The sequence below is a fragment of the Calonectris borealis genome, chromosome 6 (assembly GCF_964195595.1).
Source record: "Calonectris borealis chromosome 6, bCalBor7.hap1.2, whole genome shotgun sequence".
Classification (NCBI taxonomy): domain Eukaryota; kingdom Metazoa; phylum Chordata; class Aves; order Procellariiformes; family Procellariidae; genus Calonectris; species Calonectris borealis.
In genome coordinates, this window is record NC_134317.1 from 29484798 (window position 1) to 29612365 (window position 127568).

At 51.4% G+C, this 127568-nt stretch overlaps 1 protein-coding gene across 2 annotated transcripts; it reads left to right on the forward strand.

The window, feature by feature from the left end:
* Window positions 1-366: 366 nt before the first annotated feature.
* Window positions 367-91087, forward strand: NRP2 (neuropilin 2). 2 transcript variants are annotated; one of them, XM_075153429.1, is made up of 17 exons: window positions 367-743; window positions 12702-12879; window positions 29835-30016; window positions 34309-34539; window positions 35114-35269; window positions 37124-37293; window positions 38319-38474; window positions 46811-46955; window positions 47259-47608; window positions 48719-48863; window positions 52591-52707; window positions 55175-55327; window positions 65156-65418; window positions 67349-67445; window positions 69932-69952; window positions 86675-86743; window positions 87338-91087. In XM_075153429.1, the coding sequence occupies exons 1-17, from the start codon at window positions 671-673 to the stop codon at window positions 87640-87642; spliced, it is 2811 nt and encodes a 936-aa protein (XP_075009530.1). In that variant the 5' UTR covers window positions 367-670; the 3' UTR covers window positions 87643-91087. The 2 variants fall into 2 exon arrangements, with proteins under 2 accessions (XP_075009530.1, XP_075009531.1); XM_075153430.1 differs by lacking the exons at window positions 86675-86743; window positions 87338-91087 and adding an exon at window positions 76142-79081.
* Window positions 91088-127568: the final 36481 nt, after the last annotated feature.

The window sequence follows — 127568 nt, forward strand, 5'->3', positions numbered from 1 at the left end:
TCAGTCGGGTTTTTTGATTCCTGCCCGCGCTGCGAGGCCGTGCGCGCTCGGGGACGGGGCCGGCCGCCACCCGGGCCGCGGCACGGCCGGGGATGCGCCCGGCCCCGCGCACCGCGGAGCCGCTCCGCGCGTGTTCCCCGCCCCCCGGCGCTGCGGGAGCCTCCGCGTTCCCCCGCGGCTGCGTGCGGGGCGGTGCGGGGCGGTGCGCGGCCCGGCGGGGCGGTGCGCGGGCGCGGGGCGGTGCGCGGGCGCCCCGAGGGGGCGGTGCGCGGGCGGGCGGGGGGGCGCGGGGGGCGGCGCCGGCGCTCGGCGCTGACAGCCACATGCCGCCCTGCCTGAAAAGGCTGCGAGGCGCCGGCGGGGAGGGAGAGGAGGCGCAGACGGCGCCCCAGCCCGCACCGCAGCCGCCGCGCCCCGGGGGATGCCGAGGCGCCGGCCCCGCGGGTCGCCCTAGGGGAGAGGCGCACCGCCGGCACCGCCCGCCCCGCAGCCCCGGCCCGGGGGAAGCCGCCGCCGCCCTCGCCGCCGCCCACCGCTGAACCCTGCCGGAGCCGCTCGCGAGTGGGGCGCCCACGGGGGGCGCGGCGCGCCCGGGGCAGGGAGGCAAAGCCCGGCCCCGCAGCCTCGGGTGTTGTGGGTTGTTTTTTTTTTTTTTAATTTCTTCCGAAGGATGGATACGTTTCTTCTCGCGTGGGGATTTCTAGGGCTGTGCTTGCCCGGCTCCGGAGGCACGGCGGAGACAGGTAAGGCGCCCCCCCGGGGCGGGGGATACCCTCGGCCGCGCGTGGGCGAGGGAGCCCTCCCCGCCCGCCCAACTTTCGGGTGCCTGTGCGCGGTCCCGGCCGCACGCACAGAGGCTTTGCCCGGCCTCGGGCATCGCGTAGGGAATAAACGAGGGATCGGCGGCGCCGCGCAGCTTTCGCAGTACGGGTTTTGGGGATTGGGGGGGGTCCGTGCGTGTGGCGGGGCGGGGATGGCGCAGCCCCCTCGGCAAGGCGCGCAGCGGGTGTAGCCGCGCAGCTCCCATCACCCGGCGTGAAGGGGCGAGGGGACGGAGCCGCATTGGAAAGTTGCGTGCTGGTTTTTGGGGGGGCACGGGGAAGGGAGGGGAAGCGGTAGGGACCAGCCGCATCCCGGACACCCGCATCCGGATGCCCGCGGCCCCGTGCCTGGTTGCAACCTCGAGAAACTTTAGGTGGGAAATTAACATCATCTGGCAGGGAGCAGGCAGCCGGGAGCCGTGCAGGGCGGCGCTGGGAGCAGGCGAGGCTTAACGGCGGTGGCGGCACCCGCCCGTTGGAGGCACTCTCCGGGCAGCCCCGCGGGGAAGCCTGCCCGCCGTACGTGCGGGACCCACACTTACTTTGCAAACGCCGGGGTGTTCCCGGGACATGGCGGGTTCGTGGCAGGTTTTGGGGCGCAAGTGTGTTTTTCTGGTCTTCGCTTAAGAGCTAGGCTGGGCTGTCAGGAGGCCCTGGGATGAAGCCCCGGCGCTTGCGCTGCTTCGGCTTGGGGACAGGAGAGGGGCAAGGGCGGGCTGAGGCTGGGCCCTGTGCTCCCCGGCCACTGGCTTTGGGTCTGGCCAGGGGGAGCAGCAGGGTCTCCACCTGGAGCAGTCAGTGGAGGAAAAGGATATGCCTCACCCAGCCGTCCACCGCTCTCTTGGGGCTCCTTCTGCAGTCAGCAGGACGGTGGTGCCAAGCCAGCAGCTGCTGAGCTGTGGGTTTCCCTTCCCGTTAGCCGGAGCCTGGGGACATGCCTCAGACAGCCGGCGGGGACGCAGGGTCCTGAGCCGCGGTCTGACCCAGGCAGCGTGAGATGGCAAGGCGCGATGTGCGTGGGTCTGTCCCCTGCCCCTCTGCCTTCCCCGGCCCCGAAGCGGCACGGCCACCAGCTCCCCCTTGGAAAGGGAAGTGCGGAAATCTCTGCTGCCTGAAAAAGTCCCTCTTTTTTGCGGCAGCGAAGCACAGTTCCCGGCAAACACCCTCCGTGTACATTCAGTTGCTGGTTGGCATCTCCTCCTTCCTTATGGTTATAAAGGAAAGAAAAAAAATCCCATCTTTTGTTCAAATAGCAAAACAAATGAATAGGCACTCGATGGGGTGAAGAGAAAGAGCAAAGTGCTGGGAGGCCCCTGCTGAGTGCTACAGTCTTTTCAGATGGTCCCTGTTGCAGAGGCAGTGTCTGGTCTCCTGGAGTGGGTATTGTGGTGAGGCAGATCGGGCTGTAACCCGAGGCTCGCTCCTGGGGGTGCACTGGCCAGCCTGGCTGCGATCCCTGTGGCTGCTGAGCCTGAGTGTGTGCCTGTGCCTGCCTGTGCACCTCCTTCTACCCTGGAGTGGGCTCGGGATCAGGAGTTCTAGCTGGGAAGGGGTTTATGAGCCAACCGTGTCTCTGAGGCCATTCAGTCGCTGTAAGAAATGTTTATTTGAACGCGGGGTTTTCCCGGCTAAGCAGAGCATCACATGGTGTTGGAGCCAGCAAGGAAGTTGTCTCCCTGCGGCTGACACCAGCGGCTGTTTGCCGAGACGTTGTTGCGGTGCTGCAAACCCAGTCAAGTGACTCTATCACTAGCCCAGTGAGCAAAGGTATGGGGTAACAGGACGCGAACCTCGATCAGGCTATGCTCAGCTCCAGTAAATTAGCCAGCCTAGTAAGAAAAACATGCCAGAGGTAGATGGATTTATGTTTCAGTCTGGTGTATCTGAAAGCCTTCCCCCATTATGAAAGTCCCTCTTAAGGTTCCCTAAGGGAGGTTAGTAGAGAGGGGAGATGTTTTTAATAGACAATAATATGATAATCCACATGGAAAAAAACCCTCAAACCCTCGTGCAATATTTCTACAGTAAGAGATAAACAGTGCAGCTGCCAATTTGTATGTAGCCAGGCAAACCCTGAGATAACCATGCAGGGGAGTGGGTGGGAGACCCTGGAAGATAAATCTGAAGGCTGGATGACTGTGTGTTTTTCATCTTCCCGTAAAAACCAATCAAATAAGAAAGTAACAGATTTGAGTGACCCAAGTACTGAGCCGTTCAGACGATGTTTATGCAGCTCCGAGCAAAGCTCACTCTTGAAGCCTTCCAAATAGTTTGCTTAAAAGCTAGCATTTTTAGTAATGACTTGGGGATGTAGCAAGGTGGGGAAGAGGACCAAAACAAATTGCTGCCGAGCAGGCACACGGCCGCACGCATACAAACAGGCACACGCACACCCACGCAAGAGTTGAGTGTAATGCCTTTTGCCCATTGTGCTGTTAACTCGGCTCTTACTGGGAACAAAAGCTTTTTTAGCCTAGGAATCAGACAGTTGTCTGGAGCATCACTGAAAACGACGGCTACAAGCTCAGTGGGGGGCTCTGACCCAGGTTAGGATGCTGCATTTTGTTTTCCTAACTTTCCTGCCGCAGAAGAATCACGGTGTGTGGTGTTTGGAGTGACAGGCAGGCATGCTGGTCCCAGGGGGCTCTACGGAGGCGCTTCCCGTCTCCCTGCCCTGCTTCTTCTCCCCCCAGCCCCCTTCCCAGTATTTACTCTGTGTTTGGTACCTCGTGCATGGCTTAGAAGGTTAAAATGAGGAAGCAACCCGCTTTGCTGGGCCAGAGAAGGCAGCGCTCCTCGTCCCAGCAGTGTGCCACTCCAGGCAGGCGGGTGGGTTGATTTCCTAGCAGAAACCTCCAGTGCCGCCGGGCTCCAGGACATGGTGGCCTTGTATCGCAGATAGCCTGAGAGGAGAAAGCACCCTTCATGGGGTTTAGGAAGCTGTCAGGTTCAGATAAGGCTGGGATCCTATCCTGTGGGACACCCAGTTGTATTAATAAGGAAAAATTAATTTTTAAGCACTGGGATTGCTGCCAAATTATATGACCTCTGACAGACCAGCTGTGCTAGGAAAATAAATTGTCTATATCTGAGGCCCATGATTCTATCTGAAATCGAAATAGAAAAAGTCGGCATTTAGCCACGATGGTGGGGGCAGATTGCAGCAGCCTGAGAGCAAACTGGAAGCTGCTAAACTTGCTCTCCATTGTGCGGTGAAGTCACCGTCACTGTGTCCCTGTGGGGTCTCGGGAATACAGTTGTCTAATCCGGGAAGTGTGGAGAGCTGATGTGCCTGCACACACCCAAGCTGGGGCTGACAGTGTTGGTACGGCGGTGGGGGCAGAAGCGGGGTGTGAACGTTTCCAGCTCTACCCTCACTCTGTAACAGTCCTTTGACACATTTCTAATTATAATACACAGACAGACAAAGAGGTAGCTGGGCTATTTTCAAAATCCCTGTCTACACCCTGGTGGAAACCACAATACTAGCAACAACATAAATCAGGGCTGTTGCTAGCAGTGTTGCACACAGCTTAGCGCTACAGTAGCATGGTTTTAATCATAGTCAGAATCAAAGGGTCAGCCTTCTCCCTGCCTGAGCCAAATCGCAATCTCAGAAGGCCAGATCCTGAGCCAGGCTTGATGCCTGTGCAGTGAAAAGACACAAATGTAGACACGGAGGAGAGGTTTGTCAGCACGAGGTCGGCAGGCACAGGGCCAAACACTCGAAATCACAACTCGAATCTGTAACCCTTTCTATGTGCAAGCGGTGCCCGTGGATTGTGTGTGGGAGGACAGGTATGGTAACACTGGGGGGCCGGGGCAGCCTCTTCCCAAACAGGTTGGGGAAAGGGGTACAAGCAGTGACTCGGCATGCAGAATAGCCCAAAGTGTTACTTGCAGGGATGGATGGCTGCGGAGACTTTGTCTGAATGCTTCTCCCCCTCTCTTCATACTTGATGAGTCAAAGAAAATGGGCCCCAGAGATAAAGTGCTGGGCTCCGGGTCTTTGAAACCTGCCCTGATTTCTCCCCGTGCATTTGAGACAAAGGCAAGACATCTGCCCCAGCTGTTCTGGGGGTCACCCCTAGCTGTGAAGTGCTGTCTGTGTGGGGCTTGAATGCCTGCCTTTCTCTACATCCCTCCTAGGAAGATGGTGAAGCCGACGCTGTCCTTTCACTCTGCTTACATTTTGTTGAAAGGTTCCTTTGGACTCTGGTTTTTAGGGGATGCCTGTGGGGAGAGGAGAGAGGAAAACCCCAACCCCTTGTGTATATAGACACATACGCACACACTATCTCCCTGGTTCCTCCTCTCTTTTCAAAGCACACAAATCTCTACCTTTTCTCTTATGCACAAAGCCCCTCCGGTCCCCCCCACCTTGCTGCCTGCCACACGCACTCTCCGGCACCCTTCCCTTCCCTGCACTCTTCCTTGCGCACCCAGAGCCCCTCGGCAACTTTCTCTCTCGTGCACCCCCTGGGCTCGCTCCTGCTTTCCTCTATTTCTGTTTGAATATGTGCTCAGCAGGAAACAATGTGTTTAAGACACTCGCCAGAATGTGTAATAACTTCGGCGCTAGCAGTGAGGCTCAGCAGTAGCTGGGTTTGAGCAAACCGTCGTAAAGGCTGAAGCTGGTGCTACTCAGCAGCGTGCGCAGAGGGAGCTGCGGCGGCGCCCCTCCCTGGGTGGCTCCAGAGGGGCTGCTTCCCATCCCATCCCATCCCATCCCGTCCCATCCATGGGGCTGCCCGCTGCCAAGGCACCAGGTTTTGCTGTGTGGCTCCAACAGGGTCCTTGGGAGGGAGGGCTGAGCCAGGGGTGGTGCAGGATTCAGAGGGGCTCTGCTAGCCACTTTGGGAAGAGGCAGGAATAAACTGCCATTGCTCAGTGGGAAAAGCCAGGATTCATTTTTTGTGAAGAATGGACCCCGACAGATGGGCTCAAAAGGTGTGAGGGAGCTGGGAGGGCGCAGGGGGAGATGAGAGATGAGATAGGCTTTTTTTTCTTCTTGGAATTGTCGTAATAACAATACTAATTAGTATTTCAGAGGCACTGAACACCTTTCATCAAGCCTGAAGCTCTTTAGAGAGAAATCCTGGGTGAATCCATGGCTCTTTCTTTAATGTGTAGAATTAGAAAGGTCTCTTGCTTTTCCTTCATGGCCCTCGAACCAGCCTGTTATTGATAGCATTCACAGGGGTGGCTCAGCAAATTGTTTCACCCTTATATTATTTCCTAGAGTAGCCTATAGGTAGGGTGGCAGGCTGCCATGCAGGAAGTCTCTGCTTTATTTCTGCCTCTCTTCTGAGCCTTCAAGCTTCCCCAAGTCTCCATTTCCCTGCCTGGTGAGGTTTCCTCCAAAACTGCCCAATCTGCAGCTTGAAGGTCTCCTGAAGCTGCCGCCTGTTCCTGGGAGATGGCAGTGTGTTTCCACGAGACTTCAAACCCTTGGGAGCCCAACACAGAGAAACAGGCATGATTCCTGCAAGTTCAATATGCAGTTATCCCCCTCCCTTGCACGTGCGTTCACACACTCATGCGCTCTCTCGAATGATTACCGGAGTAGCCAGGATTTGTAATTCCAGACCCACCAAATACATTCGTGGGCAAGCCAGGAGAATTACGTGCACACATATCTTTATAAAGAGTAACACTATTAAGCCGGTTGCCCTACTGGAATTGCATTTGCCTGTGATAGAAGATGACAAATAACAAAATTAGCGGAGGTGGCATCATGTAAAACCAGGATATAAAATCTCATCAAGATACAAGGTTTGGGGAGGGAAACCACCAAAATCCCAAAGTGGCAACATTTAAAGGTCAAGGTTGCCACTGACTCAAGCGGTACAAAGCGATGCCAGCCCCTGGAAAGCGGCTATCCAACTCCAGTGATTTCAAAGCAAATTACCTGGATTTGCATGCAGGTCTTTTATTTTCCATGGTGAAGCCTGAGTAGGTCTCTATTTCAGGTTTCTACTTAATTCTTCTGTGGATTAACATGGCAAAGAAAGTGTAGGTATCCGAAATCTCCAAATTTCCTTCTCTCTCTTCCTCCCTCCAATACTCCCTTCTTATTTAAAAATAATTTTAAATTACCTCTTTTTGCAAAGGCTCACAGCTAAAATGTTCCATTTGCTGAGCTTTCCGGCATTCCCCTTTCACTGCTGTCCAGTGCTATAAAGTGAATATATTGCATCCCTCCCCAGTTGCCTTAGGAAGTGGTCAAACGGCTGCATTCCTCAACTGATGGATTGGCGCGTTCCTTTCTTGCTTAAGCCCAGACAGTGTTTTTATGAGCCTGTCTCGTGACAGGCTTGAGACGCTTTGAATCAAGCAAAATCCTAGTTCAGATCACAAAAGCAGTCTTTAAATTCTGCTTTGCTGTGCCTCTATGTTTAAGTGAATTTTTAGTTAAACTGATAAAGGCCCTCAATGAACTTTCCCTGGTTGTATGATATCCCAAGACGTGGATGTGGGTACTGCTCTGGGATGAAACGTGCGTGTAAGTGCTTTGTGTTGTTTGGGTGTGTTTGTCCATTAATTTGTTCAGGAAGCCTTTGAAGCTTTATCTCGCAATCCAAAGCAAACATGCTTCTGCTAAAATGATCTATGCTACTGGGGATAAAATATCTAATCTTATTAGCTTCCTCTGCACTATGTCTCTCTCCTTGGCCAATGGCTAATCATTTAAATCCGAGAGTTTGCATTTGTGTTCCTGCCTGGTGCGAAAGTTGTGCTGTATGGTTTGGGGTGAGAGCCCCTGCCACGTTAGCCGTGCCCAGACTCTCCCCCAGGGCCAGAGCCTGGGCAGTGAGGCAGGATGAACATTAATAGTAATGAATCCTTGGCAGAAGAGATCTGTTTCTCCCCTCCATGCCAGGGTTGGCAAAGCGCTTGGACGCACATGGACCTTGAAAAACTTTTCTTGAAGAGCTGATTGACTCTAGCGGCACTGAAACGCGGGGTTTGCTGTACAAGGGCTCACGCCAAGTTCAGCAGCTCTGAGAGCAGTAGGTCGTGCGTGCCAAGACCCGTATTTTGCTGCGCTGTCGGAGGGTTGGCAGGGCAAATCTCCTCTGCCCAGCACTGAATCCCGGGACGTAGAAATTTTCTGCAGTGGTGGGATGAGAGTGCAGAGCTGGGCTGTGAGGGCCTCAGGCAAGGAGGAGGATTAAGTGATGAGGCCAGGTGGTGCATCCCTCTGCTGTGGGACTCCCTTGCTCCCTTGCTGCCCTCGGAGGCTGTTCTTTCCGAGCAGCATTGACACTGATGCTGCTTCTTGCCTCTGAGGCAACAAGAACGCCTTAAATTCTGTGCACAGCCCAGAATTATATCCCCAAAGTAAACTGAACCCAGCAGATCAAAACACATGATAGTTTTCTGCTGGACGCTACAAGCTCTGAGAGGCTGTAGTGTGTGTGTTTGCTGTGAAATGGGCCTCTCTGGTGATGATTATTTTTGTTACAGGCAGAGTTGGCTTTAGTTTCTGTGTTGAAGGTCCAACAATAACAGTGAGCCCTGCTCTCCTGGGGTGAGGGAAATCCAGAGGGGTTTAATCGGCAGGAAATTCAAGTAGGAGAACGCTCTGCTCCCGGCCTAAAGTTTCAGCGTGCGCTGATGAGCTGCAGAGCTGAAAAACCCCAAGTGTGGGTGGAGGTTGACCGGGCCTGGCTGTTATTTTTGGGTCCCCTGAGTGATGATTGCTTGTTGCAGCCCAGGGGAGGCAGGGGGAGACTTAATCAGCCTGGATGTCTCCAGCAGGTCAGGGCAGGGAAAGAGGGTTCTGCCCCTCGCAAAGGGTGAGGAGCTCAGCTGCTGATACCCATCTCCATGGGAAACTTTGGAGTTGCCCGCTGTATGCTGTATGCTGCGGCTTTTGCAGGAGTCTGCCCTCGTGAGCTTCTCCAGGTCTTCCTTTCCCATCCCTATGGCTTGGTTGTCATCCTCTGGTGTAGTTCCCCTGTTGGGGTGGTCCTGCAAGAAGAGGGTTGCTGGGATAATGTAAGTCATGTGGTGGGCCTTAATGAAGGAGGGGATCTGGGGATTTCCCATCCTGAACACGGCCTGCTCTGACCCTGCCAGGGAGTGCCAATCTCTGTAGCCTCCATTGAGGAGCCTGGCTGCTCTCCTGTGGCCTCGCCATCAGCACAGCGCTCCACTGGCCCCTCCACCATGCGGGCTTGCTGGGGCCCCAGCAGTTTGCTTTCAATGCCTGCATTTTGCTTACTGAGCAACGGGATGTCCCATGAACCTGGCAGACTTGGCTTATACTTCAGAATTTAATTTTGATTTTATTAAGTGAATTCAGGGCAGGCAAAAGCTGCCAGAGCCCATTAGCTGTGGAGCACGTCTTGCTTCCAAAGCATACAGCCTGGGCAGTAGCCATGCCACTCACCTTTTTTCTTTTTTTCTTTTTATTTCAATGCATCAGTTTGAAAGGACACATTTAGGTAGAAACTTGACCCTCTACTGTGTACAAAACAGTCCTGATTTTATACAGAAAGCCCATGGCTGGCATGTCTGCTGAGGCAAACCCTTTGCCCGTTAGTGGGCACAGTGATAGATTTTTTTTTTTTGGTTGCAGGTGTTTATCTGCTAGATACCAGTGAATCAAAAGAGGAAAAAGCCCGACAGAACAATTACGAAGATATTAAATCATTTTGCCTCTTCAGATAACTCTAAGAAGCCCTGGGTTCCCTGGTACGCTATTGTCCACCACGTGGCCTGGTGTGTGTGTGGACAAGGCAGCGCTGCATTGAAGTAGCCTCCTTCATTTCTCTTGACTTTCTTGGGAAGGGATGAATGAGAGAACAAAAATTGTTCCTCTGAGAGACACAGATAAGCTTTCCTGCAGGTAGAAGGCTTTCCCTGCTGCAGAAAGATGGTAAAATTTTCCTGGTGGTATCTGAACACCTGAGAGATGTGGCTGGTGCTCCTGTCCGCTTAGTGGTTTCGCCTGCTTGTCCCACTTTGCTGCAGAGACCACAGCTGCAGAGCGCTGGGCTCCAGCCCCTCTCACTCCGGCTGTCCTCACCGGCACCAGCAGTTTAACTTGGGCACCAAGCTGACCTGAAACCAGGATCAAGCCCATGGATTTCCTTAGCTCGGTCCCACTGACCTGCGATGGCCTCGCAGGGCAAGGGAGAGGTTTTGAGATCAGGGTAAACCTGGGTTTCTGCTCCTGAGTTCCTTTCTCAGGGAAGAGACGGAGCAAGCTGGAGCCTGACACCCCTGTTCACATTGCAGTTCCCCTCCAACTGGTTGAGTTGCAACGGCTCACAGAGTATTCATAGTATCTGGCGCGAGTAAGGGGCTAGCAACTTCTGAGTGGTGGGTGATGTTGGTGGTATCAGCCTAGCGGGTAGCATGTGTGTGAAAGCTGGAGAGACGGGGAGGGGATGACGAGGTGTGGAAGGATTGACTGTATTTTCATTGCTTCGAGACTTTGCCCTTTCCAAGAAAAATAATCTGCAGCTTGAATATTTCTCTTTGCTGGAGGGGGTGGACATGTGTGCAAACGAGGTGTGAATTTTTATGAGAAGGTGTGAAAGTGCGTACATGAGTGAAGTGTGAATTACACGTCTATTTGTACATTGATGTCAACAAGTCCGTGAATTTCTTCCTTCCACGTGAATATCTCTCTCTCTCCCCGCCCCCCCTCCCTCCAAACCCACATAGACACGTGTGTGGGCAAATATGCCTTGCTGAGAGAAGAGATTTGTGCAAGAACGTAGGGTTTGTAAATGTTTGTGTGTTGAGCAAGCTCTCCCGTGGAACAAAACCAGATGTTTTTTGGTATTCTCAGCTTCTTCGTGGCAGTGTTGCGATTTTTCCCCTCGTATTTTTCAGCATACTTACAGGATTATTTTAAGAAAAAAGGGAAGACTGCAGAGATGCCTTTGGGTGTGTGAGAAGAAAGTTATTTTGAAGAATGAATGTGTTAAAGGGCATGAAAAATATGGGGGAACCTGAGATAGTGCTTTTTCATGGCAAAGGAAGCCTCGCTCCCCCTCAAATGGCCCTCCCGTTGCCCTTATTCCCCCACAGGGCCCGTGCATTTTCTGCAGGCAGCGTGCAGGCAGCGTGCAGGCAGCGTGCAGGCAGCAGGTTGTTTATTCAAAGTCCGTTTTTCCAGGAAGCATTGCCACTGAGGGGTCCTGTCTCGCTCCTGCTGCTTGTGTTGGCTCCGGCAAGAGGGCAGTTCGAGGGCGGGCTGGGATGTCCCCACCGAGAGCGGGCAGACTTGTGACAGCCTGGCAGGGGACACCCCTGGGGCCTGGCGGACCCCATGGCAGAGGGACAGAGCCAGTCCCGCAGCAGGGGGTTGAGCCCACACGAGTCTGCGCTGCTTTGCTTCTCCCACGCGGTCCCGGGGCTTTGCAGTGAGTGCCGCTGTGGGAGGCACAGGAACAGCCCTCGGGGCCACAGCGGTGAGGAGGACCGTGGAGACCTTCGGCCCGCAGAGCCGATGGGCTGTGGGACGTGTGGTTGCTCTCCTGCACCGAGGGTGACGTTCCTCCCGTGCCTCGGCTCCCTCCGGGGCAGGGGATGCGCCTCAGGCCCCATCGCAAGGTGTGCACACCTGGGCCCCGGGAAAGCCCACCCGCACCCTGCTGCAGGATCAGAGCTCTTGGGGCTGAGGAGAGGCTGTGAGGACGGCCCCACAGTGGGGACAACCCACGAGGGTTTGCGTCCCATGTTGTACCCCCATTGCTTATCGTCGGAGAGGGGAAAGCCTTTCTGCAACACAGGACCAGGGTCACCCTGTATTCCTGCCAGCCTGCCCTGTGGAGGGGCTTAGGGTTTTGCTGGGTTTTGCCCATTTTGCTGGTTTTTGCCCGTTTTGCTGGGCGTGAGGAGGCAATGCTGTCTTCCGGGGGCAGCTGTGGGGCCGTGGCGCTGGGATGTGGCAGTGGCAGGGGAGGGGGGGCAGCGAGAGGCACGCGATAGGGGCCCCGTGGAGAAAGGGACTTTATTGGGATTTGTAGTGCGTTATCAGTTGACCCTGTGATGCAGATTTTCCTCCCAGCAAGTAATGCAATAATAAATTTGATTTGCAGCGTTCATGAGATTAAATGTTTTTTTGAAGATGAAATCACCCTCCAGGGCCTGTTCTAACCCAAAGCTGAGAGCGCTTCCTCCGCTCACCACGCAGCCGTTGCCAGCCATTTGCGGGCTAGCCCCACAAAACCGCCACTGCTGATTATCCGCATCTGCAATTCCAGCGGCTGGGTTAGCTTGAAAGGTTTCGGGAGGCGGGAGGCCAATCTGCCGAGATGGGGTGGTGGAGGCAGGCGGGCTTGGAGAGGGAGAGCACAGCAAGCGGAGAAGGGCTCCTCAGCTCTGCCACCAGCCATGCATGTGGGCCTGGGCTCGCCATCAGCCCCGCCGTGCCTCGGTTTCCTTCCTTGGGACCAGCAAAGCTTTCTGCATTCCTGCAACTGTACCGAGGGTTGTACGCATCCAAATTTTGGGGTCTCTCAAGGCAAGCTGTGGGAGACTACCACAGAGCAGCTTGCAAAGGAGGCAAAAGAAGGGATAAAACGAGGCAGCTCCAGATGATCTGATATCAATCTTTCTCTTACTTTATGGCTCTGTAATTGCCTTAGCAAGAGCATTTACTTCTCTTTTCTGGTCTGTGTGAAATGTGGTATGTAAGTGTGGCAGGAGGTGGAAGGGAAAAGGAGTAGGTTTGTTGTGTAGAGTAATTGCCCTTGCCCAGAGATTAATATGAAATATTAGAGTACCAAACGGATGTCGACGGTCTGGAGAATGGCCTTTATCATACCACCCCTAGCAGTGGCCCGGGGGACCGGCTGTGCGCAGCCGATGCCCGGAACCCGTTTCAATGCCTTGTTCCCTTCTGTGTCTCTGCAGCTCAGCCATGTGGGGGCCGCCTGAACTCCAAGGATGCCGGGTACATCACCTCCCCGGGGTACCCCAATGACTACCCCTCCCACCAGAACTGCGAATGGGTCATCTACACCCCTGAATCCAACCAGAAGATTATCCTCAACTTCAACCCTCACTTTGAAATCGAAAAGCACGACTGCAAGTAAGAGCCTTCCTCTCCTCTCTAGTACATAGTCACCTCCTCTTCACTCTTTTGGCTAGCGGTATGGGCCTCATGCTTCCTTGTGCGTGAAAATAAGCATTGTCCTGAGCCCCCATAGTGCTGCGTCTCGTTGCCTTTCAGGGGCCAGTATGCCTCTACCGACTGGGTGGTTACTAGATGCTACTTTGGACACATAGGATGAGCCTACTCTGCATTGAACTGGTGGTTCTTAACTCAGCCTGCTATCACCTGAAAGCAAGAGCTAACTGGCTTTCAACCTGAGTTTGACTTTGATTAAAAGGCAGGTTGTTTTTCTCAGTGTCAAAGTGGCCTCACTGTCCTTTTAAACCGTGCTGGGAGAGCAGAGCAATTTCCTGGCATGTAACTAGGCAGAGGTATGGCATGGAGAGCCCTAGGGCTGGAGACCCAGGCGCGGGCCATGTGAGGCTGGGGGCTTGGGGGTCCAAGCTGTTTGGGCTGGATCTGACTCTTCACAGTCCTTACTCTGCTGCGTTTGGTACACTGGGGGTTTGGTTTTGTTTGCTTTTTTTTTCTCTTTTCTTCTAAGAAGGGACTTGGAAACTAGATGTCCGGGAAAAACAATTAACAGCTAGTAAAGAATAATTAACGGCATCAAAGGGCACCATAAAAGGCTGAGTTAATAACATGGTCTCAGCAGACGTATAAACCTGTGTGTTTAATTTGGAATCCACAGCCAGCTACAGGGATGCCTGAGCTGTGAAAGAGTTTGGGATCTCCTAAAACGGGCCTGACACAGCAGTCTTGCCAGACACGTGGTCCTGTTGATTAAAAGGAGGTTATATATGGAGAGGGGAACTCTGTTTGCAAAAAGGACAGAGGGACAGGGGAAGCATTTATGGGGCTGTAGAATCAGTCCTGTGGAGAACAAAGAATTCAGCATGGGTTTGATGATGTGCGGAAGGTTATGAAGTGTAGTGCTGGATCCTCAGCTACCACAAATCAGCATAGCTCCTCTAACTCTAATGAAGGTGTGCTGATTGATGTCATTGGGGATCTCATCACCCCCTACAGATAAAGCCTGGGCTAATAAGGCTTCAAGCACCATGAACTCTCCCTGAAGTCACTGTGTGTGCAAGGCGTTTAGCACTTTGCAGGATCAGGCCTGTGTTTAGAGAGGGGAGAAGATAGAGAAAGGCTTAATGTGGGCATAGATGAACACAACAAGGCCTCGGCAGTGCGTGTGAGAATGATGGTTGCTATCAGATGTTATTATTGCTTGTACAGGCTGAACTGTATAGCCTTCTCATAGCTAATGCAGTTGCCCCAAATTCACAGTAGTAAAAGCTTTATAGGCCTATATTTGCAGTCTGCAGAGTATGCGATATGTATCGGGCAGGGCCATGTTGTGTGCAGGGCAGGGGTTGAGCTGGGCAGGAGGGACTCCAGCTTCTACCTCTGCAAGGTCTTGGGCAAGCAAAGCCAGGTTGGTCAAAGAGCCAGAAACCCCCACGAGCACCTGGCTTTTCCTCCACGTGTAGGAAGCTGTCAATTTTAGCTCTGAGCACCTTGGACAACTTTTGCCGTGTTTTGCTGCCTGTGAGAGAGCAGGATCTGGTCCCGAGTTGCAGGTGGTGTGTGCTGGAGGGTCTGCCTGAGCGCTGGAGATGTCCCTTTGCTGCTTTCTACTTTACTATGGCAGATCTTCTGAGTGGCTGCTACGCGGTCTCGCCCTTTCCCTTTCTGCGTGTACATGCACAAGGAAGTCTTTAGTTAAAGCAGAAGGGTTTGAGTTGGAGGATTTTGGCCTCCCATGTGGGACATGAATGGTGGAGGGTTTGTCAGGGTCTCTGATTCAGTTCAGCTCCTGCAGCAACATTGCTCTCTAGAAACCAGGTATTAACATCAAACCGCTCCTGAAAGTGAAGTTTGCCTGTGCCTCTATCCCCTCAGCTGCCACCTGTGTGCAAGTGAAACAGGGTTCATCCACAGTGAACTTGGGCTTCTGCTGGCCACAGGTATGAGCTGGGAGCCAAGCTGACTTTGGGTGCCTGCTCCCCAGAGCCAACACTGCAAAGGAGTGGGTTTGAAAGAACTTCATGGACAGTGCTTGATAGGAAGCGTAACCAAACAAATGAAAACAGTGCACGATAAACACTGCCTGAAAGAAATTGATAGGAGGGAGTTGTTTGGTTTTTTTTAAGTGACCTATCAGAAGGAGACTGTGTAATGCTTGGACATTAAGCAGTACTAATAGGTGACCGTCTAGTAATAAATCTCATCCGAGTGTCAGAGGGTATTTTATGAAGAAGCAAAGGCCTCATTGCAGTTGCAGGTGGGAACCTTAACAGGAACAGGAGTTCAGCATCAAAGAAATACAGTCTCAGGGCAGAGCCATTCTTTTGACATCTGGTCATTAATACAGAGCACATTCACACAAAGGTGACAGGCTGATGAACCCCATTGTGGCACTCTGTCTCTGGGCAGACGAGGTTCCCCCTACTCTGGTATTGCTACCTGGCAGCTGTCGGAGCGGGAGCAGGGCCGGTCTGTGCTTCCAGCTGCCAGAGGTAAACAGCATAACCCCTTCCTCTGTTGCTTCTTCCTTCAACATTTTGTTTTACCTTATTAGGCTAAAGCTTCTCCCTTATAAAGCATAACATTTACATTCCTAAAACCCATTCTAAGGCCTACAAAAATATCCGCAAAAGTCTTTTTAGTCTTACTGTGTCCTTTCTGGCCTTCCTTGCGTCTGCTTTAGATTTCCCCTTGGGACAGGAGGCGTTTCCTCCTGTGTTTTGAACAGTGCCTGGCACCCTGGGGACCTCTGCGGAAAGGTCAGTGATTTCCCCTTGCCGGGCAGCTGGCCGGAAAGGGCCTGTGTACCTGCTGCTGCCCAGACGCCGGAGCGAGAGCTGGCTGCGGAGAGCGCCTTCGGCAGCCGGCCCTCCCTGCCTGGAGGCGGGAGCATCAGCGGGGATGGACGCCCGGAGGTGGCAGCCAGGGGCGGCTGCTCGGTGCTGATTGTTGTTGTTGTTTTTCTGGAGGCACATCTGGGCTTTTATTTTTCGGCTGTGTCCAGCTGCATTAAGAAGTAACTGCACTCCCACCACCACCATCATGAAAGGAGTAATTTGGTGTAATTGAAGCCCCGGAACATATCCCTTTCCCTCTCTCTCTCTTTCTCTCTCTGCTTCATCTGTGCTCCGAGGAAGCACCTTACTTTGGGAAGGCAGTTCAGGTTAAGAAGATTGGTCTTCTCTTGCTGTTGTGGCTCTTGTGCACCAGCACAGCAGGGATCCCTGATGTGGGAGGGTGGGCATGTTGTGATAGAGAGTATGGGACCCAGGCCATTGTTCGCGCTGTCCTGCAGACGTGCGGCTGCAGCAGTAATGGCAAAGCCAAAAGGGAAGTGCGATGCTCCGATAAAAGACCTGCCAAACTATTCGGAAATAATTGTAATAGCCTGTCTGCTTGCCGTTTCTTCCTCTCCGTGCTGCGAGCGCAGCTGTTGCTCGGGCACTACAGCCCCGCGCTGTCGGTATCTGCTCTCTGAACAGGGAAGTGGCATCCAGTGGAAAAAGAGCACGCTGCTGTTGCTGTGGCAAAATGTTTCCACTCCCCGCATGGCATGGCGGTAGCTGGACAGCCTTGTGCATGCCAGGATTTATTTGTGATCGCAGGAGCGACCTGAACCATTTGTAATAGGTGCGTAATAGGGGTGGCTGTCCCTGCGGTTCGCAGTCACGTAGCCGAGCTGCCTGCTCCTTCCTCCTAGTTGCCGTTTCGTTGTTCTGTCTGCACTGCTTGCTTGGAAAATGCAAGTCAGAAACCTCAGCTCTGTGTGAATCACTGCATTTATAACCACCTTTTCCATTCGTGCCTCCCTCCCACTGCTGGGCTTCTCTTTCGACCATCAAAAGCTCCCTCCCGAGATTGGCTACTGACTCTGCCATCCCCGGCCGCACTTGGCTGACTCTACCGGAGGATTAGGCTGGGCAGAGCGGCTGTTGAGTGCCAGGACGTTGCTATACACACACGGCAGAGGCACGCTCCCACCAGACTGCAGCGGATGGGCTCGGGCTCCCTCTGCAAGCAGAAGACCTTTCAGCTGAGTCATAACATCTGCACCAGAGGAATGTTATTTTTAAAAAAAAAAGTCTGACTGACAATCGGACCATGCCAGCGGGTTTTTCGGTAGCCCTTTCTGACACATGCTGCAACTGGGTTGCGATCAGTGGGATCCCTGCCTAGGGAGGATTTGGGGGACCGCTGCCATGGCTTGCAGCCCCCTCTGGTGGCACATGCCAAATGCTGGCGAAGGTCTCTGGAGACAGGGGCCCGGGGCTCCAAACACAGGAGCCGGCAAATTGGAGACAGCCCGGAGCTGCACAGTCACACTCTTCCTCCTGACTTTGGCTCCCCATGTCAAGCTCTGGGGGTTTCCAGAAACAGGAACTGGGGCCACCATAATAAGGAAATTTATGCGATTGTCACTGTGACCTCGTAAGCACCGTGGTGGTGCCAAGAGAGTTGAACCAAGTTCAGCATCCTGGTATGTTCTGGATAGGGGGCAGGATGGCAGGAGATGCCCCTGCTCCCAGGCTGAAGGGCAGAGGGAACCAAGGTTTGGCAAGGGAAGACACCACAGTCCCAGCACCCATCTCACAGAGTGCTGCCTACCAGGGGACACTGGCGGTAACAGGCTGGTGTTCTGGGCCATAGGACAAAGGGCGAGGTACGCGAGCTCGGCTAGCCAGTGAAGGCCTCTTATGGCAGCGGCCATCTCCTGTGCTTCCAGGAAGCTGGGCACTGGAACAAAACAGCTCTGCATCCTTCCTAGAGAGCATCAGAGATGCTGGCCCGAGTCCCTTGCTCAGGCGGCGCGGGGAGCTGCAGCCAGCCCCAGTGCCCACAGACATGCAGACAGCTGGTTGCTGCAGTATTCAGCCTGGCTCTCTTGACCATCTCCTTCAAACAAGAGCATAATATTGCAAGAAGCCGTCCTTCCATCAGCGAAGGTTAAGAGTAGACAAGGCAGCAATTATGGACAGCTAATTAGTAAATGCTTTGAAAAGTATGCATAATTAGCTTATTAGTAAACATTTTAGAAACAACGCAGTTCATCTTGAGATTGGGAAAATGCTTAGAAAAGAGAAACACATTTGGAGCACTACAGAATGCCAGGGCTTGGGGGGGGTTCTTCGCTGGGATGCAAGGGGAAGTGACTGCATCTCCTGCAACACTGGGGGAGTCAAGCTTTAACTCTGCAGAGAGGGGAAGTCAAAGATGAAATGTTAAGGAAGGCATGTGCTTGCTCATACGTTTGTGGCATGGGTAGCCAGAAGCAACGTTTCTAACGTACAGGAAATAATTCAGTCTTGGTAACATGACACTGCAGCTCAACTTGTCTTCAAATGAGCTTCTACTGGTTTTTAACTCCGTCCAGCATCCGCTGTATGGTTCATAATTCCCGTCAAGCCCAGGTCATTTTCCGAAATGAAACATCAATGAATGGGTTAGCTGTGACGGCGTTAGACCAGCACATGAGTTAACAGCTCAAGGTTGTTCACATCTCTCTTCTCTGCTGCCCATCCGCAGAGCTGTGAAAGCTTAGCTTGCTCCGCGGCTGTGCTTCCCATGCCCCGGAGCCTCTCCCTGGAGGGACTGGCCAAGTCCAGGCTCAGCAGAAGTTGATGGCCCCAAAGGCACTCTCCTGGGGTCTCCTACGTCCCGCTGGCTCACCAACATCCCGTGTGTAGGAGTCAGATCTGGTTTTGCACCTTGTTTCCTGTTGGCATGATGACAAATTGAGGGCCAGCTGGTGACACTGGGAACAATAGCATTAGAGACAGAGACCTCTCCCCCTCCTTCCTGCTAGTGAGAAGGAGGAGGAGGTGGTGTACTCGCTTCTTACTCAGCCTCTCTGGCCAGCGAGAGAAGGAGCAGGACCCGTGGATCCCCCCCAGCGTCTGGGGAGGGAACGAGCACAGGGCTGGCTGTGGTGACTCCTCACTAACGGGGTTCAGGATTCAGCTAAAAGTGTCAGAAACCTGTGCCTTTTGTGAGCGTGCAGTGCAAGCCACACTCCAGCTCTAAGCTCCTTGCATCTTTGCTGACCCCACTTAGCGCAGATGCCATAGGACAGTAGTAGAGCAATCCCACTGAAGCGGCCTGATGGTAACCGCAGCGTTGAGATGCTCGTGCTTTCAGCAGAGAGCCCAAGGCCCTTGGCTGTCTTTGCAACAGTGCTCCAGCTCACTGGGTGACACCGTTCACAGAGGCTCATCCCAAACAGGTGGGCCTCAGGACCCTAAACGTCTGTGGGGGTATGAGTCTTGGTCACTTTTTTGCATCACACAGCGGGGTTGGCAGTGCTCTTCCGTGTCACAGGTTTACTGTCTGGATGTGGGAGTTAGAAGGTTTAGTGAATGTAAGGAGAGTGCCAGAATGATATTTTAAAAATTACCCTTTTTTTGTTAAGGACCAGATGCAAAGCCCAGTAAAGGCAGCGGGAGGTTTTACCTTGATTTCCATAGGAACTGGTTTAGGCTTTTAATGAGCAACTGTTTGCCTTAGCTACACGCAGCCTTCTTAATGGATATCATCCCTATTGTCAGGCTGTAACAGGGGAGTGGCAGACTTGCCAGCAATATCAGGGCTGGGAGGTGTGAGATTTGGGTTCTTCCCCCTCCCTGCTATTGATTTACTGTTCTTGCTTTGGGAAATCACTTTAAGTTTCCCACCTTATAAAGAAGAGACGACTTGGGCATCTGCCGGCATAAAGCCCAGTCTAGATAGCAACAGTGCATTGCATACTCCCCTCGAGAGGCTGCTGCATAGCAGCATCACACAGGAGCAGGTCAGCGCGCTGCAGACGACGATTGGTTCGTTCCCAGCCTTTTCTGGCCGGGTGTGAATTCTGCAATTAAATATGAATGCAAAATAAAAAGAACAGACTGCAAAAAGCAGACTGAAAACAGAAGAAGTTTCTGGTTGCTTTTGGCCAGAGCTCAGCACAGAGCTTATTTGAAAGAATGGGGGGAGGTTAGTTTTTAGTCTGAGACTAGTTCTCCGTTTTTCTTTAAATCAAGCGGCTGCACACCGCCATTGAATGGCAATGTAATAATACGTTGCAAACCACAGTCTGGTGATCCTGGAATTCCTTATAAGTTAATAGCAGTCATGGTCCACTAATCACAGCTAGGATGTTTTAAGCAACAGTCTTTGATATATCAGTTCAAACACACCATAGAAAGCCTTCCTTATGCTGGCTTAGCAAGTAGATCAGTAGATCATTAGAAAAAGTGAATAACCTGGGGGGTTTTGTTGGGGTTTCCCCCCCCCCCAAATGCCAAGGAATTCTTGGGATCTACGTACAGCGTTGCTGAGCAATCACAGTCCAGTAGTATGGTGGTGGTTTTAAAGTAGCACTGCGTCAGACATGGAGATATTAGTGTTTAATATATTGCTAGAAGCAGAGCCTGAAGCAGTGGGGTCTGACAGCAGAAATCCTATGCCAAAGACTTAGTCCTGTTACAAATGGCACAGAAACTGGCAGGGCAGCTGCTCTGTGTGTGTGCCGTGGCTGCCCCAAGTGTCACTTCTTGCAGAGGTACAGAAGACATTGCGGTCAGTGTGAGGAAGGGCGTGCCCCTGTTTTTTGAGGTGGGGTCCCCCTTTGCTGAGACAGGCAGCACTCGCCCGCTGGCGGTGGGAGAGCCCCTGCGCTCAGCCCCGTGCCTGCCGAGGCTGTGCCGCGTGCAGGGTGTTTGCACGGGAAGTGCTCAACGTATTAGAAACCTCCAGGGAACCCTCGGAGCTGGGGTTGCTGACGGATGTCCAGCAAGGAGTAGGACCCCTTGCCAGCAGCACGAGAGTTTGAGGCATGTGCTCAGCTTCCTTCCTCTTTTGCGAGTGTTGGTGTGGGGTTTCATTTACATTGTTATTTTGCAGTGAAAAGGGAAGGTGTAACGCCTGGCTCTCCACGTTGTGCCTTTGGTAATGCTGATGTTTGGCTGATAATCATGGGCAGGAACAAGGTCTGGGATCTCCATCAGCAGAGGGGACTGACTCACCATTGATCTATGTTCACTGCGTCTTGTTGAAGTTTTTTGACCCATTTGATTTCTTACGTTTTCTTTTGTGAAAACCCTCTGATTTTTCTGCCGTTCAGGAGCAAAACATCTCTCTGTGTCTTTAAATATGGCAGATGGGGATTTCTTCAGATGTCCAACAACTCAATTGAAGGAGACCTCAGGAGACCTCTCCCCTTCCCTGTCCCCCTTCTCAGCCTGTCTTTTCATCTGCAATCTGGAGATGTAAGGGCTATAGTAATAGAGTGTCAGAGGAAGTAATTGATTCATCACACGCCGAGAGAGGAGTCTGTTGCCTTCAGTGTCAATGGAGCTGAACCACAGCCTGGAAGGGTGAGGGAGGCTTGTAAACACTCCATGGCTGAGCTGGCAGGACAAAGCAGACGCACTGCCGCGGCTGAGCGAGAGGGTGACACAAAGGGTTGCTTCAAAGAAAATCTTCCAGAACAAAGCAGTGGCAGGGCCCTTGTTTGTGGGAGAAACAGGGATGCTTTCATCCCCCTGTTACCAGAGCACATTAAGGAGACAAGGTACCAACCAGCTTCGTGCAGCAGCCCCATTCCCTCGTCTCTGTCTCCCTCTCCCATCTCGGCGTGGCTGCCTCTCCAACCTGCTGTCCCAGGCAGGGCTGAGCTCACCTCAGGGGTACCGACCAGCCCCTGCAAGCGGCTAATTCCTCCCACACCCCCAGATGGATACTGCTGCCTCTGAGATCCAGGTGGGAGGCCACCGCTGCTGCGAACGCACAGCAAGGCGTGATGTGTGCATGGCACAGCGCTCGCCCTCGTCCAGGTATTAATTGTGCTTAGACCCTCGGTGAGGCGAGGTTCAGATGGCTGTTGAGCTGCAAGTGCCAATATTTTGGGGGGAGAAGGGGGTAGGAGATGCTCTGCTACCTACACATCATGCAAGGAGTCATCAGGCAGGTTTGGTGTGGTGTTTGCCCCGGAAACCTTCTACAAGCTGGGACAGTTGGGTTGTTGTGGAAGTGCCCAAATAGCGGAGGCTGCAGGCCAGCCTTGGCAAAGCTTTGCTTACTTGTGCATCAGCTAAGGCAGGAGCTGGGCTGTGAACAGGTTATGTCTGAGAAACTGTGGGGTCAGAAAGCTGTCCCGTGGTGGGCCAGTCCCGGGGTGACCATCCGTCATTAACGAGGGATGTAGGTAGCCAGGAGCGCGAGGGTGGGCTGGTCAGGGCTCTGTTCTGGCAACCTCCTTTATAGAATTGGTGTTTAATGAGTGTTTGTTTTGATTTTGTGCTGAAAAAAGCCAGTGCAAATGAGTGATTGTGGGATGCTGAGCTGCAAAGCTCCCATCTGATCCCAGTTATTACCAGCTCTTCCGTTCTTCACGGCATGTTGTGTCTAAGGCCATGACTGATATCGTGCCAGCAAGGTGCAATGGGACATCCCTCGCTATGGCTCCGTGGAGGGTGTTCTCCTCTGGGAACAGGGCTGGCACAGCAGAGCATGTGAGCGTCCCCTAATCCTTATCAGCACCTGCCAGCCTGTCCCCTGCCAGCCACCAGGGCCAGCCTGGCCCAAACTGGTCTCCATCTAATTGCCTGGGCTGTCGAGCACTGGATCCCATCAGGAGTTGGGAGCTTGTTCCCCTCACTGCAAAGCAAGCAAAATGAGCATTTGCCCCCTGCCTTCTGCCTGCTCTGCTGCTTCTCGGCAGTAAATTTTCCTCTTGTGGTTGTTATCTTTTATTATATACATTTTTCTTCTTTCTCTTAGTGATCAAGTGCCTGTGAGTGGTGACAGTAAAATGACATAGAAACCAATGTCTAATTTTTTCCACAGATGGATTGTAGCAGAAGGAGGAAAGTGCAAATGCAGTTTCTCAAGTGTCCTGCATTTTGGGGTATGAAAAGGTTGTGAGTTGCTTCAGTTCCCTTAGAGCAGCAACAGAAGGCAGAATGCCATGGAAAGGGGGGCTATTCTTGATATGCTTTATATATTTTATTCCTGGTTTCACCATGATTTTTTGCCCCCAAAGAATACCAAAGACATCTTGCAACAAAAGACCCCTGCAGCTAAAGATAGAAGGGTGAGGAATTTATAGAGACGGATTTGGAGACAGAAATAAAATTAAACAGCCATGTGTAACTCCTGAACAACAGCCTGCAGAAAACCCCTAAAGCGCACATTAGCACATCTTGTTTTCTTATATAATGAACGGTTTTCCAGACATGCCCCAGATGAGAGCACTTCTCTACTCCAACGCGCCTTTCCGCAGCGATCTGGCAACACAGCTTGAAGAAGGCAGCCCGAGGATGAACGGCAAAGTGCGGGGGAGCCTTTGCTCTCCCGTCTCGGGGGGGGCAGCAGCATGCAGCATGCTAGGAGCTGAAATTCCCTCCTGAATCGGAACTTGCCACAGGAGCAGTTTGCAGCTATGTTTTATTCTTCCCTTTGCAAGATGTATTTTGGCTACCTTTTTTTTCCCCCGCATAAGTTAACAGTAACTGCTGAAAGACTCTTCCCATCAGCGGTGCTTGTATGAGGGTGAAAACAACCCAAGGAGTATAAATAGAGACTATTTGTAGTTTCCATTTTTTATCTTCAAGGCATTTTTGAAGAAGTTTTCCAATCTGTTAGGCTTATTTTCTCTCTGTCTCTCTTTTTTCTTTTTTCTTTTTCTTTTTTTTGACTGGATGACTGGATTTTTCTCATTTCTCAGAAATTCTGGTCAGATTTTTGAGGAGATAAGAAAATAATCCAAAGCACAGTGGAATGATTACAAAACCCTACAATACTGTGATTACACAAGATGGAATTGGATGCAACAAATTCAAAACAAACTTCCGAGAAATCCTAAGCAATTGTGCCCCCCCAAGCCTGGCTCTCCCCCTGCTGCCACCGGATTTTGGTCATTTTAGTCACTGAAATCCAGTGAAATCCCTTCAGATTCAGAGCAATGATAGCCTATTTCTCTCTGCTGTTGCCAGGGGCATTTATTTCCATCAGGGCAAGACACGGGCAAGCTCTGCCTGCTGTGTGCATCTTTTGCCTCAGCGTGGGCACAAACGGCCCCACAAGCTGCAGACTGAGACCAGATTCATCTCTCCTATGTTCAGCCACCTAAAGTCCGGGTCCAGTCAGCGTGAGTGATTTAAACTACCTCTGTTGTCAGTGCAGAAGAACGATTAATCCCATCCCAAGCTGGGTGTGAGGAGTCTGCTTCCACTGAGAGCAGAGGAGGTTTAGTTGGCTAAAGCTAGATATGATACAAGCTTTTTAGGTCTGTGCACAAATCTGTATCAGGATCTGTGTCTATGAGGACTGATTATCTTCTCACCCCAGGATAAATTAGGAGTGATTACCCTTAAAATGATGAGTTACACATGTGTAAAACCAGTTTGAGTCAAAGGAGAATCCAATTCATCTGCTGTATTTATAATTAATTACTCTGATTAAGAGCTGGCAGCTAAGATCAAACTTCATTGCCCTTGTTTCATCAGACAGCAGAGGTGCTTGACTCTGCTATCATGGCTATAAAAAAATACCATTTAAAAGTCCCTCATAGTTTCTGCAGCAATTTAACCTTTGAAGGGTATGTCCTGCAGTTGCTCAAGATTGTATAAATATCACAGAAAAGTTTTCTTGTCTTTCACAATGTAACCACCCATGAAATAAGGATTTGGTTTGAAGGTGGCGTATGAGAGAGCGTCAAGGTAGGTGGTGACACAGAAAAATCAACTAAGCCAGCTAGCATGTAATGGACATTAATTCTAGCTACCCCTTGATTGCAAAACAAGCACAGAGCTTCTGGTTCACCATTTCTCTATACTGCAGCTGCTATTTCATTTCTAAGAAACAGCCTTTTCTTAGAGGATGTTTAAAAAACCCTATGCTTTTTATAACAATTTCTGAGAAACAAACCACCCGCCACCTTTTCCAAGGGAACAGCTGGATTTACCAGCTGACGTTACGGCTAAGCAGGTTCCCCGTGCCTTCCCCCAGCTACCTGCAGAGTATTAACGCCTGCTGAATTTCACTAGAATTGCAGTTTCTCTTTCTATTCTCAGCAGATGCATTAGAGACACGGTGACATATGGTTCAGGCAGACCAGAGGTCTCGAAGGCTCAGGTCAACGCTGGGCATTCCCAAATTTGGGGCTGTTGGCATGCAGTCAGTACCTATTTGTCTCTCCGTCTATCTAGGCCAGACTTCTCCAATATAATATAATCTGTCTAATCAAGGCTGGCTTCTATTCTTGGCTGTGCTGCAAACTTCCTGTGTGACCTTGGGCCAGCCACTGCTCCTCTCTGCCTTCCCACCTCTCGGGGTCTCGTGAGGATCCCATCATTACTGTTTGCCAGGTGCAGTCATGAGCCCCATGGAAATGCCTATAAATAACAGCTCCAAATTAAACATTGGGGAAGTTCAGGTTAGAGCCTTGCGACTCTCTCTGGCCCTGACAAGCACTGGAAACTGGGCTTAGCCGAGTGCGACACATCACCTACTCCAAATCATAGCTCTGGGAAGAGACTGAGAAAGCTGCCAGCTAGGTCAGAGCTTCGTCTGGGGAGCCAGCCCTCCTCAGGCTTTGAAGCAAGGCTTGCACAAGTTTATGTGTCAGGAGGACTTACATTATGACTGTGAACATATACATGATTTATTGTTCGTGTTTCTGTCCATCCTAAGCTAATGTCCTTGAAGCATGTTTCAGTGAGGAAGGACTCAGCATCTCTTAGGATTTGGGGCTGAGGGGCAATAACTTTGTTGGTTACGCGTGGAGCAGTATGAGTCCCAAACGGTGCTTCGTGCTGAGTTCTGTGCCTCGGGAGAGGAGCACCCAGAGGAATGGCGCAGGCTCACTGGTGCTGCTCCCCAGGTAGGTCGCAGCCTTTCCGGAGCTCGCCAGTGCCTGGGTGGGCACCTGGGAGGTCCGTGCTGGCCTCGGGGGATGGTGGAGCCCTCCCTCAATGGCCAGGGAGCAGATTAGCTATTTCACAACAGAAAAGGACTGAAAAGGTGAAGGTCTTCTCATAATCACTGCAATTGGAGCTTGTTTGCCTTTATTGTGCCTCGCAGCCTTGTTTGGAGAGCCAGCAGCAAAGTGACTTAGGGAAAATAGAAAGGAAAGACTGGGAAGCAGAGAGGGTTAACTGGAGGAAAAAGCAAGCAAGCATGAGTAATACAGGCATTAGAAGTGCTTTATAATTAGTTTATAAAAGCTCTCTTAACATCAGCAAAGCACTTTCTACTAAAAATCTTTAATAAAAATGCAGCAATATTTGTAAGCATTGTACGTTTTCCATTTAATTCTGTTAAACAGCTCCAAGAAGAGCGTCTAAGCAATGCATTTCCCTCCTTTCTGAACCCCTCATTGTCTGGCCAGTTAAAAGCACTTCAGCTTTGCCTCCCTGTCTTAAAACTCCCTGGTGGAAACCTCTGTTTGAGGTGGTTTCAAACCAACTGGCTGGCCTTCCCACTCAAGCAACAGCTGAAAATACCCTGCCGCTGGAGGAGCAGCCAACTGCAGTCACCTTCCCTGCAAGAAGACTTGGTTAATCCATTGACTATACTTGTGGGTTACGGATGCTGCACCCTGCCCTCACATATTTATGGCTGGCTCATTGGAGCAGTGCCTAGATGGGGAGAAGTGGCATGAAATGTGCTTGGAGATGGTGACTTGCCCAGTGGAGGTAGTGCCAGAGAGGTCAGCCCAGAAGGATGTCGCACGTTGACTGAAACAATGGATTTGGTTATGAGAGTGAAATGCAAATTGCTGGGCATTGGTCAAGACAGTTTGGATGCCATCGCTGCATAAATACGTCCCACCCAGCCGTGCCCTAGTCTGTAATTATCTGGAAATGAAATGGTTAGAGTAGAAAGTATCCGCAGGGTTGGGTTTTCTTCCTTCCAATTTTTCTTCTGTTTTTCACACGGGAAGAGCAAAGTCTGGAAACCATGCTTAAGCTTAACAGAAGCAAAGGTCTGGCCAAACTAGATTTTAACATGGCCAGTGACCCAACATGAGGAGAAGGGGGTTTATCAGCTTGTTTGATTGTGGGCCAAGGCATGGACATGACTGAAGCACGATGCCAAAAGAGTCTGGGGTGGGGATTACCCAGTGTTCTTGCTGAAGTTTGAAAGTTTCACGTTTTGGACCGGTCGGCTTTCGTGTTTCATTTTGAAAGCCTAAAGCTTAATTGCTGTGTTGGAGAGGAAGTGGGTGCTCCTGCTCATCTGGGCAGGAGTTATTTCCTGAGTGTAATACTCTCCCAGTTCACACTCTGTTTATATGACCTGAAGAAAGAGAGTTTTGCCTCATGACGAGCAGAGGGCTTGGGCCAAGATTTTTTTAACTAGGGAAGAAAACTCTTATGCATTTATATTCATTTTACATTTGGCACAAATTATTCCCTGACCTCTCCTAGGGGCTTTTTTAGTTGTTTGTAACATTTGATTTATTAAGGATTAGCTCCAGTAGGAGAAAGCTCAGTTAGATGCTTGGATGAAGCCAAACAGGGTTTAATTCAGAGGCAAATATTTCCTTTGATGATTTACTTACTAGATTCATTCTTTTAATTTTCCATTTGCAGATTACCCATGAGCAGATTGCAATATTCCCAAATTGTATGTATTATTGGAAGTTATTCACCCATTCACTAAGCAAATACTTCTTGGTCCAGAATTTGCTTCTGAAATTGCCAGGGCTCCTACAGCACTGGGTGGTTTGAGGAGCCATGTGGACAGCACTAGGATGTTTGGTGTGTTGGCTACAGCAGAAGCTGTGATCATTACAGTCAAGTAGTTGAAGCCGTGTGCTGTGTTGGCAAGTTATAACCCCACGAGGACACAAACAGATGTGATGCCCTGGGATGCAGCTAACCTCTGCCTGTGCCATGCAAATGGCAGCTTTTACAGTCCGCTCCATTAACTGTCTTTTGCCAACATTCATGTTTTCACCAAATTATTTGTTTGCCACATATTCATGATTTCACTAATAGCCGGTAGTCCTGCGGCACAGATGTGTACTTCGGATGTGGAAGGGCTGCAAACACACTGAGAGCAAGTAGTTATTTAGAGAACAAAACGTCCCCGCTGTTTGCTCAGCGCTACGTTAAACAAATAGACAAACAAGGAGGAAAAAATTCTACTTAAAAGAAGCACTAACACTGCCCTCTATGTTCCTCCTCCCTGGGGAGACAGTGGGATCAAGCCACACATGATGGACGTTAGTGGGGTCACGCAGGGTGCTGCTGGACGGTGTCAGGGTAGTAAGGGGTCACGAGGTGATAGGGAGCCACACAGAACTGAGGAGAGAGCAGAGGGAACAGATCTTCATCTGCATCGCTGTGTGTCCACCCACCAGCTAAGCCAAATGCTCTTCCTGTGCGAGTGCCTCTTCTCAAGACGGCTTGGATTTCACCTTGGCCAAGCCAATTGAGTGTGTAACGAAGTTAAGGGCTGGGTGGTTGCAGCTAGCTGAGTGCTTGGTCCAGCGTAGACAGGATTTTATCTGCAGGCATTTTGCTTCTGGCTCTCAGCCTGATTTAGTCCCAGAAAGGAGTGAAACCAAAGCTGTCCGGGCCATCTTTCTTCGTGGAGGAGCACACTGAGTCCCTGTAAGTTTGTTTTGAGGTTGTTGCCTGCCGATGTGTGCTTTGCAGAACAGGAATGAGTCACATGAGGATCATTCTGTATCCAGCAAGCTACTTCTCCTTTCAACTCTCCATTCCCAAACAGGAGATCTTGTGACAAAGAAGAAAGGCAGATTCCTGGCAGCCGGGAAATGCTTTTTCCCGCCCTGGCCCCGTGAGAAGAGCTGTAGCATGTTGTTCAAACAGGTTGATACAAAGCGAATAAACAAAGCGAATCTCTCGAAGAGAGATGGGCAGTTTCTGTAAATAGCAGCATGCTGGCCAGAGAGGAGAAGAGGGGCGGGAGAGCGCGGGTGTTAGCAGGCAGCTGAAGAACAAGATGTTCACGTAAAAGCTGTTCGTTTCTTCACAGCACACAGAGCCTGATACTACCTTGCCATTAGTCATGGCCTAGAAAATATGAAGGAATCTGTGGGAGTTTCACCTTCCGGCCAGACTTTGCAACACGCTTTTGTCTCTGCACCAGGAGGCAATTCTTCCAAACCTACAGATTCCTCCCCCAGACAGTTCAGACGCCCAGGAGCCATGCCGATGGGCAGGTGGGGCGTCACCAGGTAGGGTTTAGCAAAGGCAAGTTGTGGTTACAGGGTGTACAAGAATAAGGCAATAGTGAATGTGGTCACCCAGGTCTTACGCAGCACTTCTCATCCACAGAAATCTTTGATAGCACTTAATAGAAGAGGATCAGTATTACTGTCCAAGTGCTCAGTAAGTGTACCAGCCACGCTTGTTAAAGGACCACTGTGGTGTCAGACAGTGCACGAAATAGCTACCCGCTCATGTGGATTGAACATTGACTATTTATTTAATGCGTGGTGCGTGCTTGGCCAGATCCCACCTGGATAGTGGATAAAACTGAGCTGCGCTAAGTGGCACGATGGCACTTAAGGAGAGAGGTAAGGGAAGGAGAGCAGCCCCAGGAGAGTTGTACCTGAGCTTCTCCCCATGCTGAAGGAGTCTTGTGGAAATGGAGGCAAATTGTGTCCTAAATTTGGCGTGTTGGCTCTGAAGTTGAAGTGGATGTAGCTGCAATAAATTAATGATGTGAGGAGCAACAGGCGAAGGGACTTAAAGGTAGCCAGAGACAAAAGGGAAAAAACATATTGGGGGGTGTGCGGTGTGGAGTGAGTGACAGAATCCCAGGTACCTGTCTGGAAGATGTTCTGTGAAATGTACAGATATAAAGTGTTTTGTGTTTGTTCCTGGCATCCTGAAGCATCTCCCTCACAGATGGTTTTACTGCCATTTCACCTGTCTCCACAGGTATGACTACATCGAGATCCGAGATGGGGACAGTGAAGCGGCAGACCTGCTGGGCAAGCACTGTGGGAACATAGCACCTCCTACCATCATCTCTTCTGGCCCCTCTCTCTATATCAAGTTCACCTCGGACTATGCACGGCAAGGTGCCGGCTTCTCCCTGCGCTATGAGATCTACAAGACAGGTGAGTGTCTGAGTCAGTGCCTGTCTCCCAGGCTCTTTGCACAATGATCTTCACAAGGAGATGTCTTTGACCGCCTTTTCAATATGATTTTTAGCATGTTCTCCAGAGATAAAGGTCTCTTTTTTTTTTTTTTTTTTAAATTTAAGCAAATCTGTTGCATCCCATTTCCAAGAAGGTAAAGATGTTAGTGGTGCATGATAGTGCATTTTTGTATCACAGTGTGGCATCAAAAGCAGGGTTCCTCCTTAAATGCTCTCTTGTATTCAAGGACTAGAAACGTGTATCTTTTCTCCTTGGCATGTGTGGAGCTTGTTAGGGCTAAGTGGGGATTGTGCCTCGGTTAGGAGCGCATGGAGCTCCCCCTCCTGTGGAGCTGCGATTCAGGGCTGATCAATGACGCTGTGTTTTCTCTCCCTGGAAGTGTTGTTTGTAACTGGGGAGCTCTGGTTTTCAAGGGGCTGCTGTCAGCAGTGCTGTTAAGGGCTGAGACGGTGCCTTTCCAGGCAGATGTAAGAGGAACTATTCATAATTCTGTTTAATACTGAACTATTATTGAGGAAAGGAGAAGCTGCTTGAAGGCCTTTTAGTAGTGTTTGTGTCTAAATATTTGCCAGAACTGTGTCTGGGAAGAAGGAGGCTTGAGAAAGTAAAACCCGCTCTGCGTGTGCTCTGTGTGTGCGGGTGAGAGGTGTGCCTGCATGCCAAGAGAGCAAGAGTGTGTTTTGCACGGGGATGCAGGCGCCCACCCTGTGCCCACATTCTTTTGGTGGTGCGTTGGAAGAAAACACACACGCGACTTTCATGTCATCGCATCCAGCACGAAAAAAATGCCCGCACCTGGTGAAGAACCAGAAAGGAGCACAGCAGGGTCACTTACCCAGCCTATTCATAGGGAAGGCAGGGAGCACAGGCACCAGTGCCCCAGGGCCTCTTGCCCAGCTGTGCAGCAGGCAGAGGTGCGCAGGCAGCCTGCAACCCCATCACAGGTAGATGTGAATGTGGAGAGTCTGCTACAAGAGGGTGGGAATGGGACTCCCCAAATTCATTGTGAAATGGTGAGGACAAGAGGTGTCTGGAGGTTCAGGTGGATGAGGAAAGTGCTGTTCCTGGTGGTTTCCTGGGCTGTATAACCGGCCTTTGAGCTGTTGTGGTGCAGCCAGCTCACCACCGCTCTTTGTTAACGGTTAGGATGCAGATTAGTCCTGAAAGAGTTTAGTGGTTCACCCAGCTACTGGGGTTTGCTGAGGCCAGTTGCCAGCACGGAGGATGGCAAAGAACGCCTGTGTTCAGGTGGGAAGACTGCCGACCCACCTCATCCTCCCTTGCCTCTCCCTCCCTCACACACCCCCTCTGAGCCCAGCAGACTGCGCTGGGTTGTGCTTGTCCTCACATCGGGTCCACGCCTTGAGTCAGGCATGGGGCAACGTGGAGTGGTCCAGCTGGCTAAAGTGGCTGGGCCAGGCTGAGCGCAGCTGGTGGGCAAGGACGGCAGGCAGGAACCCCGTCTGCCTCGCTGGGAGCCAGCAAAGTCCAAATTCATGGGAAAAGAAGATTTTGTTGCTGCTGGTAGGGAGGCAGAGGAAGCAAGGGCTGCTCTGGGAGAGAGCAGATGTTAGATGGAGACTGGAGCCGAGTTTGTGTCCCTCTGTGTAGGTCCATGCAGAGCTGCCCTCAGGTCTGAAGTGGTGTTTGGGCTCCTTTAGCCACCCCATCCTCTCCAGACACAGCCACATTTTCTTGCGGCCACAGCCCATGAAATCCAGCCCTGCAAGGCAGGTTTTGGCACAGGAGCGGGGATGAGCCCGTGGTCCGGGAGCACCCCCAGCCCACCTGCCTGCGGGGCTCCCAGGGAGGGCGGTGGGCAGCACTGGCTGCGGAGCCACCGCAGTACAGGCAAACCCTGCCTTTGGTTTGCAGGCAGGCAGGCACGGGCAAAGTTTCCTTCTGAGCTGTCAGTGTAGCCAGCAAGGGTGTCACCAGCTTTAAAGGTCATCGGATTGTCATTGTCCACATCAGTAAAGGCAGTGTAGCTGCAGCTTCTTTCTTTCTCAAAGATGACCTAAAAAACCAACTCTTTTTAACTGAGCATTTATTTCCACACCTTATGCTAAATTTCCCTTATCACGGTGTGAGAGAGGAACAATCTGCATACAAACAACTGCATACCAGTCTTTGAATCCCCTGATGGGTATCAGTCAGCGGTCTGTGGGCTGACAAAAGAGCCGCCTGCCCTGGCTGGTCCAGCCTCCCTGCTGCTCACTTTGTGAGTCAGTTTGGCAGAGCTGGCCTGCGCTCTCCAGCACTGGGCATCAAAGCCTCCTCCCAGGCTGGTCCGTGCTGCCGAAGCCAGCATGACTCCCGTTGATTAGCTACAGCTTCCTTATAAAAAAACTGATCATTGTGTTTGCTGGTATCAGCCAAACTGTAGACAAAGATGCCCAATGCGATAAGAGCCCCACATGAGGAAACTGTTGTTGTCTAATGCAGTTGACATAGTTATGTCTCTCTCCGGTCTCTAGAGGACAGTCCCTGACTCTGGGTTTAGTCTTGGATTTTCTCCCTAGCTCAGAGCTTGTGTTATTTTCCCTATTTATCTATTTGTCTTTCGAGCTGTTTGGAATGAAGTACACCCGTATCCCTGTTCGCGGTGTTACGCTGTGATTTGTGTTTGGCCTTATTTTTTGCCTCTGTGTTTTGCCCCACAGGTTCGCACCAGAGAAGCTGGCTGCTTCATTAGGTAGTCAATTAAGAGCCTCTCCTGAGTAGCTCTCCAGCTAGGCGCTGCGTAATGCAGTGCCGGGATCCTGCTATTACTGCGGGCTGCTGGCCTGACTCCTGTAGGTTAATGCTGAATTGAATAACAAGTCTCCCATTAGTCCCAGGAAGGCTCGTGCTGCCTGGAAGAGCTGGAGCAGAAGGGTTCGTAGAGGAGAAGGAGAGTGTCCCAGTAAAACCAAAGCAGAAACCTTTGTGAATGCTAACGCCGGGTTGCAGCAACGGCCGGCAGCCTCTCTAACATCCCCTTTCGCCTCTGATAGCTTCAGGCTGCAGATTTCTGTTGCCTATTGTCCTGTCTCCACAGCGCAGCGGTTTCAAAGTCACCGTGGTATGAATACGGCACAAATTCCCCTTTCCCCAGCCACCCCGAGGCACCTTGGCTGTGTGAGAGGGGGCATGGAGCTGGCCCGGCTGCAGCCGAGGCCAGTGCTGAGGTCAGCAATAAATAAGAGGCATCATTGTCTGCCCTCCTCGCCACGCAAAGGTCTTCCTTAAGGTTAGAAATAACTTGCATTTCTGGTGCGGACGGCTCAGTCTGTAAGAAAGAGGGCTCTGTTCCTCCTCTCAGCAGAGATGCCCCCCATTACCCCCACTCTTGCCATCGCCGTGGAGCGGGGACGTATGCTGGAGCTGCCCCTCATCCTTTCCGTGGGACTCGGGGGTCTGCGGGCTAACTGCATGCTTCCCGAGGATTTCTGAGGATTTCCAGCTAACAGTGGAGACATTGGCACCCTCCCCTGGGCCCTCTCACTGTGTAAATATTTGTGCTCCCTGATTTTCTTAAGAGGAAACTGAGGCACAGATGTCCATGCCGGAGGGGGAGTGGTTGCACTCTTTTTCCAAAGAGGTGGCATTGTCATTACTCCGCTCTGCCCCTTCCCAGACAACCCCCTCCCCAAACCATCAGACCTGGAGCTGCTGTGGCCCTTTGCCAGTGTGGCCGGCGGGTGGCAGCCGCGCCAGCAAGGACCACGTACGACAGCCCCCGGCACACTGGGCTTTGGGGTGGCAGACACAGGTCTCCCGGAAGGTCACTTTTTGGGGAGCCTGGCAGACAGTGGGTAGAGCTGGCAGGGGAAGCCCAGCCCAGCTCGTCATGGTCTCCCTTCCCCACCAGGCCCGCCACCACTGGCATGGGGGACATGGCAGGGTGCTGACCTGCCAAATCGCAGCCATGGCTTTGGATGGGATCACTCTCCTAGTCTTGTTTCTGGAGTAATTGGCAGGGGAGTCAGCAGTGGCATACGGGTTACATTTGCAGAACTGTCTGAGGGATTTAGACACATGCTCTCCACTCCAGTGAATGGACGGACCTTGTCTCTCCAGCTGTGGAAAGCTTTGAAAATCACCCTCTTGGTCCTTGCAGAAATTCACACAGCTCTTGGGTTACAGGACATTTCCAGAAGTGAATACACAACCCCTCTAAGCTCAAAATGGAGTTTCCACAGTGTGTCAAGCTGTTGGCATTAAGCTGCATTGTTGCTAAGGCTGTGGGTTTTTTCCTGCCACTACAGGCTCTGAGGACTGCTCCAGAAACTTCACTGCCTCCAACGGCACTATTGAGTCTCCAGGTTTCCCTGACAAGTATCCACACAACCTGGACTGCGTCTTCACCATCATAGCCAAGCCAAAGACAGAAATCCTCCTCCACTTCCTGCTCTTCGACCTCGAGCACGACCCGCTGCAGGGCGGGGAAGGAGACTGCAAGTACGACTGGCTGGACATCTGGGACGGCATCCCTCAGGGTAAGCCATGGGGTGCTGCACTGCTGTTCTCAGCCTCTCTTGGTGTCTCACAAAGCTCAAAAACTGTGCAGTCTGTGTCTGAACACCAAAGGTGCCTAACTTCAGATGTGGCTGCAGCGTGCAGCCTGCCATCGGGGCACTCTGTGGCCAGCTGTGGGGATGGTGCGGCTGCAGAAGGCTGCATGCATTAAACCCCAAACTACTGCTCTGTTTTAACCACTGATCTGAAAAGCCCCATGCGACACTCCAAGATACCACCGGTCCTCTCTCAGGGAAGGGCAGTGGGTTCATGCAGTGCTGGGAGGACCTCCCTACCGCGTACCAACACTGAGAAACAGAGCAGATTGGAGCATTTCCCAGCAATTGCAGAGCAACGCCTGCTGCAGTGGATATTTCTGCACGGCATACTGCATGGCACCGGGCCAGCAGATGTAAAAAATAGCCCATCCCCAAAGCCTTTCTTTTATCCCGATCGGTCCCGCTAAGGCATCCCTGCTGAGTGATGCCAATCTGCTGGTGACCCGGGAGGCCGGTGGAAAAGCAGATGTTACCTTTGCTGCTCTTTCTTTTGCAGTCGGCCCCTTGATAGGCCGGTACTGTGGCACTAGGATGCCGTCGGATATCCGCTCAACCACCGGCGTCCTCTCACTCACCTTCCACACGGACCTGGCAGTGGCTAAAGACGGTTTCTCTGCTCAGTACTACTTGATCCAGCAGGAAGTCCCAGAAAGTAAGTTGGAAACGTGTGTGTATGACTTCAGGCAGTCGTGTCACCTGTTTTGCCCAAGTCTTTCCCTTGGCACGTGCGAGAGTGAGGCAGGCAGGTCTGTGCCCAGGGGCTAGTCCCTACTGGCCACGCAGACAGCAGTTACATTAGGTGCGTTCTCTGTTTCTTACAGAAGTGAGATTCAGTAAGAATCACACTTTCTGACCTTTTTTTGACTTTTCACTTGCTTGTGAAGTCTTCTCAATACTTTTTGGGATAGAATCCTTCATGTATGTGCTCAGCCCAAAGGATTTAGAGGAAGACTTCAGCCCAGCAGGTGCAGCAGATTCATTAAAGCACAGGGGAAAATACTGTCTCCATATCTCTGGTTTTCCAAAAATTCACAGCCCCGAACTACAAATTGGAATTCCTTGGCTCTCTAATTAAAAAATGCCTAAAGCTCTAAGAATTTCAAACCAAAATTTGTTTTAGATCCCTTATTAAGGGAGGTAAATTGATGTGGAGTGAGGAAGTAAGCTGTGTGTTTTGAGAATGAAGAGCATTTTGATTCTTTGTGATAATGCTTGCAGGCGAGGAAAGATTTGGTTTGTTTTCCCATGGTATTTTTACATCAGAGCTACAGTTCTTGACCTCTGTTAGCAGTGAACCTGTGATACAACAGAAGAAGCCATCAGGACACCCCTCAGTCCCAGGGAAAGAGAGGGGGTCCCTGACCCGACACTGAAAGCCCATGACAGAGAGCAGGGTAGAGTAGGGGTTGTGCAGCACTAGGGCAGTTGGGTTACAGGCTCTTGCTCTGTGATTGAGTTAGGGATGTTATGCTGAGACTGTGAGAGTTACAGAATAAGCTCTTCACCGTTACCTATATCCACACTCAGTTGATCCCCTTTCTATTCAGTTCTTTAAAAGGATTGGGAAATAAAATGTTAATGACACACAAAGCTTGAGAAATCAAGCTCTTGTGCTTGATTTATGCTGGTGTAAAATTGAAACTTTAATAATACCACTGAGATCTTAACTTGGCCCATCATTTCCACTTGGGGTTGACTTGACCACATTAAAAACACAGGCAGTTTGGTGGAGCCCCATTGGTTTACAGCAGCGGCACACTTGGGCCCGTGCGCTATTTCCTATCAATGTTTTCTTTGCTATTGTTTTTACAGGACAGCTGCCATAAAATATATGAAATGTGCAATAAGATTGAGCTAATTGTGACTTTTAAAGCCTTAGAAGTGAGGAAACCCAAATGAAAGCGTACCAGAGTCTTTTGTATTCTTGGCTGGTTAATTCCTATGGGTCTGATATCACATGTAGCACATGCATATATACACAGACACATACTCACGTGCATCCATACTCTCACACGCACACAAAACCTTTAGACCTTCCCGTTCCAGGCCTTGACGTTCCTGCCAGCAGCACAGCAGTAAGCACCCTCCTGTTGTGCCTGCCCATACTCCTTGCCTTGTCAGTGCTTAGATTTCACCTCCAGCCTTCAAGAAGATGGGGAACTTTGTGGCAAGGGGACTTGGGACATCTTGGTGGAGGTGGAGAGAGGGAAGGGACAGAATTGTGTCTAAACTGTGCAAAGGTGAAGGAGATAGAGAAAGGGAGAAAGATCTGGACTGTATTAGTTTTCAGAGGGCCATGCAAACATAAAGCTCCCCCATCTTTATTTTTCAGTGCCATCTGTAAGCACACACAACCTGCAAGATGGTGCAGATCTGTTCGTCTTTCCAGGCAGGCAGCTTCGCTTGGGGTTAGCTGGGGAGGCTAGTTCTTGCTGCCTTCCACTTGGGAGTGAAGTACAGAGACTGTAAGCTGATCTGCATGTGTGCATGTGTGTGTCCGCTCCAGACTTCCAGTGCAACGTGCCGCTGGGGATGGAGTCTGGCAGGATCTCCAACATGCAGATCAGTGCCTCCTCCACCTACTCAGATGGGCGATGGACCCCTCAGCAGAGCCGGCTCAACAGTGACGACAATGGCTGGACCCCCAATGTGGACAGCAACAAAGAGTACCTCCAGGTACGCACGCTTTCCAGCCCCCTCGCCTCTTCCCCCACCAAATGGAGTGTCACGCTGTTAAACTGACCCTTGACCAAAGGCTTGTTGAATTTTTTATTGCCTCTGTGGCTCATGGGGAGTGAGCAGCAGGGGAGCTGCAGTGGCTCCGTGAAATGCGACAGGCTGGCTCTCCCATTAGCACGCCGGCACGAAGGCTGACTCGACCCGCTGTCCCTCTCCCACTCCCTCCTTCCTGCCCAAAACCTTGATGGACTTCCCAGCATATTGACAGAGCTGAGGGACCTCTGCCACTTACAAGGGCCACTGACTCCGCCACTGGCCTGAGGACCAAAGTCTCCAGGAGGCGGGTGGAAAAACAACTAGAATAATATTTATCTCATCAGTGATGTAGGGAGCGTGAGCAGGCTAACGTCAGGTAGCGGGCTGACAGAGCAAAGGCTTTCCCTGGAAGCTGGCTAGGTCCACAGTCTCTGTCCACACAGGGCTGTGTCACATCGCCTTGAGGCACTGCTTGCTAAAGGGCACTAGGAATGGGAGGTGGTGAATGTCATTGCCTCTAGCAGCCGTCTCATTCTTCATTCATGGCAGTGCTACCAAGGCAGCTCTGCTGACCTTTCTCAGCCCACATTGTAAAAAAAAAAAAAAAGAGCAAGGAACTGCAGCACTTGCTAATTGGACATCATGCTTTTATTTTACATGGAAAAAGTCAGCCTCTGTCCTGCTTTAATGGACATGAGCTTCTGTGCAGATCCTGCTGCTTGGTCTGAGGCAGGAAGAAGGCTTTGTGATGGTCCCATATGGACAGACACCAAGATCCTTAGTTACTCTTGTCCCACGGTCCTATCTGCAAGCATCCTGCTGAAGTCAGCCCAGGGATTTGTGCCTGTTGAAATGTGTGCCCACAGATGGAGTGAGACAGACTGAATTCACACCTTTTCATGTCTTGGAGACAGAGGGAGGAACTAGCCAACCTGGGCTCTCAGGTGGTCACCATTCTCTCTCTTGTCCCTTTTTCCCCTGGAAAGGTGGACCTCCACTTCCTGACTGTGCTTACAGCCATTGCCACACAGGGTGCCATCTCCAGAGAAACCCAGAATGGCTACTATGTCCGTACCTACAAGTTGGAGGTCAGCACCAATGGGGAGGACTGGATGATGTACCGACATGGGAAAAACCACAAGGTAAAGGCCTTTTTGTCTCTTTTGCATTCATCTTGGTGAGTCTTGCAGCCGATGGGAGGGAATAGAACAGAGAGATTTTATAGGCCCAGAGTGTTTAATCTGTGAGGGACCCTTTTTCTGATGAGGGCTAAAAGACTAATGGTGTTCTGAGCAGAAATAGTCCTTTCTCCTCTGCACAGCAATGAAGAAACCCTATTCCTTGGAAAACCTGGCTGCTGTTGCATCTTTCGTGGTGGCGAGAGTATGTTATTTGACTGCAAATGAAGGAGAAAATGCTTTCACAGCCTGTGTTTTGCCATACAAGATTCATTGAGCTTTTATGGCCGTAGCCCCGTCTGCATGCTGGGTTAACAATCACAAAACCACATGAAACTGTAGTTCAGGAGTTATTGAGGCCTGGAAATGAAAGGGCACAAATCCTAAGAGGGGATCGCACCATCCCAGAGAACAAAATGAACAATAAATAATTAGGAGCAATTCAGGCTGCCAGAGCTGTGGGATCTGCACTAGCAGGCGTGGTCGGCAAGGATGCATTGAGCCCTGGGAGCTGCTGCATGCTCTCACTGTGTTTCTGGGAGGCACACAGAGATGGGAGCGAGGGGGAGGGAGGGTAAATATAGGTGTTCAGCCCTTCCAAGCCTGGTGGGTGCTGCTGCATGGCCAGGCGAGGTAAGCTCAAGGTGGTCTGCATGGGAGCTTTGGCATATGGGGAGCGGGGTTAAGGCAGCCATGGTGCCAGGCTGGTCCTGCTCTGTCATTTGCCTTGGTCGTGTGGTTGTCCCCTGGTTAAGGACCCCTCGGGAAAGCCCTTCCCTGCTCTTCTGTGGTGCTCACCAGCACTGCTGCCACAGCGTAGGTCCTCCCCGTTGATGTGCCATAATCTGTCTGCGTGAACTCGGTGGCTGGGGTCCCACACACCTCCCCTGCACGCACGTCCCAGCAATTTCTGCTTGCTCAGCGCTTCTGTTAAATTAGCTGTCCCCTCCCTTTGCTGGCACAGGCGCTGCTGTCATGAAATGCAGTAGCCTGCCTTGTCCAGGATTCATCCAGACATTTCCTTCCCTTCCGGGCCGTGTGATTTCCCCTTCCCCACAAGTGTCTCACAGTTCAAATTCACTCTGCTTCCCAGAATGAGTCCCCTCTGTGGAGGGGCCCCTAGCAGGGTCTCATACCTCCAATATTTGGAGTATTTAAGCTCCTCGCGTAAGCACCTCGTGCCAGTGAGGTGGTGTTAGTCCCATTTTAGAGGTAGGGAAATGGAGGCACAGGGGAGCCCAGCACCCCAAAGGAGAGCCAGCAGCCGGGTTCCCTCAGGCCTCGGGCGGGCTGGCTCCGGGGCCGCAGCTCATGGCAGAGCTCACGTACAACCCTAACGCAGTGGCCATGCGCTGCTGTGGAAGCTCTGCGCTCTCCCAGGACCCACTGGCCGTGGCAGGCCTTTCTGTGAACCAGGGCCGTCTGTCCTCACCCCGGGCACCCCGTGGAAACCGGTGAGTTTGAGGTCTCGCTGGGACCGTTTCTGCAAGCCGAGGCAGACGGGAGATTGGCAACATGCCGGGCAGAGAGATGGGATAAATACACAGTTCAGTGTTTCAAATAACCACTGGCAATAAATTTACCTTTTGGAGTCTAACTGGGGCGGGAATCTGGCCTGGAGGGTGGTTTTAGTTGCAGGGGAGAGTAGATGTCCCGTCCTTGCAGTCCCGGGCGCTGGGCGCTGGATCCTCGGCCAGGGTGGAGCAGGACAGCACGGCTGGTTTCAGCGCTGCTGAGCCTATTTACATCGCTCCTGCAAGACCCTAGAGCCTGGCTGGCATCAACCCAAAGCACTCCCATAGCCACGAGAATTGCCACCATTTCAGGATTTGGCCCTTGAGTCCTACCAGCTTTTTTCTGATCTGTTTTCTCTCTTCATAAAAAAGAGGAAAAATCAAACCTCTCCTTTTTTAGTCTTTTATTCCAGTCTCACTTCGTTCCCGTGTTCTGGCCTCAATTTAGCAGACACCTCCCGAGGCCGGAGGATAAGTAATTGCTTTTTGTTGGCTTGCCTACCCCTTGCATGCGGGCGACTGCTTTACCTCCCCGCCGAACGACCGGTCGCCAGCCGGGGCCAGAGCAAAGCCCCTCGCTCACGGGCCAGGTGCTGGGGGGCTCTGGCGCTGGGGGGCTCTGGTCCCGCATTCCCCGCCCGCGTGAATCCCTGCCGTTCCTGCGTTAGGCAAGCTCCCAGATGTCTGTATTCAAGGTGCAGATTCCTCCCTGCGTCAGTGCAGCGCTCCGCACAGATCAGGCTGCAACGGTGGAGCGAACCATGCCAAATAGATTTGTCAAGTCTGCCGCAGCTTGATTTGGTGCCATGAGGAGCAGGGAGGAAGGGGCGGGGGTGGACAGACAGGGACTCTCTATTCCTCTATATACACGCAGATATATACATATATATATACATATATATACACATACATATATATATATATATATGCACATGCACACATAGGCATATGGGGTGTATCAAACACTGCTCTGAATTTCTGCCAGCTGTGTGGGCCAAAAGCAAAGATCTGCCATGTTAAAGGCGGGTCAACTAACATTACATCTTCATCAGGGAACTAAAACAAGAGAAAACCAGTGAGTGCAGGAGGGATGGGGAGGGGATGGCGCTCTCTGCAGAGGATGGGGAGCTCTGACCTCTTCTCTTTCGCCCCCCCGCTTCTCCTCCCTCCAGTGTTTCGGAGGAGAGTGGGGCCAGGGTGTTTCCCGGCGAAACGTGATGGCTCATCTTTGAGGCCCCAGCCGCTGGCAGTCCCAGCGAGGGAAACGGGAAGGGCTTTCCCCCTGCCTGGCAGCCGGCTCCCCACAAAGCCCAGCCCAGCACACCCCGGACGTCCCCCTGTCCAGGGGGTGATGCTCTGTCCTTGCCCGGGTCATGGGACCAGGGGGAGAGGCTAACCCAGCGACCTGGCTGAAGGTGCAGAGCTGTCTTCTGTGAGTCCCCCAAGAAAGGAGATGGGAAGGAGAGTGACCAGCACCACATTCGCCTCACATTCGCCCCTTATTACCCACCAACACATCCCCATGGGACAGGGCCAAACAACCCCTGCCCCAGAAAGGCTGCCCTGCCCCAGAAAGGCTGCCCTGCCTCTTGCCCTCCCTGTTGCATCCCCCTCTGTGTCATCTGTGGTCGATGGCTCCAGGGGTTATCTTCCAGGCACCGACCCTAGTGTGCACACCGAGATCTTATCTAGCAGTTTGCAAATGTCTTTAGAAAACAACAACTCGTTCTTGAACCCAAGGAAGGAAAAGAGCACCTGGCAGGATTTGACCTTTTGATTTTGGCCATTTTCTTCAGACAGATTCAACTATGAGGATTTTGTTGGAAAACAAAGTGCTCATCCATTCTGATCCACTTCCTTCTTTGTAGGGTCTCGGGTTCCAGCTCCCGTGTGGTCTGAGCCGCTCCACCTTAGTAAATGCAGAGATCAGCTCACGGGGATCATCTAGTGTGGCGAGGGACTGGGGGACGGGATGGGTTTCAGGATTCAGGGTGGGCAGGGAATGTGATGGGTGCTCTCGCTGCCTCCATTGCTCAGTGTGTAAATGGGAGGATGGAACTGAAACGTGCTTTGAGAACCTGTAGAAGTCAATGGATGAGAAACAGCAGCAAGATCCAGCTGATGTGCATTTTCCATTTCCTACTCATTTTGATGGCTTTGTGCTTGTTATCAGCTGACCTTCCTGGGTGGTATTTCAGGTGGACTCAGGAAGGCAGGCTGAATTGCTGCAAAGAGCTGAATATCTCAGCTGTGCACGGAGCTGGGGACATCAGAGGTGTTTGGTGCTGGCAGGGAATATTGTGGATGACTCTTTGGAGACCCTTGTGCCTTCCCTTAGGAGCATTTCTCTGTCCTTTCAATTCTTAATGAGGTCTCCTCTGTTCATTCACCTGGGGAGGGAGAGAAAAGCTTTCAGTCCTGTGGCTTCTTTATCTGGAAAACTCTGGAAAAGCTTGCGTAATCAGCCAGAAGGCCACAAGTGCTTCTGCGCAGAGACATCATGGTGCAGAGGGTTTGCCCAGAAGCATCCCCAGGTCCCAGCCTGCTTCTGCTGCTTTCGCAGGCAGGACAAAGACGTCAGGCTTTGGGAAAGGCAGCCCTGAGCATTCACCCTTGGTGCAGTACCAGGGGAGAATTACAGCCCTGGCTTTCCTAGGAAGGCTGCAGCTTTGTACTTCTGGGCCTGATATCTCCTTTGCAGGCTAACAGAGTGCCACTCCTCGTGTCTCTGGTGACTCGCGGATCTGCGTGGAGCCTCTCAAAGACACGGCGCTGGCAAGCCCAGCCCAGCATGCTGTGCCTTGCCCAGACGGCTGTGCTTTGTTGAGTGTTGCCAAGTATCATTTTTCTTTTACCTCTTTGTTCCTGGATTTAATAAATCCAGAACTATCCACCCTCCGCTCGAGCCAGAATCCTCCCACCATCAAACATGCCCCATTTTATGCCTTCCCTATCTGACAAGGAAAATAATCTCCCCTACTTTTCTCCTTCATGCTTCTCTGTCTCAATCCTGACGCCCTAATCCTGTTAGCATGCTCTGTTCCAAGGCTCTGTCTCCACGGGAGTAACATAATCCTGCAGTAAATCTAGTGGGTCCAGAGAGACACATACATACGGACGAAGGCAGGGCTGCTGCCATCCTTGTCCTTCTCCTCTGCCTCCCCTAGCCGCTTTCTTTAGCTCCCCAAGAAATAGCGTAGTGGCCAAGCAGCACAATAAATAAAGCAGGAGAGAGGTTACCTCCTGCCCCCTCCCTGACTCGCTGCCTCTTCGACTTCACGGTGCTTTTTGTCTCCCCGTCCTTTATTCCCTTCACTCCAAACCCTGCCGTTGGCACAACGGAACTAATGTAGCTTCAGAAATCCCCCCATCGCCCCGTGGCGGTTCCAATGTGTCAGAAATACGACTTGCAGGTGTTGGTGTGGAGCCTGCATGTGCGTGCACATGGAAAACTTGCCCAATCCTCCTCGAGCCTAGACATCATCTCCCACCACTTGCTTTCTGCAGCAAATTAATTAAGCAGGTCAGCTCTCATTGATTATCAATTTAATTTTACATGTAGACCTGCCGACTGGACTAAAACGGAAGTAAACATTAAGTATGTGGGGAGGGGATGGGCAGCTTTTTGATGCAGCAGTGAAAATGAGTTCCCTTGACTGCTTCTTGAAAGGTGCTTTTAATTTGTTAATGGTTTTCCCATTCGTCTTCTGTCTCCGTCACCCTTCAGCACGTGTGCATGTGCATGCGCATCTGTGCTCTCTGCTGAGTGTGTATATATCTATTTCCCCAGATCACAGCCAGGTTTTTTTTTTCTGCTGGTGTAAATTACTGTGACTTCTTATACTTCGATGGCGATATGTTGATTTACACCATTTGAAGACTTGGCTCAAAATATATGCCGAGTGGGATGGGAAGCAGATAGGATGGGAGGAATAGCAATGTTCTATTTTGGTAAGGGGGAAGAAATCTTTGCTTTCTTGGCGCTCCCAATTTCACACATTTTCCTGCTAGTTCTTCCCATGCCGTGAGTGCTAATTTGAGGCAGGATGTAGAGCCTGTTCAAGTCAATGGGACTCTCTCCACGGTGCGCTCGGGCTCTGGGGTCGGCATTTTCGGTGCAGAGAAACCGTACGCTCAGGGTCAGACCCTAGTCAGCAGCATCGGGACCTGCGGGCTCGCGATGCATTTCCACTTGGGAGGGAGGCTGACAGGCCAGGCACACGGGAGGACCCCGCTTCTCTAACAGCACCTGCCCTCTGAAAATGGCCCCTTTCTGTTGTGCTAGACGGGGTGCGAAGCAATGACTTGCTATGATCAGTTGGGGCATTTCAGAAACAAGGTTCACTGGGGCAGATCCTGCCAATGCGGCTGATGCTAGAGCTGGAAGTCAGGTGCCATTTCTGCCCTCATAATCCGGCAGTCTGGAGTGTCAAGGCCCCGATTCAGAGTTACGTAGCTTGTTGAATGTGATCTAGTCTGAGGAACTTACTGGGCCCCAAATCTAAAGCAGAATTGAGGTTGCTCTCCTTGGAAGCAGGTGGTTGGGACTAAGGTTGTGTAAGAGATGCTTTCAGCAATGCATGTGGTAGTGATAAAGTTTTTGGGCTCGGTCCTGCTTCTGCTTTCTGTCAAGCTTGACTTTGCAGAAGTCAGCAACAAATTACGCTGGTGTAAATTTGGATTCTGGCCCCTGGTGCTCGTATGTGCGAAGTGAGCTAAAAAAGAACAAAACTGGAAATATGTTAAACCAAAAAGAGCAACAACCCTCGTCAGTGACTGTTAAACATGCTGGTCCATATGCAACCTTTGGCTCATGGAGTCTTCAAACTGCTGATTGCGGGAAGCGAAGAGAGGTTGCCAGGAGAAGACTCCCCCAGGCTTGCTGTCCCCGGGCATCTGCTGGGGCCACCATCAGGAGCTGCCCCCTGGGAACAGAGGGACCTTTGGGCTGACCTGACGTGCTGCTCCTCGTGCTAAAATAGTTGCACTGGCTAAGATAAACATTTCCTGTCCTCCGGTGTTAGGTTCAGAGGTAAGGTGTTGTGTGTCAGCTTCTGTGTTGACATAAAGCTGGAGGCTTTGCTGTGGTGTGGAAATGTATCCTTTCAGCCTGTGTGTGTGTGTGTGTGTGTGTTCCCACAGGTTTACAAGACACACACACACACACACATGCACACACACACGCATGCCTGGAGAGTGTTTCGCAGTAACCACTCTTCTTATAGCCCTCCTGCTGGAAAAAAGGGTATTTGGTGTCTGCTGAGCAAGGAAAAGGATGGGAAGTGGGGTCAGACAGGATAAAATAGGATATTAAAAACACATAAACCATGCTGTGTTGCTAAACGGTAGCAGCATGATGTATATTCTCCAGATTAGCATTTCTGCTCAAGTTCACATCAACCCCAAATCCCAATTACCAGCCAGATTTGCAACCAAGGCCCTCTGTGGGGTGGCTGCTCCCTGCCCTGGCGGGAGTGCCGCTGTCCCGGGCTGGACGGTGATGCGCAGGGGCAACCCAGAGCTGGTTGTGGTGCTGCAAAGAGCCGCTGTCCCTCTCTGGGAACACCCTCTGCACGCCCTGGCATGCTGGATCCTGGGAGAAGAGCAGTAACGTGTGCCGTCTGCAGGCCTAGAGCAGTGGGAGGCTTATAAAATGCTTCTTAACCGCTATTCAAGGCAAGAGGCCAGGATACAGCCTTACCCCTTTTTTTATCCCGGATCACAGGGACCTGCAGTTGAATTGTTTGACTCTTGCCTCCGACAGAAGGAGATCCGTGCCAGAGATTACATTCTCCTGCTTCGCTCTGAGATAAACTTAGTGGGAGCTCTTGTGCTTAGTAGGGCATATGCAGGGTAGGAGCCTGCAGAAATGCCCAGCCAACATCTCAGTGCGGATGCGGCTCCTGAGATCGGAGGATGCTCTAGCCCTGTCCTGAGAGCCTGCGTGCTTGGAGAGAAAGCAGGCAATGCCTGCAGCCTCAGTCTGTGAGCTTTAGTGCTTTATGCTGGGGCAGAGAAAGGGTCGAAAATTACCCTCAGGTTGGCTATTTCCTCTTTTCCCCCTTTTCTTCCCTGCTATGGCTCCGCAGCCTGAAACAGAAACACAAGTACCCAATCCTTGTCCAGCCTATTAAAATAATGGGCAAGAGGGGTGGATCTAATGTCCATCTGGTAGTTATTGATTATGGCCATCTGGTAAGGCAGCAGGCTTTTCATATCATGTCGGATCATAAACTCTCCCAAAAAGCTGTCTCTGTGTGGCGGGCTGCATGTGCGCCGGAGAGGCAAGGGCGAGGGGCTGGCTGGGACGGTGGCTTGTTGCCCCAGGCAGCGGCGGCATCCTCCCCGCTCGTGCTTGCACACGATGCTTCCCGGTGGAGCTCGGTGCGTGTCAGTATGTTAGCCCGTTTACCCGCGGAGGGGAGGCACAACCTCACGCAGTGTTCGAGGACAACTGGCCTCTTGCGTTGGAGCGGCTCTAGGTTTGGGGGTGAGCTCGAAGCAGCTGTGTTCTGATAGTCTGAGGTGCCTCGGGGTGCTGTGGGAGGCAGCAGGGCAGCAAGATCCTGAGTCTCCTGCCTGATGGACGAGTCCATCCACCATGCTGTCCTGCCAGTGGCTCAGCTCTCCCTGCCTGCCCTGGGTGCTTGCCCTGGCCAGAGTCTGACCCTGCCCAGAAAGCCTCTCCTCAGTTTTCCCTGCTGAGATTATTTCGACTGCTGATCTGGTTATTCCTTTCTGCCCGGAGAGGACGGTAACCGTATTTGTGCCCCATCTCCCTTGCAGACATTTCAGGCCAACGAGGATGCCACGGAGGTGGTTCTCAACAAGATCCACAGCCCGGTGCTCACACGCTTCGTGCGCATCCGTCCCCAGAGCTGGCACAACGGCATCGCCCTGAGGCTGGAACTCTATGGCTGCCGCATCACTGGTGAGGGTCCCCTCCTCCCCTCGGCCTCAGCCCTCCTCTCTGTCCCTCCAACAGCCTGTCCCAGGGTGCTGTCCCCTGCAGCTGTCATGGATGCTTGGGGTGGGAATGGTGACACTGTGAGCAACCTGGAGGCACCAATCCCAAGGGATGGACTTGGGGGAACAGGCACCCAGGCCCCGGGGAGGCAAGGGGGAAATGCCCAGTGCTGGTGCTGATTTGGTGCCTAGAGCTTAAACCTGCAGGGAAAACCACGAGCGCTCCCTTCAACTGCCCCAGCTGTTCATGCCCTTTCCTTCCCTGCAGATTCACCCTGCTCCAACTTGCTGGGAATGCTTTCCGGCCTCATCCCTGACTCGCAGATCTCAGCCTCTTCCATCAGAGGCTACGACTGGTCTCCCAGCATGGCCCGCCTGGTGAGCAGCCGCTCGGGCTGGTTTCCCCGCGTCCCCCAAGCCCAGCCTGGGGAGGAGTGGCTGCAGGTGGACCTTGGCGTCCCAAAGAATATCAAAGGCGTCATTATCCAGGGGGCTCGCGGAGGGGACAGCGTGACCACCACCGAGTCCCGCTCCTTCGTGAAGAAGTTTAAGGTGGCCTACAGCATGAATGGAAAGGACTGGGACTTCATCCAGGACCCCAAAACAATGCAAGCCAAGGTAGGCACTGCCTGGAGCAGCTGCAAAAGCAGATATGTTTCTAGCTATCCTCAGTCTGCCTGATAGGGTCTTGGGAAATAGCTGTCTCTCCCCACAGAGACCTTGGGAGTTTGGGTTGTCACCATGAAATCCCAGGTTGTGTCTCCCGGTCCTGCTCCTAAGCTGTACTAGAGGCTGTAGGTTCCACCTTGCCCAGGGATGGCAATTTCCCTTCATTTCTTATTGTGGACCAGGTCTGGGGATGTGGACATCACCTTCTGGTCTTCCCAGCTCCTGCAGGTCAGAGCCCACAAGATGGTATGTTCCATTATGTTTGACACATACTAACTGCATATTTTAAGGGGAAAGGTGTTGCTGTTGCAGCTTGCACCTCTGGAAGAGGAAGATGAATCATAACTTCTCTTTGGGAAATTTGCTATATCTGAAGTCCCTTTTGCGACACTGGTGTGACCCTGAAATTCCCCGTGTTTTTCACATATCATTGGAGTTCCCCATAATTTTCTGCTTAGCAGTATGGGAGTGGCAGGGGGCTTGAAGAATAAATGAATTCTCTGCTACTGCCTGTTCTGTTTTTATGCAAACTCACCTGCTTCTGAAAATTTGGCTAAGTTTTAATTTCTTCTGATCCTACAAATGAGTCTTAGAAAGCCTGATGCTATCTATAGCCCTCTGTTTATTCCCCACAGACTTGAGTTCGTGCACGTAAGCTGAAAAGCAGCAGTACTTGGACTGTGAGGAAAACTGAGCATTTACACTATCCTAGAACATGCAGTAGCTTCTTTATTTGCCAAAGGACAAATCTGATCTTACTTATATGTGAAGTTAGTGGATGTTCCCCAGGCTTCCCCTGCATGGCTTGGATCAGAATCTGACCCCTGGATATAAAGCAGAGGCCAAGAGAGATTGTGCAAGTTTCTTAGAAACAGCCTGTCTGGTCCTCTTGAAACTGAGGAGGAACAGCCCAATTTTTGCTCAGCTGGACTTGATGACCCAGAGTCGGACAGCTAAACTATTTCAAACTGTGGCTGCATCCTGCCAGACCCAAATTATCAAGTCTGGTGGAGAGCGTATGGGATGCACACATCACTTTCCTTTTGTCTCTCCCTGTAGCTTTTTGAAGGCAACATCCACTACGATATCCCTGAAGTCCGGAGGTTTGACCCTGTTCCTGCCCAGTATGTCCGAGTGCACCCAGAGAGGTGGTCCCCAGCGGGAATAGGAATGCGCCTGGAGGTACTGGGCTGCAACTGGACAGGTAGGAGCCCCTGCGCCTCTGCCCCTGGCTCCATCGGGGCTGCGGCAGGCACTAAACCAGCAAGGTGCAAGTGTAAGGTTGTTTCTCTCCCTGCTGTCCCACCTCAGGGACATGCTGTGGCAGGGAGACTGCAGCCATAAAGGCAGGACCTGCAGTGTGGCCTGACCCCATCTTTTTACTTCCACCTTAAAAAGAACTGTCCTTGATGCAGGATGTTTGGACCCCAATCCAAGCTTTCACAGAGCCCCATGCGGGATTTGTCCCCAGCTCCCTTCGCCCTCCTTTCAGATCTCTTATCTGGATGTTGTGCAGGCTTTCCCGGTCTCTCTGTTAGGTAACATTTGGGCTTTTTAATCCAAATGGATAAGGCAAAAAGTAGGAAGAGAAGCAGAGGTGCAGAAGAGGGGTGCAGTGACCAGTACAGGTATCTTGAGCTGCCACAATAAGGCTTTGCTGTAAAAACAACTGTGCCTCTTTCATTGAACCCCATGTGGAAATCCTTCTGCAGACGAGGTTGGGGATTTAACTCTACGGTGTCTCTACAACATCCCTAAGACCACGGAAGTTTGCTCACTTTACCCACCTGTTTTTCACAAGCCTTGCAGCCACCATTGTTTTTAAGACAGAGGTGAAAACTGTCTAACACACTCACTGGGATCAGTAGAGGTTGTGCCTCTCACCCTCTGAGGCTCAATGGTGATTGATTGCTCCATAGTTTCATCCCCAAAAGCCAAAAACGCACCCAACAGCTCATTGGGTCTGATGCTAGCATTTCAATGCCAGGGGCTAGTTGTCCCTTTTTATCTATTTTATTTTTTAATAATCTGCTTAAATCTGAATCTGGTGTCCAGATGTCAGTGATGAAGAGGTATGATTTCCATTTTATAAACACATCTGTAGAAGGCATTTTCTTGTAAGAATTCCCATTCTAGGAAGCTTAAAAGACAGAGTTTTTTTCCACCCTTTTGTAGAGTCTTTACTACCCTTTTCTCCTGTGATGTGCTGTGAGATGCATTACAAACACTTAACAGCAAATCACACAACACACGTACACACCATTAATAATGATCATTTGTCACCTTTGAAGTCAATGGCAAATCTCCCCCTGGACTGGGAATCCATTGTAAATGATCTAAACTTTAAATCAAGATTAGATCTCAATTTAAATTTTACAACATCTTTGGGATGTTGTAGGAGAAGCAGGCGCTGTGGTTTTCATGCAAGCAGTGGGAGCTGAGGCTCCATGCAGAAGTGGTCGGGCAGCTCCCACATCGCTGCTTCCTGCAGGTCCCGGGAGTTTTTGGCTGCTAGATCTCTGCGGACCATTGCTGGCTGGTGCATCACAGCGCTGCATCACTGCTGCAAAGGGAGGCAGTCGCACAAGACCTCTGACCATGTACATGTCAGCCCATCCATTGCACTCCTCCAAATCAGAGAATAAGAGGGGTTTGGCATCCTCAACTTCTTGTGCTATTTTTGGGCCAAAGTTTCTGTTACAGCTATGTCCACGCTCAGTTTCAATATCAGCAGCAACAGCTCATGTTTTTTCCAGGCAGGGTGCTTTATGGTCATTTCCCAGTGTGGCTGTCTAATCATTTGCACATTGTAATGTTTAAAACTCAACTGCCAAGTCATAAATATTCGTAGCTTTATTGATGTACAGGCATTCAGCTTTGTAGTCAGAGCAGGGCTTGTAATCTTGTGGATTCACCATGTTGTAAAAAGCATTTATATCCCTGATGCAACCTGGGGAGCAGAGATAGCCCATGGCATTATCTGCATGCTAAATCCAGGCTGGCTACATGCAGCAGCCCTTGACAACACCAAGATACAGCCCTCCTTTGCTGGGAGGACCCAGGCACGTTACAGAACTGGCTGTGAAAACCCACGCAATTGCACTTGCTTGGGAACAAGATGAAGAGGTGGATTAAAACAAGCTGATTGAAAATATTTTCAAGTGAGGGCCTAAGCCCACGTGTACCCTGCCCAGCTGTTGCTACTGCTTATCAGCAACAAGCATCTTAATTACTGAGTCAAACAGGTAACTTAACAGCAACTAGGCTTAAAAACTAGTTGGCTAGTAACTCTAAAATTGGGAAGCAGGAGTCAGCAATTGGCTTCTTTCAAAGACCTGCCAAAATTTTTCCTCTGAAGAGTGGAGATTGATGAATGTTCACTTGCAGCTGGTTTTCTCTCCTTTGAAGTTCCAAACATCTGGTTTCAATTGCTGAGTGACTTTGCATTTTGATCAGCAGTTACCACCAGTTGCACAGACACTTGCTGGGCCAGGGAGAGAGAAAGCAGGCAAGCAAGACCTCTCTTTTTCACTTTCCATTTCACACATCACGTTGTCCTCCCTGCTATTTTCATTATCTCTTGTAACCATCGTGTTGCGGCTCTGCCATGGTAACTGATTTTTCAAGATACATTTCTGTGGCTTGTCCAGGGCAATGCAACACCATTGATTTACATCCGCTCAGCATCTGTGTCCCGTATGGGACTTGGCTTTCAAGGTCCTTCCACATTGTCACATTTCAGCTATAAATCTCAATATACGAGAACAACAACCTAAAAAAATGTACCAGCTCTAAATAACTTGCAGCTTTTGATATGTTGCTTTCACCTGCTGTTTTTTTTTTTCTTTTCTTTTTTATGACATTTTTCTGTGCCTGACTGCTTGCAATTTGCTTCTTGGTTGCGTTTGGAGCTTTATGGGGTTGTAACGAATTTGAACTTACGAATTAAAAGACTTTGAGGTTATTTGGTATTTTATCCTGAACAAAAGACAGCCACTGGGAAAAAAAAAAAGTAAAAAAACCCCTGAGAGTTTGTGTGCAACATGTTTAATAACAGGAAAATAAAAGGGCAGAAAGGAGCCTATGGAAAATATTCAATGTATTTAGCCATTTCCTCCTGCTTCTGGCTTTATTAAATGATATCCTGAAGGGTGCCGACAAAGAAACATAATCACACATAACTGAGCAAATCAGCCTCTTTTTAAAAGTGGAAAGAATCAAGCCTGCTGTACTCAGTTAACGCACCCATAAAAGGAGAGACTGCTGGAACCTAATGTCGTTTACTGTTGATCTTAATATCCTTCCCTTTCTTGCTTAAATTTCCCCTGACACCTGCTTGGAGGTTGTTTCACACGGGCCATGTTGGAGAGAGGGAAATTGGACAGAGACCCTTTGAAAGCGTAGTCAGGAGCCTGGAGTGTGAAACCAGATGCTTTCTGCAGCGAGCCAGAGCGCGCTAGGGGATCCTCTGGGTCCGTTTGCGGTTACGTCATTTGTGGGTTTGAGTGACTTGTTTTATAAATTGGCACAATTGGTGGGAATGTTGTGTGTGTTTTTTTAACGTGTCATATCCCTTTATGAAAGAAAAAGATATTCTGGCTGTGATCTCTGTTATCCAGTAATGACAGCTAAGCGGATTGCCAACACTAGTGTAGATTAAAAAATTAAGAGAAAAAGTAGCATGTACGTCTAGAGGAGAGCCTTGTCCAATGGGAACTCTAAATCAAAGGATCTCCCATATGGAATCAGGCAGTTCACTTGAAGTTCAAACCATGCTGACATTTGTAGCATGTGGAAATTTCATGGTATTCTTGTTCTATCTCTTCCTGACATTATAAGAACATGAGAAAAAGATTTTTTGCTTTGTTTCCTCCTACCTGGGCTTTTTGTACTGTCTATTGCAAATAGCATCTCTACTCCATTTTCTTCAGATGTAAAGCCCACTGCAGAGACGCTGGTGCCCACTTTGAAGAGTGAAGAGACCACCACCCCATACCCAACTGATGAAGAGGCAACCGAGTGTGGCGATAGCTGTGGAGAAGAGGAGGGTATGTATCAAAGCAGCACATCTTTATCTCAATAAATGATGGGTTAAGAGCTAGGCAAGTACTCTTATCTTCCCATTAGCTCCTATACATGGGGCTGATTCCTGGAAAGTTTAAAGTAATATTATTAGTGATAGGCCAAGATAAAAAAAAAAAACAAACAAAACCTGCCAAAATCTGATAAGTTGTATCAAGGAAGGATGCAAGAGCAAGAGATAGCAGCTAATTCAGTCCCTAGGGTACGAGACTTGAAGAGCTGCTCTCCCAGCTTCCTTACGTGACCTGAAGAAACTCACTTAGTGCCCTGTTTAGAGCCACCTCCCTTCCAGATCCCCTTGGCGGGTGTCATAAATTCAGAAGGGAGAGATTCAGACTGCCTGGTATGCAGGGCTCCTTTTGTAGAGGTCACAACTGTGGGAGTAAATCCCGACATGTAGAGAAGGCTGATGTCCTGAACACCTATCTGTTAAGGATCCTCTTCCCTAATATCAGCTGCTTAAAATTTAGGAGGACAGTCTGGGCTCCTTGTGCCCCCAGCCTTAGACGGCTGTCAGATGTACCAGGGAATGGTTTGGTATCTGTGGCACTTGCCTGTCTCTTCTGACTGTAGAAGAGGCTGAATGTTAGACTACATGCTGTGCTTGTTAAGAGCCAGTGCTGGGGGGGACTAATCTTCTCTGCCTCAGATCCCTACCTGTAAAAGCAGACGTCATATTCTTCTGCTCCTTGCAAGGGGGATGTGAGCATCTAAAGCTTGTGAAACGTCCAGATTAAGGGGAGAGGACATGGCAGAGCTGTGCAAGGTTAGTTGTACAATGCAGTGTGCAGGAGATGCACGCCCCTGGGCACGACAGCGTACTTCACAAGTACTTCAACAAGAAATCTCATGAGGAAAAGCTATCCTTTGAGATAGCTCCTAGGAATTCTGTCACTTCAGCTTCCAGTCCCAGAGAAAAAATTAATGGGTTTTAAAATAAATAAATTTTTAAAAGAACATTAATTGGCTTTTTCACACCTCCCATCGGGATTCTGCTGTAGTTCAGTTCTGGAAATGCAAGTTGCAGAAGTAGCTCAAAGGGCCTGATTCTCATTGCTTTGCCTCAGTGATAAGCCAGTGCAACCCTGCTACCATTGAGGCACTTGGGAAGCTGCCAAGAGGAAATTTAGGCCAGTAATAGTCTCTGCAACAACACGATTCCTGGGTGCAGTCCAGGGTAAGAGAGCCAGTGGAGTATGCCATGGAGCGTGGAACCAGCCTCCCTGTCAGCTTCCCTCAGATTTAGCAACAATTTTCATTCTCATACTCCATAAACAATGAGTGTGTTTCTCTGGACAATCAGATTTATGACAGCCAAACAGAAACAATGCTGCTCTCCAGGGTATGAGATTAGATTGGAATAAAAGGATCCATGATCTGCATTGTTTTATTTCTAAGTGGGAGCATGTAAAGAAAGCCCTTTGCCCCTCGCAGCAAAGTTCTCCTGATGCCTATCGCTTGAGTCACTCACCCCCTTCTGACTATCGCTCACTTTGTGAGCACTGTGATTTAAAACTTCCTCTTTGCTCAGGAAAAACCCAGCCTATAATTGGGCTCTGACGTGCGTGTCCCCTGAGTGCTTGGGATGGTCTCAGACCATTTCTGCAGCTTCCATGTCTTATGGCTGCTTCCCAAATGAAGGAGCCAGCAGCTGCCTCACTGCTACATGCAGCCCCTGGCATGTGCCCTCCTGCCCACAAACCTGTCTCTGCAGGAAGGCTCTCCAGAGCTTGTAAAGCTGTTGACACAGGGGAATTAGCTCTGCTCCTGTTTCACAGATGAAAAGTTAAATGACTCGCCCAAAGACCATGTGGTAAGTCCATAGTGGAGCTAGAAATAGAGGCTGGCTCCTTTCACTCAGAATCCAAAAGCTTGAGCTCATGGTGGCCTCACGTTTCCCCTGGTAGCATTTCCACGAGAAGGTAGGAAGTGGTGAGTGACAGCTCGCCATGTTGACAGACAGCTCCCGTCTGGTGCAAGTGGCTAGATCTGTCACTCAGGAGCTGGGTTTCTGGAGCACTTGAGATTCTCCTTTTGGAGCCAGAGCAGGAACTGATGAGCACAGGGCACTCAGGAAGCGCTCTTCCCTGACATTTAAGAAGGCATTTAATATTTGACTGCTCTAGGGGACGAAGAGAAGGTGCTGATTAGAGTCTGGAAGCATTTGGTACTTGCTTTTATATTTGCTTAGTTTGGTGGATTAGCTGCAGGACGTGGTGTGAGCATTTTGATGATGCAGAACCTAAGGCTGATCCCTGGAGCTGATGAAATGTGAGATAGGTTAAAAGCATCAGTGTGAGTGAGATTTCATGCTTTCTTCAGTATTTATGGCTTGCCAGCTATTTTAGTTTTGGCTTGTTTTTTAATAGCAACCCTTCATGGGTAGGTCATTTTTTAATCCAACTTTATTTTGCTTCTATTTCTTTTTATAAGATTTCCACCTCCCTGCGAACTTCAACTGCAACTTTGATCTCCCTGAAGACCTCTGTGGTTGGTCACACGACTTGGCAACAGGTTATACGTGGTCTTTTCAGCCTACAAGCACCTGGACTGGCAACTCTGAACCAAGCCCTGAGACTGTGCCTGGTAAGATGGTTGATACCATACCAAAGCAGGGAAGAGGAAGCTGATGGGGCTTTCTCCGTATGAACAGTATGACTGGTTATTGCACAGCTACCAGGAGTTGTGAAGGCTGTGCAGAGCTGAACGTTTTCTTTTGTGGAAGCTTTCAGATGCTTTGCTGTATGGTTCATGACTTATTTATAGGACTGTGACCGCTGGCACTGAATTATACTAACTATCCTCTTGAGATAGCCTTGAATAAGACACTGGGCTTTGAATCCCCTGTGACCGTGAAGGTTAGCCCAGGCTTTGTTCCACATCTGATCCAAATGTCCTCTGTAGGACCCAATGCTTTTTCCCCATTTTCTCTTTTGTTAGAGATGCATTTCTTCCTCCCATATGTTGCTCGGATTGCCTATAGTCTTCAGCTATTCTGCACTCTGGGCTTGCATAGGCTGGATTTCAGCCTCCTCCAAGTGAAGGATGAGCTAAGCCCTAAGAATGCTGAAATACGCCAGCTTCTTGCTGTTTGACTTTTGCTCTTTTTCTCTTCTGTGCTTTGGAAGCAGAAGGTTTGCATGAGCGTGGCAGAGCCTAATTTATGGAGGACCTCACTGAGATGTGCTGGCATGGGTTGGAAGGGAGCCTGCCTCTGGCAGTGTGGTTGATAGATAAGTTCTTCAGCTTCACATCTTGGAACTTGCCCTGGGACTAGTGCCCTTTCCATACCCGCATTGACTTTGTGGCACGGGTGGCGTGAAGAACATTTGCCAGTTTCTTTATAACAGTAGACTGTGTCACCATAGCATCACTTCTCTTCACAATCAGTCATTGCTTATGAAACTCAAGGCTGCCCCAGGGAGAGCTGGCTGATCTTACCTGTCTTCAGCTCTGCCCTGATGCCCAATGACTCCACTGTCTGCATGCCATGCGCCCAGGGAGCCGTGCACGCTGTGGGCTCCTCCCCACCCTCCCCCCCCCGGTAAGGTTGAGTCTCGAGATGCAAACATTCAGGCGAACCTGTTAGCCACCTGGCAGAGGCGCTGGCCAGATTGGCAGTGCCGCCAGCCAGTTGGAAAGCCGTGCAGCCAACACCTGGTAGGCAGTGCTAAAGAGGAAAATATGTATTCCAGAAACATATGGGAAGAGGAGAATCTGCTACATCTCCACACACAAATCACCCCCACACAAACGCATACATCATTTCTCTCTTCAGCTCCTGAGGTGCTCGGCATTTTTCTAAGAGGCATGGTAATGCTGTAAGTGCAGCCTACGTGGACATCTGACAAATTCTTTGGCGTGACATAGGGTCACAGTGTCTGCTATGGAGAAAAACATTTTCATATTTCAAGTGTTTATCTCTTAGCATTTGAGTGCTTTAGAAGATTAATATCTGGAGCTCAGTGGAGCCTCAGGCAACAGGAGAGAACACTTACAGCCAGCCCCAGACTTAATAACCCTCCCCATCTCATTCACTGTAATAATGTTTAATTAATATAAGCCTCCTGCAAGTAGGATAAAAATTACTTATTTTTATAACTCAGCCTCAATTTTTCATTTCATTTCCTCTCCCCCGAGTCTCCCTACAATTAGTTGGCCGTAGTTTCTTAGAAGACTCTGTCGTATGTGCGCACGCGCATGTGCTTGCGTGCACAGCCCGGGAGAGGCTGGTGCTGCCTCAGACAGCTCAGCACGCGGTGCTGGTTTTTACCCTTCTTCTACCCTTTCTTCTCTTTCTTAGTTAGTTATGAACTGCAAAACCTCATCACTGTGGCCGGGGAACGTTTTCCTACTGAGTTCAGTGATCTGGTTTTGTGCCAGTGTAGAGAGCTCTCCCTTACGGTGCTGTGCTGTGCCAGGCACCGAAGCACTCAGAGGTGCAGGCAGGCGCTCAGGCCTTGCCCAGCAAGTCGCGGGCTCTACAGGCAGAGGAAGAGGAAGAGGTAGCAGCTCTGGGGGGCTGAAGTGCCCACGGCGGCGGAGGAAGTCAGCAGCAGACACCAGGCACAGGCTGAGAGATGGTTGTTGGGGCTGCCATGGGATCAGCCTCCTGGCTGGGTCAGGCAGGGATGCGCCCTCCCGGCGGCCGTGCCGCTGCCTTGCCCACGCAGCGCAGGGCTGCGGAGGGGCCGGCATGCAAAGGCATCGCTGCCACGCCTTGCTTTGGTCCTGCTTTTACAAAGTAAGAAGACATGACACAAAAGGAAACAACTGTTTGCTTTTTTCCTCCCCACACAGCTTTTAAAGCAACTCGAGAAACATGAAAAAGAGAAGATGCCGGCCCCTCGGCGGGGACAGAATCGAAGCATTGTTTGGTTCACACTCCCCCATTCTTCCCCTGCCTTTCCCTCGTGTTCCCTCCAGCACTTTGTTTCTACTTAGAAAATTCATCCTTAGACTCCAGGGAGCAAGGAATGAAAAGCCCTTGTTCGGGGTGGTCTTTTCGTGTGAATTCCCCACCCTGGGGTGAGCAGTTGGGTGAAGGAGAGCAGCTGTGCTTGGTTTAGGGGCAGGGCAAAAGCTAACGGGAACTCAAAGCCGCTGGAGCCCAATTTGCTCTGATTTAAAGGTGCTGGCCCGGGCTAGAGGCCGTGGCTGCTCCATGGTAGCAAGGAAATGTGCTGTGCCTTTAAGAGCCATGTGGGATGTGTTTCTATTTCTTCTGAAAATGGCAAAACAAAAATTAAAATTAAAAGGGAAAAAAATAATAATGAAAGGAGGAGCCCTGGCTCAATCTGCATGAGAGAGAGGGGGAAGGAAATGACCATGGTGAAATATCCTCTGTGAGGCACTTGATTAGAAAAGTCTGCTGAGAGACAGGCCTGAATTCCTCAGATATCTCCTGATTTCATTTTATGCACTGCATGCAATTCCTCCTCATCTTTGGCGCGGAGAACTTCTCAAGACTGACAAGACACCCACTGCTCTCATTCCACTATTTTTATTTCCAAGATACTCTTTCAGGCAGCTCTGCATTTCTTTTTTTAGCCCTATGTTCCTTGGGCTCTTCACACCATGGATTAGCTCCACGTCTTCTCCTGCAGGCTCCCGTTACATGTCTGGGGACCCTGTTGGTGAAAGTGGACCCAAAGTGCCCAACTTAGCAGAAACCAGCATGGTTCCGGCTGTTACCCTGCCCTTTGCAAGTCTAGAAAATGGTGTTGCTCCCTTTTCCATGCCCCCACAAGAGATCGCCAGGACTTTTCCCCTCTATGGATTTTCAGATGCTTCCCTTCCGTAGAAAGATTCTCCTTAGCTGCAGATAGCAAGATTCAAGGAGCAACAAGTTTAGGTTTCAATGAAGTTTCATCCCCCCTCCTGCTGCACTCAATGGCAATGTGCCATTGGTGTCAACATAGAGGTCTTAAGACCTGAAAATAAATCTGGGTTGGTAAGTTGGGCACCTCAGCTCTTCACCATCTTTGAATTTCACCGGGGTCTTGATCCTGAAGGGTGTAAAGATCCTGGGTCGTATCCTTAGCTGGTAGGTGCGGTTGCGTTGCTCTCAGTGATGCTACGCTAATAAGCCAGCACTGAAAAGCTGGAATCGGTGTGTTTTGCCCATTTTTTCCCCTCTCCTTTTCTTGCAGTCATTAAGTAAATACCTTGTGGTCCTAGAAGAGCACTGTGGGGTCTGCACCTCTACCACACGCTGCTTCTCATTCGGGTGAGCACGGCATCGGGGTCGGAGCCCTGGCAGCATTGTGAACCCCGTGTTGTTCAGATGTTGGCAGCTGTACATGCACGCAGAAGAGGAAGCGATTTTAACCTTGCAGCTCTCCTGACCACATAGTTCTTGCGCTGGGCTGCAAAAACCCACCAAGAGCTTCTGTTGTGGGCCGTGGCCTCACTGGCTTTGAGGGTCAGGAATGCTGCTCACTCGGGTTGCAGGCACTGCAGGGAAAGGTTTATTTGTTTCAAAGCGGTTCCAGCAGAGGAATGTTTGTAGTGCTCTGAAGTTTCATAAGAGCTTATTTTTTAAGGAAAACAAATGTTGAGCTGTTTTTAAGCTGATGGTGACCCTTCACCATTCCTGTGTTTTTCCCATGGGATCTTTAAAAGGGAAAGTTTAATATTTTTCCTGCAGTCCATGAGAACTTCTGCCTGAAGGCCTTGATCCTACTCTGTCCAAACCAACAGAAAGGTTTTCATGGTGTTAATGGAGAAGGGCTGGATTGAACTAGGTCTGCACTTACTCTCATGAGACTTAGTCTCAAGGCTTGTGCCTTGGGGACACATTTTGACCTCTAGGGTCAATCCTGTCCCCTTTGAAGTAGGAGGGAGTTTTGCATGTGGGGTGGTGTGAAAGCCAAGCACTTCTGTGCAATGAGTGAGCAGCTGCACGCTGTGGGAAGGAGACCACATACCCGGCTCTGTCTCTCCCCGCTCCCGCCATGTGTGGTGCAGATTGCCTCTCAGCAAAGCTGTATGCGGTTCTCCTGACCCTTGTTTGCACAGTGGGGACAACAAAACCCTAAAAAGTCATTCGTGCCTTGGCTGCCTGCAGCGTGGTAGAGCTGGGATGCCACAACACCCAGATCATGGGAGGTTTGCTGAGCGTTGGCTAGGCTGTGCGAGTGCCCTGGCCACAGGGTAGGGCCAGGCTGTGGCCGTCCTCGTGCCCGTACTGTCTTACATGAGAGAAGGGGCATGGCCATGGTCTTTCCCTGCATTGCCACCAAAGCTCCTGGGCTGGAGGCAGAGGAGAAGAAACCAGTCCTCCGGGGCCCACCCATTTCTTCGCTTCTCGCCTGTCTGAGTCCTTAGTCACTTTTTGGACCCAAACACCAGTGACACACACTGCCTATAAAACTGGGCTGGAATGCTCTCTGGAAAGCAAGACACCGTCTCTCAAATCTTAGCGCGTGCATCACTCCATCGCTTCGCAGCAGTGACTTAGCAGCCTGTGAGTCACAGAGCCCGATTCGGAAAAGCGCGTGCATGTGCGAGCAAGCCGCAGTGTGCAGCCTGTGCGGTGGAAGCGCCGGCTCGGTTAATACCTTTAATTGTGCATGCACACACGCCGGGTGCGAGTGGGTCTCTGCACGTGTGCTTTTCATGTAGGGGCATGCAGGGTGCCTGCCAGGCTGGCGGTGGACGCGGCGCGATGGCAAGCAGCTCACTTAGCGTAAATGTCAGGCTCTAATTGGCATTTGGTTTGTCAGGGACACCGTGCCCTCCCTGTGCTCCCGGGGGGAGGCAGTGGGACTCACAATTGCGCCGCGCTGTTGAGGACGTGAGGCTTAATTAAGAGAGAGGATGTAATGGCCCGTCCATTAGAAAGGCTCTGGAGAGCAGGCGGAGGGCTTGGTTCTGGGCAGGTGTGGGGTTTTATGCCTTTTCACGGACTGATTTAGAGACTGAAATGGCAAGGACTTGGCAGGCTAATTAACACATAATCAAAATTGAGGGGATTTTCCAGCAGACGCAGTGATCTAGTTAATATAAATATTAGTTTTACGGAGGATTGATTTCCCTTCGTAAATGAAAGTCTGTCATTGAGGAGAGGCCTGTCATTGAAATTACAGCGAGAGCCTTTTGAGGTAAATTTGCATGATTTGCCAAAAAAAATTAAAAATATAATAACTATCCAATTTCAATCTGCATATTCATGCAGCTGCCATCCCCCTGCTACCAGAGCACCCTGCAGTCGTGAGGGGATCTGAGCTGATCCGCTCCCCGGGAAAGGCAAGGGCTGATGCAGCCTCCAGTTCACACATCCCAGAAGGATGGCAGGATCTGGCCCCACTGGGACGTCTCCCCAGCCCTGACACAGCACGGTCAGGGGTGGCATTTGGGGCTGTGGAGGCAGCACGCAGGGCCCAGAGCAGAGATGTCAGCTATGGGATTTGGCAGACAAGAGGTGGCTGCCGGTGGGCTGCAGCGCTGCCACTAAAACACACCGCGAATCGAGCTCTGCAATGAAGACGAGCGCGGTGACCTTTGGAGGGACGTAGGTGAAGGCAGTTCAGTGTGTGTCATCCGTAGGAGCGGCAGCTGTAACTCAACGATATCCAGCGAGGAGGAAGTGTGGAGGGAATCTGAAATCTCAGTAACTGCTTGTGTACATCCTGCCCGACATGTTTTGCTGGAAAACCTCCAGATGTGCTGCTGAGAGCGATGAGGGAAGGTGCTTTTCTTGGGAGAGGGGGTGAGACGTGCAGGACCCAAGCACAGGCAGGCTGACCTTGCAGAGGGGGCGGCTGCCATGGCTCATGCTTGCAGCCTGACCTGAACCATGAGACTTCATCCCCCGCTGCCCCTAATGTCCTCTCAGATGGCTTGCTGGCAGGGGGGGACGGGTGCGCCAAGAGCAAACCGCGTTGGCCAGATGGTTTGTTTGCAGGGCCCGGCTGGTGATTTATCCAGGACTCACTGCCGTGCACATACAAGCGACTCTGCCATCGTCTGGCTGGGGATGGTTGCATGTTCATGCTCCTCTGGCTCCCCTACATCCAGATGATCCCATAAATCTTCCATGAGATTTATGCCATAGCATCAGTTGCAAAAACAGTGGTAGGTTAAAATGCCTGAGCAGATTCATCCTGCCTTTTTTGAGCCGGCACTTTGAACTACCAGTGGCAGTTCGGTTGGGGATGTACTGCCGTGTTAGCTGGAATAGAGGCTGCAAAGCAAAGTTCTGGGAAAGAGATTAAAATGCATTTCTGATTCTGGAAGAATTGATCAGCTCATCGTTGCAAGGCTCCCTTCAAGTGCTTTAGCAGGGGAAATCAGCCTTTCAGGTGGTTTCTGTGCCAAAGGCTTCCATTTACTGTATCAAACAGAGCGACTACTGGAACCACCGGGCTCCCACATGCTGTTCCAACAATTAGCTCCACAGTGCCCTTGTTCAGTCAATCTCAGCAAATTCGCAGGGCTTTTCAGAAGGTCCAGCTAGCCATTAGAGTGATCCAGCCATTTCATCCTCAAATGACACGAAGTTGTGTCTGCTTGCGCTCTGCTCTCCGTTCCAGAAGCTCCTGTTATCAGGACCAGGAGCAGGAGCACAGGGTACCCAAACCCACTACCACTTGCAGGGGAGCAGCTGGGTTCATCACCCAAAGACTGAGCCTCCCCGCAGCCCTTGGGATTGCCAGCAGGTCCTGGAGAGCTCTGTGGGCTCCAGCAAGCGCTGGGCAGGCAGCACAGGAGATGCAGGGTTTGGGAGGGCTCCCGCGGCTCTGAAAGAGCCTGTGTGGATGGGGGGGCATTGGTTTTGGCTGCGGTTCAGGAGTTTCTTTGATTTCACAGCCTGATAGGAATGGGAACAAATCGGAGGTCGATGTCATCCCTGGTGGGAGGGATGTGACTCAGAGGCACACAGGCTCTTTGGCTGAAGCGGCGGAGGCAGCGATGCTGGGTACCACTGGCTCCCAGTGAGGGGTGCGGATCGTGGGGGGTGTCCAGCTGCACAATTAACATAGTCCCCTGCGTTCAGCTGTGGTCTTTGGGCGGATCCAAGGGTGGCTCGCATCCCTGCAGTCAGTCAGGCTGCCTAGATACTGGCACCAATGGTCGTTCCTGAACTTTATGGATCTGGATTTGATCCTTCTTAAGCCTGGCTGGTGCTTTTATTAAGGATTTGCCTGTGAGACCATTTCAGCTGTGAGATAATTGTGTGATCATAGTCTGATTTGCTCTTCCACTTTGTTTGTTGTTGCTGCTTTTTTCTTCTTGTTGTTGCTTTTTTCTTTGAAGAGGCTTGTAGTGAATTACAAAAAGAGGATTTTAATTCAGGAGACCTTGATGACTTATTATGCCTTATTGCTCCTTAGGCATGGAGTACAGCTTGTTCTTTTTTCTTCCTCCACTTGTTTATCTCCCACATCTCCTCCTCCACCACTACCACTCCAAAGTAAATCACAAGAACACTCCTCCATTAGAGAACGGCATGGTACTGTTTCAAGTGATTCACTCAAGCAGGAGTGGGCAAACATGCTTTCATCTTTTTTTCTGCTACTGTTTGTTGGCATAAAGTGCCAAGTGGCCCAAGTACATTTCATAGGTGCTGGAAAACATTGCTGGAAAATGTTGCTCTTTCTTTATGTGGCCGGTCGGGGACAGATTTGTCCTTCACGCAGCAAAGTCAGTGAAAGTTCATATGGAGTGGATACGCTTTTGCAATATTTTGATCATACATCCCAGGAGTAGAGTGATGGCAAATCTTTCTGCTGTCTTGTCCTAAATTTATTTTAGAAAGCTGTGTAGCTCACGGTGGTTGGTTTCAGCCCAGCTTTCTGGCAGTGACAAACTTGCAGCAGGGCCAGTGGCTGTGCAACCACTGATACATCTCCCTTGGGCTGGGATGTCACCGGATTGCTGAGCAGCAGCAAGGTCAGCTGCTGTTTTCCAGGTAGGACCTGTCTTTCGATGCTCAAGAACTGGGCTCTAAGTTCAGGTCTCTCTGGTTTAAGTTTTGGAGGTGTTTTGGGTGCACTTTGCAAACATTCTCAGTGCAGACGCTGCTCTTCTGCCATTGCTGTGGGCACTGAAGCCGCAGAGGGAGCAGGGCAAGCAGGAGGCAGGCTGCTGCTCAGAGCTTTGCCCGTCAAGTGCAGCGGGCTAAGACGTGGGAAAAGGAAGCAACAGACCCCCACCCTTAGGTGTGGTCCTGGGGCAGAGGTGACCCCGCTGGGCTGCAGGAGGGCTCGCACATGCTGGCATGAAGTACCAGTGACACTTGCCCGGAGTAGCAAGAGCAAGCGTGTTCATCCCACTCTTGACTAAAAACGTGAAATACAGCAATATCTGCCGTTGGCTTGTCTGTGTCACCTTGTACTGCAGGCACTGCAGTCGGAGCAACCCAAGGGACTCTGTCCTGACATTGGTCATGGTGGGAGGGGGCTGGTAAGAGTCAGATCAGCTACACGCTTGGCTTTCAGGCTGTGCTAAGGGACTTCAGGCAGCCAAGCTGCAAATGGGGAACTCTTTGAGGAGGCTTCTCATCAGAGAGGGCTGGAAACCACTGATTCCAGACCAAATCAGCCGTGCCCAGGGATTTGTATCCATGGGCTTTTGCTGCTATTGGTATTCAGATCAAGTATCTCCAATTCCAGTCTCAGCCTTGAACTTCTCCTGGGATATCAAATGTACCAAATCTCCTCCCTGAGGATTGACAAAAAGCATGGCACAATTTAAAATGTAATATTAAAGCAAGTGAATCCCCTGCTGTATGTATTTCAGCTACCTTAAAGTTTGCAGCTACCCGGTTGTTACTGTGCATACTTCACTCACTGGGACCATGTCCTTCTCTGTGCTATGCTTTAGGGGCTGTTTTGCTGCATTACAGAAAAACCGAGAGCCAGGCTTTCATTTTGTCGTGTGTATCCTCGAAACAAAATTGTCAGCTAGACCCTGACTGTGGAGTATTTACGCTGGGGATGAAAAGAAGCAGGATGAACACAGCTTGTGATCCCCACCCCAAGATGAGTTTTCAGTACTGGTGATTAGAAAAACCCAGGCTTGTTCACTGAGCAAGCTCCCAGCAGAATAAACACAACCCCCCACCAATGTCATTATCGTGGCATCGCTTCTTCTGACAATAACTGCTCTTTAACTTCTCCTAATTACATTGATCTTCGGCATATCGCTTTCTGGTTTTGCTATTGGTCTCCTACCAGAGGGTAGCGGCTGGTGAGGGAAGTGTGCCCCTCGATGCCCTGCCCAGGCTGCACAGGGCGCAGCAGTGGCACGGCTTGCCATGCACACGGAGGGTGCCGGTGTGCGACCCCACTCCTGCAGGCGTGGGTGTGAGAGCCCGCCCAGCACTGCCAAAGCCACCTGGCAGGAGGTGAGACACTTGTTACAAGTGGCCGCAGAAAATAATATAATGGTGTTTTCCCCTTTGAACAGACAGCAAGAATTACCTGCAGCTGCAGAGCAGCAGAAGGAGGGAAGGCCAGCGAGCCCGGCTCATCAGCCCCACCATCTATCTGCCCCGGAGCGCTGTCTGCATGGTCTTCCAGTACCAGGCGTGGGGCAGCAACGGGGTGATGCTGCGGGTCTGGCGGGAAGCCAGCCAGGAGCACAAGGCGCTGTGGGTCATCACGGAGGACCAAGGGGAGGAGTGGAGGGAAGGCCGCATCATCTTGCCCAGCTACGACATGGAGTACCGGGTAAGATGCTCGGGGAAGGTGTGCTGGGCCAGACAGGCATCTCCAGCATCTTAATTTCAGTGTTTCGGAGCCAGGGCCCATTCATCATTAGGGAATGTGGCTGTTTTCATTGTGTTTCTCAAGTTACTATAGTAACTAAACGACACTGTTTGTTATTCAGAGAGTGCCTGTCTTCTGCACAGACTTGGGCCTTTGTTCAGCCTGTTGCCTTTTATACTCCTCAAATCTCCCACTTTGCAAATATTTTCCCTTCTTTTTTTTTTTCATTTTGTTTTGTGCATTTTCGCCCCCCAGGTGACAGTCATCAGATAGTCTGAGCAGAGGCAGGTGCGCCGCTCCAGGGAGCAAACCCAAACCCTGCGGCCAGGAGAAGTGGGAAGCTGGGAGGGGGCTCGGCCAGCTCTTAAGGGCCTTAAGCAAACAGCCCTTCTCCAGCCTCGGCTGCAAGTGCTGAGGTGGAAGAAGGAAGAGGGAATGTGGGTTTGTTTGTGAATCCGCTTCTCGGATACCTTAGACCAGATGCGAGGGCTGGTGCAGTGCTGTGGGGTCAAGGCCCAGTCCCACTGTCAGGAGATCAGTGGAAGAGGAGGGATGAGCTGGAGGGAGCAGCGCTGCTCGCCACAGCTGCCTGAGCCCCTCTGGGCTCAGGCACCCGCTGAGAGGCTGCTGCTTCCAGGAGTGCCTTTGGCATGATTAGCCCTTCCGGCCAGCGCACCGTTTGCCAAGGAGCCAGGGCTGCTGTTGTCACTTGTTAATGAGCATCAGCACGGCATCCAGCACCCTCCGAAGCAAAAGGAAACACTCATTTGCAGGCCCAGGGCAGAGCTTGGACGACCACCCCGGCAGGGAGCCTTGCTCTGGCTGGCTCCCAGCCCTGACCCTGACCTGGGGAGCTGCTGCTCTCAGGCCACTGACCCCTCCAAACTGCTGCCTCCTGCGTGGGTTGATGCCTTGCACTTGGGACCAGCAGCTCTGACACTCTGTCCTGTGCACAGACAGACACCCAGCCCTTCAGGGAAGTCTCCTTGCAGGCAGGCACAGGATCAGACTGCCCAGCCACCCCAGAGAAAGGGAGCACCTAAAATGCAGAGAGGAGGTTTGTGAAATACATAGCCCTAGGAAATTATTTGGACCCTCAAGAGTAGTCAGGGAGATAGAAGGCAAAAGCTTTGCACCGGAGCTGCATGACTAGTTTGCATGTGTGTGTTTGGCTTTTTAATACAATACCAGTAAACACAATATGCCTACAGATAAGAATGATGGGCACTGGATGACTACTTTGTGCATTAAATGTGAATATACCGGCATTAGCTAAATAACAGCATCATTATGTAAATAATGCCAGTCTCTCCACTCAGCAGTTCTTAGAGCTAACGACTCTATTTATTTTTGTAAATATATTTTGCCTGTGATTAAGTAGGAATAAATTGACCCTTCTCCTCTAACATTTCAATACTTCTTATGTAATGTTGATGGGAACAGCACGTCACAGTTAATGTAGCAGTGCATTTTGTTTCCTTCCCTTCCTTTTTCTGATCATAGCCCAGTTAATACCACGGGCCAAATCTGCTGCTGCTGTAAGTCAGTGTTATGCCACTTGCATCATTTGTGCAAGGGCCGGAGGGTGGCCTGCGATGCTGAACATAGATTCACTGAGTCTTTATTCCATGCGAGAGACATTTAATTGAACACATTGCAAGCCGAGTGCTGCCAGGTCAGGTGACAATCTTTCTGCTGAACCCGTCCCTGCAGAGCAGCTTTCCCTGGGGAAAGGGTGGCAGAGGCAGGGCAAGGAAGCAGGACTAGTCTCAGGTCATCCACAGGTGTGCAGGGAATGCCAGGAGCAGATCTCCTGCCCTTACCCTCGGGAGCAGCAGCTGCTCTCTGCCTCCCAGCTTAGCATTGACATTTCTGTCCCAACTTCTCACAGATTGTCTTTGAGGGATTTATACGCAACGGCCACTCGGGAGAGCTCGCCCTCGATGACATCCGGCTAGGCACCGACATCCCGCTGGAGAACTGCATGGGTACGTGCTGTGTCCGGCCGCGGGGTTGGGGATGGCGGTGGGGACAGCTGGGGATGGAGAGCTTTCACTTTCAGGCTGCCAGTGGGCCACTTCTTCTCCCCTGGTTGAGTTACTGGGAGTTTCTGGATCTCAGCTGGGACTTTCCTTGCCCACAAGAGAAATGAGGGGGACTCAGTCTCTGAGGGACGGGGGCTCTGACCGTGTTGGTGTGAGAGGCGGGAAGCACATGTCTCTGCAGCGCAACGCTGAAAGAGCAGCTGAGGGTTACCGAGGACTATTCTATGTGATAAGGACATACACCAAATTTAAAAGGAAAGTGCTGGACAAAAGAAACCAGCTGTCAGTCAGTATTACATGTGTAGAGGGGCCAATGAGTTCAAAAGGAGTCTGCTCTAATAAGAAATAAAATAGCAGAGGGGTTTTACAGCAATGTTAACAGAATAACGAAAGAAATTTTTGTCCTAGAATTCACCATTCCCCAAACCAGGCCAAAAGCCAGGTGGATTCATTCAATGTGAAAGACAGAGAGGACTTTAAAAAAAAAAGAGAGAGAAAAAAGTGTGTTTTAGCAGTTTGCTGGTGGGGCTGTTGCCCTGCCCTGTTCCTCTAGCTGGCGTATCCATGCACGCGCTCCGATGGCTCTGGTTGCCATCTAGCTTGGATGTGGATTTAGAGCCATCCCAGTTGAGGATGGGACCAGCAGTATTCAATTAGTGGGATCTGTGCTGAGAGCTGCCCACAGTAGCAAGGCCCTGTTCTTCTGCGTGACCTGGGGGAGGCACATTTCACTGTTAAACACCCACAAAGTGTCCGACCCATCCTGAAGTCAATGGAAAAAGCCATCCCCTTTGGGCTTGGAAAGGCCCAGTTCAGTGAAGCTGCTGTCCTCTCCCCGACCAAGGGAGGGGGAGGATCCCAGTGCCTCCTAACCCAAGCGGGACGGACGCTCCCTTCCGAGAGGTGTACCTCAGGGGAGGAGCCATGGGACAAATTGTGCCTGGGAAGTGTCGCTTGCCACCCTGTGCAGGCAGGCGGTGGTGAAGGTGGTGCAGGGACCAGCATTAATAATAGAACAGAGTACCAGAACTGCCCCAGAGATGCTCTTGAGCACCATTGGTCCCAGTTTCTTTGATGCTTTGAACTCTGCTGGTCTCCCATCTGCCAAAGGAGCTAATACTCCATATGTCAAATTCCCTGTATTTAAGGCTTGCCAGTGGTGTTTTAATCCCTTGCCTTCTATGGCATTAAAGAGAAGCAAGACTGATGATTAACACTAATAGCATTTCCTATCTAACTTCTTTTGAGCTCAGCAATTCACCTAGCTCCAGTGTTACTGTATCTTGGGCCTAAAGCTTAATATTTCAAAACAAAAGCATTAATAAATTATAAAGTTTCAGGCGTTGCCAGCCCTAAAAATAACACCAAATTGCTACACAAAATTATTTGTCCCATTCTAGGAAGTTGCATGGGAACCCTAAAAATAACACCAAACTGCGACACAAAATTATTTGTCCCATTCTAGGAAGTTGAATGGGAATCTTAAAGCCGATAAGGATAGTTTATTTCAGATAATTTCTAACAAAGGGCTCCCACTGCAAACTTTAACATAACTCATGGTCATTTACGATGTCACCAAAATAATAATGAAGCGGTAGAGATACAGTGCTGCTCTCTCTCTGTCAGGGCCATGAGAATAGCTGACTCCAGCACAGGCTACTGTTTTTTCAGATGTAGTCCTGGGAAGTAATCTGACTCCTTTTTAGCGTGAAAGAACGCTAATAAGTCACAATAATTTTTTCCTTTGACAGATGTGTCATTTGCATTCTGAACTTGAGTGATGATTTCATAGCACTCAGTAGAGCCAGAGCCTGCTTCTGTGACTCACAGGCACAATGCAGAAGTAATCTAAAAATGATCAGAAGTCTATTGCTTCTGCGAGAAAGTAATCAGTAATAAGTACTGATTATTGCTTTTCAGATCCAGTAATTTGTAAGAGATTACTTCAAAGTATCTTGAAAGAAGAAAAAAATCACTTTGTTTCTTGGCACTGTGAGATGGAGAGGAGCATGGCATCGATGCCCAGAAGTAACACAGTTCCCGTGTGACTAATGATGCCAGAGTTGAGCCAGAAACCAAACTGATCTTGGGAATTTTAGGGGGTTTCATCACTGGGCCAGGTGGGGCTTTGTCTTTGGATGACTCAGGCCAGCCAGCTGAATCCAAATGACCCTCAACTTTGGACATATTTTTCTCCGAAGTCTGTGTCTGAGTTGAAGCTTATTGCATCTGGTCACTCCTCAGCTGAGACAGGGTTTCTGCCCATCCTGGTGAGGTTGGCTAGCACCCCGTGCTGTTTCCAGCGAGTGGCTTCTGTGGGGCACAGCCACTCGCCTGCTCCGCTTGGCCACTGCAAATCAACAAAGACATGAACTGTGGCCTTGTAATATTCCCCTCTCTAATACTAGGGATTTTTTTTTCCTTTGCAGAACCCATCACAGCTTTCCCAGGTGAGAACTACTTTCCAGGTAAAACTGCACTTCTCTCGGTGGTTTCTTTCTGCTGGCATGGGCTTTTACATTGAAGGAAAGCAATGTGCGTGCTTGTACAAACAGCAAATGTTCTGAGCAGTGAAATGGCAAGCGTGTGCTAAACTTCCCCCGCCACAGCAGCAGGAGGTGGCACCCTCTGACTCCTGCTAGGTGACAGGGAGCAGGCAAACAGACAAGTCCCACTGACTTCGGGCTGAATAGCATTAGGAAACCTGCCATCACGAGACACCCGGCCTCCTGAAGAGCAGCTGAGCCCAAAATGGGAAGGCTGAGGAGTAAAGGGTAGTTATCAACTGACTTAAACGAAAAACCAGTAGCCAATTAAAGGTGAAATGAGGTGGCAATGACTTACTTACATTAGTGTGGGGGAAGGTTGTTCTCTAGTTCATAGATGCTCTGGCAGTGGTGGTGTTCGAGCTGCTGGTGAAGGAGGGTGGGGCCGGTCCGCTTGGAAGGGCAAGGGAGTTGGGAGGTAGAAGTGGGAGAGTGAACTGCTATGAGGAGCTCTGAAGGTGACAGTCAATAAAAGGAAAACAAGGTGAAATGGTGCATTTAATAGCTTAATACTAGCCTGAAGGATAGAAACTGGCATTTCTCTGATCAAACCTACAGAGTAAGACAAAAGGTGAAGAACTCAGAAAAACTGCCTCGCTCTTTGAGCAGTCAGTGGGGATGTTGTTTGTCTTGCTCTGGGGTGAGAAAAGCTATCTGCTTTTGCGGGGAAGATAAGTTTAGTCTGTTGGAGAGGGTTTTTTTCCCTGTTTTGATTTTGGATTTTGTTTTCCTGCCTGCCTCTTCAAGAATGCGTCTGGGGGTTGTGTTGTGATGAAGAGCAAACTTGGGGCTCCCCTTACTTTGGAAGTTGTTTTCCCAGTTCAGTCAATGCGCCCTTTGCTTTCACTTGGACATGATGTCTGTACTCTTCCAATCCCTTACTCTGCTGGTGGGCTGTAAGATATGGCTGGGCTCTACCGTAGAAGCAGCTGCATTTCTGTGCGGGGCAAAGCTGTCTCTGGGAGGTACGTGTGGTGGGAGCTGCAGCAGTAAAGGAAAAGTAGACACCAAGACTGAGGTCATGTGGACAACTCCGTCCCTGGGGTGTGAGGCAGGCTGTGGAGCGTTACCAACGGGAAGGACATGTGCAGGGCATAACACCATATTTTACAGTCATACCCATAGTGTAACAACTAGGAATTTGGGCTTGCTTGTTTGTAGGCTGCTTATTTATCTGCTACTCAGGCTTGTGGTGTTACTCAAAAGCTGCTGCAATATTCTCAGCTGACAGTTAAAGCCTCACAACCCTTCCTCACTTACACCATCTCTCTGTGTTCTCCTGATCTGTTACCTATTTTGCAAACAGCATCCTTGTCTTTTGGGGCTTGTAACATGCATGTCATATTCAGTTTGAATCCCATTCTGGGTTCTCACATTGAGTTATCCCAAAGTCATGTTGTTTCTTTTGCCCTTCACCCTGTATGCCCTGTTGTTTCTTTTGCCCTGCTGCCTGTATGCCTCCGTTTCCCCACCATATTGCGCGGGACACACTGGCTGGGGAGGGACAGCGTTTGCTGTGCCCAGCACAGTGAGGTCCCCGAGCACCACCGGCAGATGCTGTTGCAGGCACACCTCCCCTTCACACAGGAGCTCGCCAGCTTGTGCCAGTGAGCTCCTGCCCATCGCTAGCTCCCTGGAGGACATCCTAGCACTGCTCACGACGGGGGAGCAATTGCAGCAAAAGGTTGAAAAGGTTTCCCTGGCTGACAGGCAGGAATAGGTGGGGCAGAGGGATGGAGTGACCAGGAAAGGAGCAAAATGCAAAGGGAAAACATGAAGAAGTGAAAATGAAGATTGGAGCAACCAAGATAGCAATTAAAATGAGGGAAAGACAGAGATGCCCAACAGGAGGAGAGGGCAAAAGAAGGGGAAGAAGTCCCTGGCTGTATAAAAAAAGGGAGCTCAAGAGGAAAGACTGTGCAGAAAGTATTGAGATATTCTGTAGCCCCCACTCCTGCAATTACATGATGAGCTGAAAAAGTTGGATGCCATTAAAAATAATAGCAAATCCTTCCTCTCCTGGCTTGGGAGCAAAGCTGAAAATATGCACCTTACAGGCTCCCGGATCACAAGGCAAATAATAAGAAGAGAATTGTGTGGGTGGAATATCTTTCAGCTAGTGGGTCGGGATCTTACAAGACCAGTCAAGTGTGCTTAAACTGTGCTGCATTTGAGAGTTGATGCATCTCACCCATAAAGAAAAGGTATAACAAGTGGCTGGAAGCAAGGAGTTAGATAAATACCAGGCTAAAAATAAGAGGCATATTCCAAAGAGCATGGAGACAAACTGCGAGGAGAATTTGCCTTTGGGACTGGTGGATTCTCCCACACCGGATATCCTGAAATCAACACAGGGATATCTTCCTGGAGAAATGACAGGTAGCAATTAAGGGGTTGAAGCTGACACCCGTTTTCTGCCATTCAGATTAGATGAGTATAATACTCACTTTCATCTGTGCCATCTGTGAAAAGTCCAGCTGTGTTGCTTGTCCACAGCGATTAATGTCAGTGATTTTGGAGAGGAATACGAGCTGTGACATGGCGGTGGCAGAGCAAGGCAGGCAGCCCTCTAGGAGGCTCTCTGGAAAGGATTTTCTCCTTTTTTTCCCCAGATTACTTTTGTTCTTGCTTCTTTGGGGTTTTGATTTCTGCTACACAGCTCTAAAACTGGTCCCTGTAGAGTCTTCCCTGTTGGGAATAAGAGGGAGCTGTACCTGGCCAGGTCGGAGGTGTGAGCGCAGCAGCACACCCACATGAAATCACCCATCCTGTAGGGATTAAACCAGGTTTCCACTGACTGATGTCCCCAAGCCGTGCATAAACACAGCACCCACAAACTTGACAGCAACAGCAGGAGGCATTTCTTTATTAAGACGAGAGCGCTAGTGAGTAAATGAGGAAAGGCAAGAGTGTGTGTGTGTGTGTGGCGGAAGGCAAAGGGGAGTGGAAAAATTATTAAGTTAAGAAGATGGATTTTTTTTTTCCATCTCCCTGAGCAGAGAACTTTTCCGCTGATATAAGAGAAAACTTCCAGAGAGCAGCAGAGCCAGTAAAAACAGAGCAGATAACATCAGCGCTGTGAGCTGAGTGGATGGGCAGCTATATTTAGTGGCTGACAGTGTAAGGAAGAATCATTAATGTTGGGAATTGGCTTTGTTAGGGCTTAGAGACAACTGAGTGTGATTCCTTAATGACTTCAGTTGCTAAATGAACTCTCCAGACTTCTGCTATCTCCTCAGCAGAGCCGCAAGGTGCGGAAACGGGGGCTGAGGAGGGGCTCTGCACCACCCCTCATGCTTGCAGCCCTGGCTGCTGCACGGGGACATCTGGAGCAGGCCAGAGCCAAGCAGAGGTTGTCCTGAACCCACAGCTGCCTCGAGATCCCCCAGGGAATCTTCCCACAAGCAGGATCATCTGGGGTGCATCATGCTGCCTCCCTCTATCCCCAGGCAGGCAGAGGGCAGAGGTGCATGGGGAAGGGGCGGGTGTGCAGGCTGGGCACCACGGCACGTCCTCCTCTACGGCCAGACCCACCTTTTGTACCCCCATCCTGGCACCGGGCAATGTACAGCCATCAGGAGCCCACGGAAACCTTCTTCCCCTCTGTAGGCTCAGGAGCCACCGGCACCCCTGACACCTGCCCCCTTCTCCCCACCCTGGTTTCCACTGGCGGGGCCTGGTGCATATCGGTGGTGTGAGAGTCTGTTCGCCTGTAAATCTCTCGCTGGAGCAAGGCACTATGTAAAGCAGAGGCTGTCACCAAGTGTAAACACGAGCGGCCTCTGCACAGCGAGCAGCCCCGCGATCTTCCCAGGGGTCGGTCCCGCACCCCGGTGCTGTCAGGCACAGGCGAGGTGTTGCTGATCCATTGGGGATGGCGGTGGGATGCATATGGGTTTGGGCGGCTCGGCCGGCTGGATCTGTGGTGGGAGACAGTGGCGGGTTATCAGTGAAGCTCAGGGCGGTGTTGAACATGGTCACCCCGGCGGGGGGCTGGCGGCGGCCCCCATAGGGTGTCCCACACTGCCACCCCCCATGCAGCTGGGTCAGGGGGGCAGCTGCTCCGGGAGGCACAGGGATGCGCCGCTTTCGTTCCCCGCATGCCAGGGTGGCCGGTGGAGGTAGAGAAGGAGGTCGGAGGGCTGCCTGCTCCCTGCCTTTGCCACCCCGAACACACAGCCCAGCCGGGACCCCCCTTCCCCAGGCGCTGTCTGGGGGCAGGAGGGACAGGGCCACCCCCATTCCTGGCAGCGAGGGGCGGCTGGGCTGAGACAGGGCGAGGGCGGCGTATCTGGCAGGTAGGTTTCTCCTGAGACATCCGAATTTCTTGCCTACAATGACAAATACGTGGGTGGTTCCCAGCCTCCTGCTCTGTAAAAGCAGGATTTGTCTTGCCTGTGTGGGGTTTTTTCCTTCGTTTTGGGGGATTTTTTTGTTGTAGCTATGCATCTGGGCGCAGCGTTTATTCTTATTTTTACTCCCTGTGCCGGGGTTTTGGGGGATGGGGAGGGGAGGAAAGCCTTGTGACTGGCGGAGGAACCATCATTTTGCAACATCTCCTGTGCCGCCAGCAGCAGAAAAGCAGTCGCCATCCCAAATTTGCCAGCCGATGGCTCTGCTGGCAGGGCAGTGTTTGGAGGGGAGGGCAGAGGCCGTGCTGCGAGATGCCCTTGCTGCTAGCAAAGCCGGGTGCATCCTGCACTGTTTTGTTTTTTCCCCTTGGCATCCTCCGAGCCGGCTCAGGAAACCAAGCTGGAGTTTGGTTAGCGCAGAGCTCAACAATACGCTGACACCAAACGGCAGGAGCCCCCAAAATTCTGCTTGCTGGCACCCAGCCAGGGGGCTGCCCCCCGCCAGCGGGCCGGGGGCAAGGGGAGAGGGCAAGCGGAGTGTGGGGGATCAATGTGTCCACGGCAGAACGAGCACTTCAGAGAGTTTCGCCGGGGACTTTGCCCCCCTTGAAGTAGCCAGTAAATAAATGTAGTGCAGAAGTGCATCTCTCCCGAGCTATTTACAGCTCGCCCCCGCGAGCAGCGTTGGGGAGGTGGGAGCAGCGTGTGCAGGAGGAACAGTGCAGAGCCGCTCTCGGGCTGCGGGTGTGAGCACAGACACCGGCGCTCCTCTCCTCGGTGCCTGCCGGAGGCGCGTGTGCGTGCGTGCTTCTGCGGACTGGCACTAAGGTCCTACGCGCGTCTGATCACCAGATGTGTGCCGAGCTGTCCTGGGATGACCTGGTAAGCAGGAGCAGCACCTTGCAGCCGTGCCCTGCCTCCCAACACGCTGCAGCTGCAAGAGTAGGAAGGGTTAACCATCGCTGGGCTGAGCCTGGGTGCTGCCTGCCCTTGAATTCGAGGGAGGCAGGTGCTTTTCCAGCCCTCCCTAGGTGTGTTTGCTTTATTGGCATGAATTCATAGTCCTGGCTTGCTTAAGCTGCAGAGAGCATGAGTTTCTTACGTGAGCACTGGGTTGAATTTCGCAGCTTGCGCCATGTAAATAATTGTAACCATCCTTTCTCGCTTTAAAAAATAAGGAAATCTCTAAGTCTGTGAATGGGGCACCTAGTGAAGCCAGATCTGTGTGCAGAGCACTTTCAGGCAGAGATCTTCTTCTCTGTCTTTTCCGTAGGAACGACAAATGTTTCTCCCTGTAATTTCTTTCCCAGTCTCCTGCGGTAACTTCCTTGGCCACCTGAGAGTACGCTCTTCCTCCAATTAGGAACGTGATGTGTTTTGTCACTGCTTGACAACATCTGCCATGTGGAGACAAAACCAGGCGGCTGATCTGGAGAAGGCCAAAAAAAAGAGGGGAAAAAAACATTTGTTGATGCCAGAAATAACAGTAATAATAGCGTGCATATGGAATTTGTATTGCGACCCAGGCAGCCTGATGAATTAAAAGGGAAGAAAAAGGCACTTGAGTATGCGGGCTCAGCAAACGCCAGGCTGTGCTCCCCCCCCCGGAGCACACCCCGCACCCGGAGGCAGCCCCGGGACCTCGTGTTACTCCGTGCTGTACTCTTGAAAGCATGTGTGTTTCTTTTTGTGCGTCTGCATGCCTCCCACCTAGCAACCCTGTTCTGTGTCTCCTCCCCAGGGGCCACCCTCCTGCCAGGGACCGAGCCCACAGTGGACACGGTGTCAGTGCAGCCCATCCCAGCCTACTGGTATTACGTTATTGCCGCCGGAGGTGCTGTTGTGGTGCTGGTCTCCGTCGCGCTGGCCCTTGTGCTCCACTACCACCGGTTCCGCTATGCGGCCAAGAAGAGCGATCACTCCATCACCTACAAAACCTCCCACTATGCCAACGGGGCCCCCGTGGCCGTGGAGCCCACCCTAACCATAAAACTAGAGCAAGACCCCAGCTCACGCTGCTGAGAGCCGAACAGGAACGAGAGAGCAAACAAAACACAAAACAGACAGACAGACAAACTAAGACTTCAAATACGTTGCCTCAGTTTTGCACTTTTTTCCTTACCTAGCATATGTGTGAACTCTTAGACATCTCCGTCCCTTCTCCGTCCCCCCAGCCCGCCCTGAATCTTTTAAAAACTCTAAACTAATGCTGCATCTTGGATCGCCAGAAGAGACACACCGCCCCTTCACTTCAGAAGTGAACACTCCCTTTCGATTACTTTTCGAGGACTCTTGGGGTATCGGGTGGGGTTTTTTGTTTTGTTGTGTTTGTTTGGGGAGTATTTTTTTGTTGGTAGGCTTGTTTGGTTTGTTTTTTTCTCCTCCCGGTAGGCAACCTGCAAGGAAACTTGATGGCAAGCCTGGAAGCTTGTGTGTGCGGCTTGTGCGCGCGTGTGCTAAATCTGTGTATGCGAGTGTGCATGGGAGCGTGTGCGTCTGACTGACTGAATGTATATTTAGAAACAGCCCCTTTTTAATTTGCTTGTTGTTGCTTCTACTTGCACAGGGAATGCTTCCCCCCCCCCCCCCCCCTTTTTTTTTTTAATTTTCCCCCCTTCCCGCCTCCCCTCTGGAAGGTCTGGGACACATTTATGGTAAATACCCTGATTTGTTTACTTGGGGAAGAGAGCAATGCTTTTTTGTTGCCTTATCTAGCTTTGGCTGGGTTTCTTGTTTGATAGCGTTAATGTCTTGGGTGCAAAATGAGAAGAAGAGGCCAGGCTGGACAGTAGGAATGTCCACCTCAGATGGCTAGAAGAATCCAGAGAGGTTCATAGACGTCCAAAAAGTAAGATCTCTCCATCTTATTCTTTCTGCAGCCAACATGATAACACAGCCATTGTTTGGAAGCGGGGGGGGAACCCTCCTCTTCCCCCACCTGCAAGTGAATCTATTTAAAGTTGCCTTATATCAGAGAAGCTCATAATGAATGTTTTGTTTGTATCTGTTAAAGCCAGCCTTAGGGTAACACATAGACTTCAGCAGGTCTAAGGTGGATGCTAAATACTGTAGTTTCTTGAGAATTGAAGGTTTATTTATTTTGTAAGTATCCTCACTCTGGGTGCTGATGGTTTTGCTTTTACACGGGGAGGGGGGAGAGGGCTCCTCCTTGTCTTTCTGCTAGAAATGTTCAAGGGACAAGTATAATTTCCCCTTTCTGGGATTTGGGTTTGGTTTTTTTCCGCTGCCCAATTCATAGCTGCTGAATCATAAAAATTGCCAGTTGACTTTCTAGAATGTCAATTAGTTTTGCGTTTGCTAATGTTCTGCTTCTTAAAGCATCAGTAACATCTAGCAAGCAAAGCCTAGCAGGTGCGCCTGGGGGGCCCAGCTATTGCTGCTGCTTTAACTGGGGAGGCAAGATGGAGCCTCCAACACGCCTCCGACTGTTGAATGGCCCAGCGTATTGTAGTGGAAATGCCTTATATAAATTACTGAATGATGACATGCAAAAGTGGTTTGAATCGTTAACTCTAATCTGTTTGCAGGCAAAAAAAGTACCTCCAGTGAGCAAGGTTCTCCATCTTGTTTGTGTTCATTTGTGATGAGTGATCAGATTCCCTGCCCCCTCTAAACTTGCTAGTGCTCCCCACCCCTCCTTTGCCCATGGATATTGCATAAAATGAATCGAGGCGAGCAGCTCTGTTAACTTCCCTGCAGTCTTGAGCTTTCTTTTGGTCTGGGGAAAAAGTGGAAACACAAATGGTGCTGTGTGTACGTGGTATTGGCCCCCATTGCAGCAGAACCCTCTCCCCAGGGGATCTCTGTCGATGGGGGTGGCACATTCCCCTCCCTCCCTGCCTTTATTCATGCAGCCTGTTTCAGCCCCTCATGCCCTTTATTCAGCAGATTTCAGTGGGACCCCCTCAGCTGCAGCAGCAAGTGTCTAAGACGTCCAGGGAGCACAGAAAAGCCCAGGGTGATTTGGCATCGTGAGCATGTTAGGGGTGGTGGGTGCTCGGGGCAGCATTCCCCTGGGCCTGACTCCCCTGAGCTTTGCAGCACCCCCCTGCGAGGGTGGCAGGGACGTGCCTGTCCCAGCAGAGCCGGAAGGGACCCAGAGGAACTCCTGTCACCTTGCAGGCGGTGCTGCCCAGAGGTCCCCAGAGAGGGGCTTCCAGGGCTGGGGTGCTTTCTCCGTGAGCCTCCTTGTTACGCAGCACTGGTGTTGCAGAGCCTATGGTTTGCGATGTGAAATCCCACCCCGCCTCAGGCAGCTGCAAATTAAAACAGATGTGAAGTATAGGCATGCGCTTGCTGCATTTTCAGGTCAGCCCAAGCCATGTCAGCAGATGATACTGTCACGTTTCCAAAGTCAGTTCAATCTCCCTAGGTCAGATGACCCCCTCGCTTCGACCAGGTTCACCCCCATGGACTTTAGCAAGTGCGCATTGGTGTGTCAGAGAGGAGAATGTGGCACCCTGTCTTTCAAACCAAAATCACCAAAGACAAAACAGAAGGTCACTTCAAGATTTTTATTCCCAGTTCTCCCTGCTCCTCGAGCCCTGACATCCCCAGCGTTGCCCAGTTGCCTGTGTGTGAAAAATATCTTGTGGAAATTTGAAACTCTTTGAAGATGTATTGTGTGGAATGTAATAAAATGATGATATTTTTATACAAATATCTGGGGTTTTTCTTCCTTCTTCTTTCTTTGCTAACAAGAACGCTGTCGGTTGAAGCAAAGTGGTGTTTCAGAACTCCATGATTCCTTTTGGAGCATCAGGGCTATATCCTTTAGGAAAGTGAAGCTCCCATTCCCGCTGCATGCAGACCCGCGGCTAACCCCCAGCTCCCGGCAGCACAGCTGGCGTGCACACCCTGCCTCCCTGCACTCAGGATCGGGCCATTAATAGCGGCTTTTAGATCCATTACATTTGTACCAGTCCTTAGTGGGAGTTTTGGGCGGCTGGACTGACACTTAGGATTGTTTGGGGATTTCGCTAACGTTGCTTAAGTGCTAAATTGCTCGATGTGATTATGCAGAATTTCTCCGTCCGGGGCCCCTGGAGACAGGACATCCGACTTCCCGGGGCCCCGGGGGCCGGCTTGGCTGCCGGCTCAGCTGAGCTGTGGGCTCCGTCCCCAAGCACAACGAGAACTGGGTAAGCCATTACCAAAATTAATAATGAAAATGGCAATGTGTTCCTCTGCTATGAAATCCTTGCCGGGCCTCTGCATGTCGGACTGGGGGGGAGAGCTGTGCGGCAGCGGCCCAGATGGCGCGGCACCGAGGGTTTGGAGAGGTGTGCGTCCCCTGCCTTCCCTCCACCCAAGTCCTCCCAGCTTGTTGCAGGGACCTCTGCTGCAGCATTTGTCCTTCCCATCTTCTTCAGGTGTACCTTTCACCCCTTTAGAGGAGTCAGCAACATCACATTTCATGTGAAATATATTTTGAGAGGTTTTTCTTTCCCTCCTGCATTTATTTTCCTTCTATCATACTCTTTATCCTGGCATACAGCTCAGCTTTGCAATGAAACTTCCTGGCTTTACTAGGAATTCAGGCCATCAACAAATAATTCATATGTGATCCCTCGCTTTGGCTGTTCAAACACAAGCAAAGCTGAGTACCCATGCTGCTTTTTTTTTTTTGGCTTTTTTTTTTCTCTAATTGTACAGCAAAGCCCATACACTTGTAATTTGCATTTTGTACACTTCAGTGACTGTCCAAGCAAAATTCAAAACAAATATGCACATGCGAAAAACAGGGAGGGAGAGGCTGGCTGATGGCTTCCCAACATGGAAGAAAAAAATTCTGTTAAGTAAACAGACGAAAAGGGAGGAATCGTTCAGGGTTTAATTATTCCGTCTGTGCGCCACAGCCAGATTGACCGGAAAGTTGGTGCTATTCAGGCTGTAGCGCATCATAGGGAAGAAAGCAGCTAAAATGAGCACGCTTTGATTAAGAAAATAAATACAACTTACTGTGATTTTGATGCATCCTCCTCTGCAGGTAGAGGAGGCGTTTAAGAGTCTACTTAAAAAAAAAGGGGTAAACTTTTTGGGGTAGCAGTTGGGGCTCTATATTTCAGGGAGCGGCATTAGGGGTGGAAGCCTGGTGTCTCCTGCGTGCCATGGGGAGCATCTGGACATGGCTCCCCCAGTTGTATGTGGGGTGATGTGTCGGTCTTTTTACCTCTGCAGTCGCTGCCGTGTTGTAGGGAAAGTGACCCCGTGCGGCTGGTGGGAGAGGGCCCACGGGCGCTCTCTGTAAGCATGGGGCAAAGCCGGTGGCAAACGGGGGTATGAAAGAGGGAGCGATGGCCTGCCCATGGGAAGGGCTGTGCCGTGCCTTGCCCGGGCGATGTCAGCATGCCCGAGATGGATGATCGCTCAGGAGCAGGCTGCACAGCGCGGTGCTCATTCACCCAGCCTGGAGACGGGACGCGCAGCCGGGTCAGCCTCTTGCCAGGGCAAGCGCCTGCCAGGAGACACTTGGCGCAGGGAGCCCAGGGCTGCTTTCCTCCAGGCTGTAAGGGCGAGGTTGGCTTTTCCCTGGGCAGGGACGGGTTACAATGCCTCTGCTGGGAATGCAAGGGAATGAGGTAGAAACCGGATCGTGCACGGGGCTGTGTTGGGATTTTTGCCCCTCTAGAAACCCTGTGAAAACCTGCTGACTCTATCGGGGCTGGCCCCTGGTTACCCCGTGTCAGGGCAGCAGAGCTTGGCACGCAGACACCAGGCGAGGGCCCCGAGGCGAGCTTGGACAGCCTCTTGGCTTTCCGCCACAGCTCCTCCATCAGCGGCTTTGGCGGCTCTTAGCAGCGATTGCAGGCGTGACTGCCAGTTTGAGGAATAGTGTCGTTAGCCATTGCCGCTGTAAAAACAAACAGCAACAACGGGGAGGGCGATAAACATATCAGGATGCCGCAGAGCTGCCGGCTTCTCCCCCGGTTCCGAGCCCTTGTGCGGCGGCGGTGGGCCGGCAGCGCTGCCCTCGCGCCAAGGAGCTGCTTGGTTTCGGACCGGTGAGCTCTGGCACGGAGCACCGAACCCGAACGGCGGCTCCTTACCCAGCTAGTCCAGCGCTGAGAGAGGGAGAGGACAACCACGCTGTAGAATGCCACTGTAATGCCGTATGCATGCATGCCGCCGCCACTGCTTCCCTGGCCTTGTGCCGGTGCCAACGAGAGGTGCAAAAGCCGGACACACCGGGGAGGCGCGAGGGAAAGGGTCAGGCTGCAACGGAGGACATGGCTGCTGCGGGAAGGGTTTGGCAGGGTCCCTGATTTGGGCGGCCGCCTTGGCCATCTGCCATGCGTGCGGCGAGGGCAGGGTGCCATGCGTCGGAGGGCTGGAAATAGCTGCCTGCTCACGTTTGCCTCTGCACCAACGCCCAGCCCGGCTTCACGTCTCTGAATGCTTTCAGTTGGGGTCTTCACCTGCCTAGCCGCGCTTCCCCATCTTCTCTGCATACGGGAAGCCCAAGGAACGCAAGAGGCTCCTCGGTGCCACCCGGTTTGAAGATGGTGCCGCGGTGTGCCCCGCCGCCGGGGCAGTCCCGAGGCAATCTGAGGATAAGGTCCGGGGGTTCCCGCGCTGCAGAGGGCCAGGGGAGAGGCTGCTTGTTTGCTTTCTTTAATGCTCAGCTGTAGCCAAAGCACTGTTTTAATTTGAAATTTGGCAGGGATTTAGCCCTTTTGTAAACTAAAATCGTTCTGTGTTTCTGGAGGAGTGGGGAAGAGAGAAGTGAGGCAGATTTTCGGCTGGAAATAGAGCGATGGGGGATTCAGAGGGGGTGTTTCTGCCTGCTGCCTGTGCTGCTGCTTTGAGAAGCGCTTCCCTGTTCACCAAGGGTGGGAGGTGTCGCCTCCCAGCCCCCGGGGCTCCCAGCCGGAGGAGCAGCGCGCCGCCGCCAAACGGAGCGGTGTCAAGGCGAGGCCACAGCGGCTGCTCTGCTACGTCAAAACAAAATGATGTGTGTTGGAGTCACGCTATTGCTACAGAGAGAAAAGGGCTGGGAATGAGCAAAGGGAGAAAAGCAAGGATCAGGGCGGAGCTGGAGCTCTGCCTCTCTCTGCCAAGGCTGGGGAGTGGTAATTTCTGACCCCGTTTTCCTGGGCTTAGGTGGATTTAATGATTCAGGCTCTCGTGGGCGCTGTTTGGCAGCAGAGCAGCTGTGCACCTCCCATGGTCCCCTTGCCGGACGGGATAGCGCTGGCCGAGATGGCTGTCGTGGCAGCAGGAGAGAGGGGTGAGCGCATAGGAAGGCACTTGCTGTGAGCAAGCACACAGAAGCGAGCAGCACACGGTTGTCTCCCCGCTGTGGAAAGGACCAGAGGGCAGTTGGCTACCCCTCTTTTGTACCAAGAGGCACAGCCACAGATGTTACTGGGAAGTGAAAGACGCTTAGGTAGCAGAGCCCACAAGCCACCATCTCCTGGTGCATCCCCCTTCATCCCCAGAGCCCACGGACCCGTGTGGGAAGTGGGGATCAGGAGCCCAGGGACAGTGGGAGCACATCCCAGGCACTCTCCAGGCCGGGCTCCCCTGCAGCAGAGAGGCTGCAGGCAGGCAACAAAAAGGGCTGGAAATCGCTGCAAGTTTGATATATCGCTTGGGAAAGGCACCTCCTGCTGAGAGGCTCATTTTGTTCACCTAGAAAGAGCCCGAGAGGCACCACATCTGGAAATGCCTGTGTGTAGAGAGACGCATGGTGATAGACAGAGCTCTGCCCTGGGATGGAGGGACCTGGCAGGAGGCAACGCTCGGTGCCCGGACTTAAACCAGGCAAAGTCAGTCTAGAAAGAAACAGCAATTTTTTTCTCGATGGTGGTCATTTGCCTTGGAGGAATGTGTCTAGGCTCCAGCAATTGGGACTGGGTGTCCTCTCCAAAGCAATAGCTCTTGGCTGGGTGCAAAGGTCTCTGCCTGAGGCGGTGGGCACTGCTGGTAAGCCCATGCAGGCAGGCTGGCATTGAGCGTGTGTGGTGGCGGGAAGTACGTGCCAGTCCATACGATGCGCTGACCTCAGCTTTGCAGAGGTGAGCTGCCTTGGGCAGGTTTGGAGAGCTTTCCTGCAAGAGGCGCGTGTATGTCTGTGGTGGGACACCAAGAACCTCGTCTGCTCTTGGCGAGGCGTATTGAGCACATGTCACCCCCCCCTTCCAGTAACCCCCTCCCTGTCCCAATCCCTCCTGCCCCTGCTACTATTTTAAAACAGATGTACATTAAAGCTACTTAATCTCTGCAAATACTAATTCTCTCCTGCTCTCCCTCCATGTGAGTTCATACGAACATGGTACTTAAGTTGCTCCTTGTCTTTGATTAGAATCTCATCTTTCTTTTTTCAGGTCCCATAAATTAGCCTCTTAGCTGGCAGCGCTCTCAGATCCGACAGATAACAGCCTGTTCTCGGCATCCGGCCGTTTCCAACGGCATCGCTAACATCATCTCTTGGGCGTGACCGGCTAGGTGCTCACAGCCGTCACTCAGCACACACGCTTTAAAAAGGGCCTTTCACTCAGGAGAAAGCGCTCCTCCTCTTTAAATACAGTTCCCCCTAACTTTCTTGTCTACCCTTCCCCAGTATGGTTTTTTTCCTTTTAAAATGCAAAGTAGATAGCGCCTGAAAGCTGCCCGTGAAGGAAGCAGCTCTCCACAGCACAGGGCGATGCGTGTTTCTCCCATTCTGCCCAGCAGCTTGCAGGGCTTTTCTGGGAACTGCTTTCCAAGGGGGTCACTTTCCATGGCCTGCTCCACTTGTGACAATATTGCTCAGATTTGTCACAAAGGAGCTTAATTGATGACAAATAGCAGGCTAGTTTCTGTGACGGGAAATCATCTCCACTAGGAACTGAACCGAGACCACCAGCTTCAATTCCCACAGCCAGCCACACAGCCAGAGCCCATTTTGTTAATGACTCAAGAAACCCCAGTATGGAAAAAGAAACGTCGAGTTGTATTTTTCCAAAGCCAGCGTGGAGCCCTGCGTGACAACGTACAATCTGATAGCAATGAAATGGCGTGCGGGGAACAGAAGAATAAGGGCCTACCACAGGCCTGAGGAGGAAGGAGAATGGGCAAGGAGGAAGATATCATTTAAGCAGGACTTGGAGTCATATTATCATGGGGAATTGAGAAAATTGCTAGAAGAGTAAATAGATTTTGGGCTGGGCTTTTTGTATAAATGTTCTCTCTTTTCAAGTTTTCCCAGCGCTCCTTCCTTTCAGGCTGGAAGAACTGGTGTTCTTTTCAAAGTGTTGATTAAGCGGTACTTTGTTTTTTCTGGCTTTTCCCTCAAGGCTACCCTGGGAAACAAAAAAGCACCAAATTGCTAGCTTGTTCTCACACAAAATTTAGAGGAGCTACAATATGGAAAGGCAAAAGATTCCCAACGGCCGTTCTCCACACGTGGGCTCCTTGGGCAGACTGTGGTCCAATTTCCACCTTTGCTTGTGTTCGAGCAACCTACAGTTTCCATAGGGTTGTGTGGGTGACACGGATGGCAAATTTCACTGCTTGTCTTGTGACGGAGGACTAGCAAAGCAGACGTCTCCGTGTGTGAACTGCTTTGCAAGTTATTTTTCCACATGTTCGGCTCTAAATGTTTGCAAGAGGCCCTCAGGCAGTTCTCCCAGCCCTAAGATGTTGCCATCTGGGCCTGTCAGTTCTGGAAGTGTTGAGAAATCATGTGAACTCGCTGCTAAAGTAAGGATTTACAGAAGATGGTGTGCACCTATGTTTCTTCAACAAGCTACCAGCAGCCTTGAGTCAGCTTAATTACCTGGCTCACTAGATGCAGAGCTCATCCTTAGGAGGGGCGAGTGTTGGGTTTTGTGTGTTCCCGTTGCCAGGAACACAAGGTTCGCTTGAAAAGTCAAAGAAATCCCTTAATCCTTTGAGTGCAGAGAGCAGAAGACAGTCCTGCCCAAAGAATGGGTATTTGGGAAGGTGTGATCAGTGCCAGCACGGGGGATCACTGCAGTCCGGTGTGAGGTGGTGGTGGGGCGGCGTGGCATTCAGCAGAGCCCCCTGCTCTGGCAGTGAACCTTGACATGTCGCTGGCGGGGATTGCCTGATACCATTGCCTGGGAGAGCAAAAAAATAGATTTGACAATTCAGGAGGCCTTTTCCAGTCCTAAATCTGTGTACAAATATGCACAAGTATTCTTTTATAAGGTTTTGAATAATTTCGTTGCAGGTGGCTTTTTAGGCACAAGTTACGTTCTTGTTTTGGTTGGGTTTAAGTAATCTCTTAAAACTCTTCTTGCTGTTTTTGCGCAAGATGTGAAGTAGCCTTAATTTGCAACCACTATTCAACTATTTCAGAGGTGTGACTTCTACTGCTTCCTAGTAGTCCCTGATTTTCTGCATTTCTGATCATTTCGAGGTGCCTTCTCAGTTGAGCACCCCAACTTACAGTCAGCTTTGAAAAATCTAAGCAGATCAAAATGAAAGGGCATTTTCTTTTGGAAAAAACTGAAAACATGGTAGCTATACGTAGAGATAATGCTAGGAAGACTGCACAGGAAAATAACTTTCTTCTGCTCGGATTACAGCATGTGCATTTGGTTACTAGTGCTTGATCTGTGCTGAACAATAAAAAGAAATGTCACCACTAAAAGGAATTTGGATCAGAGAAATGTTAACATAAATGCCTAGATATGGACACCCATTTGCCGCTCTCCCCATTTCAACCAGCTTTTGCATTAAAACATACAATGATGATACATGACTTCCTCAAATTACTGTGAATTTATCTGAAACCCAAAGAGAAACTGGGTCATTGAAGCTCTGTGTCCAGTAAGATGTATGGGAAAAGATGAAAAGTAGATTGTGCTAAATGGATCTAGCATTAGTGGCAAGTAATGATAGGCACTAAGATCCTATTCAAAGTTGTAAGGATCATACCCATGAGCATGTTAACAGTGAATTATGGCCATTATGCAGGCACCAATGACAATATTTTAGTGCTATTCAAGTCACCTGGTTTCTTTGCTTTTCGCTCGCTCTCTTTTCTTCTTAAAAGCTGGTCATTTGGTGGTCATGAACTGTGATGTAGTGGGCAGATCCTGTTCTCTCGAGTGTGCAAGAGTCTTCATTGACTTTGGCCGAAGGAAGAAGGGGAAGAGTTCTTCCTCCTTCCGAGAGGAAGAGCCTTGCAGTAGTTCAGCTATTGCTTGCTTCTGGCCGGTCTCGCAATCCAGTGGCCAGTGGCAACAATGCCCCGAAAGACCTCTTTAAACAAACAGTGCTTCCCATTTTGTTGTTCTAGTGAACTTCCCAAGAATGGAGGATGACTTTCCGATCTCTGAGCGAGACTTTGAAGACAACGATGATCCAGGTTGGTACCCAAATGCCACATGGCAGTTTATCTGGGGGAGCTTGTGTTTCAGTATCAGATGCTACAATTACTCACAAACCTCAGCTTTAATGGGGGTTAGGAGCTAGAACACGCTTGAGAACGTACACGCAAGTGGTGACTCAGTGCCTGGGCAAAGATACTAGTTTTCTTTTCTTGTTTTCCTTTTTCAACAGCAAGCAACCTTGCAAAGTCAATATATTGTATTTGTGTTAGGACAAGTGGAACTGATCTTTCAAGCATTAATTGCTGCTTGCATAGCATTTTGACTTGTAAATGGAGAAAATTAAGTCTGGGAGCTGTGACAGATTGTTTCCGTAGTTTTGAACTCAATGGCACTTGAAGGGCCAGAGTTTCAGTGGGTGTAAAATGCTAGCATGCTAGCTAGGGCACCTAACTTTCTTGATAGTTCGGTGCTTCACATTATTTGTAGACCTGGGTTAGAGAATTCTGCTGAGATATACTTATGGGGGAGCTTATACTCTTGTAAGGCCATCACAACTCCAAGTAAGAAATGCATAAAGATGGTGGGGGCGGAAAGTGATCCCTGGATAATAAGTGCCCATTCCACTGCAGATTACTTTGGATCGGATAGGAACGACACACTGTTCTCTACTAACTCTCCAGGAACCCCGAAGCTGGACAAAGAAAAAAGTTGGCTCTACACCCTGGATCCCATCCTAGTGACCATCATAGCGATGAGCTCCCTCGGCGTCCTCCTCGGGGCCATCTGCGCCGGTCTGCTCCTCTACTGCACGTGCTCGTACGCCGGGCTGTCCTCACGGAGCTCCACCACGCTGGAGAACTACAACTTTGAGCTGTACGACGGCATCAAGCACAAGGTCAAGATGAACCACCAGAAGTGCTGCTCAGAGGCCTGATGAGTGCCCTGGGGATCACCCTCGGTGTTGCGCCTGGTGAGGTGGGCTGGCGGGGGGTTACTTTTTTTGCTGTTTTCTATGGGAACTGAATGCCATAACGGGGAACGAGGGGCGCAGGAGGAGCGAGGGGAGGCGCTGCTCCTGCCACCAGGTCCCGCCGGCGGGTCGCGCTCCGCCAGGACCGAGCGGGCGTTCCCGCAAACCGGACTGTGCTGGGCGAGGGGGGACTGAGACCCTTGTTTGTTGGTTCATCTTCATTTTCTGCTGATGCGAGTAGCCGGGACGTGGCGAGGGAGACTGGTTTACCTTTTGGATGTGAGAAGCTAAATGTTGATCGTTATTTCCCACCTCCTTTCTCTGGTGAGTTGCTGAGAAGGCTGAGGGATTTCTTCAGCCACCCTGTCTTTAGAAATAACACACGCGCGCGCGGAGACCCCATCCATTTTAGACCCTGACCAGATACCTTTTTGGCTGTTAGGGATTTGTGCACTTCACACTAAGTCAAGGAAGCTGCAGTTTCCAGTCCTGAAAATGGAAGCATGTTGTCACCTTCAACTTCCCTTCTCCTGGTAGGGAGGAAAGGTGGGATACTGGCTTTAGTGTCGAGGGTAACAGCAGCGCTTTCTGAAGTCATTAAGAAATAAACTAGAAAGGAAACCCTATGTGTAGAAGCACCTCTTTGAGAGAAGCTGAAGAGCCTTAAAGTGATTTGTGAATAAGAGCCATTTATTAAATCCAGATCCTGGATTGCAACAGCTGAGGCCTTCATCAGGAAGGCCTTTCTTTGAATCTCCCACCCCACTTGATCCTGCCTTTTTTCTTTTTTTTCTTTTTTTTGCTATAATGAGAAAATTGCAGCAAACAAAAGATAGAGCCTGTCAGGCTGCTGGCGCTCAGGCGACGGCTTTGGGAAGGGGGCTTCACTCGGGGTTTGACTTGAGGCAAGCGCCGAGGTTCTCCGAAGTGCCAGGGAGGGAAAATGAACAGGGAAGGAGGCTGGAGCCATGCCCACAGCCCCGGCAGCCCGGCCGTGGTGCCCGCTGGCCCCCCTCGCCTTCGCGGTGCTCCCGTTCTCCCCGGGGCTGGGGGCGTGAGCGGGCGCTGTCAGCACCGATGGACCAAACGGCTGCTGTCGTAGCCCCTTCGGAGCAAAGCTGCGCTGCTTCTGATCAGCAGCAAAACCCCGAGGTTTTATTTATGAGCTGTGTTTTGGTTTACTTTGAACAAGTGCCTTAGAAGAAGTATTTTTCCTCCATCTGATGATCAGTGCTGTATCAAACAAGAAGCGAGGCCTTCATCCTTCCCCAGCAAAATGCTCTTCTTCACCGCTCTCTACCGGGTAGAGCCCGGCTGAAGAAGTCTGGTACTTCTACTTTCAAGTGGTCTGGCTACATTGTCTGGCAGCTGATGCCTCTCCACTTACCGCTGTGCCGTGGGAGAGGAGTGTTGTGAAAGCAATCTAATGGAGAAAGAGCGTTCAAATGCTGGGCCCCAAACCAATGCCTTCATCTCCAATTCAGTACAGAGGGATCGCTCCTATCAGCTTGCACATATATAAGCGAGAAACCTTTCCAGCACGTTGGGTTTGCTTTTCCAGGGGCTCTTTGATAATAGCTGACATGTCCTGATTTTACATTTTGCCTAGCAAATAGCTTGGGTTGGGGATGGATTTTTTTTCCCTCACTAACCGCAGAGCGCCGAAGGTGTGATGTGCTGTGAAGCTCAGTTTGCACAACCCCTGCAAACACATCCCGAGGAGGCCAGGTGTTCGGGGAGACGAGCAACATCTGGAGAGGAGATGAGCACGGACAGTGCCACAGCTGCTCCTCGGTGCGGTGGGAATAGGAACATTTGTCTAGTGTTTCATGAAAAGCTCCATCAGACAGTAAGTTTTTAGGGGAAAAAAAAAGACTTCTCCACTGTAAGAGAGACGCATGTGTTACTGGGGAAGCAGATACCAGCAGCTGTGTCATCCAAACATCCACGGTTCATACACGCACACGCAGAGACGCGCACACACAAAGGCCTTCGTTTTTTTAATTCACACTGTGCGCCCAACAGAAACGGCAGTAAATGTATCTCAGATTCTCCTTTCGAATCACCTTATTTCTTTTGGCGTTCTTCGTGGACAGATTCCCCAGGGGTGTTATTTTACTGCACAAAAGCAACAGCGGCAGTACGAGGAAATGTACCAGACCATTTCAAAGCCGGATTGCTGCTGCTCCATGATTTTATCCCTTTCAAATCACAGGTGAGGGGAAGGATGAATGGAAAAGGACCATACAGTAGAAAAGTCGACTTAGGCAAACAATAGGTAAAAATATATAATTAAAAAGGTGACGTTATGGTGTCTAGTAGGCGTACAGAGAGAAGAGTTCGTATATACATATATTCTGAAATAGTGTGTTTGCACACGCACGTGAATTCTCTGTATGTATCGTGTACGTGACTTATTCCGTGGGACTGACTCGTGTTAATATATCTCTTGATCTGGGGCAGGAGAGTACTGCTGATCTTGGCACTAACTTGGCACGGGCCCAGCGAAGCGTCCGCCCTGCGTGTCCCACTCGCCCCTTCCAGACGGGGCAGGGCCCACGCGCGTGCGCTCGCCGGGCGGGAGCAGGCCAATAATGCTGCAAAGCCGATACCTCACTTACCTCTGCTGGGTGCTTTACTGTTCTACAGAAAACTGTGTTCGATTGTAACTTTAACAGGGAAAAAAAAAAGTTGTCTGTGCATTCGATCCATTGCATCCTCCTCTGCAAATAGATTAGGTTTGCTGATTGCAATTCCCTCTGTGAAATTCAGAAAACTAGAAAAAAAAGATTGGTGTTAATGCCGTTGCTGAAATGGGCTGTTTCCTCCACACCCTTCCCATGGCGAGGACATGTTGCTACCGGGCAGGCTGTAGCGCTGCGTGATTTCATTTTGTGGGAAGGCGCCGGGGGGTAAGCATGGGAATTAAACCATTCAGAAATTATATGCAGAAATGGAACTTCTCCAGGGTTTGCAGTTCAAGGTATTTGACCGTTCCCTGGCTGAGCCAGGACTTATGGACTTAAAGAGCTTTTACTGTGATTCTTCGGTGTAAAAAAAAAAAAAACAAAACAAAACAAACAAAAAACCAATTAAAAAAATCAAACTGTGTTTATATGATTTGTATAAAAACCTTTTAAAATTACTATTTAATAAACATTATGGTAGAGATTATGTTTCAGTGGCTTTTGTATTTATGAAGGAGCAACAACAAGAAAACCGAACTGAGAGGGCTGTGGGCAGCCAGAAACCCCTGGGAAACTGAGGCACAGCTGGAGGCGTGCGGGGCCGTGCCCACCGCCCTCCTTTGCTGCGCTGCCTGACCCCCTGCGGAGGTCACCCCGGGGCTGCCTGTCGCCCCGAGGTGACGCGGGGCTGTAACGTGGGGCTGTAACGCGGACCCTGCGCACACAGGCATCCTCCTGCTCACACACAGCCTCTCCCACGGCCTCTGCTCCCGGAGCCAGGGATGGCTGGAAGCTGCTCTGGCCCAAGAGCAGCACCTGAGCACAAAGCCAAAAGCGGACACAGGTCCCTTCCCGCCACCCTGCGCCGCTGGCCAGCGCTGCCAGTGATCCCAAAGAGGAGTGCGGTTTTAGGCTAAGAAAAACATCATTTAGGACTAAGACGGCTCGGCGCTGAGCAGAAAGGTGCAGTCAAGGCTTTGCAGTGCAACCGCATAGCACGGTAATGGCCAGCCGGGGGGATGAGGGGGGACACTGTGGGGACACCCTGGCTGCACGCGAGGCTGGGGTGACTGGGAGCGCGGTGGCACAGGCACCACGCAGGGAGCAACCTGCGCCTTCTCTGCTCCTTTCAGCCCCTCCTCAGGGGGCCAGGCTGTCCCAGCTCAGCCACCTCGCCGGAGTGCAGGTGCCGGGTGCCAGCATGCCCCTGTCCTGGTCCCACGGCCCTGTGATGGCGGGCAGTGACCGGACCAGGAAAGCCTTCTGTGGTTTGGCTTCAGCCCCATCCTTGGGTGTGACAAGAGGTGTGCGGCAGCAGGGTCTCATGGCAAACCCCAAAGCCAAGCCTGCCCCCCCACGCTTGTCTTCTCCACCCTCTCTCCACACTGTCCCGCCACCCTGATGGTGGTCCCAGCCCAGGGTGAGCCTCGCCTCTCGCAGGGGTCCCAGCACCCTGCCGCTCTCCCTGCACCAGCCGGCCAGGAGCCAGCGCGGGGCTGCAGGGAGCCGGCTGGAGAAGCAGTGGGGCTGAACCTGCAGCATGGAAACTTGTTTATTCACGGGCGCCCTGACAAACGAGAGCCAATCCATCAAGTCCTGGGCACCTCCAGAGCAAATGAAATTTTGCTGCCGCCTCCTTACCTCCAATGCGGTGGCCCCCTCCCAAAGCGCTCATGTGTTAAAGAGGGTCTTTAAGCGATGAAGGGCAGCTGGCAGCTAAGAGGAAGATGACGGTGTAGCTGCAACCTTGACAGCTCTTGCCTCACCCAGGAATAAACTGAGGTGCAGATTGATACCTGGGGGAGAGGCTGTCAGCGAGCAGGACAGAGACGGCAGATAAGCGACTCAATCAGTGTCAGACCTGTCCTGCCGTAACACCGCCTGTAAATCACTGCGGTTAAAGAGGCGCCTCCGCTAAAGCGAGGAGCTGAAAGCAGGTAATAGAAAAACGGGCGGCAAAGCAGATGCGTGCGCCAGGTGGGTTGAAAGCCTGATAGCTGGGCTGCAGCTGCCGCCTGGGCACAACGGGGAGGCAAGCACCCACCTCAGGAAATCGAAATCTTTAGGGGTTTTTAGCACGAGCTGGGGTTGCGTTTGGGTGGGCTGCTCTGCGGCCGGCAGGGTGGGGTGGGCCCGGGGGTGCCCGTGTGCATGTGCCAGGCACACACAGGTACAGCCACCAGCGGAGGCTGGAGTTGGGGGGCCGCGGGGGCACTTTGTGTGGCACAGGAGTAATCAGCGGCTGAGCGGGCTAATGAAATCAATTTCACCATTCTCAGCCTGCGCCAAGGTGGGGATCCAGCCGCTCCAGCACGTCCTGGAGAGCTGATTGCAGTCGTGCACGCACCCTTGCTGTCTCTTACCCTTCTTTGAAATATTCCTTTGCTTTCGGGTTTAATGGGAAATCTTTTGAAATAATGACTTGCTCTCTGGACAGCTGGGGGCTTGGCAGTGAGGGGAGCCATGGGGCTGAGCTAATGAGTGGATTCGTAATTAATTAATTGCAGGCAGGTGCAAGTGGAGCCTCCCGTCGCCTCTCTCTCCTCTGTCTCTCTCTGAAGAGCTCCTCTGTCTCCCGGAGCCTGGCGCTATCACCAACTGTCCAAGGGGATTGAGCGAAACCTGGTGCCGGTTTGCCGTGGACAGTGACCTTGGCAGGCAGGAGGGAGGCTGGTGCTCACATCCCCTCCCCGCGGGGACCGTGGGGAGCCTGCCCACTGCAAGCACGTTGCCTTTACATCTCCGTATCTGCCACGCTCAGACCCATAAAGGCACCTTCCCTGGGGAAGTTTGACTGCACTCCTTACTGTAGCCGCACTGACATAGTTCACACCTCCCAGCTTTACACCCCAGAGGCGCCAAACCCACCCGAATGTGAGAGGCGGTGGTGAAACCCCAAGCCTTGACTCCTGGTGAGCTGAGCACCGGGGACCCCAGTGCAGCTGGTGCCACCGCTGCTGTGCCCACGTCCTCTCAGCCTTGCTTGGGGTAGAAGTGCTCAGCAGAGCCCTGTGGCTGTAAATACGGAGGGGACCCCGACTTTTGGTCCATATATATTCATAGCAAAATTTGCATTGAATTCAGTAGGTCCGTATTGTCGCTCGCACTGATCAGGTGGGATTAGGCTTTCCTATCAATGCCTGTTACACACAGCGACCCATTTAAGGCAACAAATTCACCATGACTAAAGCAGTTTAATAGGAAAATAACTAATCCTTAATGTGTTGAGAGGGAATGACTGCTCCTGTATCATAACTCAGTTGCACCACTAATATCCGAAATGGAAAGCACTGAATTAAACACTCAGCAGCTCTACCCCCGCCTTGGCCCGGGCGCCAAAAAATCAAGGGAAGAAATACAGCCCCGTTTCCTTGCGCTGCTGCGGTGGGCGGAGGCTGCGGGATGAGCCAGCGCGGGCTGGTGGCTCAGGACTGTTTGCTGCAAAAGACTTTCCTAACATTTCCTCGGTTAAACGTTTACAAACCCGGAGGAAATAGCTGCTGATAATTTCCTATCATCGGGTCCCTCCTGGCGTGGTGCAGGGCTGCTTTGTCACTCCTCGGAGCAGCTGCCAATCTCGTGCTTAATAACGGCGTTGACTGACTTCTTTACAAACGCCGCCAAAATTTCTAGCACTATTTTTGCCCTCCTGGTCTCTTGGGTTTATACGGAGAGTAACTCTGCCCTGGCCTCCAGCCCAGCCTGCTTCGCAGCCCTCGAAACACGCTCCCAAGCAGAGCGGCCTTCAGCAGAGGCCCGGGGCAGCTCTGCCCTCGCCCCCCCTCCTCGCCCGGCTGCCCCGGGCTGTGCTGTCCCTTGGGAAGCGCTTCCCAGCTCTGCCACACCGGCAAAGGCGGGGAGCTCTTTCAGCAGCCTTCAGGGACAGCCGTTGCCAGATGAATGTCAACCTCGTATTTTAAGACGACATTCAATGTGCTTACCAGAGCTGGGGAGCCCTTTACACCTCAGCAATAATCCAGTGCTCGGCCATGAAATCCTCAGCACAGTGTCACATCCATCCTTTTCAGCAGAGAAGTTTTATTAACTTAGGGTGTGAAAAGTTTCGGAGAGCAAACAGTCTCTCTCCCTCCGAGAGAAATAAGGATGATTTAAGCAGTCTGGGTGCTTTTGAGATGGAAAGCGAGTCCCCCAACTGACACATCAGAGGGAAAAACTGTAAGCCGAGGCTGCTTTTATTAAAGAAGGAAGCTGGGGCTCCGTAAAGCCAACCTTTTTAAGCACTCCACGAGAGCATTTTAATAAAAAGCACAACAAGCCCACAACAAATCACAGCTTGGAAGCAAAAAAAATGTCAATTCCTGTCAAGTTTTGAAGAATTGTTTGGGCTTAAGGGAAAGCGAATTCCTGCTACGCTCCCCTCCCCTGCCCTCCGCTCCCGTGCACGGAGCAAAGCCACCCCAAACGCCGCCTGCGACACGCCGCAAATCACACCAGGGAGCGGGGGGGCAGCCGCCAACCCAGCCGCGGGAAGGCCTGCAGAAGGATTGAAGCTTAAAGAAAATCAAATTTATAGTCGGAGCATTAAAATATTAAAGGGCCTTAAAGAACAGCCATGAATCTGATTTGGATTGGGGGGGGAAGGCAAGTCTGTCATCAGGCAGAGACAAACGGCTGCTGGACTTGACAACTCACATAAATCTGGCAGAGGAAAAGAAATAAAGCCCAATCAGACCCCAAAAAAAAAAAAAAGGGGTGATGAAAAGATTTTAGGGCATAAAGAGTGAAAAGGAGAGGGAAAGCTAAAGAAGATAAGGAGTTGAAAGTAGAGAACCGATTATAAAAATAGCAGCAGAAGTACAGATGGAGGTAGAGGAGGGACATTATTAAAAATGGCCAGAGGTGCCCCGGTGGCACAGGTATTTTTGACAATCTTGCCCGAGACCGCTTGTTTTTCTTGTGCAGCAAGAATGTGTTGGGTGGGCTTCAACAACTTAGACCCTGCGTGGACATAAGGAGGGGCAGCCCCTACCGCACAACGCACCAGCTTTAAACCGCCCAGAGAGGAGCGAGCCCCATACAACCCCAGCGCCGGGGCGAAACCCCTCCATTTCCAGAGGCAGACCAGCACTCGCCAGGCAAATCCACACATGCATCCCCATGAGCAGCACAACCCGCTCCTGAACTGGGGATCGGCTCCCCCGAGACGTGGCTCTGGGCTGACCCCAGAGCTTCCCCGAGAGCCGTGGCCGGTTGCACAACATGGCCAGGCCGCAGATGCTCTGTGGTGCAAGAAGTCAGTGGGATGGACCTGCCCAGCCCACGCCTTTCCCCCCGCACCGGGGACCCTCCCGTGGGGTCTCCCCGGCTGGCAGCCGTGCCCCGCTGAGACCGGGACGGCTGGGGATCAGCCCCCCGCCACACTGGGCTGAGGAGAGACGGCAAAGCCGCAGCCAGGACCCGCCGTAAGTTGGGAAACAGGGTGCAGCGAGGGCTGGATTTACGAAACGCTGTCTGTAAGCCAGCCCTCCCTCCGAAACACTAAACAAAAAACAACATTCAGATACATTTCGGAGGAAAACAAGAAGCATCTGGTTCCCTTCGCTGGTGTACATAGCAAGAGAAAAGTTGGCAGTACATTTGATTACCATAAAAGAGAGAGCTATGCAGAAAAAAGCCACATTAGAGTAACATTGCCCAAAACAAAGTTAAATGTCTGCCTTGTTTTGAACGTGCTCGTGGTGGAAATGTGAGCAAAGGTCAGCCCAAATTAATGAGAACTGCAAATGAATTGGCTGAGCTGGGACTGGCACCCTGCCACCACGTCTCGCCCGGCAATTCTTATTTATCGATTTATTTATTTTGCTGGATGAGGAGACATCCTGCAAACACGTAGAAAACCAGGCCTGGCGCTTCCTATGGGTGACATGTGCCGTTTCAGCCAGGGTGACGGGGAGCCGCGGGCTCGCACGCACCCGTCCCCACCGCATCCCTCTCCTGCACCCATGCAGGGGGGTGAGGGGAGCCCAGCCCTCTGCCGCGGGGGCTTCCCCGGGGGCACTGCCCAAACACCTCCCGCCCTGTGCCGAGGCCGAGCCAAGCGCCACGCTGGGGCCGCCCATCCCTTGCAGCCCGGACAGGGATGAGGGTGGGGACAGGCAGGGGAGCCGTGCCGCCTCCCGCCGCGGGCTGCCCCGTCACCGCTGCCTGTTGCTGTCACTGCAAGAAAATCCCAGTGCCTGGAAGGTGCCACCTCCCTGCCAACACGCGGCAGGACGGCTGTGTCGAGGAGGGTGACAGACGTGTCTGCTCGGTTTTATGGAGCAAAGGGAGTTTTCCATGGCTCTTTCTGACACACAGGCAGTGATTAACTGCTGAAGCAGCTAAAATCTTGGTTTTGTTTTGGTTGAGGAGGAAGAAAAGCCCAGCCCTGGCTCTGACTTTCCTCCTGGATAGCTCGACAGCTCCTGCTTTTCTGAACTTCAAATACACCAACACCTCGGTGCCGTCCGAGCAGCTCCTTCCAGCTTCAGCATCGACACACGCGGAAGGGCTGGGGGAAACACGGAGGGAAACACGCTGAAGCAGCCAAAGGCAAAGGCGGCAGCGCTGTTACCCTTCCCGCAGGCACCCCCGCGGGGCTGCGTGCCTCGGGGGCTCGGGGCGGGGGGATGCAAGGCACATTAGCCCATCTCCCTGGGACAGGGAGCCCCAGCCTCGGCCCCGCCAGCTCTGAGCAGGTCAGATGCAGACCCAGGCCCCAGCGAGGAGCATCCTCGTCTGGGCCCGGTGGCATTACAGAGCGAGTCACAGAGTCCCACTTGGACCCTGTTTCAAAAATAGCGTGGTTTTTTTTTTTTTCCAAAGGAAGAAGTTAGACTTCGAGATTAGAAACAGCGTTAGCCTCAATTTAAGAGGGAGGGCTGGGTAAGAACAGGCCCCTTTAAGCACACTTTCGAAGGCAGTTTCATGTCTCAGCCGCGGCCCAGCCCTGCTATCGGCATTGCCCCAGCCGGGGCCGCAGGCAGGCGCAGGGCTCGGGGCGCACACCAGATTAATTAGCCCTGCTGACCGCCATCAAACAGCTGGGTCCGCACTGCCGATGCAACCTCCAAAGCTCATTAAAACGGAGCAGTGCCACACTTGAGAACGAGCCGGTGAAATGCTTTGGGTGTCACGATGAAACCATTAAAATAGCGATCTGCAGTCCCTGGCAGGCGCTGCCACGCAGCGATGCCAGACCATGGCACGTGAGGAGGGGGCTGTAACGTGACCTGCAGCTGAGCCGCTCTAAACCAGGATCTATTTCAAGGGCTAAGCAGGATGGTGAGGCTGGGCCGAACGGTGGAGGGTTCGGCAGGTGATTTGGGAGGATGGAAAGAGCTGCCGTATCTCGTATTTCTGGATATCCACAGTGTCACAAACAGGACATTGCTCAATGGCTTAAAAAATGAACACCTCTGCCTGAGGTTATCAGCCTCGGGATAATGACAAGGTTGTGAACACAGCGATGTTGCTGGAATTGAAGAGATTCAGCAGCCTGACTCGGGAATAAGTGATGATGATTCCCCCAGATACTGGAGATAAAGGGGAGATAATGCTGATGAAGCGCAGGGACAGAGCGACTGTGCAGCCACAGTGACTCGTCGCAGCTGCCCAGGCAACTTGGCAGGCTAGGAAAACCTTTGCACAAGTTTTAACAAGCCCCATCTGCGTTCCTCCTGATGCCCGAGGGGTGCCCTGACAAATCTGGATGGCAGCGGCAGGGTGCCAGCCTCCTCCGACTGGGTGAGCAGGGCGCGGAGGTCTCCTTTGGGCATACGGGGATTTTTACATCCTCAAAACCTCTGCTCAGGCCAGCCAAGATACACCAAAACATTGTCCCTGACAAAAACAAACACTTCATTTTCAAACAAGGAGGCTAATTATAAAACACCGTCTCTTGATGCCCCATCGAGCCTAGGCAGGATACATTTTGGCTCAGTCTGCAAACACGGACAGCGCTGCCAGCCCTGCACCCGCACCAGGCTCGGCATCCTGCGCCTCCTCCCTGAGCACAGGTAACTACGGGATTTGATCCACTGCAGGACAAGAGCTGGGAGACCCACTCCTCCCGGCTGCCCCCCTGCCCGCAGTCCCCATGTGGAGGGGGCCCTACGTGCGTGCAGGGGCTACGGCGGCGCAACCCGGGACACCCACCTGCATCCACGTGAGGAAGTCGCAACCTGCTCGCGAGCATCCTCGCATGGAGAAGGAGGCTCCTGGCACTTGGTGCATCATTCGCTGTGAACGGGTGGTGGGGCTGGAGCTGACGTCTGCTGGAGCCGCTGCCTAATGTGGGTCAGAAATGTTAGCCAGGTAAAAAAGTAAACTTCTGTTTGCACTTCCAGAGGAAAAAAATACACCCAGAAACCATATCTTTAAAAAGAAGAAGCATGGAGATAAATACAATTCATTTCAAAATAAATTAAATAAAATCAAGGCTGGAATTGTCTTTTGGTGGCACTGAGCGGCAAAGCCTTTGCCGAGGATGCGCAGGCTCTCCCTCCACAGCCGGCAGGGACGGTGTGATGAGCTGTGGCAGCGCTGAACGAAAAATACCCATGCAAGAAAAGGGAAGGGAAGAGCCGGAGACCTGACCGGGTCCTTCCCAGGTCCCTGTCAAGTGGCTACAGACCACCTACAGCTCTATAAAAGCCCAGGCGCTGCCCGGAGCCATCGCAGGCACCCCGCGATGGACTGCACGTGTGGGAAGTGGGTCAGACAGGTGCCCCCAGCCGGCTCCCTGCCCCAGGGGGACACGTGGCAGCAGCAGGAACATCATGGTCCCCCTGCGCGGGTTTTTGACATGCTGCTGGCTCCTGCACACTGGGCTCAATGCAGGGTGAACTCACTGGGACACAGACGTGGGGTGCGGGAGCAGAGCCGAGCAGGCTGCCTGCCCGGAGGCATCCCACGTGCCGTGCCATGCTGTGCCGTGCCGTGCCGTGCCGTGCTGTGCCGCGGCAGCCACACAGAGGGAGCGTGACAAATTGCCACATAGGTGCACGGGCTGCTGTTAGCTGTGCCAGACTCACACACGCGTGTCTAACCTGCAGCCTGGCCCTTCCCTTCCCCACACCACGCTGCAGACCCTGCAGCCCCGCAGCCCTGCCTTTAACTCACATCCGCGGCAGCAGATCCTGTGCCCAGCGTAATCCCACATATCCTTGCGCTGCAGAGGGCCCTCGGCCCCGCTGCGGCAGGCTGCAGCCCTGCTCGCCATGCGGCCGTCCCCTTCCCCTACCAGTCCGTGCCCAGTTTTCCTGACAGGTTCTTGCAAGAGCCCCATGCTCCAGCCTCGGAGGGCACTGGCGAGGCAGGATGCCGTCTTTATACTGCTCCTTTGTTGCTCTGCTTTACAGTGGATATTAATTTAGGGAAAAAAAAAGCATTATTTAAAAAAACCCTCACCCCTCTCTCTCCTCCTCCGCCCTCCCCAAGCAGTGATGGGGAATAATGAACTGCTGGGACTGTCATCCAAAGAGCGCTTAATGACAGTATTCACTCTGTGTGTGTGTAGCATTGGCTGTTCTCAGAGCTCTCATTATGAATAGTTTTCAAGCTGTTTTGACTATTATCTGTTACAAAGAGGAACTCACTGTTAGCCGCCTATTTCCATCGCTGAAGCTGGCCAAGGTAATCCGCACGGAGCTGTGACACCACAGCCGACGGCTAACGCGCCCACTCTCCCGCCTCCACCTTTGTGGCAGTGAGAAGGGCCAGGCTCTCCTTCCCTGTCCCTTGCCTCCTTCTCAGTGCCAGGCTCCTTTTTCAGGCTCGTGCTCTGGTTTTGCAGGTGATGCTTCTCCAAACTGGCTGGCTGCAGCGTCCCGAGTCGCATCCCCCCCCACGGCGCTGGACCCACAGGTGCTCATGCCTAGCCTGTGCCTCCGACTGTCCACTTTTGGGGGCTGGGAGTACCCACTGCAGGCTTGGCAGGGGGAAGGGGACCCAGCCTGAGCTTCATCTGTGCCGCAGAGACACCGCAAAGATGCGCTAAAACAATCTGTTCTCCCATCTTTTCCCAGACCCTTTGCCGTGAGACACAATATTTTAGAGGGGCAGCTGAAATCTTGCTGGTGTTAATTTAGTTTCGGTCTGCTCGCTGTTAACTTTGGGCTTGCTGTGCTTTTTGTGGCTCCTTTTCCTTAAAGAAAGCTTATTTTCTCTTAAAACAGGGCGAGAAGCAGCTTGGCACCACAGACACTTTAAAGATGTTTGAACATTTGCAAGAGGAAGCAAACACATTTTTTAAATATTATGAAAAGCACCTTGAACAACAACTTCTCAGCAAGAGCCCTCCGCAGCTCCTTCCTTCGCTGAAGCAGCCCGTCGCTGAGCCCGGGGCGTCTGAGGCTCGGTGCGTCCCTCCACGCTTCCGTGCCGCATCTCGAAATCCCACTCCCAGCACACCGTCCCGCAGGGCCGGGGCAGTGACTCCGGGCACCGAGGGGGGGATGAGCTCTACCAAATCACAGCGTTATTAAAAACTACAAGGGGCAACCCAAGGCAGCTTCTCTCTGCAGCCATACCCAGCTGCCAGCCCTCAGGACTGGATCATAAAAATAAAGAGGAAAATAAGTCCACAACGTACTTCAGCATCGTCAAGTGAGCAGTGGCTCCTGAGCCGCTCCTGGGTCTCACTGAGGTTTCCAGGTATTGTTTCACCGTACCCTTCTTACATGAAATTGGGGTATGGTTTGTCTTTTTCTTTCCCCAAAAGAGGTTTTCCTATTAAAACCTTGATTTTCTGATCAATATAAAACTTGAGAGATGATTTTACTGTTAAGGAATTGTGAGAAAAATTAGGGGTAGCTATGCACAAAAAATTTACATCTGCTAATGTCCACAGAGTCCATCTGTTTTTTTATAAAAAGCCATTTTCTGGCTAAAAGCCTTTCCTTTCTACCATTTTGTCTTGTCTGTCAGTCTTCACCTGTCTTCTTCTTGTCCCTGCTGACACAGTGCCACATTCCTGCGTTTCCCCACCGATTTTTCTTGGTAGACCCGCATCCCTGTCAGCGGGCCGGCCGCAGGCACACGAATCACAGCCGCTGGGCACGGGAGGACCAGCGGGTGGCAGAGACCATTAGATCACCTCACCTGACGCAGGGCCGAGTCTGGCACTCAATTACTCCTGTACCGAGCCCGATAGCTCCTGCGTGGCTAAAGTGTATGGTGCAGAAATGCATCCTGTCTGGGTCTAAATATATCAAAGGTGAGGGAATGCACCACTCTCCTGGGTAGTTTAATCTTTATTAACACTCACTTTCTAAAAGGTCTGTTTGATTCCCAATTTGAATTTGTCTGGCTTCAGCTTCCAGGCGCAGGCTCGTGCGATGCCTTTCTCCTTTAAATTAAACAGCCCTTTAATACCTGCCTTTCTCTCCCCGTGAAGGTACTTCACACAGCACAATTAAGTCACCTCTTGATCTTCTTTTTAATAAGCTAAACAGGCTGAGCTCCTCCGGTTTCGCACCGTAAGACATTTCCCCCGGTACCTCCCAAGGATCAAGTCTCTAATACCGCCTGATCCCGTGCGGGGGGAGCGTGGCGAAGCAGCCCCGTGCAGCCGATGAAATTAAGCAGTTCGTTGGGAGATGGCAGCCCTTCCCCGCCACCCGCTCCCCCAGCCAGCCTGTATTTTTGGGGAGGCTGCTACGGGGTGTCCGGTGAGATTTCACACCTCTCCAGGCACCTCCGCGCCCCACGTCCCCCAGTTGCTGAGTGATGGGGGGACAGTACCGCAGCTGTCCCCACCTGCACATATAAGATGCCAGCTGAGCAACGAAATTTAGGGCTATTTCCAAGTACAGGTGACTTGGGTGTGCCCAGAGCCACCCTGTGCTTTACAGCCTGGAGTGCCACACCGAGCCATCCCCATCGACTTCAGCCATCCCTAGAATTCACAACTCCCTGTGGTTTTAAGTGGCATCAGTCCCGTCACTCACCCCATCTCTGGGAGGGGGGGTCAGCAAGAAGGCCTTTCCTCATTCAACATTTACCTGGAGGAACAATAAATCTCAGCATTGGCCAAAAAATGGAAGTCCATGCACACACAACGCTGCACACACATTACTGGCAAGGGTCATCACTTTTGATCTGGTTTTCAATGCGTTTCCTTCTGAACTGGAGCCCAGGTGCCCCAGCCAACGCATGCAGGGACAGGCATATTTTGGGTGATGTGGTTTTACAGCCAGCCCACAAGCTGAATTTTAGCCACGGGCTTCAGCAATACCATTTCACACACCATTATACCGGTTTAGCCGGGAGAGCACGCAGAGCCCCTCGCACTCTCCGCCGGGTATTTGTCCTGCCTGCGAATCAATTACAATAGAGACACCGCATGCATTAGGATTGCTGCTTGGCGCGTATTTCAGCTGTGATATATGTTGCTCTTCTCCACAACAAACGACTTAGATAAACCTCCAGGAGGTCGTGTCTGTCAGCGACAGGTTTTTATTAGGTGAGCTGTGCCCAATCTCACAACAGTAAGGGCTACCTGGCAGAAAATTGTAAGCCGTTTCCCTCGGAGGGGGCAAACCCTAAATGAGTTTCCCGGTCTCACTTTGGGAACACACTCGGATATTAAAGGGACCGGAGAGTATCATTACTGCCAGGTGATAAAAACAACCACTATTTGTGAAGACTGATGGCCTTTGTAAAAGCTCCCAACAGAAGCTTCATTCTGCACAGTGGATAATAACAGCCGTCTTGGGCTGAAATCCCAAAGCAGCTGCATTTTCCAAGGCTACAAAAGTGACTTCAGGATTCCTGGCGCCACGTTGCTCAAGCATCACTTGTTGGCAGTCACAAAGCCTGAGATCGGTTAATATTCTTCAACGATCACAGCTTAAAGATGTCGTCTGCTCTCTCCCCGCTTGCAGCTCTGCTTTCTGGATTGCCTCCCTGGCTCAGCAAGGGTGAGGTGTCAGCGCGAGCAGAGGCTACTTCGGGCAGGAAAGCCAGCAAGCAAAGCTCCTCCTTTTATCTTCCCCCTTGGAACGGGGAGAGGAAGGTTTAAGCCTCATACTCTGCCACTAAAATAACTGCCAGCTTGCATTATGACACCGTGAAGACATCACTGCATCACACTGCAATGACATTGCCTTGCACGACAGCTCGTTGTGCTCCAGCAGCAGGCTGTACTTCCCAGCACCATCTCCAGCCCGTTTTCACCATGTGTGGCAATCCCTGTCCCCTGTCTGGCAATCACAGCCCCCTGACGGCACTGGGACTGGCCCCGGGGCGAGGCACGGGCTGGGACATCCTCGTTTACCTCCTGCTTTCTTGGCCGCATCGAGCAGGTACTTGTCCCAGCTGAGAAATGGCCATCCTGCTCAGGAGTCACTGGGATCTTTCCAGGGTTTTGCCAGTCCGTGGGCCAGGGCTCCACACCACGCACGGAGCTGCCACCAGCTCACCTGGGAGCCAGTCAGATCCCCACTCATCTACTCTCCACCTCAAAACATAGTTATTTTCTGTGCCCATTTCCTGCACCCCTCCCCATTCCCTACTGGTGACCTCGAGGGAGCCCAGAGGGAAGGTGGGACAGCATGGGGATGTTGTGAGGCCATGATGTGCCATCACCCCACCCATGGGGCTGTCCACTGTGGCGGACCCAGCAGCCCGGAGCAGGGTCTGAGCCCCGGGGCTGCCTCTCACCAGTCTCCCTCCCCCGGGGCAGAGGCTGAAATGGCAGCACATTCACCAGAGGGCAAATAAAAAAGCAACAGCGCATTTGAGCTCTGCTTTTTGCTTTAACACTGCTACGGTTTGTGGCCCCCCCTCGCCAGTGCAGAGGCTTTGGGAGCGCGAGGGCAGGGGTGCCAGCCAGCCCCTTGCACGCCCGGTGCTGGGGCTGAGGGCCGTGCACGGCAGCCACCGGCCGGCTCCTGCACCAGGGCTACCCACGCAGGGGACGGGCTTCGGCTTGCTTTCACGGCAAGGTGCCCTGCTGCGGTGTCGCTCGCATTCAGCCCTGACACCTATTCATCCAGCTCAAGTGCTTCTTTCTATGCGGGTTTTCTTGGCTGTTTTCTTTAGATGAAGTCTTCTTTCTGAAGACTGCTGGTTCCCTTTGTAACCTTTCAAGAGTCCTCTCTGTATGAAGTTCTCTTCACATCATCTCCAACAGATGCAGGTAATAAAGTCGCAGCAGATTTACGACTTTGAGAATCTCATTATATCTATCTACCCATCAGGAAAAGGAGCTGTTTTTAAAAGAGGCAGGAGATGGATTTTGCCGTTATTTATTGTTTAAAAAGGGGAAGAAAAAGAAAAACCTCTTCAATCCTTCCCAGCCCCGACTGTGTAAAAACACCCTCTGAACTCACCAAGCACAGCGCCGGCTCATGCCAACGTCAGGACACGGCGCCGTGGCTCTTTGGAGAGGCGAGAGCACCCAGCTCCACGTCTGTGCACCTCAGCCAAAGCGCCTCAGCCAGCACCAAGTTCGGGGGGCCCAGCCATGGTGTTGCTGTGGATGACAATCAGCCCAGGAGGGCTGTGCTGTTAGAGACCCATCAGAGACAAGTTAGGATCCTGAAGCACTATGGCAGCTCACTGCTGCTGCCTGCCCATGAAGGTGAAAGTCCTCAGCAAGCAGCAGGGTGGGACAGCATGGTGCCCATGCCCTTGGGGGTCCCCAAAGCCAAGCTGCCATGCCCAGAAGGCACAGGTTTTGGCTGTAGAGCCCAAGCAGGACCTCCATCTTACCTCCATCCATCCCAGCATAGACTCCACACCACAGGCCACCCACCCTGGCAGTCGCTTGCCACGAAGGACAAAGGCTGCAAGCGAAGGATTAGGCAGCAGAAAAAGAGCCCGGGGGCCTGACAGCCTTCAGCAGCAGTCACGTTTCAGGAGAGAGGTGACAATCCCCCACCCCACCGCAAGGAGCATCGGTGCCACCGCCCGGGTGAGCCTTCGCGCCGAGCAGTCTCTCGGGCTCCCCATGGGAGCGGTGCAGCCAGCTCCTCGCCCGTTCCCATGCTCTCCACGCTGCTTTCCCAGCAGCCGAGCCAGCTCTCCTCCAGGGAGCTCCCATCTGCCCGTGCCTGCGGAGATGGGGGTTTTGCACCAGGAAGGGCTGACGCTGGCGGCACTCAGAGGCAGAAGCTTCTGGGTGATGTCAGAGAGGGTTAAGCAAGCACATTAGCAGGATCCAGCCTGGTGGATCATGGTAACGGGTCATGTGTTTGCCATGTCCTTCGACCACATCAGTCAGGGATTCGTAACTGCTGAAGTCCCCGCTTGGGAAATACATTTTCCAGGCGTGGTTCCAGCCAAAAGGCGGCTTTGCAGGCTTATTGTCAGCATGGTTTTGCAGCTTGTTTGCAAATGGTCGGAGACCTGTCTAGCATCTCTCCCAGCACAGCTCATTCCCAAACCACCCAGCAGCCCCTGCTCTGCCCAGCCTTGGAGCCGGAGAAGCCCTTGGGCTCATCCTGCAGGAGAAGGGCCCAGAGCTGTGCTGAGTTCCATTGTCCAGGGCAGGTCAGAGACTGGGACTGGGAGGGGAGACAAGGACGTGATAGACACCTGACATGAAATCATGGCTTCTGCAAGGTCAACAGGACTTTGGTCACCAGCTTCCAGCCACAATTTCAGTGCCAAAATACTGGTGTCTGGGGCCTTCAGTCACTCCCTGCTCTGTTTTACAGATACGGTCTCTTTCTCTGCAAATGCAACAAATTAGTTTTGATCTTTCCCGTCAGCCTCTTTTGCAAACACACATCCCGCACGACATCTCTGTGTGTGCATCAAAACACTTGGCAAAACAAAGCAGAAACCTGTTCTCCCTGTCAAATAAAAAATTAATTAGGAAAGAACCCTGATTCTGAACAAATAAACAAACCCCCCACCTCCCTCCAGCTCTTTAAGCAAAAATCTCCATGCAAGGATTAACCTTGAGCAGTCACAGCCATTTCATTTGAAAGGTGACTGGTAGCTGAAATGTCAGAGTTTACTTTGCAAATACTTTGTTTTTTACAAAAGAACAGGGAAAAAACCCACCCTCAGCCATGACAGTTACAAATCATCACTGTTGTATGAAGCAAAACGCCACGGCCCATCTTAAAATGCTTGTTCATGATGGTTAAGTATTTTGTCTCACACCTATCTAGTTTGTGAGCCCTGGCGAGGCACAGCCTGTGTTCGAAGAGTTTAGTAAGTCGGTGTAAGTGCACCATAAATTAAGGCCTTGAGCAGATGGGACCCCCCTGCCCCCAGCGGCCCTGGCCTCGGTTTGCTGGACCCTGCGCTGGGCTGGGGGTTCAGCCCTGCTTTTGCACCGCCCGGACCCTGCAGCCCAGTGCACCTGCCTGGCATTCGGGCTGGGTGCGTGTACAGCAGCTGAGGGCTGGCCCTTCGCAGGGGCTTTTACCCCTGCAGACCTCTGGTTCACAGCAGTGGCTCAGGGAAGCGGCACTTCCACGGGCTGTGCCGGAGGAGGAGGGATGGGCTTTGGAGGGGAGCAGCCGGCGGGCGCCCGGCTGAACGGCAGCTGAACAGCGGCGGTGTTGGTGCGCTGCAAGAGCCAGTGGTTTGTCCAAACCCAAGTACATCGCAGCCCAGGTGCTCCCATGCCACCGTGCCAGCAAAGGGCCCGATGCCAGGGTGAGGGGCTCCACAATGTCTCCTTGGTCTCGGTGGGATGGAGCAGCAGTGACATCGATGGAGCATCTCACCGGCTCCGAGCTGGAAGAAGACAGGGAGCGCCGGCTCCACTGCAGGCTGGCAGTGACCACCACCAGCACACCAGCTCCTGCCTCCTCCCATGGCGCAGCATAAAATACAGCTGACTGAGGAGCAATTTTGGTGCAATCTACAGACAGATTTCAGTGCAAGAGTCAGCAAAAATCTCTTCTGCTTGGAAAAAAAAGCCAGTCAGGAGAGAGACAAAGTCTGATTTAGAAGCGGGGAGGGGAACCAATCCACAGAGAAAAGAGACAACAGTTTTGGCCAACACACCATGGTCTCCATTAAATAAAACAACCTGTCATTTGCATTCACTTGGCAAGTGACTAGATCTGAACTTGGCTGCACACTGATGATCCACCATTACTTTCCAGGGAGGAGGTTGAAATATTCTTATTCCTATTCATTAGGCCAAAGTAATTCTCTTAATGCCACCGAACCAGCCATGGACAAGATCCTGCACATAATGTCATTGGCAGTGTTGCTAAATAAAATCCCTCTGCAAGCAGCTGGGGGAATCAATACTCACGGTAATTTGTCCTTCCAAGTTTTCCTCCCACGCACCTTATTTGTGGCGCCAGTCTGCTCCAGCTCCATCTACCTCAGCCGTGCACGGGGCAAGGAGGGTCCTGGGGCTGGGTAGGTGTCCCGGTGCAGTGCTCTACCTCTGCTACCCTCCTCCACTTGGGAGCCAGCTCCCGGCCCCGTGGGCAGCGCCTGTGCGCAGCCCCGGCATGTTGCTGCGGGGCGGGCAGGCTTTGCTGCAGGACCGATGAGGAGTTCAAAGAGAGGGATGAGGTGCTCTCCCCTGGCTCCATGGAGTATGAAGGGCTGATTTTATAACACATAGCAAAAAAGAATCATGGCTTTTTCCAGTAATTGGAAATACAGCAAAGCCTTCATTAAATTATTATCCAGAAATTCAGCTTCTGTTAGGCGAGCCTGCCACACCACGGCAAACACGTCAGGCCATCAGCTAGCACGGGGCCCAGGGACAACCCAGCCCTCACACATTAGTTGGAGTAAATCTTTATTGCTTCCTGAGCCCTTGCTTTGGACCACATTAAACATCAATATCGCAGCACTCAACGTCACCCAATATGATATCAAATCATTAGCGGAGGGTTAATCATTACAAAAAGAGGAGGTCTCGGCTGACAATTCACTCATTTCCTACATGAAAGCACTATTATTACCACAGCAGCAAAAGATTTGGGCTTGGCTGCACCGTTTGCTACCCGAATGCGTCACCGCGACCCGTAGGTTCATTACAGCAGTGGGGTGGAGGGAGGAGGTGACCCCGTCTGTCCGCGGCCAGAAGAAGGGGCATGCCCAGAGGCCAGGCAGGCTCCGTCCAAATCTCCATCCCTCCCAGCCAGCACGGGAGCCAGCTCGGTGGTGGGACAGAGCTGCCAAAACCAAGAGCCGCACTTATTGCCTCCCCCGGGATTAGCCCTGAAACAGGGTGCCAGTCGCAGCCGCCGCCGTCCCGCAGTGCAGCAAGCCAGGCGCCCTGCAGACTCGGGGAGGTCTGCGCGGCAGGGAGGGTCCCTTTAGTGTTCTGGCCTGTCATAAAAATATATATTACCAAGTTCAAATCCTTGTGTTTCTTTTCTGCTGGCATAATAACTTTGAAATATATTATTGCCGAGAGACTCGCCTCTCTCTGCCAACAACTCCCCGGAGAGAAGCACTAGCAGAAGAAAAAAAACTTTTTACAGCTTCTTCATAAAAGAAGTCAGCAATCCACTGGACCTAATCAACTTTTCCTAGAGATGACGGGGACAGAGCCTCAGCTGCAGTAAACTGGTGTAATCTCATTGGTATGCCATTGAGGTGGTTTTTTTTTACACCAGCGGACAATTTGGCCCACTAATTCAGGAGCAATGCACAGGAGACAGCTCCAGATGTGCTCTGTATCTTTGCTGTTCTCTTCCACTGAGGCAAAAATTTGTGTTGCTTCCTCCTCTGCCAGCTGTGCTAGGAAAGGGTGGAGGACCAATATTGCAGGCTAGGAAGAACTAATAGAAAAAGAGAAGCATTTAAGTAAAACCACTCACTAACACTATAGATCTCCTTACTGAGTCGGCCTGCCAATGTACCAGCGCAGCTGGATGGTGTGCATAAAGAGAACCCGCAGCTGATTTAGGATAACAGCCTAAATCAGGTGGCTTTTAGGCTGCTCTTTTCACTTAGCCGCAGAACACCAGTGCCAGAAATTTCAGCGAGAGCCACATTAGCGGCTGGTCTTTCCACCGCCAGGAGCTGTGCCGTCTGCAGGAGAAGACTTCCATTTCAGAAAGCACCTCACGGCCTCCGAGCTAATTTTCCCTGATCCCAGAGATAAAGGCAGCCACAGATGTGGTTACAACTTTGATTATTTTTTTTTAAATCATCTGAGAAAGCATCTTGCCAGAGAACAGTTGGAAATGATAGTCCTAAGTAGAGGCAGCTCAGCTGGCAGTCTTCAAAATAAGGCCATTGTATTAGGTATTTAAACTGGAAAAGTTAATGGTTTGGCAACGAGGCAGCAGATCAAAAACTGATGCTGTCCTGGGGTTTGCAAGTAGGCAAGGACCAAGGGCATGAGGTGGGGCTGAGCTGGCCCAGCATGCTGCTCAGCTCTGCAGGACGAGGGGTGACCCGGGCAGGGTGCCCCCGCCACGGGCAGCTCTCACCCCAGCCAGCGGCACCCCTGTGTCAATTTGCCTTGCTGCGCCCTGCTTCCCTTCACCCCTAACCAGGGCCACCAGCACCGCTCTCACCCAGCAGTTTGTTCAGACGCAGAATGGGAGAGCATCCTGGTCAGCGCGTCAGGGATCTCGAACCACGCTGCAAAAACTGGATCCCGACGCCATTGCTTCTGGGGTACGTGCTGGCTGCAGCAGCGGCGGGCGGCTGCAGGCACCCAAGGAACCAAGCGGTGTGGGGCAGTGGTTTGGGGCAGACCACAGGGGACTACTTCTTCCCTTCCTTCAATTGCTAGCGGAGAAATAGAAAGGCAAGTGCAACCAATTTGGCATGTATCTATTTACTATGAGCACATACAGAAGACTCACAACAGATCTCCTCCCCCATCTTTGGCAGCCAGCCTACATGTTGGCAAGCAAAAGACGTTATCTTAAGGATACACTGCAATACCCTGAGTCATGCTAGAAGTCTGAATCCACCAGGAAGCCTGCTGAAGTCAAGGACCTAGCACTGGGACGCTGCCTTCTTACGTATTGCTTGTGGCCACTTTCACCAGGGCGAATCCTCCACACTGCCAGCACTGAGGGGGCTGACAGAGAGCAACACTTCACCTGCCTGTTCCAAAGGGTGGCAGAGATGAGAGCCCCAGGACTGAGATGACAAGAGCACGAAGCTCTGCCCCAGGCGACTGGGCTTTAATTGGCATCTCCAGCTAAACCTCACCTTCCTAGGCAGGGCCCATGGGGCAAGCGAGGTTGCCGTGGTGGCTGCCTTGGGGCGCCGGGCTGCGGGGAGGTGGCATGAGCCAGGGTACGTGACAGAGGAGCGAAGGCAGCAGGCAGCGGAGCTAAACTGATTTACATCAGCTGAGGAAGTACCACATGGTTGGGCAACAGAGCATAGCAATTCAAGGAAGGAATAGCAAATTCAAAGCCCAGCATTAACGCAACGCTCAGCTAAGCAACTCAAGGACTCTGAGGAGAAGAAATTCAAACTGTGCAGCAGCCTTAAATCAGGAGGGTTTGGCAGCCGAGAACTTTAGGTTTGTGCCCCCATCAGGCAAATTTGGACTTGGCCAACAGAAACCTGAACATTTCTTAGGGGCAAGAGAGGACTCCTTCTCCCAAACTGTGACGTTTTCTGTAAAAGCAGGTATTGGTTCCCACTATTTCAGTGACGGTCACTTTTCAGAGTAGCCAGAGCTCAGCAGAAATAAAGCCATACGGCCTCTGCAGATGATGCCATACACCTCAGTAGTCCTCGGCAAACAGCAGAGCCCAGACCACAAAACGTGCTTTCATCAAATTGTGCAGCAGCAAGTCTTCAGCCATCCCTGGACAGAAAAGTAGCATGGGGAAAATGCTGCACCGCTGAAATCCATTTGAGGGAAAAGGGGAACTCAAGGGGTGCCCTGCTGTCTGCAATGGCACAGTGGTCCACATCAGGACCATGTTTGGGGGTGAGGTGGACACAAAGTGTACCATGTCATGGTCATCTACAAACTACCAGAGGGATTTAGCAGGTTTGCGGCAGCTGTTAGCTATTGCAAGGAGATGTATAGATCTTAAGGCCAAAGGATCAGATAAAATCATTTAATATGAACTCCTGCGAGACACAGGCCACAGAATCACAAGTCCGTAATTTCTGTCTGACCCCAGGCATGTCTTTTAGAAAGATCTTCAATCTGAATTTAAAGATATTGAAGGATGGAAACTCTACCATCCCCAAGTACATTAGTAGATAACCTTAAGCATTAACAAGGGAGACGCCCCTTCTTTTGCCTGTCTTCATCTTTCAGGCATTGTATGTTGTTATGCCTTTGTCCTCCAAATTAAACAGCCCTCTGCTCCCAGAAGTCTCATTCCTAAATAAGTACTTAGACATGATGATCCACTCACCTCTTAACCTTTCCTTTGTTATGCTGAATTAGTTTAAACTTCCTTCATGGCTCCCTCCAGGGAAAGTTTTCCAACCTCTGAACCTTCTTCTTTCCCCGGGCAGCCCTTCACAGCCCCTCTGGCCGCGCTGCCCTGCCAGAGGAGCCGGCTAATTGAGGAGGAAGTCAAGGCTGATTAAGCAAATCACTCTGGTAGGTAAGGAAATGCGCTCCTGGTCACACCACTGGTGTCCAGAGGCCTCCACAAAACCTCCTTGTCCCAGCCTGGACGGTCCCTCCATGAGTGTCCTGTCAGTGGCTTCCCTGCCCTCTGCCCCTGCTGCTGCCATTACCCCAGCCCCATCGCCCTGGCTTTCCAAGCACCGAGGGCATCAGGCAGTGCTGTGTGCAACCGAGTCTGCAAAGCGAGTAATTAACAGCGATAATTAACCTCTTCGATTACTTCTATGCAGTCCCATCAAAACTCTGGGGTGCTTTTGTTTACTTGCTGTGTGACAGCTGCTTGATGGATTTATATGAAGTAAATTAATAAATAGGCAGTACCCATGGCAAGAAATAATTGGGAGGACTTAATGTCACTGATTAAATTATCCATTCAAAAAACAAGAGTTCTAGCAAAGCTTTTCTCTTTTCTCCTACATCCACCCATCAGGAGTTCAATGCCTGCGAGGCCGCCTCTCTGTGCGCCTTCACAGCTCTCCTCAAAGCTCGTCTCTGCCACAGCGCTTCAAAGGCAGCGGCTGACAGCGAGGGTGACATTTTTCACGCTAACCTTCACCACCGCGTCACTCCCCCCTGCTGTCCCAGCACCCGTTTTCTGCCCACCCCGTGGTGGCTGCCAAGGACCCAAACCCCACACTTCCATTTTTAGCCCCTCAGAGCAGGGATTATCCGAGTTCGGCTGGAGGGTTCAGGTCGCAGCCTGACCCTCGCAGGCCCCTGCCCGCCCTGGCTGGGTCCGGACGTGGGGTCAGCCTGGCCACCGCCATCCCCAGCCTCCGGCAGGCGAGTGCCAGCCCGGCAGCACCGGCACGTCGGCCGGGGCAGCACCCACGCCTGCTCCATCCTCCCCTGCAGGGCCGCACACCGGGCGGGGGGCAGGCGTCGCCCACAGCCCCCTCTCCCCCACGGCTCTGCCCTGCTCTGGGGGCCGTAGCACGGCCGGGCCACCGGGGAGGTGCGAGCAGCGGCGGGAAGGCCGCGCCGGGCCATCCCCAGCGGCGGCGGGCGGAGCGCGGAGCCCGCGGGCCGGTGCGTGAGCCCCGAGCTCCACCTAGCGGGGCCGGGCCCGGCCCTGCGCCCAGCCCGGCGCTCGGAGCGGGCGGGCGGCGGCCGTCACCCCCTCGCAAAGTGCCGGCGGTGGCAGTGGGACATTTCTGCTGGCAGGATCTGTCAGCCCTCATCCAGATCTCCCCGACACGGCTGTAGAGCGGGAGCCGCCGCTCGGCTGCCCACAGGGCCGGGATCTGCGAAGGTGAGACCGGAACCAGGCAGAGAGTTTGGGGGTTCAAGCTTTAAGATGATCCCGTAAATACGGGCATGAGAGCCCACACTGCCAAAAAGGGAGCTGCGGGAAGATCTGTCAGGGGGATTTGTTCGAGCCGCCGATGGACTGTGCCCGCACGCCCGGCCAGAGGAGGAGCGGCCTCTGAAAGACCATCCACAAACACCGCGCTGCCCGCCCGGCACACACGCGCCATGCACAGTGCACCCGGGGCCTCGCAGGGCAGAGCTGACATCAGGACTGGCGTGATAAAGTATGAGGAGACCAACCCGGGTGGCTCCTGTGCCTTGGGCAGAGCAGGCAAATCCCAGGGTCAGAGATTGGCCAAGGAATCCAGCGGGGTGAGGAACGCGTCCATCCGAAACCCCGGTTGCTTTAGTGACATAAAGCCGGCACTGATGCCAGCTGCAGCCTTTGTAAATCACTCTCTGCCTCTCTTCTCCCCAGCTCCTATCTTTCTTTCAAAGATTTCTCACTAAAACGCAGATGGAAATGTTCACAGGTTGCTTTCATGAGTTCATAGGCTACTTCTAATCTGCTGGCTGTGCAACTATAGTTCCCTGAACTTCTTTAGATTATATTTTCTCTGTAAACGTCAAGAAGGGACACAGGCAGATTCAAGGCCCAGGTGACATTTTCAGACACTGTTTTTCTCTGGAAATTGCAAAGTTTGAGCTTTGCATCCTATTTTCCATGGAGAATTAACATGTCCCTCCCTGCAGAGAGGGAACATTAGATAGTTACTTCTGGCATTACTCCTTGCCCAACGGCCGCAGTATCTGCTGTTCCTACGGGGTCCTGAGTGTACACTTTGCATCTACCCCAAAGGGGCGAGTGGAGCTGCTGCTCAAACCTAGTGCTCAGGTGGTGCTCCAAGGCCACGGTCCAGGTGGCCAACGAGGAGGGTGGGTCGGCTCTCCTTCTGGTTGGGTGTCCTTCCCCTACCATCTACCAGAGCTTCAAGAAAACAAGGTTCTAACCCAGAACATCACAAGATTTGCCTTAAAAAGTTGAAGAAATCAAAAAAAGTTAGGTTTACTTACCCTGTTTGTTTGAGTCTATGGGGCAAGAGCTTTGGTTTTTCTCTGTAGCTGTGAGACCAGCCACTTTTCTCCTTTCTAAGAGAGAGCAGAGTTTCTTGCTAAGACTTGAGGGAAAGTCTAGCTGCTGGAAGGGCTGGCAGCCGAGGGGCCCTGCTTCCTGCAGGATGGAGAAGAGATGCAACCAGCCTCTGTGTTTCTCCAGTTTTGTGCTGACATTTTTATTCTGTGTTACTCCTTATCAGCTCAGGGCCATCATGGCCCACAGGCAGCTGATGACATTTCCAGTCATCGGTATTTTTCCAGTTGAGCTGAGATTAAGCCAGAATCTTCTCGTAAGGACTTATACATTAAGACGGCTGAAAGAGCACTAACAGCCTCATCAGCGACCCAGACTTTCCCGTGGTCTCGCAGTGCTCCTGCCGCTGCGTGCGGTGTGTTTCAGAGCCGATGCCTCATGCCGTGCCTGCACCTGGAAAGGGCCCAGGGAGGGCTGGTGGCCGAGCTAGTAGGGTGCTGCGCCAGCACACAGACTTCAGGCGCTGCGGAGACCTTGGCTGCCTGCTTCCACCTTGTGAATCAACTGAAGCCAGACATCACCCACCTCCTCCATGCACCTTCGTGCCAGGAAAGACGGCAGCAAATGTAAATCAGGGTCTGCAAGAGCTTCGTCAACGGTGCTCCCGCCTGCGCCCTGGCTGCCTGCCGGCCGCAGCAGTGTTGGCTTTGACCTTGCTTTATGGAGGCTGGATCATGGATCCCTCCACCTACACATCTGTCCTGGCCTGAGGCTCAACCCCGTGCCAGCTAGTCACTGCAGTGTCTTGCCTGGCTTTTAAGGGGGCCTGACCCCAGTTACCCTTGTCTTTGTGGTCTGGGGCATGGATGTAAACGTACATTGACCCTCCCTGTGAAAAGCATTGGGCACCTGATTCCTGAACTGCCTTTGAAGCTCCAGGGCAGGAGTCTCATGCAGAGGATACCAAATGGTCCTAGTCAGTTTTTCTGCACCTCAGAACATCACCACTTTGAAGTCTTTTATCTCTGACTTTCCACAGATATGTCAGAAACTTGACACAAACACACCCAGCCCGCAGACCTGCAAGATACCGAGGCTTGGGCATCCAAAAGGGTACGGAGAAACACATTTCTCCATGTACTGGAACTGGATTTTGCCTGGTCTGAGCATGGCAGTATGGAGGAAAGAGCAAGAAGGTTAAGAACTGACAGTCTGTGTTACGGACACACCCCCCCAGCCCAGTTCACGCTGAGGACCCCCGTGTGAAGGCCCCCACCCCGGCACACAGGCAGGGTGGGCTGTGGCTTGGCCAGATACGTGCCCACAGATTCACTGCTAACAAAATAGGTGGTGGCATTTCGGAAGGCAGAAAAAATGGCCTGTGTGTCTTGATAGGTGTCCGTAATAATAAATAATAGTAATAATAATAACAACAACAGTTACAATAATAATAAGAAACAGTAATAAAAGACCTTGCATGCTGCCAGCTGGACTGAAGTGCCTGTGCAGAGCAGCCCATCAGCTCTCCTTGCTCCGACGGCAGAGGTGCCGCAACATCAAACTGTTCCTTAACTGGAGAGAGCTGACGAGCGTGGGCTGCTCCCCCTGGTCTCCTCACCCCCAACAAAATCTTCCAGCAGCAGTGAACATATCACTCACGTCGTAGGCATTCACCAGGAATCAAAGCCCTGGCAAGTTATTATTGCCCTGACGCTCTTCCCAAGAGGAGGCTAATGCTGACCTCTTTATCCCTTCTGTGTTCCCGCTTTCCCCGACATGCTTTGATTTTTTGCATTTGCAGGTAATTCTGCTCCATTTGATCACAGCTCGCTCGCTTGTCTAATGATTTCACATCGTCCATCTGTCCTTCAGGGCAGACGCCTCCACAGCAGCTTGCTCTGCCCATCCCACCTGTGTGCTCAGCCTGGCGTTTTCTCAGCAATTCAGCTTCAGAAACGCGTTTCTCTATTATCTGGCGCAAGGGCCGGGCCGTGAGGCTGTGAACGCCGGCCTCACACTGCGCTGCCCACGGCCGGACCACAGAGGAGACGGCAGCCTCAGCCCTTTCTGAGATGTGAGAAAGCCAGGGCAAGAGAAGGAGGGCAGTTGCCATCCCAGGCCAAGCACAGGGCTGCTCTGCTCGCCCCCGGGCATCAAAGCTGCCCCACAGGGACCGGGAAACATTGCCAGCCTCAGCTGCAGGAGGAAGCGCAGGCAGCCCTTCGGCCGTACCCCTATGGGATGGAGGGCAGGGGGGCTCGGGGGTCAAGCAGCTGCTCTAGCAACCATGTTAGAATTAAAATTAGGATTTGTCATGTGTTGAGCTCCATGTGTTCATAAGGCTGAAGAGGCAATGTCGGGACCCTGCGGGTCCCTGCACTGAGCCCTGGGGATGGCCGTGTCCCTGGGGCTTCCGGCTCCCGGCAGGGCAGCAGAGAGCCCAGGGGACAGAACGGTGCCGCGAGCCTTTTACTTTCCAGCCACCCGCAAAGCAACCTCGCAGATGAGGTGCCTAAAACCTTATTTTGGATTCAAAGAACAGCGTTTCCATTTCTCCAGGAAATCCCCATGGGCCCTCACCCCAGCAGCCCCACGGGCAAAAGCTCGGGGCTGCCACAGGCATGGCTGCACCAAGCTGCTGCCTCAGCCAGTGATGAGACCCCCTCCCACCGTCCCGCCGCTGAAGCTCCCTTCTCCCCGCTCCTCCAGGAAGCGGCTGTTGTCGCTGCCATCTCTGAGGGGTGCTTGGGACCAGGGAGCAACCTCCACCTGTATTCCCCCACGTAAGGTCCCACTGGACGGGCTGCGAGGGCATTGGAGCTGTCTGAGCCCCTCGCCAGCCTGGGAGCACCACGAGCCAGCTCTGCCCGCTGCACCAAGCCCCAGGGCATGGCAGAAAGCCGTGCACGCTGACGGCAAGCACAGCAATGGCATTACCGTGTGCTGCCAGGATGAGGGTTTGGAGCTGTTATGTTTGCTGTATACAGCGAGATCAAAATATGAGCTTTCAAAATGACTTGAGATTAGCTCAGGGAAAACAACAGAGAGAGGAAGAGCGATGCATCCCTGCTCGATTTAACTGCTTGCACACCATGCATACGCTGCCCTTCTGCAGAGCTGAGGCAATCTAGAGGGCCTGACGGGCTCCAGAAAACTGTGCCCTTGGCTGAGGGCATGTGGGTCCTCTACATAAGTGGCCAAGGCTGTACTGATCTCAGCGAGGGCCAGGCGGGTCTCCCAGACCTAAATCTCACCTTCTGGCTGTGGTGCAGGATCTCAGCTGGACTAGGGTACCCTGGTGCAAGGTCCAAGGTGAGTCTTGGGTCCTCAGCAACAATCAATCAGGTGTGCTGAAGGGAACCGCAGAGAGCTGTTCCCAAAGCCACTGGAGGACAGAGGAAGAGCAGGAGCTGCTTTTTTTGCAGGGATCACTAACATTGCATGCACAACACTGGACACGCAGAGGAGCCGTCTGCACCGCGCTGTGCACAGCCACACCAGCGCGCCTACCTGCCAACACAAGCAGGTCTGCAGAGCAGATTCCAGCTGTTTACATGCTTAAAATATGCAGATGAATGTGGGCACAGGCCTCAGATACCAAAATACCTGATTGTACTTGCAAATGAAGCAGCTCAGTATTTAAGTGCATGTAATTTGCAGGTGCCATTAATTTTCCCCACAGTTTGGTGTCTGGTTTTAACTGCAGGCAAAAGAGTTGTCAACAGGAGAGCACACCTGTGGGTTTGAGGCTGCCTTAAAAGCAGCGACAAAACAGTGATATGAAACCCAGGACCAAACTCAGGCAAGCTGGTAAAGCCTGCAGAAGAGCCACACCGGCAGGACAGAGCAGCTGGTGCCGCTTGCGGAGCCGGGCAGGCACAGTTGCCATGTCCCTAAAAGGACCACGAGACCCACTTACCTGAGAGCCCGTTAATGCTGAAGAGACTGTCTTCTCTCCTGAAGCAGAGCCCAGGTGATGAATACCCAAAAGGAGCTTTTTCATCACAAAAGAGGAAAAAAACAATCAGCAAGCGATACACTCATCTAGCAAAGCTTCTTTCCCATCAGACTGTCACGGGAAACTGCCAAAAAATGTTCAAAGTCGAAGATGAGGCAAGGAGAAGCTTAGAGAGGTTCATTACACCTGAAAATGAGATACATGTCCAGAGCAGCAGTTAGGAAGGGAGTAATGTCAACACGTGTCTGCAGGTCTCCAGCGAATAAATGCATCTTACTCAGTGTTGCCAGCGGAGGGCTGGTTAAAGAAGGGGAAACTTTGCTATAAAACATGTCATTCTTGGTGGGTTATGGTGAAAGGGAAGAGCCAGGAGCCTTTTACTTCCCGAGAGAGGCTGGAGGGAGCCATGGACTGCTGTTCTCCAACTTGTCACCTACAGCTGTTTTCAGTTTCCATCTCTGGAAATGCTTGCGAATGGGATTTCCGCAGCAGACAGACGACTGACTGGGTCAGGACAGCCCCTAGGAGAGGTGGGGCGGTTTGCAGTCATGACCCGTGTGCAGGTGAAGTGAAGCAGTTTTGAAGAAAAAATGGGCTTACTAAGGTCTAGGATTCAAATGCAAGATTCCCGTTAAGTATAAATAGTTCGTCGTGTTGGTATAGTGTTTTCTTCTTATGAACTGGTCTGGATTTCCATCTGTGCTGCCTCCTCCCACACATGGCATGGGAACTCCTCCCAGTCTCATACTTTCTCTTCAAGATGTCCTCGAAAGATAGGAAGGTGCTATTAGCAGCCTACAGCATCAAGAAGCATGTGCAGGAGCACAGGACATTTCTGGTTCAGCCATGAGATAACCAGGTGTCTCAGCATGCGGCCACCCTCCCTCTGGACCTGAGCCTCCTAAAACAATGTCAGAGCACACCACAGAGCCCTGGGAAAGGACCAGCAAGAAGTTGCTGGAGTTACTGAGCAAACCAGCACAGCGAGGGCCATGCCGGCTCCCCCAGCTGCTGCTGGGGAGCGGGCTTGGGGACCACGAGGTGTGGGAAGTGGGGAGCTGATCTTCCTACATGCACAAGCAATAGTGCAGAGGAGGAAGGAGAGCCATGTTCAGACTGTCGAAGTTTGGGCTCAGCTGTATTTGGTGAAAGCTCTCGTGACAGCTCTCTGCAAGATAATCTGTGGTTTTTCCTCCGGATAGGTTAAGTGGCTCTTGGATTAGAAAGTGCTGAGGAGTGCTCCCTGTAGTTTGTCTTTGCTAATGCTTTCTTTAAGATCCTGTTCCAGACAACGCAAGTGATGGCTCTTTTTATAAGACTTGGCCATAAAAGTTACATTAGCACAGGAATAGGTAATACAAGTTCACCTATGGAGATCTCCGCGAGCCTGCAAAGCAATGCATTACCTTGATGGAGAGGAGATGGTAAACCTGTTTTTTGTAAACCTCCAGGATCAGCATTGTAAATTATGTCCTGATACCCAGCCTCCATCAGCAGAGGTGAGAAAAGTCCCAAATAGAAGGTCCTCTCTAGGAAGGACATGATAGATGACAGACAGAGAAGTCTCAAGGAAAAAAAGTGTTTGCAGAGACTGCAGGAGCTTCACCCAGCGAGTCTGGAGCTGTCAAAATCCAGGTTGTCAGGATAATTGAAGAAAAGCAATTTCCTAAAGAGTAATGAGCTAAAGTGAAGGAAATGTATTTCCTCAGCTCTGGAAACAGGATATACTGAATTATCACATAGTGGAAGAGCCTAGGAGACATTTTGACATACGTCACTCAGGCATTAAAGAGCTGCAGCCTCTTTAGGAAATTAAGTAATGAGGGTGAATAGGAATAAAGGAAAGTGCCTGTTTGAGCAGATGAAAGGACTCCAGTTGTGTATGTGGCTGTGACTGCTTCATATTGTTTGGGACTTTCAGCCCTGAAAACAAAAGAGACAGTCCTGATGAAATGTGTAAGCCTTCACTTGAATGCTATCAAGACAGAATGAAACCTAATGTTAAAGCACAAATACAGAAAGGAAACGCAAGAGGAAATGAAAAGTGAAAAAGAATCTCCCCTTGAAAAAAGTAATAAAGATATTCCACTTCCCCATGCTTTCCCTTATCTCACGCAGCTTGGGGAGCGTTGGTTCTGCACATGTGAGCCTGTGCACAGATTATACCACATATTGCAGAATGTAATTTCTTTTTTTGAAAAGAACAATAGGAACTGAGGGCCCCATCCTGCTCCTCAGCATCCCCTGCACAGCCCCTGCACAGCCCCAGCCCCACAGCTCACGTGCTGTCACTGTCGTTTCTGCCGGGTGCTCACCGGCAGCCCCGGCACGGCCGCTCTGGAATAAACCTGGTGCAGGTCAGGAACGACTTTGGGTTGATTATTAAAAACTCAGGCAATACTTATATTACAAAAACCTCTTACAGTGGCCTGCTGCTCCTTGCAGAGTTTGGGCAATGAAATAAAACCAGGAATGCAAAACTAAAGCTGATGGACCAGGTAGGTCAAGTCTCCCTCTTGGCAAGCTGCAGCACCTTTGCCCTGCCCTTGGCCGTCTGCCTGGGTTCTCGCTGCTTGCTCCTTCCCAGGGCCTGACACCACATTCAGCAGTTCCCACATGCTTGCTGAGGACCACACTTCTGACCGAGGTCCCTTCAAACCCCGCCAGCCTGGCACGGGGCGAGGAGTGTCGATGACACCAGTGCTGGTCTGGAGGACATGGCTCCATTTGGATGTAGTTCAGACCTGGGGGGACTGAACAGGTGAGCTGTGTCACACTGCCAGGAAGTTTTCATCAGCGAAGAAAAAAGAAAATTCAAACCTTTTGATTTGAAGCTTTCTGATCCAACAGAGAGGTCTCGCCATCAGGGAGTGAGTTTGACAGGTGGCCGTTGTGTTGTGGTGCTGTCTGAGACTCAACACGGACTGCAGCCGTAAAGTTAAAATGATTCAAAAACATGGCTTTCAGGTCCCAGTCTTGGGTTGCAGAAAATAGCCTGAATCTCAAGCGAGAATATATTACAGTCCTGCCTCAGCCATACTTGAATCTGCGATGATGATGCTCTTCCACCATTGCATATTTGTTTGGGCGCAAGCAGGCTGCTTTCACCAGGAGAGCAACCCGGCAGGCATCCACCGGGGTCCTGCTCTGCAGCCGGGGCAAACAGACCTCTGCGGTTAACAGCGTAAACGCTAGCTTACGTCCTGAGAACATGGGTCTGTGCTGACCACGGCATGCCGCAGGCATCCATCAGCGAGGCAGCTGGGGTGGCTGCAGAGGAGAGCGGGGCAGCTCTCGGACCGCTGCCCTCCTCTTGCCGCTGCCTTCCTTCTCCACTTCTACCCCGGGAAAGGCATTTTTCTCCTCCATAGATCATGACAGCAGGGTTATTGTAAGTATGACGTGGACTCAGATAGGCCAATAGCAAGGAATAATCCCTAGATAAATAATTAGCAAATTACCTGTTTGAAAATAGAAGTAGAAAACTTAATTCTCAATTGTTAACAGTCTGGCATCTTTCACAGAAAAATTACAGCCATAAACCAATTTCATAATGCAAGCCTTGCACAGTAATACTTCCCTTTGCCAAGCCATTTTCCCAGAGTAAACAAAAACCTCTGAGAACGCTTATCTTGGTATAAAACCTTGCAAGAAAAATAAACAGAATGATGTCCAAAATGAAAAATAAAATAGGGTGTGTTGGTTTTATAGCACTGGGAAAGCTATAAAACTTAATACTCCAGAGTGCAAGAGGTTGAAGCTGTTTGCTCTCATCAGTGTATCCCTTCCATCAAACAACACCTTCCACTGCAAATCAAGTCCCAAACAGTTGGTGGAAAAACAGGAGGCAGAGGGAAAACAAGGCTGAATTATGAATTATAGAACGAGTGGATTTATTTTTATGGCATTAGAGATGACCAAAGTAAAAAGAGGATTTTCTTTTATAGTTTTGATGTATTTAAGAATTATGCACTACAGGCTGTGTTTCAATTACAGGAGCAGAGAGTAACATGGAAGGGACATGATGTTTAAAACCCACCAGTTTTCCAGCCAGGGAGTTTCACACCTGGATGGCCGCCCATACAGGACAGGGTGAGCAACGTGGGCTGGGGGGGCTGATAAGGCAGCAAGAGGATGAAAAATACTGTCTGTCATAGCTCCATGGACTGCAAGCTGGAGCTTTGGACAAGAGGTGAAAGCAGACCAGAGAGAGCTGCTAGCAAGAGCTTGGATCCACAGGAATAGTTGGGGTGTAAGACAGCAAAATCTGCAGGGTGTCCACCAGAGGAGACAGCCACTGGGCAGCACATAGACAAGGAGGAAGATGTGGAGCGAAGAGTATGCAAGGTGACGGTGAAGCCAGCTGTGCTGCCAGGTGCCACAGGGACAGTGAGGTGCATGGGACGATGGAGAGCCTGTGAGATGGGCTTCCAAAATGCGTGCAGGCACCAGAACTGAAAGATAAGGACAGTGTCTTTTTGTGTCACCCACCGATGCTGAACAGATTCAGTCACATTGAGTCACTTGATCTTTTCTGCTGGTATCCTCCATCTTTTTCTGTACAGTTGAGATTACATTTAGAGCCACTAGAAGATGCATGCGTTGGTTGTCTCTTACAGACTCAGCTTAGAGCAGCCAGATACAGATTCTGGCATTGGTTAAGAGCACCCGTCATAAACCCCAGGAAGAAGCAGGAAGAGACAGGTAGAAAGCTTGCGGATAAATATCCCGTGTTACTGGGGGGAAATTAAGGAAAAGAGCGCCTGCAAGTATTCAATTAATTGAGTAAGAGTTAAGCTGCCACCCACCAGCCCCGCTCTCCGTCACCTGGCGAAGGCAGACGGCAGCAGTGCTGCCTGTGGGCAAAGTCTGCCCAACCGCAGGGACATACTCAAAGAGTCGCAGCACGGTCTTCCTGAAAACCCTGCTCCCCCTAGCACAGGGCTGTGTGAAAGCAGCCGGTATCACAGCAAACCGGGAACCTCGGAGCAGGACCGCTAGCTTTTTAAGCATTTTTAACGGGAAACGGTGTCTGATAAAGGCATCATCTTTTTGGCGTGTCATCACAGGAAATTTGCTACAGGCAGCCAGCTTTGCAAGGCATGCAAAATATTGCAGCAGCTTTGCTGAATTTTTCTAAGAGAGATTATTTGTCAGGATCCTCATCTCTATCAATATTTGTATGAGACTTTGATTGATTCTAATTTCTTAATTAGGGGTATTAGGAGTAGCTCTGCCAAGCCAGGCCTTGTACCTGATAGAGCTGGTAGAGATAAAGGAGCTGAGTGAAGAGGATAAGGTCTGACAAGGAACGATTCTGAGTTCTAGGAATCTAATTTTGCTTACCAGAATCTCTTCAGCAACAATTTTAGTTGCAGTCTGAGGGAAAAGGAGATGGAGAAGAAAAGACAAAAACATTGTATGGAATGGGCAAAACATTGGACAGAAAAAGAGGAGGAAAAAAAAAACCAAAAGCTATATTAAACAGTAGGACCCAAGGGAGAGCAGAAAAAATGAGATTAATAACAGAGGAAACTGGCTGGCTCCACTGAGCAAATGCTGGTTAACAGAAAAATTAAATTCTGCAGGATTAAACAAGGCATTAAACTGGTTGGGGCAAAAAAAAACCCCCCAACAACCAAGTGCTCTCAGATGTAAGTCAAGTGGCTTTACTGACTTTGAACACTCAGCTGGACTGGAAAAGCTCTTTACTAAAGCAGCCGTAGCAAATGCATGCAAATTGCTGAGAGCACAAATTATAGAAGACTGCACACTTATGGAGATATCCTTTACTGATGCTAATATGTGTCTCTTGATTCAGGCAGCAAGTTTAAATGTCTGCACCAACAGGCAGCAGGAATGTGCAGAGAAGAACCCCAGATGCCTCATGTGTCTTGGACTTAACCCATTCGTATGCTTCTAGGCACTTAAAGAATCACCTCACAAACCTCTCTGCCCATCCCAGTTGGGTTCATCCCAATAGGCTGATGGCAAAGAACATTTTTCATTAGCAAATGGAAAAATAAAATCTGACAAAGGCATTATTTTGAAGACCTGCCCAAAACTGATACCAGCTTCAAGGTCCCTGGACTCAGCCAGCTCTCCCAGCACTGGAAGGGACCAGCACCACCAAGATGGCCATGGAGAGACACAGGGAAGCTGTAACCAGGTACCACATGCCCCGTGTAGAAATGGTGACAATAGTCACTTTGGGAAATATTCACGAACACTTCCAGGGTCCAGTTCTAACACAAATTCCACTGGCACAAACATGGACCAACTCTGCCAACATGGCAGAATTTAACTGAGACTCACAACTCAAAATCAAACTTTGGCAGAGTACTGGCCCAAACCTGACATTAACCAGGCTCTTCATTCTTGCCGACGCTTTGGCACCAGCTGGGTGAGGCAAGGTTGATGCTACCCCTTCAGCTGGAGTTTGGGCCCAATGCATTTTTTCGCGAGCACTGCCACTCTCGGCACGTGCAAAGCCTCAGTGCGAGAACACCACAGCCTGATGAGAAATGCTCCAACACACTTAGAAACCAAGAAAAATCAAGATTTTTTTGCATCTGTGAAATTCTCCTTAGCATGAGCCATACCCTGTTTTACCAGGTACCACAGAGACGCTCTGATGAAGGACTATAGAGACAGGGGAGGGTGCCACATCAGATGTCAGCTGTGCTCCTCACAAGCCTTACTGCCCTCCCTGGGGTCACAGTGCGGGCTCACAGCACCGTCTGTGGCTTGGAAGACCCTCTCCCCTCCCTCTCACCAAGCGCGCTCTCCTGCTGTGAAGGCCATTGCATCCAATGCGGCTGCAGTGGGGAAGCTGGAAGCGGCTGGAGTCCATGACACCCTCCCAGGAATGGTGGGCTTGCAGAACACAAGGGAGCTGTGAGAAAATATTGATTAGCGTGACAGCATTTACATCTGTATCAGCAGCCTAACCAGCGTCAGCTTTCTGGTAGGCACCACAGGACAGAGGGCCCCGCAGATCAGATTCGCAGGAGCCCCCTGGGACAGCTGCAGGCGGGTTACAGGGGGTTTCTTCCACCAAGAGTTGCACAGCATGAAAGTAAAGGCTTTAAATTTTAAATTTTAACAATCAAGAACCTGAAGCTGGTGCACTAGCTGAGCAGAAACAGGCAGCAGAGCCAGACTGAGTTCACGTTACAGGACCCTCCTCCACAGCGGTGGCTATGTCAGCCATTGCAAGGGAGATGTGAAGGGTGAACAGGACACGCAAGCCTCTCGGTCCTAAGGACATCTGCCAAAGGAGTTCTTGGATGCGGGTGTAGAAGGTTTGTACCACTGTTCCCTTTCAGAAGCACAAGAATACATCTGAATATGAAAGCTACTTTGCTTTCAGGGACATTTTTAGCACACCACTTCAATTTTCTTACTCGATTCAGTGGTACCAAGTCTCTTCATTGGTACCTTCCACAAGTCATAAATTAGCAACAGCAGTAAAACAAGGCAGCCATTCCTGGGCTGAACCTCACACCAGTAAACACAACCGCCACCTCTTAGCCCCTTAAAACAAGCATCTTATATCTCCAATTCAGACCTGACAGCTGCAGAGTACCAGCCCTGCGCTTGGGGTGTAGGTTCCAGGGGGGGAGTGTGGAAGATGGCCCCCCCATGGACAATTGCCCATGACTATGCAGGGAGAGAGAGAAGTTGTCTTCACCTCCGCAGGAGGCCAGCTCCCAGATTTAATAAAGGTTTCTCCTTCCAATTGCTTCACTGAATACGGGAGCAACACTTGCTCTTCTAACAAAATGTCACCTGCTTTTCAAGTAGAAACTAAATGAGCTTTCTTGAGAAAATAATTGCCAACTATTAAAAGACTGCTGTTGGAGCTCGAGAGGACTGTCAAAATACAAAGAAAGATGTACCACATTCTTCCTGAATTGATACTTCAAACAAAACCTATTTGTGTTTTGAAATGTGGGATTAGAACAATGTCCAGTTGTTTTTGTAAAGTTACAGGCTGAGAGCCATGCAATCATTTTCTAAGAGCAGCATTTCTTTGTTGTTCATGGAAATGCTGGGAATAAAGCCCCAGGTGATTCACTGGTCTCTGCCTTAGTCAGCAGAGGAGTCTCAGCCCATCTCCCACCAAGCCCATGCTGGAGAACACCCAGCTTGGGAGCAGACCAGGCAACTCTGTTTCTGCCAGGGAGTCATCCCCAGGGAAGAGCCCACATTTTCCTAACTTCCACCTTCTTACTCCTCATCGTGGCCTCAACTCTTACACCAAATAACAACTTACTTTTGCTGTTTTGTTAAAAGCAGATTTTTAACAACTATTTTCTCCATAACAATCAATTCTCCCACCTCTCAGCATTTTGACTTTGAGTGCTACTTGAGACAGGAGCACTTTCTTGGATCAACTTTGTGACATCCACATGCACAGCCAGAACTGCATCAATAACAGCCCAGAACTGCCTCATCACTATTACCCCTATAGCATCCAAATGCCTCAGGCCCATAACCTTGAAAATCCCTAGAATGCACAAGCTTGAGGTGGATTTTCTCCAGCCACATTAGACTGAACTTATGCTGCTGGACTCTCCTTTTGTTTACTTCAAGCATCTGATCTTTTCTGTCATCGCTCTGTCTTGACAAATGTCTGGATGCGGCACTTTCAGTGTACTCCCATCTCCCAGGAAGGCAAGATATCAAAGCGCAAACCAGTTCCATCCTTTGCCCTGAAACCTTTGCAGCGTGTGTTAGCATGGAAGACTCCATCATTTGTTGTCACCGCTTATCCCTCGGCCTGAATTACAATCAGGCACTCAAACACAGCTCTAATTACACTGTCTAGAATGGCTGGGCCACCGTTCATTAAAAAGAAAAGTCAAATTACCGAATCCCCTTCTCATCAATCTCTGTTGATAGATATTCCGATGATCGGGGCAGCATTAAGTCTCTCTCTTAAAAGAGACTGCTTATGAAAAACAGCCTGGGAAGATGGAGACAACTGCTTTTGCCTTGCAAGTCACAACCTCAAACACATTGGAGACAGAGACCAGCAAAGCAAACAAAGCGGTAGCATATACTCTTCTGTCAGAAAGCAAAGGGGAAGACTTCACAAAACAAATGCTGAAAGGAAGATGCAGCAACCACCTACTTACTGCAAAGTGTCCAAGGCGTAGTGCTCTCTAAACAGAGGACATCCTTCAAGCTACTGTGGCAAAGCCGCTCTCAGGGAGCAAACCCTGAAAGGGCTTAGTGCCAGCCAAGGCAGCCTGGTTCGCACCAGCCGCAGCAGAGTGGCAGGAACGGCAGCTTCTCCCCAGTGCACAGCTGTCTGTGTCCGAACAAGGCAGCAGCGATTCCCAGCGTCTTACCGATCCAGGTGGTCGCCACAGGCATGCCCTGGCC

What these genes read in the sequence shown, in the direction of transcription:
- NRP2 (XM_075153429.1), top strand. Translation starts at nt 671, where the DNA reads ATGGATACGTTTCTTCTCGCGTGGGGATTTCTAGGGCTGTGCTTGCCC. An exon ending in CCAAAACAATGCAAGCCAAG is followed by an intron (nt 47,609 to 48,718) that starts GTAGGCACTGCC and finishes CTCTCCCTGTAG; the next exon opens with CTTTTTGAAGGCAACATCCA. An exon ending in TAGCTGTGGAGAAGAGGAGG is followed by an intron (nt 52,708 to 55,174) that starts GTATGTATCAAA and finishes TCTTTTTATAAG; the next exon opens with ATTTCCACCTCCCTGCGAAC.